The following is a 131,792-nucleotide window of genomic DNA, read 5'->3' on the forward strand; positions in this document are numbered from 1 at the left end:
TGTGTGTGTGTGTGTGTGTGTGTGTGTGTGTAAGCTGTTCCCACCTCCTATTTGCCTCTGACACTCCTTTTTCTTTTCTATTTAAGGGACAATGTACACTGCCTTTTGTCCAAGAATTTATTTATTTATTTATTTATTTATTTTATTAACATTTTTCATTTATTTTACATACTGACCAGTTTCCCCTCCCTCCTCTCTTCCTATCTACACCTCTCCCCATCCACTCCTCCTCCATCTCCATTCAGAAGGGACAGGCCTCCCATGGGCTTAAACAAAGCATGACACATCAAGTTGAGGCATGACTGAGCTCTTCCCCCTGTATCAAGGCTGGGTGAGGTAAATCTAGCATGGGGAACAGGTTCCCAAAGCCAGCTAAGTACCAGGGACAGGTCCTGATCTCACTGCTAGGAGCCCCAGAAAGAGACCAAGCTACACAACTGCCACACATGTGCCCAGGACCTAGGTTGGTCCCATGCAGGCTCCCTAACTGTTGGTCCAGAGTCCATGAGCTCCCATGAGCTCAAGTGAGCTGTCTCTTTGGGTTCCCCTGTGATGTCCAAGAATATTTTATTTCTACCTTACTACTTGCCGTAATTGGTCAGAATGCTGTATTCTTGAGAAATCACTATGTTGGAACACAACTCCACTGGTTATAGTTTAGAAAGAGGACTTTGAGGGGGTCATGAAGGTAGAGCCTCCTCGGTAGCATTAGTGCCTATGATTGCCAGCTTTAATTGTCACCTTGATGCTGTCTAAAATCACCTGGGAAGGAAATCTCATCCAGAGGTTGTCTACATCAGGTTGGCCTGTGGACATGACTTGGGGAAGAAACATCACACTGTAGGCCCAGCTAGCTCAGTCGGTAGAGCATGAGACTCTTAATCCTAGGGTCCTTGGTTTGAGCCCCATGTTGGGCACCAGATGTTGTTCAAATCTTAGATGGTCTTATAATAAAAAAACTCAGAGCCAGATATTGGGGTAAAAGCTGAAAGATCAGAGAAGCAGAGCAAGCCACAGCCACTACCTATTACCTCACCAACTCCACAAATCCTCTGACTAAAATCCTCTGAATCAATCTTCACCCGAAAGGGTATCAGTTGAACTGCTTTAGTTCCTGTTTCCTCACACCTTATACACCTTTCTCTGTCCAGCCATGTCATTTCCTGGGATTAAAGGCATGTGTGCTTCCTAGTATTGGGATTAAATGTGTGTTCTACCACTGCCTGGCTCTGTTTCCAGTGCAGCCTTAAACTCACAGAGATCCAGACAGATCTCTGCCTCCCAAGTGATAGGATTAAGGGTGTGTGCCACCACTGTCTGGCCTCTATGTCTACTCTAGTGGCTGGCTCTGCCCTCCAATCCCCAGGCAAGTTTATTAGGGTACACAATATACCACTATAGCAGCACATTTCCTAGGCAGGCATTCTTGAATTGTGTAAGACTGGATACATTGAGATGAGCACAAGAAAACAGCCATGTGTGCATACATTCATTTCTCTCGGCTTTTGACTGTGGGTTTGACGTAACCTGTTTAAAGTTCCTGACTTATGTTCCTCTCAGTGATGGACAGTACCCTGGAACTATACTCACAATAAACCACTTTCTTCTTCTTCTTCTTCTTCTTCTTCTTCTTCTTCTTCTTCTTCTTCTTCTTCTTCTTCTTCTTCTTTTTCTTCTTCCTCTCTCTCTCTCTCTCTCTCTCTCTCTCTCTCTCTCTCTCTCTCTCTCTCTTTCTATCTCATGTTACTTCCTGACCAGAGTTTCCCCTCCATTCTCTCCCTGCCACCTCCCCTCTCTCTCAGACCCTCTCCTCCTCTGGTTCCCTTCAGAAAAGGGCAGGTCTCCCAGGGATATCAACCAAACATGGCAAATCAAGTTGCAATAAGACTATGCACATACCCTCATAGTAAGGCTGGTCAAGGCAACCCAGTAGGAGGGAAAGGGTCCCAAAAGCAGGTGAAAGAGTCAGAGATAGCCCCTGCTTCCACTATTAGCAGTCCTACAAGAACACTAAGCTACACAACCAAAACATATGCAGAGGACCTAGGTTGGACCTATGCAGGCTCCCTTATTGTCAGTTCAGTCTCTGTGAGCTTTTATGAGCCCAGGTTAGTTGATGCTGTTAGTTTTCTTGTATTCTTGACCCCTCTGGTTCCTACAATTCTTCTTTCCCCTCTTCTTTGGGATTCCCAGAGCTCCAACTAAGGATAGGTTGTGGGTCTCTGTAACTGCTCCCTTCAGTTGCTGGATGAGGCCTCTCACGATGATTATGCTAGGCTCCAGTCTGTGAATACATTAGGAAATATTTCACTGACTTTTTTTTTTTTTTGGCCCGTTGTGTTTGGTTCTATCCTGCATCTCTGGACTATCCAGCCTCTGGTTCCTGGCCATCCAGGCAGTGTCAAGCATGGGCTCCCTTTCATGGCATGGGTCTCAAGCTGGGCGTGTCATTGGTTGGCCACTCCCACAAGTTCTGCACCCTGTTTCCCCCAGCACATCTTGCAGACAGGAAAAATTGCAGGTTGAAGGTTGTAGTGGCTGGATTGGTGTCCCAATGCCCCCACTGGAAGCCTTGCCTGGTTACAGAAGATGGCTGGTTCAGGCTCCGTATCTCCCTTTAGCAGGAGATTCAGCTGGGGTCGTCCGTATAGATTCCTGGGAGTTTCCATTGCACTAGGTTTCTAGCTCACTCTGGAAATGCCCCCAGCTCCAGTCGTCTCTCCCAGTACTCTCTCCCTCCATCTCCCACACACACACTTGACCCTTCCCTGTTCCCATCCCTTTCTGCCCCCAGTCTACCTATGAAATCCATAATATTTTCCTTTCCCAGGAAGACCCATGCATCTCCCCTTGTGCCTTCCTTGTTACTTAGCCTATCTGGGTCTGTGGATTACAGCATAATTACCCTTTACTTTACAGCTAATATCCACTTATAAGTGAGTACATGCCATGTCTGAATTTTTGAGTCTGGGTTAGCTCATTTAGGATGTTTTGGTTTTTTGTTTGGTTTTTTGTTTTTTTGTTTTTTGCTGTTAAAAAACATAACATCATGAATTTTGTGGGTAAATGGATGGAACTAGGAGAAAAATCATCTAGAAAAAAACAATAAACCATTTCTTCCCCAGGTTTCTCTGTGTATTTATCACAACAACAAAAAAATGAGATCAGGTCCCTTATAAAAGGGATACTAAGATGGCTCTCCTGCCTCTGACATTGGAAGTTAATTAGAATGACAGGCTATCCATCCACTAGGAACTGGACCCTCTCCAGACACCAAACCTGATGGAGCTTTAATCTTAAACTTCTAGACTCTAAAACTGAGGGAAAATTATATTTGCTTTTCATCTACCTATGATCTTTTATTACAGCAGCCCAGAACGACCAGTATACTCCTAACATTATTTATTATCTGGAAGACAGTGTTTTTCTGGTTATTTGATAGCAGACATGAGATGGAACCCGAGTGATTGTGTCTGCACAGAATGCCTGGCTGTGTCCCAGATGCTCAGGACATACATCAGGGAATTGCAAGGTGCTGAGACACACGGCGAGCAAAGTCTAGGAACAAGCTGTCTTCTCCTGTCTCTATCCAAGGTACCGTCTGTGGCCAGCAGCGGACAGGGTGTTCTCTGTCCTTAATTACAATGTTCTTTTTAGAGCCCAACAGAGATAACAATCTTTCCAGCTCCCACTCTGTCTCAACCGGCAAAAACGACAGCACTCCACAGCTGCCTGGATTACTTAAGTTAACCAGAACCCACAGGTACTAATGACAGAGGGTGGCGTTGATCAGGGCTGGCTTAAGCAGTAAGGAAACTTAGGTGTGCTGATAAGAGAGGAGTTTGGAAGGTTCACATGCACGGCATCTCCTCATATAGAAAACAAGAGGAATCCCCAGGTGATGGGCATAGCCCATGTCAGTGACCATGTCTAGTTCCAGATGCCCTATCAATGAAGAACCCATATTTCTTACTCCTTGCTGGGTCATTACAGTTGCAAGATGGCTTATTCCAGGGTAAGGTACATTCCTTTTGTTCACAATAACATAGGTAGACAGCTTAAGTGATTTCCTGTTGCTAGATCACTAACACAGAGTGTGGTTCACACTCTGGAGAGTGGCACGCCCTGATTACGACTCTCCAGTGACTGCCAAGTGCATTGCCTTCCCGTGAATTGATTTCATCAGGCTGGCACGTGCATGGCTCTGATGATGGCGATTTTTGAAATTAATTTATATTATTCTGAAAGGGGTCCCAAGTGTGATAAAGAGCATCACAACACCTTATACCTTAAAACAAGCCCTCCATGGGGGAATGTGTCACATTAGTGACTTGAAAGCTCACAGTTTCCAATTCTGTTTCTCCAGTATCTGAATGTTCCCCTCACCACCACCCCCTAAGTGTTTTACACATCTTCTGTTGCTGAGGGGAGAAAACATGGCCCATTTAACAAGTTGATTTCTTCATGGCTGTGCAATTTCTTTGTAGTTTGTGAACAATTTTCATCCACAGGGATTGCAGCAAATATTGGTTACAATATAATCAGATGAATAGAGCGAGGGTTAGAAAAACAAATCTTTTGAATTATTTTCACAGCTTCATCACAAATCTTGTGATTTTGAGCAATCTAAGAGTCTGTTATGGCTAAAGGTCAAACTAATCTCTAGCAAGGAAAAGTAATAGTGAATTCAGAAACCTCACTTCTGTATTATTGTTGCTTCCTAAATCTAATTATGAGAATAAATGGACTTCCCTACAAGGGCCACATGATCCCTACAGGCTGAATGAATGACACATGATTTTGCTGTAAATGGTGTATTAGTCAGACCAGGCTCTCAATAAAAACCATGGATTGTGGGGCTTGAACAACAAAAACATGTTAGTCCCTGTTCTGGGGGCTGCAATGCCAAAACCAGGGTTCAGGATGGGCAGCCACCAGTGATGTTCTCCTTCACAGACAGCAGTCTGCTAGGCGTGTTCTCACCATGGCCTGTCCTTATGTGTGCACTTGGGAAAGATAGCACCCTCTAAGTGTGTTCTCACCATGGCTTGTCCATGTATGTGTGTTATGAGAATCCACAAGAGTCTGCTAAAGGATATCAAGAATTTATTAAGATATAAAATGAGGACACTACACTCACAGATACAGAACAAAGTAAACAGCCTTCTTTGTCCTCTGTTCTGCCCAGGGGTAAAGGGAACCAACCATCTGGTCTCCCACCACCCAAGAGAGAGTGTGTGCCCCCTCCTCAGTTTTAACCAGTCATGTACCCAGAAAGGGTCACACCCCTTAGGCAAAATATCCCCAAGGTCATTGGTTGAATAGAACAAATTCCCACAACACTTCCCCTTTTTTATCTAAATAAAATACCTAATACAAAACTATGTACAATAAGAACAATTATCAAGTATTGTCCAGGAGAAAGAAAGGGTAATAACATAAACAACCAACAAGAACAACATCAAGCAAAAAGCACATAGTAAATTCCAGACCAAGGGTAATTGACAAATTATGGAGATTAATATATGTGCACTTAGAAAAGGCAGCATGCCTCTAGGCGTGTTCTCAGCATGGCTTGTCCTTGTATGTGCACTTGGAAAGGAGGATCTTTCTCTCTTTTTATTCTTATAAGGATAACATTGCAAGCAGATTAGAACTTCAGTTGTAAGATTGCACTTACCCTTATCCCTAAAGCTTTCTGTCTTCACATATAGTTTTATTAAAGGTTAAACCTTTAAAAAATATAAATTTTGGGTTACATAATGAAATCCCTGTGGTGTGTCCACTCTAGAAAAGCTGGATAACGAAAATCACTGGACATCACTTTGAATGTAATCATGCAGGTGTCAGGGAGGCAAGACAATGGACGAGCCAAAGTGCCCCATGGATAATGAGGTGGAATGGCAGTCAGAGCATGCATGGGGTTGAGTGGGCTCTCAGGAATCAGTGGGGTTGGATGGGCATGAGAGCGACAGGACAAGTATAGATCATTGTGTGTGAGGTCATCAGGGTGCCTGGGAGCCCTGCAGGGCTGAGAACGGGAGTCGCTGTAATCCTGGGACTGTCACCTGAAAGAAGAGCCCTTTGAACTCCTATATCTCCCTGGCTGTACATGGGCAAAGCACTCTAAGCCTTTATGGGATCATCAGTGAAAGCGTACAGCACAAACACAACACTAACTGAGTGTCCGAAGCTCCTGTGTCGTGAGCATCAGAAGGCATTCAATGTTTAAGTACAATGGACTCCTAATATAGATTCCTGGGGCCAAAACCTTCATTGCTAAGATGTTCCTCAAAGTGAGAATCATCTGTTATACCAATGAAGCTCATTAGACGCACAAGAAGCTGAAAAGACTAAGTGTTGTCATCACGATGCCAAGCCATACCTGAGTCACACCCCAGGCTTGTTTTTCCATCAAAATCAGAGTAACAACTTACATTACTGTGATAAGGCACTTTACAGGTGTTCCTAAACATCTCATGATTCACCGGTATAGAAACGAAAATAAAAATAAATACTTTTTCTCGTAACCTTAGCTGTATAACAAAAGTTAGTTAGTGGATACTATTTCTTCCGAGGGTTCAAAGGCAGAGAGGCTGGTTGAGAATGAGAACCCCACAGATACTGGCAACACTTCTACTCACCCCGTTGGATTTAGGCTCCAAGAAACAGGATGCTGTCAGTGGAGTTCATTTCATTAGGGAGTAAGAGGAATACACAAGAAACTGGTATTTTGATCATTGAAACAATACATTTTTTATTACATTAATCTGTTTTTGCGTGTGTTTGTGCTGCATGTGTGCATGCATGCTGTGGTGTACATGTGAAAGTCAGAGGATATCTTCCAGGAGTCAGTTCTCTCTTGCAACCATGTGGGTTCCAGGGACCACACTCAGGTCATGTTGCTGGTCCAATCACATAATTTTATAAGGAAGAGCATGTATATGTTCATTAAGTGGCCACAGGGCTGTTGCAAATTATTCAGAGAAACACCAAAAATTTAAAAACTACCAAATACCCTCTATGCCTGGCCTTGTGAATACACCTCTGGGGAAACAAAGGACTATTCCATTTTGTTCATGGACGGGTGCTTTGGATGTAAAACTGCCAATGGGGTCTCAGTGACTCACAGCAGCAAGGAGCAATGTCAACATCGGTTGAGTCCACTCCTCAGACACATCCCAGCGGACACTGAGAACCTCCTTCCTTACTACACAGGGGGCGACAATGTGTCTTTGTGTGATGGACATTGGAGAAGGAGGAAGAGGAAGAGAAGGGGATGAGGGGAGAGGACAAAAGGAGGAAGAAAAATCTGTGTGAGCCATTTCTTTCTTTCTTTCTTTTCTTTTAAAATTGAAAATAGTCTCCACAGCCACTAATGATCATTATATTAAAGGTGGCGCACACCTTTAATCCCAGCACTCGGGAGGCAGACCCAGGAGGATCTCTGTGAGTTCGAGGCCAGCCTGGGCTACAGAGTGAGATCCAGGAAAGGTGCAAAGCTACACAGAGAAACCCTGTGTCAAAAAAACAAAAAAAAAAAAAATAGCCTCCTAGAGATATCCAGCAGAGGTATAAGTAGACCACATTAAAATAAGGTTACTTAATCTCAAATGGAAGGATATCATAGAAAAAAATTAAATGGATTTTCAATCATGAAAAACAAACAGCTGAGCATATTTGAGGAGTCTAAACACAGTTACAGCTCTCTCCAGCCTATACCTGAGGGACACTTCCGTACTTTCCCTGATATCTTACTCTTTCTCATAGTCAAGACTGCCAAGAGGTACCTAGCCATCATCCCAGGTCCATTCTCTGAATGCATAATAAAATCTCTCTCCATAGACTACAGAGCCAAGCTCAACACCCCAGTGGGAGCCAATGGATTAGCCGTACACAGGAGTCCTCATGTCCACCAGCCCCAGCCCCAAGGACTGACTCACACTGACTGGGATGGAGACTTAGGAAGGTGTTATGGAACAATTTCCTCTGAAATTGAAACGTTCTATCCTACAGGGAAGCTCTTTAAGCAGGGAGGTTCAGAATAGCTTCAGGAAGTCCCTGAAACTAGACAAATTAACTAGGCTCCTCCCTCCCAGAATAAACAATGAAACTGCTGAGAGTCCCTCTCAGACAAACCAAGCTGTTAAGAGAACTGAGACCAGAGCAGATGAGACTTAGACCCACAGAGTCACTTGGAAAGTACAGTCTCCAACCTACTGCGCTGTAGTGTGCTCCAAGTTTCCAGCTTTTGTGAGCTGTCGCCTGTGCTGGAGCAGACAGCTGCCTTTGGGTCACTTCTATTCCTGTAAGTACGCCCTCACCCATATTCTTGTAACCCCAATAAAACTCATCGGTTCATCAAGTTGGACTTTATCAGTTGTGGGCCCCTTATCTGGGGTAAGTAGATGTATGTGTAATGTCTCCCCCAGAAACGTTTTGTCACACAACAATGGGTCCCTCAAAGATGACACCAGGAGGTCCGGAATGTTGGAATAGAAACCAGCCATGAGAATCTCCTTGAACTAAAGGTGTCTGGCTGGAGCGGGCTCAGCAGGTGTCAGGGGTCTAAGCAGAAGCAGATCACCCAAAGAGAAAAGGGAAGGCAGGCAAAGAAGGAGCCAGCCACCCAACAAAAGGCCCCACAGTGTGACCTCACTTTCCCAACCCTCACTGAAATACAGATGTTAAGCCTGTGCCAGAGATCTTCATTGTAATGCAGATGTTCACCCTGACACCAGCAACCATCCAGCTCAACTGCTTTCTGATTCCAAGCTCTCCAGAGAACTTCACACATTCAGGCTCCCTGACAGGACCACCAGTTGAAGGCACACACTCTGAAAGCTGCTCCAGAGTTTCCACTGTGACTTAAGCAAGCATACATGAGTCAGTGTGGCTAATATGAGTCCATCTATAAAGGGTAGAGCCACTAATAATCAGGCAAATCATTTTGAGGATTTTTGGAGGCTTATTGTAATATAGAATACTGACAAAAAAAAAAAAAGAGGCTGAAAGGGCTGGAATTGTAGCTTAGTTGCAAATTGCTTTCACAGAGAGAAGAGTTTGATGTCAATTAAACACAGCCCAGCATGGGTGTGGGGACATAGCAGGATAGTTTCTCCTTAAGATGCCACCATGGCTCTGCTACTGGGATCCACCAATGAAGAAAGCATGTATCAGATTGATCCTCTTCTCTCTGGGTATCAGATAAGCCCGAGGATCTTCCTTCTATGGAATCCCTTCCCCCACCGAAACAGTCTCCAGCTATAATTGCCCGGAAGGCCCAATCCTATGTTCAAAGAAAGAGAAAACTGCTCCAAGTTGGACTCAAACCCCAGCTTATTTTGGTGTGGATGGGATTCATTGATGACCAAATCCAGAGTGTTGTAGTCTCCTGATGAGAAACATGCTGGGAACAGAACAGTCATACACGATAGTCCTTGACTTTATCAGAAGTTACAGAACCAATGCTTTAATGAATACAAGTGGTTCAGATGCCTTTGTAGTTGATACTGGTGTAAAAATCAGAAATTATTAAGTAAAGTGGAAGAAACTGTGCTATTTCACTTGATAGAGTGTGCAGTTGTTATTCAGACTGTTGGGAACCAGCAGACCTGAAAATGTTTACAAGCTATGTATGGATGGCTTAACAATACTAAACAAATGACCCAAATATGAATCTTATGAGTCTTTTAGCCAATTTATTCCATCTCTAGCAATATTTTGAGACATTCTCAAGGTTCACAAAGAAAAAGAGCAATTGGTGAAGAACACCAGTTGGAAGCAAGTAAAATACAAGATAGTTAAATACGTTTAAATGCATCCATGCCATGGAACATCAGTCATATTCTGAAAAGGATGTGAAAAATCCTGTGTCCTGACATGAAACATTCTGCATAAGAGCACTGTTAAGTGGAGAACTGGAGTTGAACCAGCTACATTGGTGTCCATTTGTATTGGTGTGAACCTAAGTTACTGCAGTGGACTCACTTGGTCATAGACGCTGTATCTGAGGACCTGAAGTGGACAGCACTCTTTGCTGGAGGCAGTCAGTGTGCATGAAGTTTAGGAGCACATATTTGACCCATGTGACCTTGGGCAAGCCTGGGTTCTGGGTCCCTTTGTGTCCCTGGTCTCTCTGCTTCAATTGGCACACTGAGACTCTCTTGTGCTAACAAACATGAGGCAATTTAAATGCTGTCTGGAGTGAGCATTAGCATGAAAGTTTGCTTAGCATCTTCAACTACTGCCTTTAATATTTTAATCTTCAAAAATTAATGGCAATTAGGAAGCATATTTATATGAGATTCAAGAACACAGAAAGACTAATAGTTCCCAGAAGCTATATCAACATGGGCATGTGTTGCTATTGCTCTTTGATTGAGTACTAGAAAGATAGGGGCTGAATCCACTTCAGTACAAGATGTGATTAGCCCAAAAGCCATAGCTACTTTGCCACTAAAGCAAGAATAAACAGGAATAGGAGATTCACAGCTCTAACAGCTTCCTTCCCCACTCTCATAAGTATTTCTACTCTTTGCAATGCTTTATTAATTCACTTATGGTCCAAAGGTTGTCCTTGTCCCAGGTAGCTCCTAGCTTGGGAGTGGGTAGTGCTGGGTAAGGTACTCCTGTAGGTCCCCTCTTACTTGGGCTATTGTCATACAGGTTCCACAAGAGGTACTTCAAGCATGACTGCCTTGGCTCTGGGCATGTTTCAACACATCTGATAATGACAACAGGAAATTCCAGAGCTTTAAAAAATAGTGCCCATTTGCTTGTGGGCAGGCATCCTGGGAAAATTGCTGCCCCTGTACTGAGTATCAGGTAGATTTCCACATTGAGAAGGATGAATATGGGGAAGAGCAGGGAAAGTAGGAGGAAATCCACAGCTTCAACTTCCACTTCAGAAGTGGGAAACCAACAATCATCTGTATTTCCCTTCCCCTGAGGCCGCAAGAGGGCTGTGTGTCCAGTTCTTCATTCTACTACAACTTCATGGGGCAGGGGGAGGGGGGAAATATTTGCATCTTACATTGACCTCAGGCTTCAGCTTAAGTAGTAATTGTGTCATTTCTACCCCTAGCTCACATTTTTAGTTGTCTGCTTTTTGTGGCCTCTTTTGAATCTTTGACATGCATTTCCCACACATTTCCTGCAGATCCTCAACCTTTCCCAGGATTTCACAAATCCCTCCCCACTTTCCAACATGCAAGGTTACTCTAGCACCTTCCTCTGAACACACCCCACTTGGCCAGCTGCACCCTCCTTACATCCTGCTACGAAATTGGGAGGGAGTCACCTCCCCATCCTCTCTTGACCATGAGGAGTTTGCACACTAGTGGCAATAGTACTAACCAGAGGGGACAGGGTGAAGAAGAACAGCATGAGGGAATGAACCCAGAGGTCCCGAAGGGGAGTCACCTGTGCAGCATCTCTTTGAAGTTGATATTGTTAGAAAATGCTATATGTATATTTCTAATTTTGTTCAAGATATTGTACTTATACCATTCATTTAACAATGTAATGCAATTTGCTGATTCTTGAATGTTATTATTACCAACTATTAGGATAAAAAGAAATGAAAGTTAGTAGTTAGACATTACAATAGAACTTGTAGTTATATTAGGTGTGTTTTCAAGATCGAGCAGATATATTTTAGATAGACAGGTCCTCTTCAAACTCTTCAGAGATCTACAGAATATGGCATTTAAAATGTTTTAATAACAGAAAATTTTTCTGTTTTGTTATGACTATGACACATGTCGGCTCCTGGCAGTACCAATCTACTTCAGAGAAAATATGGGCATTGAAGAAACTGCATATGGAGTTAACGTTCATTGTGGCAAAAGTTAGCCACTGGACAACAAAGTATCCTCGAATCAACTGCTGACAACAGGACAAAATGGACAGACAGGACACGAAACAAAGGACTGCTGATTCTTGCCAAAACAAGTGTGGTTGTGGCTTTATCAAAAGGCATCTTCTGAGGCCAGGACAATATGGCACCATCCTTGAAGTGGCCTTCGCAATCCGGAAAAGGTACAGTGCCCTTTTCTTCGAAGGCAGCTGAACAGCCAGTGGGCCGATGGCTTCTGATGTGCAATGGAACAGCACCTGAAACAGTTATTCTTGAAGAGTAACTAAGCTCATACCTCTCAATAGTAAACTGGCATTTAGTAGAGGGATGTGGAGAAGAATGGGATGCCAAGATGAAGCCACATACACACAGCCAAGAAGAATGGACAGCTGAATTCAAAAAAAAACATCAGTTTCCAGAATTTAAAATCCTGAATCATGACATGACATTAGTAGAATTCATGTATTTCTGATACATGGACTGCTCTCACCAAATGTGAGGTTGAACTGTTGACCTTGTGTACATCCTAGTTCACAAATGAGTCTGTCAGATATGCTAAGCCTATAGGCTGAAGATGATGCCCCAACACTGCGGAGAAACCTCAGGTGACTGTCCAGGCAGCTGGCTGTTTCTGTCAACTCACATTTTTTTTTTGGAAGCTGCTTGCATGCACTTCCTGTTTTTATTTTTTATTAGGTAATATTATTTCCTTCTTGGGTCTCTGAGGGAGTTGAAGATTAGTTAGTTATATGTTGAAGATTAGATAGTTATAGTTTTCCTTGTAAAGAATTTCAGAAAAGAAACTCACTAAAGAGGTGTAAGTGTATAAATTTGAAAGACGTTATAAGATAGTTCTATTAGTAATATAAGTTAGGATAGAAAGTGAATCAGGTACATTTTGAACTTACCAAAATAGGATAAATAATGGAATTATTTTCTCTGAATTTGTCAAATACAAATGGACTAGACATTTTTAGGTATTTATTGCTTGTATATATGGTATATAGTTATTGTACTTTTGTATATAGTTTTTCTTATACTAGTTATAATATAAGATGCCTTCTGGTGGAGGCAGCATATCATAGCCTTGAGGCTGCTCCCAGGGATATCCTCCTGTTAGTCTGCAGGAGAAATATGCCCTGAAAAAGTTTCCCTTTGGCCAACCACCATTCTGTTCTCTGTCTGTGAAGCAAGCTGGATAGATCCTTGTGTCATCTGAAATTTCAAAGTAGTAGGAACAGTAATCACAGTGATAACAGAGCACAGAAACTGATAACCACAACAGTAATACAGCAGCAGGCACTCCACCTTTGAACAGCACTTGATGGCCATCAGGGAGCTTGCAGACGTGTTCTCTGCCTTCAGTGACTGCACAGACCATCACCATTGTGATGGCTTAAAGTTCCTGGAATTTTAAATTAAGATTCCAGAGTGCAGGGTAAAGGGAATTTTTTTTTTTTATCAGTATGAAGGAGGAGTCTTGTACAAGTCCCTGACAGGGCCATTATGGGAAGATAGGCACTATCATCATGGGGAAGCCCCTGGGCTGCTACAGTGACAACCAGGCCATCCACTCCTCCTGGTCCCTTCCTCAGCAGGGGTTTCTCAGTTCATCTCTCAGCAATAGTCAACAGAGGCACTGCAGGCTTAGGATGGCCGTGATCAAGTAACCTTCTACTGCTCCCTACAGTTTCATCTCTATTCCCCTTCCCTGGAATTTCAATCAGTCTGAGCATCAGTTAATGGTTCTTTTTTATCCATTTGATTAGAACACAGAGTCACTGAGGCAGTAGCAAATTGAATTCCTCCCCCCCTCCCCCCCGGCCCTTAATGTACTGTGGTGATGAAACTCTTAACTTCCAACCGAAGGAGCCAGCATGTATGCTATGAGAGCCAGGAGCTCATCCATTCTGAGGCTGATTCCCCTTCCTCAAGAAGGCCTTCCAAGGACTGTGAATCTTCAGATTTAAGCACTTATACTGGCAGAAGGGAAGACTGAGCCTCTCACTGGCATTATTCTTGCCGGTGACAAAGGGATCATTTATAATACAACTTCATTTCTTTAAAAGCAGCTGCAGATTTGATTGCTTGGATGAAATCAAATCCCACATACTAATTTAATAAGCTCCTCCAAGCTTATACGGAGTTTGTGCTGGGAGGAGGCTGTGTTTATGATGCCATTGGCCAGAGCGCTGGATAATTTCCATCTCAAAACTCCCAGGAGAAAGCAGAGTCGAGATTAAAAACAAGTCAAAGCCACTCTGCTTCATATTCTGATTAAACTTTACAGGTGCTGTTTATCACAACATTGCATTGTAAAAATTCATCAGGCAGATGAACATTCAAACCTTCGTCATTCAAGTATGTGAAGAAAGAGAGTTCTTGACACCCTCGTCAGATCCTTCCAGGCAAATGCTCTCCCCCTGTAGGCTTCTACTTCCCACTTCAGGTCCAAGATTAGCAACCCTACATGAATCCTATCTCCTCCAAGATGGACATTAGAGTGTGTAGCAAGGATAGCTCACAGCAGTTCTCTCGGAAGGGCAAAAGGACCTGTGCCTACTTTCCCCCTCTTCCTCTCTTACAGGAGAAAAGAAGCCAAATGACAAAGAATTGGGGAAGGTCAAGCTGCTGAATGGGCATTGTGTCATCAACTGCAAAATTTTTAGAAAGTAGTATGAACTCATACACCTGGTTATTAATGTATTTGGATTTTGTTGTTGTTGTTGTTCTTGTTGTTTTATCTATTTTCTACTATGTTATAAACACAGGAAATTGAAGCCATAAGCATAACAAACAGGGAGAAGCCTATGTAGCCCCAAGACTTTTCTCTGTGATATAAATGGTATTTCTAATATCTTAAAAATAACCCAGCAGTTTTGTTGCATTTGTGTAGTCAACATAGAACAGGTAATACATCAGGACTTCAATAATCACTCAGCTTCAGCACTGGTGTGGTGGACAGCTCTGAGCCCCATGCAAACATGTCTACCAAGGCCCAGGCACATATGTCATACCACAAAGTTGCAGACATCTGTGGAGAAATGACAGAACCAGCCTGGAACAGGGGGATGTTAGTTCCCCTAGACACTTTCCGTCTTTGGGAAACAGTCCTGAGACACAACACAGTCCCTCAGGTTCCCAGTGAGGGGATATTCAGCTTTTCTCAGCGGCGAACAACATTTCTCTGCTCCCTATACCATATCTGAATCACTAGTGCTGTTTCTTTGAAATCTTCTCCCAAGAAAACAACTTGAATCTTGCCCCAGAGTCTGCACTGGGGAGATCAGAATCCAGTTTACCAGAGCCCAAGTTGTCACTGTTGGGAACATAGAACTGTTCGTGAAGGGACATTCCTGGTGCAGGTATGTGGTGTGGGCAAGAGCAAATCATATTTAAGCTGCAGTGTCTGTATCCTTAGTAGGCTTTAAGGGGAAACAACTTAACAACACTACATGCTGACATGTTAAAAGAATTTATGAAAAAGTAGTTTTAGTAAGGATGAACTACCATTTAAAAAACTAAGTGAATATAGTACAGAACCTCGACATTGTGCCTGAAGCAGAAGCTTTGCTCTAGTTCCCAGGTTTGTAGAGTGGACAGGTGTCCCAGGATAACCTGAATCATCCTTTGGTAAATAAAATGCAAGATTCAGTGTTTGGTGCCTACATCCTGTTGGCATTTAGAAAGAAGTTAGCCAAAAGCCTGTCATTGTTGTTGCTGGGTCCCTGCACTCATCGCCTGATCCACGGGCCACGACCATCAGCAGTGTTGACAACAGAACACAATGTTTAGCTGTATTGTTGTCTTCATTCCATTTCCTGCTTCTGGGATGAAATACTCCAACAAAAGCACTTAGGGTAGAAGAGTTTTTTTCTCTCATAATTGCAGGTTACAGTCCATCATGATGAGGAAGCTGCAGAGGCAGAGCTTAAGACAGCAGGGCACATTGCATCCACAGTCAAGAGACAGAGAGGAACAAATCGATGATGCACACTTGTGCTCAGCTCTTTGTTCAGCATCCCCCGCCTAGAGAATAGCGCCACCCACAGTGGGCAGGTCTTCCCACGTCAATTAACATACTCAAAACAACTCCCCTCAGACATGCTTACAGGATAACCTAACCTAGAGAATCCCTCCCTGAGACTCTCTATCAATTCAACATTCAAGTCTAAACATCACAGTCATATACTATATATGTTGACTTACAAAATCATATATTCAATGTATATCTTGAAGTGAAAAATTTAATGTTTTAAAAATTATAATTTTTTTCACTTGGTTAATAAATTTACAATCATTCTCACAAAACGTAATCTGGAATCATTACTTTTAGTGTTAGGGCCACTAAGCCACCTTCACCACCAAGGCCAGGATTCATAGTACCTCAGGCTAGCCCTACTGTCCTCAACAGAAAGAGATCATGTGCTTTGCTCAAATAATACACAGACTTGGAATATCCAAGGAACAATCAGCCAAAATTAAAATCTACGACCCAAAGCTTCAAGAATAGTCATGTTGTTACAGAATTCAAACTTATTCTCACATCTTTAAAACTTGCTGCAAGATGGTAATGTCCAGCTGATAGGTGAATTTCAGCATGTCATGTTACCAATTAAGTCCCTGATTTAATCTCTGACTCCTCACCTAAGTACTAGGGTTCTGATAAAAAGGTCTTAATCACAAGGAAAAGTAAACATCTTCTGAGTGACGTTCCTTTCATCTTCATTGGCAAAGACCTGCCTTGTTTGGGAGATGATTGTCCAGCCAGTGTAGGCATGTCACAGTCCACCTCTTGTGTCCAGGTCCACGAATGAGCTATAGGACTTGATTTCCCCTTGTTCCAATAATGTCCATTCTTCTCACTTACTGTAAAGGAATAATCCATGTTTGAGTAAGAAAGTATCTGTTGGGTAGGGGCAAGAGGCACAGCCAACATCCTATTATGCACAGAAAAGCCCTGCACAGAAGCATCGAGCCCTCAGGTCCATGGCACCTAGACCAAGAAGCCCCCAGATGGAAATAGCATCTCCCTCTAGATGAAAGGGCAGATGTGTCCATGCCCATTATTAAATGATTCTTTCCCTGCCTACCATACACCCACTGAGTATGTGGGCATCCACATGGACCTGTCTACCTTATCCTCACAGGGCTTGAGAGCAAGGAGAATAGGTGTGCTTTGTTTAATAAATGCCTTTGTCTCTAAACAATTAATATGTGTCTTCTATCAGCATCCATGAAACTGTAACAGGCTGACATATGAGCCTGTATGCAGGGTCAAACCTCAGACTTCCACAGTCCCTGACACCTCCCCTGGAGATGGCTGCTGCCCTTGAGATCTGACCTAATAATTCATGACATAGAATGTGTAGATATGATAAAAGAGAGAGAGAGAGAGAGAGTAAAGGCTGACTTCAGGCTAACAGTGGAAGATAAAGGAAGGACTCTAAGCCCAGGGTGGATCCAATCAACCTCACCTGAAACATTTGCCAAGGACACAGATGGTCAAAGGGCTCTTGGGGCCCAGAACCAGTGCCCAGTACAGGAAGGAATTCTGTTACAGTTCACTCCAAAGTTAATAAACAGCCAGATGAAACTGCAGCTCTGGCTGCCATGTGTGACTATATTAAGCTCTGGATCCCATCAAAACAATTCAATAACTCAATGCCATATTCCCAGCTTTGGTGCATTTTTCCAACCGGCATCTGTTCTTATTTGAACAGGGCAGAGGGAATTAGATAAGGCAAGATAGCTCTGGCATTGCTAGCTCCAGAAGCCACAGGCCTACCTGCTGCAGCTGAGAAAGAATGAAGAAGAAAGGCCTTGAATCACCCTAAGGAGCTCAAAAGCTGGTCACTCAGTTTTCCTTCAGAGCCACCACCCACCATTCCCAGAACAAAATATCTGGGAGCCGTTGCTTGGTGACCAAGTGTTATGGTACTTGCTCGTCTCTCACTGAGTCCCCACAGGGCCACATCATTGACAGACACACTGTCAGTATGGCATCATCACAATCTGCTCTCTACCCACGCCCACTCACAGGCACTGTACACCAGCCAAGAGTCTAGTCCTATTGCTCTGGGACTTATGTTCACAGGCAGTCTTCACTATTTGGATGAAATGGCAGAGAATTGGCTGGAAGGATCTAAAATAGCAAATGTTAACATGTTCAAAGGTGGCCTATAGTGTATATGTGCTCCATCCAGTTAGGAGAAACCAAGAACCAAGAGCCAAATGTGCCCATCTGCATGTGTGCCCATTGCCTGTGTCTTCTCTGAACCTCAGTAGCAGAGGCAGATGAACGGCAGTGGAAGATGCCACATGACTGGCACAGTTGGAAGCAAGCACTCCCTGTTCCCTTACACAAACAATTTGCTAAAACCTTATCCTAGTACTCAGAACTAAACATCATACTCCTGGTTCATGAATGAGCATAGGTAAATCTTTGGGGTGAAACTCTCCTGAGGATATATGCATATTAGGAAAGACAAAAAATAGCCACAGAGACATCACAGCCACGCTCACAGTGATGGGGAGTGTCTTCATCATCTCAGGAAGTAGTTGGTTGGCACATCCAGATTCTAAGGCACAGAGGAGGAAATTTTTCGATGAAGAGGCAGAAAAAGAGACCCATTAATCAGGTTGAAATCTTCCAAACACTCACATCTGGGCAAGACAACTCCTGAGAGCAGTTAGGAGAACCACAGATAAGTCAAGCTGCTAAAACTCTGCTTTACCTTCTCTTAAATCCCACCGAAATTCTGACCCTAGGTAGCAGAGCTTCTCAGCTGATACTGAGCGTGGCCTCAGCCTCCCTATCAGCCTCGGGAAATGGGTTACAGAAGGCTGGAATCATGTGACTATGAAATGCTTTCTGGGGAACCACACTGGATTTTAAAGGCTCTTAGAAGTCCTGAAGCAAGAAATTTCTAAAACTGACAGTGTCCAAACAAGTTTATCCACAAGAATATGAACTTTCCATCACCGTAGCTGCCATTTTCAACCTGGTACTGGCACTCCTGAGCTGGCCCCTTGAGAATTCTGTGTTTCAGACAATCTTGCTATGTTTTACAACTGAAGCAGAACACTCCACACCTCAGTGCCCACCTCACACAGCCATTAACAGAGTGGTTGCTCACTGGTAGTGTGAGGGCATCGCGAGCCAGCACAGATGCCCATGTGAATCCCTCCCATGGAGACCATTGCATCACTGCTCCGTGCTCCAAATGCCCATCTTTAGGAGGATGATGGACAGAATGTTTAGTAAATATCTGAGCACGAGCTATGACAGTTCATGGCAGGAAGCCATGTCTTCCTTCCAGGTTGTGAATCTACCCTATCCTCAGCCAGAGCCATATTGATTCCTTGTCACCAGCCAAAGAAGACAGAAACAGTAAGCTTCTGAATGTGGACGGCAGCAAGGCTGGCTCATGCCTCCTTTGTGCCAGCAACAGGCTAACTGACCAGCTCACCAAGGAAGAGAGATGAGGTCTCGGTCATGATCAACAGGAGATTCCCAGCTCTATCTTGTCCAGGTGTCAGGATGCTGGCGCCATGTGTCATTGACACTGGGAACATAGGTACAGACTTTGCATCACACCCTACTTAAAATCCAGGCCACTTCACACCAGTAGGAAAAAAAGTGTCCTCTACTGGCCAGTGTGTGGGACAAGGGCCACTATTTCTCATCACTGGGAAGACACTCATTAAATGACACAGGCTGGAAAACAAGTGCCACCTGTGTGTGTCATCAGCTAGAGACACCCTTCCCCTTCAGGAAGTGTTTTTGTAGAGATGATTTCTCAGGGCACATTTGTTACCATGTTTTTATTTGCGCCTCCTTCTATTGAAGGGTGACTCATGCAAACTGGTTTTTGAGAAACGAAAATTTTATGGAAAACACTTTCTCTCCCATCCTTAGGGCCCCATTTCCACTGCCTGAAACAATGACTCCCACCAAATTTTTGTCGTTTTTTTCGCTATAATAAACACATTGACCTCTACAAAGGTAACATTAGGGGAGAAAACTGAGTACTCTCTACGTAGGATGTCACTGTGTGGAGGCTTTGGTAGCCACTACACATGTCTAAGTTACTCTGCACAACACAGGATCGGTGCAGCTTCTACCACAGATAAGGAGCCTGAGGCTTCAACCTTGAAAGTCTCTGACCACCAAGGCCCTGTATCCTTTACCTCCCTAACAAAATGTCTGAAAAATCACTGTGACGTCCAGATTCTGTGCCACAAGCCTCACTCGGACATCTGGTCCAGCTCTCTGTTGCTGAGTCGTCTATCACTCCAAAGCCGAAGGAGTTCAAACAGAATTGTCTATTTTGTTCACTCATTTGCAATTGTTTGGACAGAGCTCAGCAGGGAAGCTGGGCTCAGCTCCACACAGTGACGGTTGGGGCCATTCAGTTGGACTCTGTTGTAACATGGTGTATCACAGAGCAGGCAGTTTGGTCCTCTCCGAGTGGGCCCCTCCAGGGAGCAGTTTCAGGTTCCACATAGAATGGTGGCTAGGCTCCCAGATCTGGTGTCACTGTCACCAAATACCTGACAGAAACCATTTGAAGAAATCTATTTTGGCTCATGTTTTCAGAGGGTCCCAACCATCACAGTAGGGAAGGCATGGCTGGACAGCTGAGTTTACATCGTAGTAGATGTCCTGCTTAGCCTTAGTCATCAACTTGACACAGTCTGAAGTATTCTGGGCAGAAAGCCTCAGCTGAGGGATTGCTTACATCAGACTGGCCTGTAGACATGTCTGGGGAGGGTCCTTCATTGCCAGTTGATATAGGAGGGCACAGCCCATTGTGGGCAGTACAACCCGGTGCAGGTGGTCTTGGGCTGTGTAAGAAAAGTAAGCAAGGCAGCAATGGTCTTGTTTTTTCCTTCAAATTCCTGCACCACTTCCCACAGGATGGACTGTAATCTGGAAGTGTAAGCCAAATAAACCCTCCCCGACCCTAGGTTGCTTTGGTCAAAGTGTTTTTATCACAACAGCAAAAAGGATACTTGAACAGTGGGTCAGCAAACAGAGAGCCAGACAGAAAATGGTTGGGGATAATGTATTCCCAAAGGCAACATACTACCTCCAACACAGACCCACAGCCTAGGCTTCCAAAATAGCGTCAGCAGCTGAAGACAAAGCATTCCAAACAGGAGCCTGTGATGGACACTTCATATTCAAACCACAACTGTGTCCAAAGGATGGACACCCAGAGCCACTGCTGAGGAATTAGACAGCCATTGCTGTTTGTTTTGTTTTCCTATCGGCCCAATGATATGCAGCTCCACTACAAAAGGAGGGAATGAAGATGCCCATATCTTCATGGAACAATGACCAAAGAAAGTCTGAATCATGCTTCTGAGCCTCCACAGCTATCAACTAGTTGTGCTGGTGATTGGTCCCTTCGTATGTTAGTTCCCAAGTATTTGAACAGTTTAAGCTCTTGCCCATCTACAATGCAGCACTTAATTAGAACATGTTCAACTATCAGCAAGGACGACCAGAGTTATGCTCAGAAGACAAATGCAAATCCTCTAAAAACCTAGTCCTGCTTGTCAGTCCCTGGGAGAAGGAAAAATCTATAGAAGAGTTTCTTCTTTTGAAAAATAAAGAATAAGGAGATTCTGTTGGCGGTGGAGCATGCACTGGTCCGTGTTTCCTGTGACGGGCTCTTGCCTGTTTTCTGCAGAGCCTGGCATTCATGCCCACAGCTCAGTAACTCCTGGATGTGTGCCTTTCCTTCTTGCTCAGCCTTTTCTGGCACCAGGGAGTTTCCTTTCAGCTTTTTGGTCTGCTGCTTCTCCTCCATCTCCCGTCAGATGTTTTATTTACAGTTCCTCTCTGTTTCTCAGTACTGCCACACATAGCTCAGCCTTCTTGTCACTTCTGAAAGTGGGCTGGAATCAAGTAAGCTGTGCTGGGACTGGGACCTCTCTACAGAAGTGACTGAAGGCTCCAGTTCCCCACACTAAAGTCAGCCGTCTGCACAGCTTGTCAGAAGTACAGGATTCTCAGCTCCCCCTCACCTTGTGATGAAAAGGTCTACAAACAAACAAGTGTGATTGTCAGAGGGCCACAGAATGCTATACACAACTGAGCCCCAGAGGGCCTGTGGTGACGTCAGCCAGATAAGCCTGGGGGATGCACACTAGCTTTTCTCACACTGTTTCCCTGGGGGACAGGGGTGCCCTTTTCCCGAGACAGGACCTCCTTAGTGACTCTGAACACAAGCCCTTCATTCATTGGCTCAAACACTCAATCAAATATATGAGCATTTCTGAAGCACAGATATGACCTCTTCCTGTGTGTATAACTATGTGCACACAGATCTTGTCTAATTTAAACCTTCAGCTATGGAAGACCTCGAGTGAGAAAAGCAACGCCTCTGAGAGGTACCATGGGTTCAGAAGTGACAGCACCCAGCAGGGTTGGAAGGCTGTGAGAGAGCTGGAAGCTTACTCCTGAATGTCTCATGAGCACAAACCGGGCCTGCCTGCTCAGAGGACACCATCACAGGGCAGTGCGCGCGCACACACACACACACACACACACACACACACACACACACACGTGTGGGCTCTCGCATTTCTTTGGAGGCTTGTTAGAGATGCTGGAATGTGTGATGCCATGGAGGCAACTGAGACATCCATGGGCTCCACTGACACAGGGTCGGGCTCCCAGTGAGAACTCCACATGTGGGTTAAATAACAGTGGCTCTAGTAAGGCACGTGCTCCAGGTGTCTACCCCACCTGTCCCTTCATTTCAGCCCTTATTTCAGATTTTGTAAATCTCATCTGAAATGTAAGTCAGCACTGGGCGTTAGTCACTCTGCTCCCTTGACAACTCTGTCTCCATCTCAAAGTAGACTTTTCCAGCTCTCTAGCCACTCCTGAAGGCAGCAGGAACCCCATAAAACCAGCCTGGCTCCCCAGTCTTCCCTAGCCTGGAACTCACTTAGCTGCAAGCTCCACCCTCTGCATCAGCTGCCCTCTAGCTTTCTTTTTGTTTCACAAACACACCATACACACAAACACGCATAAACACGTACTATCTGCGTACATAGACATTCAGGGGCACCCATGTGTAGAATCATGTACCACATGCACTTCTGTGCACAGACACTCAGGTGCACACATGTACATGCACACATACACACTCACACATACATACACACTTGGAAAAACCCGTGTGCACGCACTCCATTGCACTTGTGTACACATATTTGCCTAACCATGAAATATCATACATACACTCAAGTGCTCACTTGTATACGTATGCATGCTCATGCAAACATCTATGCACACAAGCACACATGAACACACCCTCCCACTTCTCTACTTTGACATGACTTCCCCTGTATATGAACGACCCTGTCCTCCATAGGAAGGTTGGAAGTAGACTCAACCTTCAAAACAAAGAAGCAACTCTGCTTCCTCTGAGATGACATTCTTCCCAGTTGGCATGGGGGTTTTTCCTTTCGCCTGACCTGCACCATGATTTTCCCCATGCAGGTGCCCACCTTGAGCACTGCAAGACCCTAGGAGCAGCCATGGTGTTTGTTTTCAAGCCTGGATAGCACACATTCATTGTTCCTAATGGAACGTATCTCAATGCATGTTCTAGAAAGCTGCCGTGTTGAGGCCATAGCAAGTTCTTAGACTGAGGCAGGATCTCAGAGCTGCTACTGTCTGGGGCAGGGAGGCTGACCTCTCACATCTATTCCTGTGTTTCCCTCCTCTAGGGCTTCTCAGCCTCTGTGGATGCAGTGGAGTTCTCCAGGAGCCTGAGGAAGGGCCTGATGTGAATGTTGCTGTCACAAAAGAGCCCAGTGAGTGTGAAATCTAAGGTCCCTGTGTGGACCTGGTAGGGAATGCCTACTTCTGCACTCTCCTCTGCAGACATTACTCCCTCAGGCCATCCACAGAGTCAGCCTTTGAATGGGAAGCACCCCTGAAGTGAGGACTGGGTGGAGTGCTAGAAATGGGTATGGGAGGAGATTAAATGTAGACCAGGAAAATAGAATCTGAGACCACGCATAAGTTTGTTCACTGGGATTTTCAAGAAGCCATGGCTGCTGCTCCATTCACAGGGCTCAGAGCCATGATTTATGGTTTGCAGAGCTTGGAGAGTGAACACTTGGTGGGGGTGTGGGCGACTGTAGACGAAACACAAGATAGAGCTACCCTATTGAGACTGGGAAGTTGCTGTTACCACTGCAGTGATTCCCCCCCCCCCCCCGCCCCAGGAAATCTTTGGACTTGCAAAGTGTTTCCCTCATGTCTCTGCTGATGCCACTGGGTAGAGAGCAGCACTGTGGGTGTTAAGTGTGAAGACCAGCAGGACACGAATTCGGGGATGAAGCCTGCTCCAAGTACCAAGAAGGTGCTTGCTGGCTTTTCTTAACCAGTGGCAATGCGGAGGAAATGGAGTCACTTGGATATTATGAGGGTTGTTTTTTTCCAAACTGTGCCTATTACCTTTTAATGACAGTTATCAAAAGTCACTTGTAAGGAAAGCTTTGAAGTTGAATAGAAAACGTCTTACGCGTTTACTTGTTCTGTTTTTCTGAAATTCAAATCAGATGTGAGAGGCAGGTGCTGAGCACTCATGCCCACACTGAGCAAGGGTGAGCTCACTTCAGAAGCCTCAGCACAGGGGGAGCCTGAGTCTGTGAGGAGTTCCCTGGCTGGGATTGGGTCCAGGTAGACAAAGTGAGGTCTCTTGGCTTAGAAGATGGAGAGGGTGTGGTGCATGAACCAAGAAATCTGGGCTCCTCTGAGAAGCTGAGAGAGGTGAGGGAACAGAAGGCCTCCACCGCAACTTCCCAAGGGGACAGCTCCACCAACACTGTGACACTGACTCAGTGAGACCCACGTTAGGGTTCCAACCTCCCTCTTGACTTGATCCCAGGGGAAGTCCCATTAAATCCCCAACCTCCGGAGACCTAAGATGATAAAATAGTCCTGGGAAGCTGCTAAGTCTGAGGCTGTTTCTCAGCAGCCGTGAGGAGTCAGGACAACCATCAGTTCCACTACAGAGAAATGGCCTTTTGGTCTGAAGTCAGAGGCGCTTCCTTGACCAGCCACTAAGTTGACAGACCCCAACAGCTCTCTCAACCTCAGAAGCCCTCATTTCTAAAATGTGCATCCCCGTGCCTTTGGGACTACTGTGATTACTGCTGAAGTCAGATTAGTTAACCAGAAACAACAGTACGAAGGACAGGCTCTTGTGTTGATTTGCAAAGGGCCTCAGAAGGAAAATAAGGAATGTGGAACCTGAGGCAGAAGTGGCCAATCGCTGTCCCCTACTTCATCGCATTCCTAGCCAAAGAATAAAACTCCTTAAATATCCTTAAACATCTCACATTTCTTTTCAATAATCACAAGCATGGCTCTAAGTCAATGTAAGGAGACCGTGAAGTCATCAGGCCAATAAGGATTTGACTGAGCAGATAATCCCCAAACCTTCTGACAGCAGAGCATTGGGTAGAGCAAACCACAGCTCGGTGGGCCTCCTTCTGAGGGAACCCAGGATACACAGCCCAAGGCAGACAGTGTAGGAAGCTTCTCCTACCACCTTACAGGAAGTGACTCTCGGGAACCTTCTTACTGTTGGGACCTCAATAGAAGACAGTGTTGTAATTGACTTCAGATTGCCATGACGTCTCTGCAGAAAAACCTTGTTTTTATTTATTTCTTCAATTATTGATTGATTGATTGTTGAGTGAGTGATAGATTGAGGTACTCAAGTAGATGTCAAGATCTGGGTCATGCTGAGAAAGTGCTCTTCCGCTGAGCAACAGCCCCAGCTCTTACCTTCCTGAGGCAGGGTCTTGCTGTGTAGCTCAGGCTGATTTGGGTTTTCCTTTTGTTCTGTTTCTGTAGTTAGAGTTTTCTTGCCTGGCCCACGGTCAGGGCAAATCTCTCTCATCCGCCAGTCCCACAGCCATTCAGACCTGACCAAGTAAACATAGAGACTTATATTGCTTACAAACTGTATGGCCGTGGCAGGCTTCTTGTTAACTGTTCTTACAGCTTAAATTAATCCATTTCTATTTATCTATATCTTGCCATGTGGCTTGTGGCTTATCGGTACTTTACATCTTCCTTGCCCTGATGGCGGCTGGCAGTGTCTCCTTCACCCAGCTTCCTGTTCTCTCAATTCTCCTCTCTGTTAGTCCCGCCCATACTTCCTGCCTGGCCACTGACCAATCAGTGATTTATTTATTGACCAATCAACAACACATTTGACATACAGACCATCCCACAGCATGTTTCCCTCTATTTTTCTTTTACTGAGAACAGTTTTATTCTCATCTAATATATTCTGATTACAGTTTCCTCTCTCCCAACTCCTCTACATTCTCCCACCTCCTCCTATCCACATCCACATACTTTCAGTCTCCCCTCAGAAAACGAACAGGCATCTAAAGAATAATAATACAATAAAACAAAGCAAAAACAAGCAAACCAGAATAAGACAAAACAAAACAAACCAACAGAAGAAAAAGAGCTGAAGAAAATGCCTAGGAAGCACATGTAGACACTGAGACACACACTTTCACACACACAGGAATCCCATAAAAACACAAAACCTAAAGCTGTGATATCTGCACAAAGGACCTGTGTGTAAAACCAAATGTCCTGACAAAACACAACAAAACAAGGAACTCCAAAGATGTCAGTGAGTTCCCTTTGTGCTGGCTGCCATCTACTGCTGGGCATGAGGCCTGGCCTAAAGAGTAGTTTGACCTTAAGACTTGGTTGGAGAAAACTAATTTTTCATTTGCAAGAAGTTGTCAAAAGGAGATGGCTTCGTGGTTAGGTATGGGAGCTTGTGTCCACTTCTACTCCCAGCGCTGGGATCCCATCTCGCACAGACCTCTGTATGGCCTGTGCGTGCGGCCACCGTCTCTGTGAGTTCGTATGTGTGCCGGCCCTACTGGGTTTAGAAGGCCTTGTTGGTGTCCTCCATCCCCTCTGGCTCTTACAGTCTTTCTGCCTCCTGTTCCACAAGGCTCCCTAGGACTTAGGGGAAATGATTTGATGGAGACAGTCTGGCTCTGGGTCTCTGTATTTGTTCCCATCTAAAACAAGAAGAAGCTTCTCTGACGGTGGCTGAGCAAGGCACTGATCTATGAGTGTAGTGGAATGTCATTAGGAGACAGTTTATGCCTTTTAGAAGAACATTATTTGGTTTCTCCCTAGGCCCCTGGCCTATCTAGTCTCAGAATTTTAGCCACCAGGGCCATGTCAGGATGGGTCCCATCTCGTGGAGTGGTCCTTAAATCCAGTCAGACAGTGGTTGGTCTCTCCCATGTGCTTTGTGTCACTGTGGCTCTCGTGCACCTTGCAGGCGGGTCGTCGTTGTGGATCAGAGTGTTTGTAGCTCCTTTGGCGGCACACAGAGCACCTCCCAGTGCCATGAAGACTAGTCCACAGAGGTGAAGGCTCCAGTCAGGCACCGGCTCTACTTCTCCAGCTTCAGTGAATTGTCTAGTGTTGTCTTCAGCAATACGGCCTAACTGTCGGTTTTCAGAGAGCAACCAAAAGCCATTTTGGACAGCATACTGTCAGCAGTCGATGTGAGGCACTTTTTTGCCCAGTGGCTAACTTTTGCCACAGTGAAAGTTAACTCCATGTACAGTTTCTTCAATGCCCATATCTTCTCTGAAGTAGATTGGTGCTGCCAAGAGCAGACATGTCTGATAGTCATAGAAAAAGAAAGAAAAATCTATGTCATTAAAACATTTTAAATGCCATATTCTGTAGATCTCTGAAAGGTTTGAAGATGACCTGTCTATCTGAAATATGTCTCTGTTTGACCTTGCAAACATACCTAATATGACTACAAGTTCGATTATAATGACTAACTACAAATTTTCATTTCTCTATATCCTAATAGTTGGTAATAACTTTTAAGGATTAGCAAATTGCATTATATTGTTAAATGAACTGTATAGATATAATATCTTGAACAAGATTAGAAATATATGTACAATATATCAATCTCAAATTGGTATTAATATATATATATATAATTTGTATATGATATACAAAAATCCAATCCAATGTAAAATATTTAAAACTAGTAGTTGCTTTCTAAAAGTAGATTCAATAGTCTACCTTTTTATTTTACCATATCTATATAAATCAATCTCAAATTTGTAGCAATAGCACAGGGTGATAATATGGATCTATTTGTATTCTTCTACATGCAGACATCCAGTTAGACCAGCATCACTTGCTGAAGATGCTTTCTCTTGTCAGTGTATATTTCTGGCTTCTTTATAAAGTAAATCAGGTGTCCACAGGTGTGTGGATTTATGTCTGGGTCCTCAAGTCAATTCCATTAATCAACATGTCTGTTTTTGTGCCAATACTCAGAATGATTTTGAACTCAATACCCTCCTGCCTTCAAATCTGAGTGCTGTAAATATAGTTATACACCCCAATTCCTAGCTTGACAAAGCATTATTATCACTTCAAAAGCTGTCCCATTTTCATTTCTTGTTATGGAAGTAAAATTCTGTGTAGAATTTTAATATACTGTGTTTTTACAAAGGCACCTCATGGCAGAACCTGGAACCAGTTTTGCAAAGGCCAGCATTCATTGAACATCTGTCTACACTGGGCCAAAAACCAATTAAATCTACTCCTGCTCTCAATCCCTAATGCATAAACTATCCATAAAGCTTCCTTCAGAAGACTGTAAGTCAGTGAACTGAGACAGCTGATCTTTTTGGCTCTCTCCCCACGCTCTTTGTGGAGTGCCCCTAAGGGTCAGGTTACACCTCACTCTGAATTCATTCCCCACTGCATCATTTGACTTGGGTTTTAATCCACAGTACACAGACTACTAAACAATATTCCACCTTCCAGCTACACATTCACTTAAAATACTATTTTAAAAAATGAAACACTGTAATAATATACAACCAAGGCTGGCCTGGAACTCAATATTCTGTACCTTCGGCTTCCTGAGTGATAAGATCACAGACACATGCCACCACGCTCAACTTCAAAACAGTGCATTTTTCTAAATGCACTAACAATGGAGGAAAATGTGGTGTAGGTGCCAACAGAAAACTCCAGCATTTGTTCAGCCTATGAACCAGATATTTGTGTTACATGGAATTCTCATGAGAAATGGGACACACCTGCTTTCATGCTATTAAAATGAGAAGAAATAGACAATAATCGATCAGTGATTGAAAAGGGGAACTATCAAGATGAAGCCAAGTATCATACAAAGAAAGCTAGAAAGTGATGTCTGCTTTATACTTCTTTGGGAAGACGCAGCATATCGAAATACAGCTTGGGAGACCTGGACAGAAAGGCCCAAAGCAAGAATGAACAGGGAGAATTGCAAGGAAGCAAAGGGAGGAAGCCAGAAGAGCTCCAAAGACACAGAGAGATCAAGAGGACAGAGAGAAGGCAGGGAAGTCCCCTGTATGACATCAGAGGCCAGGCAGAAACCAGATGCCATCCACTCTGTCCCAAGACTGTAAAATAGTTTTCCCACCAAATGTGTGATGAGAACACAATGTGTACATTAGGTAAGGGGTAGCACAAGTCTGCTATGCCCATGGCAGACCACCCTGGCTGAAGGACCCAGAATGGACTATGGGAGGCCATGTAAAGAACCGAGAGTTCATTCTCTGAGAGATGATAGTTCAGGCTTGGGATCAAAGGACTGTGGTGGGAGGAGGGAAGAAGGAAGTTGTGGGGTGAGTTAGGGATAGGCAGAATGAGTTCTGGTGATCTGCAAAGGGCTGCAGTGTCTGGATCACTCATTCCATCATCCTACCCCATCCCACGCATGACAAGACTGTAGACAAAGCACACGTTCACTTCAGACTCTGCTGTGTGATTGGTTTCAATGTGCAGAACACGTACCTGCTGCCAGGGGAGCTGCACAGGGCATCGTTAGCTTCTGCTCTCCTTCACAGCATCCTGCCCTGTACCACCATGGTCCAGCTTCTCTGTGGTCTGATTCCTGGAGGAGAATGTGTGAAGGTTTTTAGTGAATCCCAGTTAAAAGCAGCAGAGGCCGGAAGTCGGCAGCCAATTTTCAGAGCCACGGTATTTTAATGAGTAAACATTTGTTGCTACAAGGTAGAGAGAATTCAGGAGTACTCATCACTCTGAGGGATTGAAGGTGGGATGAGTAGTCATTTGTTTTGTGGCATGATGTAGCAAGAGGGTGTGAGAAGGATGAAACAGATTTCACTTAAGAATACGTGTGACAAACAGGGACATGGCTACTTAATAAAGGGTAATGTGCACATGTACACCTTTTACACTTGTACAAGAATCAAGTTACTTGCATTTACTTTAAGATTGTATCTCATCTCTGTCAAAATGATCACCATGAGGAATATAAATGACTTCCATTGCAGGACATAGTGAAATCAGTGTCAAACCCAGGAAACTTCCTCCCTTTTGGTTAGCTCTCATGGTGCTATGCAGACTGCTGAGGAAGAAGAGGTTTCAATGATCTTATCCAGCACCAGACCCTTCATGCTATAAAATCAACCTTCTAGGCAAGATATGACCACTGGTGTGACTGTGGCATGACTGTTGTGGGTGAAACTAACCACTTTCTGATTGGATTCAAGGCCTACTCCATGCGACAGAGGTTATGCCTGGCGCTGTAAACTCGCAAAATCCTATGGCTGGACAGGTCATGGGCCCTAGGGGGGGACCTACTCTTGTTTTATGCTAGATGGTCATATCATCAAACAATCTTTTAAATATGTGTGTACACACAGATCTGATCTGCCCTCAAACTTGGCCAAAGATGCTTCTCTTTTTGTAGTGAGCCATGGTTAACATAGAGACTCAAAACTGGTAAAAGTGCTCACAATAAGAGATTATAAATAATCAGTCCTAAACGGGGCATCTCTATCAACCTGTCCTGTTCCCAAGGTTCAGAACATCATAAGAAAAGGGAATTAAAAATAGTGTAAGAGCTGGATGGGGAGGCATCTTGTGACATGCTGCTCACTTAAAAACTCACAGCTGGTTGGGCAGTGGTGGTGCACGCCTTTAATCCCAGCACGGGGGAGGCAGAGCCAGGCGGATCTCTGTGAGTTCTAGGCCAGCCTGGTCTACAGAGCGAGATCCAGGACAGGCACCAAAACTACACTGAGAAATCCTGTCTTGAAAAAAACATAACAAACAAACAAACAAACAAACAAAAAACTCACAGCTGATATAGTTACCTGCACAAGACCAAACCAATCAAAATCCCAGCATCGATGAGGGGAGGCTGCTCAAGGGGACACACCCCTGTCGAAAGAGCCATTAGCAACTGCTGACTGTTGTGGAAGGGAGGGTCATTGTTTTTGTAGTTGAGGGCCCCAGTTGGCTTCTCTCACACCTACACACATATGGGCAGCACTAGTGGAACACAGTGAGATTTTTATAAAAGAGAACAAAAGAAAGAAAAGGCCACGATCTTTTAGAGGGGATATGTTGGGGGAAATCTAGGTGGGGTGGGGGTGGGGGTAAAAATGGGTGAATATAATCAAAATATGTCATAAAACAATACATTATTGCATACATGTATAAAATTCTCAAAGAATAAGTAAAAATATTATTAAAAATAAAATTATTGGCATTTAGAACTTAACATTTCAAATAAAATTCCAAACTGTTTGCTCCCAACCTGCTAATGACTAGACATTTTATTACCTTGAATTACTTGGTTCACATAGACACAGGAAGAAAACGTATTTGTAGCTAAAATTGGTTTTCCCCAAGAAGTCTTTAAAGTGTCTAAGAATAGAAACCAGAAGCTGAGATGAGACCTCTGTCTAGTATGGGCAACTGGCTTCACCTCTAGAACCCACATTAAAAGGAAAGCTAACCATGGTCACAATCCCTGCACTAGAGAGGTAGAGACAGGTAGATCTGTAGTGGCTGGCCTCAGTGGCCAGCCAAGCTAGCCCAACACACACACACACACACACACACACACACACACACACACACACGCACACGCGCACACGCGCACACACACACACACACACACACACACACCACATACACACATAGACACATACTCATGCACCCACATACACACACGCACACACGCACACAAACAGAAATGGGGTTACAAAAGGATGAAACTCCCTAACTACAGTCACTCCCCCCTTGCTCTTCACCCCTCTGGGTGGGAGAAGTGATTGACTGGTGCTCACCACACCTATGGAGTGACCCTCACGGCAGAAAGAGGTTCAACAGTCACATGTGCCATCAGAAGCACTAAAGGCCACTCGTGGCCAGCCACAAGCCACTTCTGCATTCCACTGGAATTCTTGTACAGTTTTTCTTTGACTTAGAAAACAGCAACATTGTTTACCAGTAGAAAATAGAAAAATAAATAAACCATTTATTTGAAAAAAGGTGAAAAATATTTTCCGTGAAGCTAAGATGTCCTGAAATGGGGCTTGGAGGAAATAACGGTCTGCAATGACTTGAGTCCACGGAATAATGAAGAAGCCAGAGCCATCTTACAGTTTATAACAGGCCTGCCGAGCTCGGCACACTTTAATATGGATATAGTGTTAATATTTGATGCCCTGCTACTGTTTGTGAGTACCTATAACCTGAATAAATAAGTTGCAGATTATATACATAAGAGCACACAGCTCAATTCATATGCATCCTCACTATCAGAAATCACAAATATACTTAAAAAGGCCTGCTCTCTGTAGGAGAAATGGGCACGGTGGGAGGCAACCAAAGAGGAAGTGGCTGGTGAGCCCCTCTCTTCAGAGAGGCTGGCACAGAGCGCAGGGGCAGGGGTGCCAGGCAAACATCAGGAAGTTGGCTCCGGCTGCATCTTCACCCAGGAGCCGCAGCGCTCCAGTCAGAGTGTCCCTGTTCTTCTGCGCATGTCTCTAGCAGAGATTTTGAGTGTTGGAAAGGAAGCACACCTTGACATTTTGACCTAGTCCATTTCCACATTTCAATGATTCCTCAGGGTGCTGTTCAGAAACACACTGTTATGCTTAGAGCAGAATCCCAGCACATCTGAACACTGCAAGCCGGGACCTCTGTAGTTGGTTGACTGGTCTCAGAATCCCACCTGGACAATCGGGACCCAAGAGTTTACAGTCTTCCTGCTTTCTCTTTGATGGTTTAACCTGGATGAAACCAGGTCACCAAGACTTCAGGAGCAACTGCTGAATTTCATTCTGACTGAGGCAAAATCTCCAAATTTAGCCCCACTACTTCTCCAAGTGCTGACTCACCACCTTCACACTGGTGCTTCCAACAGGGCTGGCTGCTGGAAACACTGGAGCAGAATCTTAAACCTTCTGTTTGCCTCACTTCAGACCTTAGAAGATCCTGGAGATCCTGCCATGTAACTGAGAGGAATCCCTCGTGCTGGATGGTCCACCATGGTCTTCTAAAAGCATCTCCAGGACCAGGTAGACTCGAAATAACACATGGGCATTGGATGCCAGCACACTGCTGGCATTGATGCTCTACAATTTTCCTCCAGTGTGACAGGATCTCATGCCCCATAGACATCTCATCCATTACTGCTTAGAAAGTAATCAACTTTAAGATTGATTCAAGAATTGATCTATTTGGGTGTTTAACACTCCGAGTTAATAAACACTGGAGCCTTCCTAACACTCTTTCTTTACATCACAAGCATCTGAAAGAGGAATATAACCAACTGTACCAGGAGGAGTGTCAACACCCCATGTCATTGGTTTCTTGGCCAATCCTCAGAGCACCATACCAAAGCCCCCTTCTTCATCCTCCCAGAGCTACTTCCATCTGGGACAGATGGAGGAGGTGTGTCTGTGGCCACCTCTGGACCTCCTCTAGGATCATCTTTTAATGTAATATTTGGAGACAGTGACTATCAGAAGCTCTGCAGGGCTGGAGAAGAAGCTGGAAGAGTATCAGTGCTTTTAAGGAACAGAGGATTGTTTGTGGGCTCTCCGTACCCATCCATCACTCATGTGCTTATTTGTACACCCTAGATCCACCCCTAAACCTAAGAGCCAAGAATGCAAGACATAGATCTTCAGAGTTTACCATCTCACTAAATACAGAGAGCACTCAGGGGAAAAAGTCTGAGTGCTAAGACCTGGAGTTCTGAGAACAGGAGTATCATATGATACATGCTAGAAGCTGATTATGTAACCCAGGCCAGCCCAGCAATGTCACTCCAGAGAAAAACCAGAGCACAGAGGACTTCTCACACACATCCTATGAGCCTCCAGGCCACAGGGAGAGCACAGAGGTCTGCTCACATCCCATGAGCCTCCAGGCCACAGGGAGAGCACAGAGGACTGCACACATATATCCCATGGGCCTCCAGGCCACAGGGAGAGCACAGAGGACTGCACACACACACACACATCCCATGAGCGTCCAGGCCACAGGGAGAGCAGAGTTGCCGACTCAGGCTCTCTTTGACCCACTCAGAGGAAAACGAGCACTCAGGCCTGTAACTGGCTAATTATGATTTTTAAATCTCCATCAGATAAATCTACATAATTGAGCTCCCCCCAAAAAAGTATTATTTTCTTTTTTAATTATCTGTATAATTGCCTTCATTTTCTACTCCACTTTACATATACAACTACAGCCTCTTATCCTCTGCAAAATCAGCACAAAGAAAACTTCTTCTCTAACTGTCCACATATTGATATGTGTGATGGGTACAATGAAGAATTATGAACTAAATCCCAAAAGCATTCTAAGCACCTGGTCTAAGGCTCACAACCCTTCCTGCTTAGGAGAAAATTCACAGAGGAGACTTGTCAGTCCAGGTTCTCTAGAGAAACAAATATATTAAAGGGGCTGCGTATTAGATTGTCTTATAAGACGTGGTCTAGACAGTCCAACGTTTGTCCCCACACTGCCGTAGCTTTTTAATCAGCAAGGTGCATGCCTCAGTGGTCCCATCTGCCACTGAAGGCATGGAAGATTCCTGGGGTCTCTGGTCTTCAGTCTGCTAAAGTCCAAAGAACCTGGGTTCTGACGGCAGTGAGGGTGAATGGTAGCAACAGAGTCAATGAATGAACTAGCCAGAAAGACTCGAAGGCAAAGTGGGCAAGAAGCAAAAGCCTTTTGCCCTCTGACCTCTTCATATGTGGGTGGCTGCTGGAAGGCACTGTGCACATCCAGGCGTGTCTTCCGACTTCAGTGAACATAATCAGGGAAATCCCTCACAGGCATGACTTTCACCTACCTAATTCACCAAAGGTTTACCCTGGAAACCTGTCTCTTAACTGATCCCAGATCTAGACAAGCCAAGAAGAACCATCACAGGGGAGGTGTGGTGCTAAGGTGCAGGGAAGGGCGGACAGTGCCAAGAGGTTAGAGGAGACACGAAGTTAGGGAGACATGAGGTAAAGCGTAGGGCAGAGCTAGGGCAAGCTACTGTGCGGGGAAGGCTCATGGGAGCGTGACCAAGTGAGAGGAGGGGACCACACAGGGCCATCACCCTGAAGTACCATATCCCCTGACTTCACAATGTGGCTCTGGAACTCACAAGCTGGATGATTTAGGCCAATCATTTAACCACTCTTGGCCTCAGTTTCTCAATTTGTGACAGACGGATAACAAAATATTTTCTTGTAGGTTTAAATGGGTCCATATCTGTGCATCACTTCAGCAGCGCCCAGTACCATGTCCCTTTCAGATGTCAGAGGGCTGTAAATTGACATCTTTTGGGGCTTCAACCAGGGTATGGGGCATCTGTGCCCACTCTGCAGTGTGGCATGAAGACTGGGATGCCAAGCCACTACACAGTGCCAGGGAAAAGATCAGAGAGACTGTCCCAACACTGGAGAAGTCACAATTCAAGAGGGATATGACAAGCAAGGAAATGAACAGGAAGTCATGGCTGGTGTGGAACACAGAAGGATGCAAAACACATAGGAACATTCAGGACATCAGGAAAGGAAAAGTTGATGCAGGCAGAGGTGGAAGAGGGGCCTCACTATGGTTCCACCCAGCACCGGGTCTCATGAGAACCTCCAGTAGAAAACTCTGCAACCTATTGCAGAGCAAAGACCAGATTCTGCCTCTGGGAGGAGGAAAATTATGTGGGTAAGAGAGTGATCGAGGGAGAATGGAGGAAGAGAAGAGTCTGCACTTAACCCAAGAAAACCCCATCACAATCAGTGATGCAGACACTGATTGGCTGGTTCCCCAAAAGTCTATGTGGCCCCAGAACATCTGTCACTCTATGCAAAACCCTGAAACCTCAGTACAGAATGACCTCACTTGGGACGAGTCCAGAACCCAGTCTCTGAAAGTGACCCAAGAAGCAGGACTGAGGGGACTGGGTGGGTCCACAGGAGCAGTGGCAGAGGAGTTAGGGTCTGGCCGCCTGCAGCCTGCCTCTACATAAACTTTCAGAGGTTTTTTTTGTATTAATTATTCAATTTTCAGATCTATATGAACCACAGCTTCATATCAATTATGGCCCAGATGATCCTGGAAGTGTTGGGGTAACATAATCTATACAAAAGACCTGGAGATGAACAACAGAAAGATTGGGGTTAGGCATGGAAAGACAGAACTCCACAGAAACCTGAACTAGTTTGCCTTCTTCCTTCTGAACAGATGTGAGTCCTGCCAGGTAACAGGTCACTCCTAAGGATGATGTGTACACATACCTCAGATATGCTGACTTTCTTTTCAGTAAGTAAAAATGAGAGGATGGGTAGATAGGTGGATGGAAAGTGATGTGCTGCATAATAAACTCCCAATTAAAGTGAACATAAAATTTCCAACTTCAGTTTCCCATCCGCCAAGAAGCAATGTTTGTCCATAGCCTTCATCTTTGCCTGCTATGTCTCAGCCAGATAACTTAGAAAACACTATGATCTTAGGCCACACATGCTTGCACAAAGCCTTTCCAGAGTCCCTTTGGTCTCTACCTCATCCCCTGCCTGGTTCCCAGCTTGACACATAGGCCACAGGATTGTGCACAAACAACATGCAGCTTCACCAAAGTCTCTCAGCCTATCAGGACCACCTCCATTGTCCTCAGGCTGATCATCTCAAATTCATTTTTTCCATCCATTCCTATTTCCAGAAATTTCATATACAATAGTCACTGAGCTATTTCAAAGATAATACATCTTTGAAATTACATAAAATGTAAAAGATTTGTTAAAACATAAGTAAAAGAAGAAAAGTCTCCTACCTCACAGAACCTCATGGGACAGAGGGATCTGAGGTCTACTGCAAACCCCTCCCCCAGGTCCCCTCTCTTCAGTCCTCAATAGCCTCCAAGGTCAAGGTAACTTTTTGAGTGCCAGACTGCAGATCGATGTTCCCCACTGCCTTCCACTCACCCTGGCTCCCTTGCTCTCTCTCTCTCCACCCCAGTGACTCCTGGCCTCTGTCCCCCATGCCCTCAGCCTCGACTCACTAAATCAGGATTCCAGTTTCACGCCCAAGAACACAAGAAACTTTCTCTTTCTGACTCAGGGTGATATCAAGACAAAGTAGCGTGTCCAAAGAAGAGTTAGGTGACTGTGTCTGTCTGTCTGATCTCATTCATAGGGACAAGATTTGTCTCTGCTCAGGGGACATTGCACAGCCTCCCTTGGATTTATCATTACATTTGGTAATGTTTTCTAGCAGGGAATGGGATGATTCTGAGATTTTTATAACTTTTGGTAATAGATTCTTACTAGCCTCAAGTATATGGGGCTGTTAAGTGATGATTTTCTTAGAGACACAGAATACACATATACACACACATACACATGCACACACACACACATGCATAGCATGCACATGCACACACACACATACACATGCACAGGCACACACACAGCATGCACAGGCACACACACAGCATGCACACGCATACACATAGCATGCACATGCACACACACACAGAGACACACACACATATAACATTCACATGCACACACACACACACACACACACACACACACACAAACACACACAGCATGCACATCTACTTAACCCCCCCAGGGCAGGAAACCCATGACAGACAAAAGTAATCATGTTAAAAGGTAATAGAAGGAATGCCACAAAGTGCAGGAATAAAGTTTAATTGTCATAAATTTCTATTAGAATCAGAAACACTGCTGTGAACATTACTAAAATGTGTCTTCATACTAATACATATTCTACGTTATTCTGTTTTTACAACTGTAGTTAATGTTCTGGGCCAAACAGCTGACCAATGTGTATCCTGGGCGGCTTTCTGTAGCCTGCGAGGATATTTTTGCTAGATTTAGCAAGACAAGCAGAATGCGTTTTCCAAGACGTCGGAGGGTACTATTTTGAGTGTCTTTACCAGACTTTCTGTTTGTCATTCTTCCAGAACAGAGTCAGCGTGGAAAGCTGAGAGCTTAGCTTAGCTTCTGAGGGTATAGAAAAAGCCCATGGGTTAGCTCATTCATTTCTGCATTCACTCAGTTCATTTGATTTTATCCCCGGCCCCGCCACCATATGCGTGTGTGTGTGTGTGTGTGTGTGTGTGTGTGTGTGTGTGTGTGTGTGTGAAACTGAAGGGCCTTTTGTGTGCTAAATTTTACCAGTCTCTCACTGAAACTCCACTAGAGTCCACCTCTGCAGCCTCTGGCCTTCTCCCTGAATGTCACACAGTCCTCTCCCATGCTTCCTTCTGGTCCTAAGGCAGTTTAACCTAATTATGTCTGCAAAGACCCTATGTCCAAATAAGGTCTCATGGATACCGGCCAGGCTTAGGGCTGTGAAGTGCTTTCTTTAAGACACAATCCAACATATAACAGGTGTTTGGTAGCTATAGGCGAGGACTCTAGCCAATGGCTGGCCGAGAGACCTGGGTATTAGTCTTCAAGTGGGACCCAGAGCAAGAAGCAAGGCTGCCAGGCCCAAGCAAGGATTTCCAGAGCTGATTCAGCAACCTACTTCTGTTCCTCTCTGACCCTGAACAGAACCCTCCTACCTCCCATGCCTGGATTCCAGATCCTTGCAGAGGTACAGGTTCCCAGGGGGCAAACTAAGAACCAAAAGTCAGCCGCTCAACAGTCTCTCCCTCCCTTGGGAAAGAGCCCAGAGTGGTGCCGTGGGAAGACTACCAGGACCCATGTGTCTGAGACCTCAGCCCAGCCCTGCTCTCTGAGCTTGAGCGAACCAGGCTCTAAGCTTCTTATGAAATGGAAGCTTCACTGCTGTTTAGCTTCAAGCCCCCCACACCCCGTGTTCCTGCTGCCTGACAGTGTAGTTGTGCACACCCCTCCTTTCCCCTGGGGGAAGTCTTGGCTTTGGTGGAGGCTCCATTTGCTGAGTTCCTCTGACCTTCTATCCAGGGGTAGCCTTGCCATATGGTCCTCAGGGACGCTCCTCCCAGAGTCAGGAAGCCTGGTACAGGATCAACACCAAGAACTTGGGACTGACTCCCTATGCCTTTGAACATGCATTGATGTGGTTTGTCCAAAACCAACGGGATCCACCAGCCCCTTAAAACATAGAGCTGGAGAAGGTGAACAGGCAACCAGTGAGAGGAGTCTGGCCAAGTGGACCCCAGGAGGACGAGCACAGGATCAACACCACCCCTTTACTGTCCCTGAGAGCTGGCGGTGTGAGGAGGTACATGGCTCATCGCCTGGGGGGAAGAACACCGTGGATGTGAATCCCAAGAGCCGCACACAGAGGACAGGTCTCAGCAGCCACCCACACTGGAGGTGTGGAGGGAGGTGGCCTGAAAACACCCCAGGACCTCAAAGGCACAGTATTGTTTCAGCTGCAGGATAACTCAAACGTTCTGCGACTTGTATAGCACAGACCCTACGGACAGTTCTCGAGCCTTCATCTGTCTGGCATATATGTTCTACACTACTGCATTATTTACAGTAACCCATTCATAAAACGCAATGAGAAATAGTAAGCAGGAAAATAGGTGAGTGAAAACGTTAGGGAGGGCTGCAAACAACACTGGGGAGAGTGTTAAGGAGACCCCCGCCAACCCGACCTTCACCTACAGCCTGCTATCCAGTCCTGCCTGCTATCCAGTCCTGCTTTCTACTTCAAAACACTAGGCAGTGGGGTCAGGGAGGACGGTGAGGGGAGTTCTTGCACAGTTATGTGTGGGAGATTGGCTGCACAAGCAGCTTCAAAATCATTGTACACGTCAAACCAATCAGCTAATGAATGTGGAAGTCAATTCTCTGCTTTAAAAGATATTTCCAAACTATTTCATTATTATTAGCTGCATTTTTATTGACCTTCATGTCCGGTCTCAAAATAATTCTGAATTAACATCTCCTTCTCCTACTTCCACCCTGCAGAAGCACTCACACTTGAGATTTGGTTGCTCCCAAAATAAGTATTTTTCCTTTATGGCTGGAATTCTAATAATAGCAACAATGGCGGACGGGGAGCATGTGAAATTAGGACTAAACAATGGTCCAAAGGGAACTGAGAAAGGGCTCCCTCCTGTACTGCCTCTGAGGGCTTTCATTTCACAGGATTAACGGGCAGGCAATCCCTGGTAAATATCAGGCACTCCCTTCCCAAGATTGCATAAACTCTGCAAGCTCCATACTGCTGCTCATAAACGGCTGTCAGTCACACTGAGGTGGTGGGCTCGGGCCTGTGTCTTGACCACAAAGGCTGTCCCTGAGCTGTCACCCACCCACAGAGTGGCAACTTTCTGCTCCATCTACCTAGAAGAAGGGCAGTGTCACAAATAAGAGTGTGCAGCCCCAACAGGGCCACAGTGCAGCCAGCGGACGCAGCAGTGCTGGCCTCTGCCTCTACAGGTGCCAGATGAAGCTGTAGAGAGCCGTGCACGGCCGTGCCGCAAAGATGGTGCCGGCATCCGGCTTCTGCCTTCCAGATGGCAGATGCTCTTTATTTGGCTAAGGCTAGGATCTGGCTTGCTTCCGCGCACCTGGACCTAATCTGGCTTGCTTGCACGTGTCTGACCCTATCGGCATTGTCTACGTGGCACCACGGGGTTGATTGCCCAGTGGCTATAAAGGGCGTGGGCTGGCTTTCCCAAGAAGTAAGTGAGTGAGTATGAGTGAGTGAGAGTAAGAGAGAGAGTGAGAGAGTGAGAGAGAGAGAGTGAGAGAGAGAGAGAGAGAGAGAAAAGAAGAAGAAGAAGAAGAAGAAGAAGAAGAAGAAGAAGAAGAAGAGGAGGAGGAGGAGGAGGAGGAGGAGGAGGAGGAGGAGGAGGAGGAGGAGGAGGAGGAGGAGAAGGAGAAGAAGAAGAAGAAGAAGAAGAAGAAGAAGAAGAAGAAGAAGAAGAAGAAGAAGAAGAAGAAGAAGAAGAAGAAGAAGAAGATGGCTTTCCCCGGGGTCAGAAGATTGTTCAAGGTTCCTGAATAAACTGCTTGGAGAAGAGCCTGGCGTCATGTCTTCCTTGCTGGTCGAGGCGGACGCGACATGAAGCCAGGACTCCCGATCCTGCCTAAGGCCACAGAGGGATGGGGCCAGCCAATGAGTCCTAGTCCTGTAACACGAATCTTAAACGGTCTTTTAATAAAAACAAAAGCGGAGACAGGTATTGGGGTGAATGCTGGAAGATCAGAGAAGCAGAACAAGCCACAGCCACCTCACCTCGCCAATTCCTCAGCTGATCCTGTTTCCTCAGACTGGAAGCCTCTGGGTCCTCATCCAAATGGATCTCAGCTGAGCTGCTGCTAAAAGCCTCTAATTCCTGGTCCTCAGCCTTATATACCTTTCTGCTTCCTGCCATCACTTCCTAGGATGAAAGGCATGTGTCTTTCCCAAGCAAGACATGAGATCTCAAGTGCTGGGATTAAAGGTATGTGCCACCATGCCTGGCTCTGTTCTCCAGTGTGGCCTTGAACTCACAGAGATCGGGATGGATTTTTGCCTCTGGAATGCTAGGATTAAAGGTGTGTGCTACCACTGCCTAACCTCTGTTTAATACAGTGGCTGTTCTGTTCTCTGACCCTCAGATAAGTTTATCTGGGTGCACAATATATCAACCACATTTCCCTTATTTTGTTTAAAATAAAAAAGTTATAACTAATATAAGTATATACAATAAGTATATACAATATATACAGTGAAGAATTGCATTAACAATGTCTAGTCCATTAACATTTGACAAATTCAGACAAAAAATTTCATTACTTATCCTATTTAAAACAAGTAGTTCCTTTTTAAAAGTAGATTCAATAATCTATCTTTTATCTTATCATTTCTATATCTTCCCTTTTTTCTTCTCAGAGTAGATTCAATATTCTACCCTTTTATTCTATTATTTCTATCTTTTTTTTTCAGAGTAGATTCAATAATCTACCTCTTACCTATATCCTCTCTTTTCTTTTTCTTTTTTTTAATGAGAAACCCTGAATCTAACCTTCTTTGTCTAGCTTTCTTTTTTTTTGACTATTAACAATTAACAATTTGTAAGCAATCATTGTAAACAATGACAATATCATAACCCAAACAACCAAAAATTACCCACCCCACCTCTTGGGAATGTGGGCGTCATTTTCTTAAAATTACTTCTTACTGTCTGGGGTTGAAGGTATCTTTAGGGGATCCTGAAAAGAAAATTTTTGAGTTAATAGTCAAGTCCTGGGAGAGGTAGCTGTATTATTTGTTGTCCAGTCTCTGCTAATGTGAAAGTGCAGGGCTTGTCTCAAGTCCTTGTTCAAGTAGTCTATGAAGCTAGATCATCTCAGCTAGCCCGAAATTGTCCTGAGCAGTTTGTAGTCCAAAGCTGATCTTTCTGTGGTGTTAATCAGCTTAATGACTTTATCATAGTCCATGCAGAATCATCTTTGTGGGATCCCATCATCCTTCTGAAGATTCCAAAGTTGCTGTTAGACATGGTCATGGTTTCCTGCAGAAACACTTATTTTTTGCCTCCTCTGTGGTTTGGAGCAATCACAGTCTGATAAACGTCTGTCTCTCGGAACCACTAAAGTTCTTCCCTGGAAGAGAAAATCTTCACAGCAATTTCTCCCCACCACTTGCCTCTCCAGACTTCTCCAAACCGACCTTTGCCGATGCTGTCTTAGAACAGGATGGTCCTAGCAATTCTTCTCTGAACCAGCAGTGGTAAACCCTTCATCCTCAGTAGCAGCATCACCTCCGCCATCACCACAATGAGAAGCAGCTGGTAATGTGGAGCAGCAGCCATCTCCATGTTCCCACCGCCACCGCCACCGTTTGTAGCTCGGCCCACCCCAGCTTCTCTTTAGCAAGCCTCCTAGGCGGGCCTCAAACTCGGGATCCTCCTGCCTCTGCCTCCTTCAGCAAATCATACCAGCATGTGCCACCACAACCAGCAACGTGCAGCTCAGGTCTGAGCTGGGGCTCGCAGGGCCACAGGCAAATAGCTTTTTTGTGAATTCGTATCCGACAAGTTGGGTGCCAGAAGTAGCACTAATCTCTAGACAGGCTTATTAAATAAAAAACTCGGGGGAGCCAGGTATTGGGGTAAATTCTGAAAGGGCAGAGAAGCAGAGCAAGCCACAGCTTGTTTTTGTTTATTTGTTTGTTTGTTCATTTGTTAGTTTCTCTCCAAACCCTGGATCTGGTGCTGGATGTGTAGAGTGATTCCTGGGACTTAACCAAGAAACCCAGGTCACCTCAGCGGCTTCCAGAGCAGTTTGCCATTAAAGCCTTGGGAGAGTTCATGACACCCAAGGATCTAATTCTGGGAAGCTGGGTATGTGGAGCAGGGAGGAACATTCCCTCAGCCAATGGCATGCACATAGGAGCTCATGGTGGATGTGGGACCAAATACCAAGGGAAGCTCGTGGTCACATTTCCTGGGCACTGCCCATTGCCTGATGAGTCTAAATTTCAGATCCGAACCACAAACAAACTGTATTTCTGTAAACCCACCTTGGCCTTTCCAGAGGTAGGATAGAGTTTCTCACCATTTAAGAGATGTGCGGTGCCCAGAAGAGGAACCTGGTCCTGGCCCTTAAGGCCTTCAGATATCACATAAGCACAGCCCAGCCTGCTTGGAAACTTCCAGGGCAGTGAACTAAAAAACACAAGGTAGACACATCCGAGGAATCAAATAACAGAAAGGTACACACACACACACACACACACACACACACACACACACACACACACGCGCACACACACACACGCACACACACACACACACACAGGGATGGAGGGAGGCTACGGGGGAGAGGGGTGTGACTAAGCCAGGAGATGCCCTCAGATATTGGTTGATACTGTTGAACAATGAGGACGGCACCCTTGTGGAACTCCTAACAGTGGGAGCAGGGGCTGTCCCTGACTCTTTGGCCAGCTTTTGGGACCCTACTCCTCATAGTGGTTGCCTTGTCCAGCCTTAATACGAGGGGAAGTGCCTAGTCTTGCTGCAACTTGTTGGCCATGTTTGGCTGATATCCATAGGAACCCTGCCCTTTTCTGAACAGAAATGGAAGAGGAGTGGGGGAGGGGGCAAGGGGGAGAGGTGGGGGAGGGGCTGTGAGTCAAGGAGTGAGGGGTAACTGTGGTCGGTAAGGATGTAAATATAATAATAATAATTTAAAAAAACATTTTTAAAAAGATGTTACTATAGATAAAGAAAGAAAGAAAGAGAGAGAGAGAGAGAGAGAGAGAGAGAGAGAGAGAGAGAAAGAAAGAAAGAAAGAAAGAAAGAAAGAAAGAAAGAAAGAAAGAAAGAAAGAAAGAAAGAAAGAGAGAAAGAAAGGCAGAGAGAGGAGACAGACAGACAGACAGACGGTCAGGCAGCACCTTCGGCATTGTTTGCCATTGTAAAGGCAAACATTGTTTGCCGTTGTAAAGCCAGAGGCTCTGAAAGAAAGACTAAATACCACGTGCGGCTGGACATCTGGGTCTGTTCTGTTCTTTATTCTGAGAAGGCAAGATTCTAAAGACATTTGAGTGGAAAAGTGAAGTGCTGACTGGTGTGTGTAATGCCATTCTCTCTGTATGTTTTGAACATGAACCTGAATGTATACCTACAGCATAGGTCTCAGGCAGCATAAGTGGAGAGTGAGGAATGAGTCTGGGGTCCAGAACACTGCATCCTGAACGTCCTTTGCATGCAGAGCAGACATGTGGAAGAGTATTCTCTACAATGCAATCTGCTTCTGCCTGGTGTATAAATAGCATTTGTACAAACACAGGTCTACTTAACTCAACAAGAGGAACAATAAAAAAAACAGGCTTAAATCGATGCCCTGAAAACCGTGCTGGATAAATGAGAGGCTCAGCTCCCTGTGCTGACTCAGACCTTGGCTGCTCACCACGGACGGCTAATAAATGGTTATTAATAAGAGTGACGATAACGGCCAGTCGCCATTTGCTCCTGCGACACAATTAGCTTCACAGCAGGGTTCGGTGCACAGTGGAACAGGAGCCTTCGATTTTCACTCATGTTCCCAGCCCTAAGCAGCCAGACTATGGTGGAAGTCATCCCGTGTCTTGCCTTGTGTCTTGGTATCATTGTAAGTCAGCCCGACTCTGGACCCCAGCTGCTGCTTTGGATGAAATTGGTGGATGCTGTGTTAATGTCCCTTTGGGCCACTGACGGTCCAACCTGCATACTCACAGATTAATAAACAGCACCACACTAACTGGTGGCCCAAGGGCCACCTTAAGACACATGTCTCCCCCAGTACTCCAGAGGGGAATAAGGGGATTGGAGGGGGGAGCAATAGAGTGGGGGGGGGACGACTCAGTGCCGAGGCAGCCACCAGAAGAGGAGGTACAAAGAGGCAGAAATCTCAAAAGAGAAGGTTGGGAGAGGAGGATGTGCAGAGAAAAAGGAGCCAAGAGGCAACATAGGACTTCAGATATCAGGGCTCCCGTGCGTCCACAGAGCCCATCCCTAAGAAAGAGGAGGAGGACCCCAAAAACAGCAAAGCGGGGACAGACAGCAGTGGCTGAAGGAAAGAGGGGAACTTTACCAGGTCCAACTCCAGAAGATTAGGCCCACGGGAGCCCACTATTACAGCGAGAGCGAGCCTGCTGTGGGCCAGCCCCGGGCTCTTCCCAGCCACCAGCACGAGGCTCAGAAAGCTCCGTGGAATGTAGTAACTCCTAGGTACTCCCCTGCCCCAGACTCAGATGCCTGGTGTGACTGCTGTCTGACTGCACCCTGCCTGGGCCAGCATCTGTGCTCCTGACTTAGGGCTATGGTGGGCAGGAGCAGAGGTGAAGGTGGCCGGGAAGGGCAGTGGGTGGCCACCAGGAGGCAGGCTGGAGGACGGAACACCTCTGACCTTGCGGGTCATGAGCCGTGTGCTGCAGTGTGGACAGAGGAGTACAGGAGCCCCTGTGCTGGTGCCTGTTCCGTTTCTTTTTTACATGTGTCTATGTGTGTTGTGCGTTGCACGTGTGTGTGCATGCTCATGTGTGTGCAGGTGTAGGTCCACCTGTTGTACAGAGGCTGAGGTTGGCACAGGGAGTCTTTTTCTACATCTCATTCGCTGAGACAAGGTTAAACAAGGAGCTTGTCGGCTCAGACTGTCTTGCTAGCCAGCTTGCCTTGGAATCCCCCATCTCTGCCTCTGAGACAGACCAGTCACTACCCAGCAGGCATTCAGTACTCCAGTCCTCAGGCCTGCTCAACAAGCCCTGTGCCCACCAAGCCACTCTCTCCTTAAGGTCCCACATGAAACTCCTCACTTTCCAAACCTTCCACAGAAAATGCTCCTGAATCTATTGGGAACAACCTTTGCTCAAGTCATATTGAGACTACTATCCCCAAACAAGCCGCAAAGCTGGAAATCCTCCTGCAGAGGAGTCCTCTGGTCCCCGTGTCACACAGCACCTTAAGTGCTGGCCAGGAAGAGGGGCTGCAGGAAGTGATGTGATCACAAACTCCCCAGGAATCAAGCGCAGGAGCAAACAGCCAAAGGATGGAGCACAGAGCAGGGGGCGGCACACGAACCAAAAGTCGGGGCAGCTGAGCCTGAGAAGACCAGCAACGTGGCAGGATTGGAGATCCTCACCGTGGTGGCCCCACCCAGCAGCTGCTCTGCCGATGCCCGATTCTGACCCAGACAACTCCGTAAACAAAACTCAGAAATCAATATTCCATCAGTGGCCCCTTGTCTTCTCGGTCCGTGTTCACAATGGCCTCTCGTCTTCAGGGGCACTGGCTGCCATCCTTCCTGTTCTCATTATCACAGCAGCTCTGTCATCAAAGTCAACAACCACAAGACTCCTGTGACCTCGACTGTCTGCATCCACAGCACAGCAACAGCCAGTCTGTCTCCTTGCCTTGTAGTCCACCCTGTGAGTTAGGAAAATTACGCAACAACCCATGCACCAGCTCAGGTGGACATTGTCTGGTGCCTTGGGACCCACACGGTAGGATCCTCACCTCCCAGAGCCAATGCTGTGTCCAGCCTGTGGGCTGTTTAGATGTGTGACCTGAAAAAAAAAAGTCCACGTCCAACAATGTCTCTCTGAGCCAGGGTCAGCATTCACTCAGGAGAAGGTGAAGGAAGCAGAAAGGACCCTCCATCTCCGGTTGTCATGGATGATTGACGCCAAAGAGCCACCATGAAACAAGGGCTATAGAGCGGAGTGGGCTCAGCCTCCCTCCTGCCCTCCTGGGTGGGTGTTCTCCCTGAGAGCAGCCCCAGGGGAACCTACAACCCTCACTGAAGCCTGCAGCACCTTCAGGCCTTGCCTCTACACAGGCCAGGCCGCTCAGCAGGCGACCCCCTCAGCAGGCCACATCACTGAGCATTTCTCTGGGAATCAGCGTGTCTCAGGCACCTAGCCATGCCAGGCAAGCTTTATGTGTGGCCCCCAGTTCAAGACCAGAACGTAGTAAAGAAGTTATAGTGTAGCAGGAAGCTCACAGAATCACCAATAGAGCCTGTGCTTCAGGTGTGTGGGGCTCCCAAGGCCGGGACCTGCTCCCTCCCGGCACTCACGGAGGGATGGGGCCTGTGGTGTCACGGAACGCCTGTTTCTTGAGCCTCCAGTTTCTGCCATGGCAGTGTGTGCCACCACACACCTTGTTCTTCTCAGACTTGGAGTCCTTTCTTATAACAGACTTCACACCCAGGAGATGTTAAATAACAGAAACCTTCTCTTGGTTCTGGAGGCCAGAGGTGTACCCTCCAGGGTCAATAGGCTGCACTCTCTATAAAGATGCTCTCAGGGTCCTTTTTGGTGCACCCCACTCCTGGGATCTGGAGCACCTGGCTTGTGGGAGCACCGTGCTCCTCTGCACCACCTTCTCCTGGATTAGTTATTAGATTTATGGCTTGCCCTGTCCTAGAGTGACCTCATGTAACTTAACAAAGAATCATGTTTGCTTACAGCTTCAAAGTGCTGCTTCCAAACAGCCGTGCTCTGGGGTTTCAAGTGGGCTTGAGTTGTGGGGGACACAATTCAACTCAGGACAGACACCAATCCACCATCCTCTGCAGCCTCCTTCATCCACGGCTCTCCTAAAAGGTCAGATAACTATACATGATATGCACATAAAGCACAGAGGAAACATGCAGACACATGTATGTTGTGGAATAATCTTTTTATATACGGTGAAGATGTGCCCACTCAGGCCATCCCCAGCAGGTCAGCATGGGGACCCCACACCAACAGACAACAGACCAACAGTTAATTTAGAGGGGATGGTGTTTCCACTTCAGCTCTTGAGGACACCTGCTGTGCCTGTGTGAGCACGTGAGCCCCCCTTTATTTTGCTGACCTGGGAAACAGGCAGGAGGCAGGCAAGTTTCTGGGACAAGCTGGTGGAGGCCAGGATGGTAGGAAGCCCGGCCCTCCCAGCCAGCCTCACACACATGGACACATCAGCCCACCTGGGCTCTTACCTCCAGGCTCTTTTAAACTAGTCACAGCCTGTCTATACTCCTGAACCAGAAACTAACCCTATGATGGATTTGCTATTCCATTTAGTCTGTGTGAGCTGGAATATGCATGCATGCAGGAAGTCTGCCCCTGTAGAACAATGTCTGTGAGGACAGAGCTGTGCAGACCACAGCCTGGCTCATGGAAATGACTACCAGTTGGCCCTTGGATTACACCAGCTCTTCTCATATGCCTAACATGCTTAAAATGGCTTACATGTCTGCATCCCGTCTCTGTGTTTACCATGCATGTACCAAAAGGAAATTACCCATTATATGTGGCTTTTGAAACTGTTTTCAAATCAATATGGTAGAGCTGTGTATCAGGCCTTACCAGTTTTTACCAGAAAAGAGCCCTGACATTCCTTCACACGGGGTTGGGGAGGCATGTCATCCAAGGAGGGAATTCAGTCTTTCTAAGGGTCAATGTGAGCATCTTGGCTTGGCTAGGCTGGTGGCCAATGCTCTTCTGTGTGCCCTCTCCCACAGGCTCCCCAGGTGCACTCTGCTCAGGCCCAGCTGCCGGAACCTAGCCACTGCGCCTTCACTCAGGGCCTCATTGCCTCTGTGCATCACAGCCGCCCTTCCCCCAGCAAATCAGCTGTAATGAGGTTTTCACTCAGGTGCTTGTGTGTCAAGGCCATCTACAAGAATCCCTGCATTCTCGGGCTGTGACTATCACTGCCACCCACAGTATTTCTTCCCTCCTGAGACAAATGTTGTCTCTATACAGACCTGCATTTAGTGTTTTCACTGCCCTCGGTCCATCCCCAACTCCTGAGCCGCCTGCCCTGGGAAGAACAGGGCAGATACCAGCATGAGCAGGCTGAGTCCTCAGGTGGGTGACAGAATATATTCTTTTGTGAGAGTAGACACCAACCACCAATGCCAGGCACTGCATGGCCAGAGCTGCCAAGAGGGCAATGTGGTGGACTGGGTGGTGGCCCCTCAGAAGTATGTCCACCTGAAATGTGTAAATATGACCTTACTTATATAAAAGTGTCTTTGCAGATGTCATGTTAAAGTCTAGGGACTGGATTATACTTTGTGTGACAGTGTCCTTGTGAGACCCAGGGAAGGCCATGTGGAAGAGGGTGATACAGATGAGAGCAATACAGCTGTGGAACTCAGCCACACCTGCAGCTGTGACCAGAAGACAAGGAAGGCACCAGAGGGAGCCCCGAGGGAGCCCTGCCACACCAAAGCCCTGTGAGAGTCCTTGTGAAAGGCATCAGGTTCCTGCCGTTAGGGGAACCCCAGGATACGCTAGGCAAGGAGCAAGAACCCCAGACACCCCACTTTTTCCTCTTAGAGGCCCTCATTATAATCTGCAGCTATCCTTTTGACTTCAGATGAGAAAGAACAAGAAAATTCCCTCAATCTAAAACTTGATCTTTTCTTAAAAAAAAAAAGTCTGTTCGTTTTCAGTATCTCCTCAGCAATGTGTTTCTTGGGGTGACGACGTCTTATCCATGAAATATCTGGGAAACCTTTGGTTAAAAAGGGCTGTGACAAAGACCACAAGTAAAAAGTACATCTTCAAAGGCCAGCGCCTAGATCATGCCCGAGCTCACGTTTGCACAAGTCACTTCTCACCGGGGCTGTCATACACTACAGCACACCCAGCGATCCATCACCCAGCGGTCTGGAGGCTGGACGTTTTCCACTGAGTCGTCATCGGCCTACACTTCTTCCCTTTGTTTCAGCTTCTGGGCGGTTCATGCTTCCTGAGCTCGTGGCTGCCTCTTCAAACCCAGGAGCATGGCATCTATCTCCATCCCGCCCTCTCACCTACCTCAGCTTTTCCTCTCTCCCTCTCCCACGGACCACTGTGGCTGCACTGGGCACCTCTGGAAACCTAAGCAGGTCCTTATAGCCACATCTCACCCTCTGCCAGAGAAGGCAACCTTTTCACAGCTAACAGGATGAGGACACAGGCATCTTTAGGGTCCTTATGACTCCAGGGCACAGTTGGATACGCTATTAGATAATATGGTGATCCTGAGTGTCGTAAGGAAACCTACAGACGGGACAGGAACTACCATGAGTAGTTAGAGCTGAGAATGAGGGCACTGCTCAACATTTTGAGACCCGGCCAGACAGTGACTGTAACAGGCCAGCAGGCCTGCGGTCTGAGGTGAGCCAATGGAAGTGTCTTTGCCCTGGAGCCTGGTTTGAGCACAGATGAGCCCAGAAACTGTAGTACAGACCTGTGTGCAAGCTCCTGAGGAATAGTCCTGTGGAAAGAAAAGGGAAGCTGCCGGATGCATGGTTAGGACGCACTTAGGACGTGTGGACTGCAGTGTAAACCTGGAACCGTGAGGGAGAGGAGCCTGCCCAGGCGAGGGCGGTGACAGCTCATCGGGGACGCTAGCACCATGGCCAGAGCCGCCCTCCCCACAGTGGGCAGATGACAGCCCGGGAGGAACTCTCAGAGACAGCCCGGAACACAAAGACCCCAGTTAACATTTCCTGATCAAGCACGCACTAATTCTATGATACACCCCGACTGTCTGTGTCAAGCACAGGTGCTTTCTGACCACTGCACCCCATCAAATAAACCCTATCTAAACCACTGTTGACGGGCAGTCAAGTGACCGCTCTTTATCTTTCTTCCCTATTGTGAACGTAACAAATACATCCATGCCTTCTACAGGTTAGACCCAGCCTTCACAACTGTGAGAAACAGACCTCCACTGTTTTAAACACCTGGTCTGTGATGCCTTGTTACAGATCCCTCCCCCTAAGCAGGCCCAGCATCAGGAGGCTCCTGCCTACCTTAAACATGCAGCCAGATGCACTGCCTGACCCTCTCCCAGCCCACAGACCCACTGAACTGAAGCCGAAGCCACAGCGGACTCCATCCACACACTATAGGTGAGGAGCACCACCCTGCCGGACTCCATCCACACACTACAGGTGAGGAGCACCGCCCTGCCGGACTCCATCCACACACTACAGGTGAGGAGCACCGCCCTGCCGCAGTTTCCAGTGCTGTGAGCAGTCTGTGTTCTTTAGCACAAGCCTGTAAACAAGAGATGGTGGGAAAAGGGAGCTCAGCTGGATTTAGCTTTTCCTACCTATATGCCTGAAGAAAACATTGTTTTATGAACATTATAACACTTGAGGGAATTAACAATTGACTATTCTACCTTGTAAAAATGCTATAGAAATAATTGCATGGAATGAGCCATGTAAAACTTAAGACTTTATTATGTTTAGTTGAAACTCATGAAAACAGTTACGTTCTTATGCACCATATCTGAAAATGTAAAATATAAAACCCAGTTTTGTCTTATGATACTGTAACAGAACAGAGTACATAAAAAGAAAGTGTCAAGTAGAATCCCAATCACACTTCACATTTCAGCAAGGCTGTCTTCCTGCCTGTTTTCCCTAAAGAAAGACGGGACCACCAAGGGTCTGAGAGCTGCAGAGCTGCAGGGACAGCTGGGGACAGCTCTACTCCTCCAGCCCCGGAGTCGCACAGGTGAATGATGGGAGCAGGAGGAGGGGCAAGGCCAGTTCACGTGGCTGGAAGGCAGCATCGGCAGGCACAGCTTCTCACTGGGTCATCCCGGCAATTACAGGGGTATGGGGGGTCTTCACACACTTAAGAAGGTGGGTGATCTTCCCCTCGAATGCTCCGGTACTTGGCCATGTCTTCTGGAAACACTTTAGAAAGTTCCTGAATCAGCAGGCTTTTAAATTTCTACAAACAAAAATAGCTGTGTCAAAAAAAAATCCAAGATACAGACATCACGCCCCCTCCAAGGAGCCCAAAATCCCAACTGGGCCACCCAAAGGGACGGAGCCAATCACAGGAGCGTCTGCAGTTTAGGTGGTGCAGGGACGCCAGCTCTCTGAGGGACTATACCTTTAAGACAACTCCTTCCCTCCAGCCGGTGCTCCCCCACAGTGGAGAGGACTTCTGCAGGCCACACTCACACTACAATCTTAAGTAACACTCACTGAAACAGTTACTCACTGGAATCACACTGAGATCACGTGTGCAAAGACCTCCCGAAGCTTTCCCAAGCAGGGCAAATTCATCATCTACTGCAAACACCATGGTTCTCCAGCCACTCATCCCCTGACATTTGTCCCATGTGCCTGCACCCCAAGCCTCTCCTCTTATGGGCCACAGGCCAAAGTCTAGAAGCCACATGCTGCTTCACTACAACTGCAAACAGTTTCCCCAAGTTTCCCCAGACATGCAGGCTGCCAAAGTGTGCCTTGAGACTGTGACAGATCTCAGACATGACACCACGTGCCACAGGTGCACGAGGAAGATTAACCACACACGCACCCATCAATGGGCAGTGCACTCCAGCACAGGCCAAGGCAATGAGCCTAAGGTGCCGGAGGGACAGGAAGCCTCAGTCCCAAGGGTCAGTCAGTCCACAGAGACTTCTGCTGGGCACCCAGGAAGTCCCCAACCCAAGCTGACGGGAGAGATGATGCACGGGCTCAATGCTAAGCGGACCACTCCCACTTCTGTGGCGTGTAATCTGACGGAGTCCATCCTCACTCCTGCCGCTCAGCCAGAGCCTCCTGAGCCCCAGGCTCGCTCTGTACAGCCTGTGCACAACAGACATGAGCAGCACACGTGTGCCCACCTACAGCAGGCCGGTAGTGCGGCACAGGGGCAGACAATGATGGGACTTAAACAGTGGGCAGAGTGGGCAGTGAGTGGGAAAGAAAAATGGGCACCGGTCAGCACCCTGGGGAAAGACACCCTGTGAGCCTCTCAAAGGAAGCAAGGCTCACGGTGCAAACAGAAAATGACCACAAGCCAGGGCCTGGGTGCTAGCAGGGGGCCCAGAAAACACAGGAGGCCACAGAGCTCTCTCTGCAGGCCACATACATTGCATCCACTGAGGCCAGTAAGGTCCAAAAAAAGAAAACCAAGCACCATCTGAACCACATTTCAGTGACCTAAGAGGGACAACTGTAGTTCATGTTCAGGACACAGCTCCCTAAATCTCGAGGCAAAGTGGCCAAGTTCTCTGTGGGAAGTGACATGGGAGCTTCTAGGGGTCTGGAGGTCAGACACCAGAGACAGCATAAACCTTCCAGAATCCTCCAACTGCAGCCCATTGGCACAGAAAAGGCCTCCAGTCAGAGTCAACACAAAATCGTAACAGACGCACTGAATTAGATGTCACCCAAGGGAAGTCAAACAGGAAAGCCACACTGAAAGCCCTGCCAGCCAGGGACCTCACCAGACAAAGGGTAAGACTGCCTATCTGCTCTCTCGATTGTCACAGGACAACAATTACACATGCTAGAAACCCTGCTGGGTGGCAGTCACAAGGTCCGTCAGCCACGCTTGCACGCGTGCTAGGTGCTCTCTCGAAGGTGTGCACACTGACATGACGGGCTGTCTTACCTTCATCGTGTCAATCTTCCCCTTAACTTGCTCATTTTTAGCCAGAGCCCTCTCCAGGCACTCTTTGGTGTAGAGCTGGGGATTCCGACCTTGATCGATGTATCTGCAAACAAGAACATCTCAGTCACGGCCAACTCACCTAACCTCAGGTTTCTGGAAACTAGGACAAAAACAAAAACAAAACAAAAAACCTCCAGCAGACACCCCTTCACGGGGCCAGTCTAGGAACCAGGCTCTTTTAAATTCTCAAACTTACCAAGCAAGCATCGCTATTTCTAGCAGTTCATGCATCAAGTAATGCTCACTATGAACCCCAGAAAGCATCACAAGCTGTACCCCTTTACATCTGTTCAGACTCCCCACTCACAGTGCCTCTGCATAAAAAAAGAAACAAGCGCACATACGCTGCTACCTTCTGGATCCTCAGCTGTATGAAAAAGAAGCTCTTGAAGTTAACTGAGCAGGAGCTCAGGCCTGTGACAGGCACAGCTGAGATGTGGAGTCCACTCCAGACCGGCCTGATTGCTCAGGACATGCTGCGTGTGGAAGCTCAAGGGAGCAGCAGGGGAGCCACAGCAGGACACTGTGTCCATTAGACACATCAAGACGGTGTTCTCTATACACTACCTTACCGTACACACTCCAGTGACCTAATGCAACAGGGTGCTTCTCTCCAGTTATTCCAAGACAATTATCCTGACAGTGCCAATATGTTTAGCCAAAACTCCATCATAACCTGATGACATGAAACCCACTGCCCACAATATCCAGATTTTACCAAGGACCGACTACCTGGCTATTTCTGTACAGTGGATAAATCTGAATCATTCAGCTACATTAATTATGCATTATAGAGAAAGACTACCACCATACCCTTATGACAAACAGCAAAAATACCAATTTCTAGAGTTTCCTTTTCAGTTTGGTGTATTTGTAACAATGTAATAAAAGCAGCAAATTCTGGTTACTTCTAATAAAAGCATTTCAAACAACAGAAGAGCATGAAAGGCATACCATTCGTGTGTGTTAAGTAAGTATGTGGCTCCTCCACAGCGTGGGGAGGTTGCTGTTTTCTAAGACTCAAAAGTTGAACCCAACCACTGTGGATGCACAAAGCCCAACACTGGGATGAAGTGCTGAGAGGTTATCTTATCCTTGCTCTGGACCGCCCATGTGCCTATCAAAGTGTGTGCCGGCAAGTCACGGGAGCCTGTATTCCTCCCACAGTGTGCACACAGCCCATGAGGAAAAACGCTGAAGGCACCTGCTCCTTGAGTCTGCAGGCCACTCTTCCCAGCCACTGCTCTGACACGTCCACAGGACTCTGGGAGAAAGATGGCATGCCACAGCCACTGGACTGCGGTCTGCTTCCTCCCAGCAGCAGAGGGATCACCTCCCTGGCCCAGTTCACCACAGGAACCTTCTCCAACACCAGACCAAGTTGGTTTTCCCAGATGTCTGTGTGTATTTTTTTTTATTTTGTATTATAGCTCACATACAACTACTGTTTTGTTTCTTTTTGTTTTCAAGATAGGGTTTCTCTGTGTATCCCTGGCTGTTCTGGAACTCTCTGTAGACTAGTCTGGCCTCAAACTCATCGAGAACCACCTGCCTCTACCTCCTAAGTGCTGGGATCAAGTCGTGGGCCACCACATCCAGCTACAGCTCTTTATTTAATGAATTATGCGGTTTTTCTCTGGCCTGAGGCTTTTCTCCATTGAACTCAGAAACCTGCTTTTTTATATATTTAACAAGCTTTTGATTTCTCAACAACACAACCCTGGAGTGACACTCACCCATTTTTGAGCCCCACTAGTCCACTACATTCCCTGAAGACAGGCATTCCTGTCTGCTTTGCTCACGGGCAGTTCCGCAGCACCTGGGCCATGCCTCCCTCACGCTCACTGACTCGCACAGCTAACCCAGATTCAGAGCCAACAGAGATCCCCAGTGATACTCACTCAAAGACTTCTAGAGGCACCGTGATGTCATGCAGCTGCTGCCTGCACTTATCTATGTCCTGTAAGCCCGTAACAATGAAGTTCCTGGGAAAAAGGCAGAGCGGGGCGTATGGTTAGAGCGGACTACAGGACAAACAGAGCTCACACAGCACTGGCAGTTAAAAATGGCAAGGTCGGGGACACTGGGCAGATAATCGAGGAGGCAGCTGGGTATAAGACAGCCACACTAACTAGATAAGAGAAAGATGGGGCCCTGGGAAAAACAACAAAGCCAGTCTCATCAGGCTCGGGTCTAGGCAATGCTCCAGCTCGCTTGCATACCACAAAGTCCTCCCTGAGGAGGAGTGCAAGATACCCACTGCCCTCTACTCTGGGACACATCTCAGCTTTAACAGACTGAACTGTGGGTCAGGATGGCTTCCAGGGACCATGAAGGTGGGGGGTTAAAGAGGATTTCCAGGTCCAGACACTAGAGGCAGGCCTTGCCTTTCTGCTGAGCTGGGTGTCTCAGCTGGGGGTGGCTTTCTTCTCCCAGCCTACTAGATGAACCCTGATACCTGCTTGCTCTGCCTGTGCCCTCGTGTTAGCCTTTCTCTCCGGGAGCACAAGAACCAAGACAGCTTACGGTGGCTGACTCAGGGAAGTCAGGAGACCCCCCGCCACCCTCAACGGGCTTCACCCTGTGCTGCTGCTCACACCTGAACCCTCAGCAGCCACAGGATTCTGGGGACACCTTTGAACTTAAAAAAAAAAATACCCTCAATACTGAATAATTTTCCTTCTGAACTCGGGATGGAGGTGAGGAAAGAGCAAAGCTTTCTGGAACACGTGTCGTTGGATGGGGTTTCAGGATGGACAGTACCCACAGTCTGCAAGGAAGAAACCCACCCCTCCCGGGTTGCAACTCAGCTCCTTCCAGAACCACCCTGGATCACCCAGCTGCCCCAAGCCCCGGAGTGTTTCCCCTGTACGGCGGCGGTGGGGCCTTCCCTTGGACAGTTTGTTTCCCTGTCCGCCATTCCAAAACCAGGCAAAACTGGCTTAAAAAAAAAAAGAAAGAAAGAAAGAAATCAACCCTCTGTGGCCTTCTTCCACAGCCAGGCCTATGCAGCAGGTGGCCCTCGGGAGGTGCATGCTCCTCTTTAAGTTAGGAGTGGGGTCAGCCTCCCCGGTGGGGTGGGGTGCGGTGGGATGGGGTGGGGTGCGGTGGGATGGGGTGGGGGTGGGGTGCGGTGGGATGGGGTGGTGCCTACATCCCCTTGTGGGGTCGGTGTAATCCCAGGGTCAGACTGGTGCCAGCCTCCTCCCCGGGGGATCCAGGGTGGAGCTACCCCCACCCCCGCGGGCTCAGGAGGGAGCCGCCTCCCCTGCGGGGTCCACCAGGGACGCCAACGGGCCCCGGCGGGGTCCCGGGCCAGGGGCTCCGCACCGACTCCCGCCCCGCCGCCACTCACAGTTTCTGGCTGAGCCCGGCCTGGCTGCTGGGCTGGAAGTCGCTGACGATGATGCCGAGCTGCCGAATGTTCTCCACGAACTTCTCCAGGTGCTCCTCCAGGTGGTCAAACTTCTCCGCCATCGCCAGCTCCGCCCGCCCTCAGCCGCGGCTCGCAGCGACTCTAGTCCAGCAGCCGCGCTCCCGCTTCCGGCTTCCGGACGCCCACTTCCGTTTCCTCGGGAGGAAGGGCGGGGTCTCCGCGGGGGCGGGGCCTAGCCGCGGCGGGGCGGGGCCAGGCGAGGCTGAAGCCCTAGACCGGAACAGTGCTGGGAAATGTCTAAAGTAGGAGAGAGATGCCTGGAGAAAACACAGCAGATGTTATGCGTAAAGGGGCGAGGAAAATAAAGACGGGGCGACCATGAAAACTCTTAGCTGGTACCCAGCGTCCTTCAATGAAGGAAAACCAAGTCTCATCGGGGAAGGAAAGAAGAAAGCTAGAGCGAAGGAGCATAATTTAGTTACACTGAACCTTGTGTGTTGATAATCTGGGAGATAGAAGCAATTTTCTTTAAAAGATAAAGAAAGTCTGGGCCCAGTGAGATGGCTCCGTGCGTGAAGATGCTTGCTGCCAAACCTGACAGCCTGAGTTCAATCCCCAGGAACCTACATGGCAGAAGAGAACAGAATCCTACCCTACCCGTAGTCCTCTGACCTGCACACATGTGCATGCCTACACACAACGTTCACGGACACAAAATGCATAATAAGTAAATGTATCTAAATTGGAAAATCAAAATAAAGCCATACTTTTTAAAACTGGCCAGGAGGCAAAAATCTCTTTCAAAAAAAAAAAAAAATGCCTAAGCCCTGGCTGCTTTTCATACTCACTTTTTAAATGAATCAAACATTAAAGAAAAATGATTTCAAACTTCCACAGACTCTTTTAGGGGCTAGAAAAGGAGCATTTCCCAGCTCAATTTAAAAAGTACGATAACTTTGATGTGAAAATCAGTCCTGAAGGGCTAGAAGCAAAAATATAAGTCAATCAGTCTTTCAATCCTCATGAAAAGTAGACAATGGGACTAGTCGGACAGAAGAACAGGGAGAGAGGGGGTGCAGATGGATGTATAAGGGTTCTCTGTATTAGTCAGGGTTCTCTAGACTAACAGGACTAACAGAATGAATCTCTCTCCATATATATTTCATATGTATATGAAATATGTCTATTCTCTTTTACATATTTCATATATATGGGAGAGGGTTTATTAGAATGATTTACAGGCTGCAGTTCAGCTAATCCACCAATGGCTGGCTGTGAACAGAAAGTGCAGGAATCCAGTAGTTGCTCAGTCCATGAGGCTGGATGTCTCAGCTGCTCTTCAGTATATGCTGGAATCTCAGAGAAGTAGGCTCTAATGCCAGTGATGGAATGGATGTGCTAGCAAGGTGAGGATGAGCAGGCAAAGAGTAAACATGGGTCTTTCTATAGGCTTCCAGTAGAAGGTGTGGGCCAGATTAAAGCTGTATCTTCCTGCCTCCAGATTCAGATCAGAGGCATCTGTCTTCCTACCTCAAAGGACTGGACTAGAAGTGGATCCACCCACTTCAAACCAAGCAAAAAAATCCCTCACAGGTGTGACCTCTGTTTCTGGATTACAGTTAATTCCAAATGTAGTCAATTAACAACCAAGAATAGCCATCACAGTTCTCTAAATGTCCAGAACTGATATACTGGATGCATGTCTATTTATTTTTATGTATGGGGGTGATATTAGACTGGCTGGCAGGGTATGGTCTAGGTAGTAAAGAAAGGCTGTCTCCTGTTGGAAAGGCTGAGAATCTGGTAGTTGTTTAGTCCACGGGGCTGCATGTCTCTGCAGGCTCAAACTGTTGCTGGAGTCCTGCAGGATTCCTGGAGAGCCTCTGGGTTTCGGTCTTTGTTGGCACCTTGAGGAAGCTGAACTTAGTACAGGCTCCAGCAACAGGAGAGATGAACTCGCCAGAGAGAGTGAGGGTGAGCAGGCAAAAAGCAAAGTTTCTTTATTTTTTATATCTACCTATATTTACATATTTATTATATTTATATATATATTTATGTTTATTATATTTATCCTATGAGCTGTCACCAGTGGGTATGGCCCAGATTTAGGGTGCTTTAAATGTTCTGATTAAGAGAATACCTCTGGGCATAGTGGAGCCCACACCTGTAATCCCAGTGCTTGGGAGGCAGAGGCAGTCATATGTCTGTGAGTTCGAGGCCAACCAAGCCCAGTCTACATACAGAGCTTCAGGACAGCCAGAGCTACTTAGTGAAACCCTGTCTCAAAAAGAAAGGAAGGAAAAGAAAGAAACTCCATCAGTAGAGTGCCCAGCAGTTTGAGTTTTAGTTTATTTCAAAGGCAGTCAAGTTGACAACCAAGTTTAGCCACCACAAGTTCACCCCTTGTCAACTTGATACATAATCACACCTCCTTATGGCATGCTTAATTTACAAAATAAAACAATAACTAGGGCACAATTCCATCTACTGTGATGTAACTATCACACCAACTGCAAACGTGACCTATTTTAGAATATGTCATAATGTCCCTTAGTGTCTCATAACTTGATTGTGATAATATACATTTACAATATTTGGCCACTGATATTATATCACATGATAATGAAAAAGAGGAAAGAAAATGCAAATATTGGCTTAATATATGTGTTGTGTGATATTTTGTTCGTATTCTGACAAATAAAGCATGCCTGGAGGTCAGAGGAAGGAGCTAGCCACTAGTTAACCATAGAGGTCAGGCATTGGTGGCACACACCTTTAATCCCAGCACTTGGGAGGAGGAAGCAGGAAGATCAGGAGTTCAAGGCCACCCTGGGCTACAAGAGATTGCTTGATTTAGCCTAAAAGAGAAGCAGAGTCGGGCAGTGGTGGTGAAGGCCTTTAATCCCAGCACTAGGGAGATGGAGACAGTCCTATAAGGTGGGTGGAGACAGGATCTCAGCTGCCCATTCGGTTGGAGAATTTGTAGAGGTGAGAACTCTCTGGTGGCTGCTGCTCTGATTCCCTGATCTCTCAGCTTTCACCCTTAGTATCTGACTCGGGCTTTTATTAAGAAGACTAATTAGGGTCACACTTCAGATATGTGTATATATGCCCAAGCATGTTCACTGGGCAATGACAGGAATGGCTGGGGAAATACGCTGACTGTCCACAGGACCAGTCATCCTATATACTTGGTTATTTACAGGGACACAAATATCTTCACATCCTTCACCATTTGGAGAGATCTATTCACATGCTTCTTCCCAGGTATCTTTCTCACCAATTTTCCAATCACGCTCTTTCCAGATCCCTGACAGTCCAGCTAGTCCTTTTTCTACAGCCTACGAATCAGTAAAGAACTGCACATCTGGCCCTTTCTCCTTCCAAACAAAATGTAAGACCACATATCCTCCCCAAGGTTCTGCCTACTGTGAGATTGCCATCCACTTATGTCTTTCAGGGTTGTCTCAGAAAGAGGCTGTAATGCTGCAACTGTCCACTTCTAGTTGGTGCGTGCATATAGTGCAGAAGCATCAATAATCCAGGACCTCTTCTCTCTTCCTCAGTCAACTGATCACAAGACACATCACAGAAAGCTGTAGCTTCATGCTTTGGAGCAGAAGGCATTGTAACAAGAGTAGAAACCATGAGCATTTGAGCATCTCGCTTGTGCCCTCAGGATCACATGTATGCCACTTCTGATTGATAAATGGATTAGTGATGTGGTTGTCCAACTATAAGGTGGATCAGATAATACCCAGCTCATGGTGGGCAGCTCAGATCACGTGGTAACTTGATGGGTCACTGTCAATTATTCAGTTTCCAGTAAGGCCTAGCAGACCAAAAGAAGAATAGTTGTCTGCAGATGATGGCAGAGCCTTGCTCACCTATAGGCCTTCAAAAGGCTCCAAACAACATCCCTGTCTGCCACTGACACCTCAATTACCATTGTGTCTGCTGGACCATGTTGTCCAAAGGACTTAGCTGCCTACACAGCAGCCTGGGTGTGTTGAAGAGCCTTCCGCTGTTCCAGGCCCCGCACAAAGCTAGCAGCTTTCCAAATCACTGGATATAAGAGCTGGAGTAACACACTCAGGAGGGGAATGTTCTGCCTCCAGAGTTCAAACAGACCTATTAAGCATTGTGTTTCTTTCTTGGTAGTGAAGGGCCCAGGTAACTTACCCTTCACTTAAAAGGAATATATCTACATGCCCCACAGCAGTGGACTCCTAGAAACCTCCCTGAGGTAGAAGTCACTTGAACTTTGATTGCATTTATTTCCAATCCTCTCATGTGCATGTCCTTTACCAGCAAGTCCAAAGTGGTTGTTACCTCCTGTCACGTGACCCAACTAGCAATGTCATCAATAAAGTGGACCAGTGTGACATTTTGTGGAAGAGACAGATGATCAAGATCCCTTTGAACTAAGTTACGACACAGGGCTGGGAAGTTAATATACACTTGAGACAAAACAGTGAAGATGTGCTGCTGCCTCATCAGCTGAAAACAAATGGCTAGCTACCACAGGGGAGCAGGGGGGAAGGTGCTTAACATACAGTACATCCTCATATGAAAATTTTAAATAACGGAATATATTTTTAAAAGAAAGCAGTTGCCAAAATATTAAACAAATCTCTACATAACAAACATCTCCTGGACTTGGTGGTTTATAACCTCAGATTTTAGTTTTACTCACACACCTGAGAGGTGAGCTCTGTGCAGCATTCACAGCATACTCTGGCGCGTGTCTCTTCAGCTGAGTTGGTGTGACCTCAGGTCGCAGGACTTACGGTCAAGACGGTTCATTCCAGTGTTGCCACATTAGTGGATGCTAGCTGAATCTCAGACTGAAGACTATCATTCTCCTGCAGGCAGACATCCCTGTTGGATTTGGGACATCCTCACCTCATGGTGTTTGGATGCCAGAGCAAAATCTGCTCCAGAAGAGCAGATTGAAGCAGCCACGCCCACCTATTATGACCTCACCTTGGAAGTCCCACCATTGCCATGGCACATTCAGAATCCTGGGAAGGGAACATCAGCTCACACTCTAAGAAATCATTGTATTGGAAGAGCAGGGGCTGGGGGTAGAGGTGAATCTTCTGGAGTCATTTTTGTAAAATGAAGCCTGTAATTCATCCCTTTTGGGAAAAATAAATCATCTAGTGAGGTTTTTCCTGGGGCTATGTAAATTACTAAATATCAGAAAATGTGCTTCGGTAACTAGGATATTTAAGAAATAAGGGGAGGGGAATCTCAAGATTTTTTTAAACAGATAAATTTCAATTATATTTATGACGTTTTACAATAAAGAAATGGTATAAAAAAGAAAGAATAAGGTATTTTCTAAACCTGGTATATAATAGCTACAAAAGTCTTTACAAGATATCAGACTCTTTTTTTAAACACTTAACTTGTAAATGCCTCCTGCCCTGTCACTACAGCTCCTGGGTGTTTATGCTGTCATGGATGCCGAGGGACTTACTCTATGGTTCCGGTCTTAATCACAGCAGCAGCCTGGGCTCTTGTGTTCCTAGAGAAGGCCTACTAGGGCACTGGGAGAGCTGGGAAGAACCAAGGTTTATTTTAGCAGGTGATGAAGTGAAAGAAAGTATACCTTCCAGAGTGGAGTATAGACAGATCAGAGCAGCAGAGCCAAGGCCTGCCCCTCATACCTGGACACCTTGGTCTGGTCTACCATTTCTCCTCCTCTTGTCCACTCCTGAGGTGGTCTGAGATGATCTCCTCCCTAGAATAGGCAGTGACTTTCTTAGAAGACATCTTTACCCACAATTCAGTTCGCTACAGCTAGATACATTAGATACTGGAATGTGCATAAAGGCATGACCACGAAGTTGAGAAGTTAACTGGGGGAAAGGGCGGTGATGCCTTGCCCATGTTTCTCAGGCAGGGCTTGGTAGCTAGCTGGAGCCTTGTAAGACTGGCTTTTCTGTTCCCCCAGAATTCACTCCCTCTTATCCCAGTTGGGCTGTCTCTTAGCCACCTGTAAGCCTTCTTATTTGCTATCCTCACTGTTCTGGACTTGGCTGTTTTAACCCTGAGAGTCATTTAACCTTAACATTTGTTTACACCACAGCAATCCCACAGTGCTCTGGTCAGGATGTAGCCTGACTCCCAAAGGTTTACATGTTGTTCCCCAATGTGGTGGTGCTGAGGTGACTGGAGCTCTAAGATGTGGGACCGAGTGTAAGGTAAGGAGGACCCAGGGGCTCCGTTCTTATGTATGAGCTAATGCCATCTCTAGAGAGTCTGTCGGGTCTGGTAAGAGTGGATAATTCAACTACAGAAATGGCTGCCAAAATGCAAAGGCACCCCCTCCCGGGTTTCATGCTTCCTTTCTCTCCGTGTGACCTCTGCATGTCTTCTCACATGTCCTTTCTTCTCTCTCTTTCATGTTGGAATGCAGCCAGGAGTTCTTCCCAGTATGCTAGTAGTGTTCTAGCACCATGCAGTTCAGTGGACTGAACTCATGAGCCAGATAAACATCTTATCAGTTACCCAGCCTCGGGTATTTTGTTATAGCAACAACAACAAAAAAATTGACAGACATTTCATTTCCCTGCTATGTTATAAGCATTTGAAGACAATATTCTAATCTTACTCATCCCCTAGAGCCCAGCACATGTGTGAACAAGATCAATGAACTACTTCTGATCATCTGAAGGCTAAGGGAAAGGGGGGGCAGGAAAGGTAGCAGAAAGAAACTAAAGTTTGCCTAGATTTCCTTCGCAACTGTAATTCTTCAGACTGGCTATAACATTCCTGTGGACTTAGGTCTGGCAGCAATATGACTTTCAAATAGTCCAGAGAAATGGGTGCTACCATATGTTTTTCTTAAAAACTCCATCTGCCACGTCCCTCTCTTGTTCATTCTCAGAACTCAGTGGGCTCTTTCTGTTGCCTCCAGAACAAGAAAGCGGATCTCGTGGTAGGACCAGGTCTAAGAGAAGCTTCGGTCACAGAAATGTTGCCTGGGCATGTTCTCCACTCTCTTCCATCTGCAGCCTTGTGTGGTAACAGCCACCTCATGTCCACTACTGTGGTCCCTGTGAACCGGTCCTCCTGGGCTCTATAACAAAACACTGGGCACTAGCCAGCTTAAACCGCAGAAATGTAATGTTCGCAGGCCTGGAAGCTAAAGCCCTAGATCAATGTGTTGGGGGAGCTAAGAAGACTGCTTCCTTTGTGGTTTTCAGAGAATGTGATGGCTAATCTTGGTTGTCAACTCGGCTACATCTGAAATCAACTAAAGCTCATGCAGCTGAAGCACTCCCCTTGGGGACCACACCTTCTGCTGGCAGCCCACTTACAAGGACATGGAGGAAGGAGGCGCTGCTTCCTGCCTGCTTGTTCTCACTCTCATCGGCAAGTTCATCTGTCCTGTTGCTGCAGCCTGTATTAAATCCAACACTGTCGGGATTCCAATGTAGACTGACAAACTTCAGCCCTGCAGGAATCCTCCAGGACTTCATCAATAGATAGTGTTTGCAGAGACGCCCAACCTCCCAGACTGAACAATTACCAGATTCCCAGGCTTTCCATATCTGCCTTTCCACTGTGAAACAGCCACGATTGGACTACCCAGACCATATCCTGAAAGCCAGTCTAAGAAATCTCTGAGTCCTAGCCCTCTCCTTGTGTATATGTCTGTGTCAATATTTCCTCTTTTTATGAGAACAGTATTCATATTAAACTAACACTCGCACTGCCCATGTATATTGTATTTCCTCGGGGAAAGATGTCACATTCTGAGTTGCTAGGATTGGGACTGAAAGGAAAAGTATTGGCTCAGGACCCCCAAGACCAAGTTCTCAGCACAAAGGAGATTTATTTGACCCAAAGGGACAGAGGGAGGGATAAGGGACAAAGACAGGAGACAGAGGAAATGGGGGAAGGGGAAAAGGGAAAGGGGGCAGGGGTATTTGTCTTGGAGGACAAAGGACTGCCTCTGATAGAGGGGAGACAGACATGGCCCATAGGAAAATGGGGGTTTATAAAGGTACAAGGGGAAACCCCCGTGTAGGATGAAGTGTCTAATTTTGATTGGATGGGTTAACTAGGTGAGCCAAAAGGGGCTTGTGATTGGTGGGTTTCAATACTTTGATAGCTGGACCTTGGTAGTCAGCCTTGGGAAGAGGAAGTGGCCAAATAAGGGAACAAACCTGGTGACTATCTTCAGGAATGTGCTTAACAGTTTTTAGCAAGGCGGGGAGGGGGGGGGATTGGAGAAATAGGCAAGGCCTGCCAAAGCCATATGCTTGAGTGGACTAGTGTCCATTCAGGGATACCAGCAAGTCTAAACCTGCCTCTTTTCTCCAGAAACTGCCACCTGTCCAGACAGTGACCATAAGACACTGAGTTTACTTTTGTATAGCCACATGGGTATAATGTGGTAACCATCTGACATTGTTGTGGACTGTAATTCTCTAGCATCTCTAATGACCATTCCCATCAGCTCCCCCTCTACTCTCTGAGACACGACAAATGCAGAGGTTCAGAGTACTCCTGAAGCAGTTCCTTACAACTTGTCCAAAATTATGTATCCAGTGATTACAGTTTTCTGCTGAGGCCGGAGCATGTGAAAACTGCTCAGATCAACATTAGCTTCCCCGTTCTGTACTGAGCCATGAAGCGGTGGCTGCTTTCTCATTGTGAAGCATGCTACATACTGTTGATTTGTCTGTAAGAAATGTTTTACAATTTGAACAGAGTGGGCTTGAGGTGGTTTTGAGTGGTATCTCCTCCAGAGTTTTAGACATTTGGACACTTCGTTCCAGGTGGTAGCCCTGTTTTGGGAGACTTGGGAGATGTGGTCTCTCTGAAGGAATTATGTCACTGGAGGCAGACTGTCAACTCCCAGTTTACTCTCTGCTTCCTGCTGGTTCCAGTTGTCACCTCTCAGCTTCTGGCTCCAGACACATCTCCACCCCAATGTCACAGACCCTTATCCCTCTGGAATGGTAAGCCCAGATAAACTCTTCCTTCTATAAGCTGCCTCGATCATGGTGTTTTATCACAGCAGTAGAAAAGAAACAGGGTTACAAAAGTAAATGAAATTAAGGCTGGGAAATACCAGTAAATCAAAAGGCATGCTGGGAGCATGGTGCACATAGGAAGTCCTGTGCTGGCCACAACTTTGTCAGCTCACTGTGCTTCTGAAGTCCCCAGGAGCTGACACTGGGACATTTCTTCACTTTGGACTCCCTGATCTTGGAATCCGAGGACTACGTGTTCTTTTTTTTATTCGTGTAATGACTATTGCCTTATCAGCACTCTCAGTCCTTACTGTTGTCGTTTGGAACATTTTTGCTATTCATTCAAGTTATTCTCAGAACCAGTTTCAGTTTAGCTTGGGGAAAAAAAGCAGTTCTCCTACCAAGAGGGTGAAGCAGCTGGTTTCTTTTGCCTTTCATTGTGGATTTTCAACACATTAGCAGTTCCGGCAAAAGGGAGATTTGTAACACTGCCATGGCTGTGATGATGGTGATGGTGATGGTGATGGTGATGATGGTGATGGTGATGATGATGATGGTGATGGTGATGATGATAATGATGGTGATAGTGATGGTGATGATGATGATGATGGTGATGGTGATGATGATAATGATGATAATGGTGATGATAATAATAGTGATAGTGATAATGGTGAGGATCATACTGTCGACAATCTGACATTTTTTAGCATATTCTACAGATTATCTCATTTATTCTTTATAGCCCTAAGATGCAACAATTACAATGTGAATCTCTCATGTGCAAATAAATCTAAGCCATCTTTTTCCTAAGCACAGAATTTGAAGGTCAAATAATTTAGCTGATGGAAGATATTTTTAACCATGTGCCGCATCACTACACAAATATACAAGTGCATTAGGTACCAGGTCACTCATGGAGTTCACATGAAAGCACTTGATTTATGCAACATAAACAGAAATCACATCCTATTTATACACTGGGAGTACTAAGAGCAAGACTTCCCTTTCCTCTTTTTACATGTAGTATTTGTAGCTCTACCTTGAATTCTGCATAACAGTACTCATATGAGAAAGACTTCAAGAGAAAATTAAGATCACAACAGGACAGCTAGCTGAGTGGCCTGCGTGCCAATCAGCAAACAAAGTGTGCAACTGACCTATGTTATCAAGTTCTTGCTAAAAACTTGTTATAATTTCAAAAAAGACAACAGAATACACTATAGAAATAGAGATATGGTGAAAAATTATGAGCGCACAGAAGAATAAATTTTCCTAGACTTCGTGGCAGTTTTTACCCTACAAGGGCCTTAGGCATGATGCTTAAGCTCTGGTCCTCCTGGTTCTTTGCAAAATGAAATGCCACTCAGGCTGAGCTTTGAGTTTGCTCTTCTTATTGTGACACCCCAGAAAGCAAAGCCTTAGTGTGCAGAAGGTCCTGGTGCATGTGGACCAGGACCTCTGCTGTGGTCTGATCACCAAAGACAGCTAGCTGGGAGTCCTTCAGCAATGAGCAGCTGAAGTAGGTGTCCATGAGGCTGTTTGTGTTTTGTTTTGTGGGTTTTTTTTTTAAAGAAACTAAGTAGAAATATATGGACATGGGATGTGGAAACTCAGAGGGACCATGATGAATGTCTGTGTACAACTCAGAATAGAAACATGGTTCTACTGTGCAGGAGAAAGCTTCTCTCCTTAACATTCCAGAAGGTGGCTGCAGTTGAGTTGATCCAGGCCCCCAAGAAGCACATTTTAAGATGGGTTTCAGCATACAGCAACTCTTAGAAAAAGCAAGTATGAGAGAGTAAAAGAGGAGACAAAAGGAGGAGGAAGCACTATCAGGCCACTGTGCTACGACCCAAGAAAGGAGCATGGGGAGGGAGGAGACTGGGAATCTGGCCCACTGCAGCGAAGGTCTAAATAGTTGAGTAAGAACCCTGGGATCCCTCAAACACAAGCCCCCCAGCAGCACAGTCAGTCGTCCCAGGGCTCCCAGAAAGAATAGGCCTTGTCCCTCTCAGCACTAAATCACTGGTTGGGAATGGGGTGGGGGGAATAAAAGCCCAGCTGGCTCCATTAAAAAAAAAAAAAAAACACTGGAGTTCTTGGGACATGTGAAAGGTATGTTGTCAGGCATGCCATACTAGAACAAGCAGCAACATCGGTGAACATGGTTACTATAAGCTAGGGAGTAAAAATGAGGTGAGACACGTGGCCTTCTGGTTACAGAATTTGTAACATGTTACAAACTCAATGTCTGTGACTATTATTATTTATTTTTAAGGCAAGGTCTCATGTAGCCCAGTCTGCCTTGGAACTCACAGTGCAGCTGAGGATAACGTTGGACTTCTAATCTACCTGCCTCCACTTCCGAAGTGCTGGGATTACAGGTGTACACCACAATGCTTGGTTTATACGGTAGTGGGGCTTGAATCCAGGGCTTGTGCGTGCTGGGCATCTACTCTACCAACTGAGCTACATCCCCACCCCATCTTGGATATTATTCCAGAGGGAGCATTGCTGACTCAATAGTTGTCTACACATCTCCCTGAGAGTGCTTCAAGGATGGAGACTGACATCTTTTTGTTCCTCAGACTAGCTCAGTGATGATGTTCCATAGATGAGTGGACACCATGATGGAAGAAGCTGCTACCTGAGTATTGCCTTACCTGAAAACTCAATACTTGAGGGGCTGAATATTGGTGAAGTTATTAAGGTCACTCCACGTAGTCAAAAGGAAGGTTTATTAGTGGTGTAACTTACAAATGAAGGGATAGGTAGGTCGCAGGGTCTGGGGAAGGTGTGTTGCAGTCCGGCAGTGTTCTCTGGAGAACTCTGCTCGGTCAACCTCCACCGTCCAGGGTCCAGGAACAGAGAGAGCGGCGCATCTGGATCTCGGGTCTTAAGGGCCCTTTCTTGGCTCCGCCTTGTAGGCGTGACAGTTACCGAAGCCTCAATGGGGGTTGGAACTTCCAGATCAAAGCTGGAATGGCTACCCACTATAGCTGAAATGCTGCTTCTGAGATGTCTCCTGGATGTCATGTCCTGATGATACTCTGACGATACTCTGAACAAAGGTATTCTCTCCCTTTTCATCCAGACCCTCCCTGAGGGACAACTGCTCTTCCATCACTAATGAAAGAGTTTCTGCACCACTTTAGGCCAGCACAAAGCCAGCAAAGATGACTCATTCAACCAGGCCTTTGGCAGGAGACACCTTGGAATCATGCTCGCTCACTGCCACTTTTAAAGTGCATGTCCCTAAGGATGTGGTGGCACACAGCTCACCCTGGGAGCACTGGCAGACTCAGCATATTATCCTGACTCCTATAGAATAGGAGCCTGGGAGGAAACCATATTCATAGTCTCCTGGAAGAGTACTGGGTCTGAGACACTCCCTGTAGTCAGAGCTGGAAGATGGGAAGTTGAGCAGATGTGGTGTCCAGGGATCCAATAGCATAGGATGAGTCAGACCTGCAGAGCCACTAGACAGGCCTTGGGGCAGGGTGGGGTGGCATACGTGTAGAATGCCTCTATTTTTAAACTAAATTCCCATTTTTTGTCCTAGGGAAAAGGACAGAACTTGGGGAGAAGGGGCAGAGAATGTTTACCAAAGTTCCTGTTTCCTAATCATTGATTCCATAGGGAAAATGTCTAAGCAGTGTTTCCCTCCTCAGAGTAGAGGGACAGCAGCTGCTGTAAAGGATTTGTTGTTACACAAGGGACCTTCACTAACAACCCTGGGAATATGACAGGACCAAGTCAGAAGAACGCTTGAGACAAGGCATTATCACAGCTGCGGTTAAAGAACACACTGCACAGGAGAGAGAAGGGGATATTTATTACAGGCAACTCAGCCAATAAGACACGAAAGGCTGAGGTCAGCAATGGGGTGTCTCCTGGTAGGTGCAGGGCCCTGGGGTCTACCCACAGCACTGAAAAATTAAACTGTAATTAAAGACAGCAGTCAGAGGCTAGAATCCCACTCACCTTTATCTCTTGGCCTCCTCTACAAGGGATAACATAGTTCCTGATAAGCAGGAACAGGATGGTTGTTCTTATTATCATGGTTCTGGGGTTAATCTCAGAAGCTTCTAAGGCCACTGTAACAAATGACTACACACATAGTGGATTAGAACAATGCACGCCTACTGCTCTAAAGTTCTGAAGTTGACATGAGTCTTACAGGACAAAAATCAGCGTATCTTCAGGAGCCCTCAGAGTAGAATCTGGTCCCTGACTCTTCCAACTGTGGAGGCCACCTGTGTTCTCTGGGCCTCTCTGCCATCGTCACATCACCCAGACCCTGTCCTGTCCTAACATCCCCTTCTCTGAATCCGTATTCTCTGTATGTCTCATTTATAAGGATGTGATTATTGAACCCCTGAATACTAAAATAATATCCCTGTGGTCAGAGCAACTGATTAACAATCATATTCCCTCTAACTTTCTGACTGTGGACACAGCACAGCAAGGTTCTAGAGAGTAGATCAAGCTTTGCATGGACATTATTCTACCTGCCACATGAACACTATGGGCATGTGGTAGGTGGAAACCTAAGCATGCCTGAGACCAGGAGGAAATCCTAAGCAATGATACTCCCTCATGAGAAACACAGCAGGAGATCCACTAATCCAAGTGTCCCTGTGCTGGATGAGACATAAAGAGGAGCACCTGGAACTTAGGTCTCAAGTTTACTTCTCAAATTAAATTTGTAATCCCAGTGGAGGGAAGAGGGAGCGGGGGGGGGGGGGGGGGGGGGGGGGGGGAGAGGAAGAAACACTGGTGTGTTTTTCAGCCATGAATTGTGTTGTTTAGATAGAAGTGAAGACCATCATGTTTAGCAAAATAGCCAGTCTCAGAAAGACAAACATCCTATGTTATGTGTATGTGGAATCTAGGGGGAGAAACATAGAAGTAAATGAGGGACAATTAGATGGCAAAGGGGAATCCGGTGGGTGGGGCTAAGGGATGAATGACATCTTAGCTACTATTCCATTGCTCTACAGAGACACCATGACCAGGGCAACTCTTTAAAACAGAGAATGTAATCGGAGGCTTGCTCACAGTCTTAGAGGGTTGTTAGCCCATGATTATCATGGCCAGAAGCAGACAGGCCTGGCATTGGAGCAGTAGATGACAGCCTGATCCACGGACAGCAGGCAGAAGAGAGAGACTAGGCCTGGAGTGAGCTTCTGAACCTTGAAGCCCATCTCCAGTGACACACCCTCTCCCAGGCTGTACTCCCTTCAACAAAGTCACACCTCCTGATCCTTCCCAAACAGGTCCACTAACTAGGAACCAAGCATTCAAACATATGGGCCTATGGGGGCTATTCTCATTCAAACTACCACCAATGACAATGGGGATAAACATGATCAAAATATATTACATCTGTGTATGAAATATCAAATTGGAACCCATTTTTATGTAATCAATACACACTAATAAAGAAAATGAAGAAACAGAACCAAGATGGATATCTTGGAACAGATACTCAGAAACTTTACCATGCAGAGGCTGAAAGCTCAAGTTCAGTCTGACTTCCTGTAGCAAACATGTAGATGAGTATATGTATATGGTCCCACCCACACAGCTGAAACAGACACGGACCTGCCATTGACCCCGGGGAGGCATCCAATGGGCCTTCCGTGGCAGATGTAGCCTTGGAAGGGCCAATTCTTGGGGCCCAGGCAGTCTTGTAGCTTATCTGTTCATGCTGCTGGGACCTCAGCTCCACTAAGGTAGGAAGAAGCTGGGCTCTGGAAGAGTCTGAAGCTTCCCTGAGTGTCAAATGCTTAGCTCCTTGTGGCCACTTTCTGCATGTGCAGCCATAGGACCTTCATGCTGGACCCTAAAAATTCAAGGTCCCCCACTGGAAGACATGGACAGCCTGGTTGGTGCCCGCCCATACCTCTCTCTGTCTTTGATGCATCTACAAAAACGCAGAAGGGAGAACTTAGGAACTTGAGTTGTGACAGGTGGTGATGCCTGACAAGAAAATGATGGTGCTGTCTGTGTCTTGAAGAAGTATGAGTGTTGAAAATTGGAGCTGCTATGTTAGATATGAGAATGTGAAGAGGTGATTGGGGCCCAGGGCTCTGAGTTTATAAAATATCCATACCGTTAACTCAGAAGTGGATTTCATCCTGGAGAGTGGTTTCTTATAAAAGTTCAGATACTTGTGCGTATTCTCTCTCTCTCTCTCTCTCTCTCTCTCTCTCTCTCTCTCTCTCTCTCTCTCTGTCTCCCCCATCCCTCCCTCCACCCTTCTCTCTCACCTTGTGGTGCCTTCTACCATGTACCATGAAGCAAGACAGGGCCTCCCTCACTCTAGGAAATCTGCTGTGGGGTTATGTCTCCTTGAAATGTCAGGGAAGTCTCACCCACGATACTTCGACAACATGGCTGCCATAAGACCTGAACAAGGACAGCACTAGAGACGTGCTCACATACGTGGAAGGGGGCACTCTCACAGGGCCTCACCCACAGACAAAGAACTACAGGAAACTAAGGAATGCTGAGAATGGGAGAAATAGTATTCCCCAACGAAGAGCCCCCTAATTAGTTATTCAAAACCGAGTGGTCAGCCCTGAAATCATATACAAACAAACCAAAGTTAACAGGCAGAGCAGGTTGTGCGCATGCGTGTGTGTGTGTGTGTGTGTGTGTGTGTGTGTGTGTGTGTGTCCTCCATACACGTGTGTGTATATATGTAACAATAATAATTAAAGAAAAAAGGCCATAACTTGACAGGGAGTGAGGGAATTCATGGGCACAGTCGGAGGGAGGAAAGGAAGGGGGAAAGGAAATAATTATAATTCAGTTTTAAAAATAATTAAGTAAAAGACAAAAAGCATCAGAAAAGGGAGCCCTCACAAGATGCCCTCATCTCCTTTTCAGGGTCTCAGGAACCATGAGCCAAATAAAGTTCTGCTTATGGGAGCTCACTCTTTCTGTGGTATTTGGTTACAGCAGCAGAAAAAGAATACACTGCTGTATCCAGAATAAAAGAAATAATAAACCATAAAATGAAGAGACTCTCAGTCAATTTTGATTTTATTCGCCAACCTTTTCTGTGTCAACAACCAGTCTTACCGTGTCACTGGCTTGCTGAAAATATTTTTTCCTTCTCAGGAGGCAGGAGGGTGGCTGTGAGTGTGGTGTGGGGGCACACCTGACTGAGTCGGGTGTGGGGGCTGGGCTCAGCTCAGCTGGGCCTGTCTCATGTTTTCTCACACCAGAACCCAAGCTAAAAGGACAGTCACATTCTGGAACCTGCTGGACCTAGAGTAGGATGCAGGAACTGGAGGGCAAGGTCAAAGAATCACATGCAAAGTTCTGCTCAGCCACGAAAAACGTCTGCCCACTCACTTCCAAAGCCTGGGGTGTGTTACACGGCCCATCCCCTGGGGTGGGGCACACTACTCCCCAATGCTGCAGTGCTGAGACATTGACAGAAGTGTGACCATGTCTCCGATGCAGACCAGGGCAAAGGACCAGAACAAAGTTGTAATCACCACTCTACTGCTGCTGAGTCACCTGGCACCTGCTCTGACTCTTTTGCTGGAAGTTGGAAGGACCTGCCTCCCACCCAGGAGTGTCCCGCCTACCCTGATTGTACCTGGGTGTCACTCCATGATGCGTTTGTTCCCAGGGGAAATATTGCAGGTTCGCTAATATGGGACATAGTGAGACCCTCCGTAGCTTTGCAGGAGGACACACATGTGTGAAGACCCTTGACTCGGGGTGTAGATTGTTCTCACCAGGAGGGCGGGTGAGTGGCGGTGTGAGACTTTCGGATGACAGCCCTAGGTGGGCAGTGGGTGGGGTGACTGGCACTTCAGCTCTGCCTTGTCACCTGCAGTTGGGATGACTGAGGCAGCTTGACCTCCCAGTTCCCAGCAGGCTCCTCTGAAAACTGGCCAAATGCCACATAGAATGATGACAAGAGTCCCTGGTGAGCAGACACACATTCTCTCACACAGAAATCCAAAATGCCAGCAAGCCTGCAGCCCTAAGGGCATGACCACTCACTCAGCCCAGAATCAAAACGAGATCTCCACCCAGGTTAGCACCGATTTTCAGTGCAAACAGTGTGTGAATTTACACGGTCCCAACTGTCTTCTTTCCCAATCTTCTTCTGCAAATGCTAGGGACCCAAGACCTTGCACATGCTTGGCAAGCACGCTGCCAGTAAGCTATGCCCCAACCCTTTATACATATCTATTTTAAAAGTAGAAGTAAAAAGAAAGAGTAATAATTTGTAGTCATGTGGGAGAGAGAGGTTCTCGTGTTTTCTTGGAAACAAGAGTTTGCTGTCTAGGGTGGCACTAGACAGCAGTGATTTAGTGTGTATTTTCAAAACTGGAAAAAATTTTTGAGTATTTCCATGATAAAGAAATGACCCTTTTTTTGGCGATGGGGAGTTTGCCCAATTTGAGCACGGCCAAATGCATGCATTATATGGAAATGTCACATGGTATATACTATGCTAATATACAGCTTTTATATATAAATTTGAAATAAGTAAATACAATTAAACGTTCAAAAATAGAAACACTTTTGATCACTGTGTTCTTCCCTGAGCCACAAGTGATATTCTGTTTATGCTACATTTTATTAAGGTGCATCAGAGGATGCTTCAGGTCATGTGTGTGTGTGTGTGTGTGTGTGTGTGTGTGTGTGTGTGTGTGTGTGTGAGAGAGAGAGAGAGAGAGAGAGAGAGAGAGAGAGAGAGAGAGAGAGAGAGAGAGTATGTGTGTGTATCCCCATGTCTGTGTATGTGTATTTGTGTGTGTCTGTGTTCATATCTGTGTGTGTGTGAATTTGTATGTCCATGTATGTGTGTGCATTTGTGTGTATCCATGTGTGTGTATGTGTGTATTTCTGTGTCTGTATGTGTGCTTGTGTTCTCTGTCACATCATCATAATCCAAAGGGGCTGTGTTATTTTCTTCTCTTTCCCCTTCCCACGCTGACCTTGAGCCAGCTGATGTGACTGTATGTCACACTCCGGTTTGGATGAAAGATTTAAGTAATACCTCTACACCTAATTACAGCAGCAAGCTGAACTCCCAAGTGCCTGGCCACCATCTTCTCAGAGGACGCTTGCATTTAACACACACCCACTCCGTTCAATCGTCCGTCCTAAGGTGGGTATTTCACCATACGTCTGTAATAATTCCCAGCTTTCAGATCCATGTTTTCTGAGTAGCATATGATTTCCATTCCTTGAGATGGTAAATTAGCACTTCTCAAAACTCAGTACTATTTATAGATGCTAAATTGGGCACATCTCTTGTACCAACCATTAAAGAAGTAATCTATGGCAGGCGTTTGTGCACACTACCATAATTAACTTTATGATTCCTTTCTTCTCTGCCATCACCAGGCTCAGCTCTGCGGCCCCAGCCTCTTTTCTCTGCCTGTGATGGGCTGTGCTTCACAGCGGGCCTCTTGGTGGAGCAGCAGACACAGGCCGGTGGCTCTTCTGTCTGACTTGCCAAATCTTCTGGCAAGGAGAAGCGCCGAGGCTCAGGAAACTTGCAGCTGATTAATTACTGCAGTGAAGGCTCAGGTAGACGAGTGAGTCAGACTGGAAAAGTCCCCTCAGGTCGTGTCCTGGAAGATCCAGGAGACGAGACACCTAGCACTTTCCCTGTGTGTGTGTGTGTGTGTGTGTGTGTGTGTGTGTGTGTGTGTGTGTGTGTGGTGTTCATGTGCACGTGAATATGTGTACATGCGGATGTGGTGATATGTTGTCTACCCTAATAAACTTGTCTGAGGATCAGAGGACAGACACTAGATTAGAAACAGAGACAGGCAGTGGTAGCATACACCTTTAATCCCAGCACTTGAGATCTTATGCCTTTGCTTGAGAAACACACATGCCTTTAATACCAGGAAGTAATATGGCAGAGCAGAGAAAGGTATATAAAGCGTAAGGAAACAGGAACTCTCTCTCTTTAGGCTGAGGATTTCATAGAGGTAAGAACTAGTGGCTGGCTGCTCTGCTTCTCTGATCTTTCAGCTTTCACTCTGATATCTGGCTCTGGGGTTTTTATTATAAGACCATTTAGATGTGAACAACAAGAGAGTGTGCCACAAAACACTTGCATGGAAAGGCTCTTCCGTTTTATTATTAAACTGGTCACTCAACAGCAAGCATGGAAAGACCTAATTTGCAGGTCTTGAAAATCTAGGAATCAAAACAAAATGAGGGCTGTGTCCCCAGAAGAAACTGATGGAATCAGACTCCTGTGCCTAAGACACAGATGGCCTCTTGCAGACACCTGGGCAGCAGCCTCTGGGGAGGAAACAGAGCTGAGAGCACCATCAAGTTTCTAGGACAGACAGCTCAGATTTGGTTCCCGCCCAGCCCACAGAGGTTCCTTGCTTTGGGTGTGGTGTGGTGTGGTGTGGTGTGGTGTGGTGTGGTGTGGTGTGGTGTGGTGTGGCATGATATAGTGTGGTGTAATATGATGTGGTGTGGAGTAATGTGTTGTGGTATAATATAGTGTGGTATGGTGTAGTAGAGTATGGTGTGATGTAATATAGTGTAGTGTGCTACGATGTGGTATGATATGCTATAATGTTGTGTGGTACACTGTTCTGTCATGTGGTATGATTATTGATATGGTGTGGTGAAGTTGATATGGTGTTGTGTGGTATAGCATAGTATGGTGTAGCGTGATACATAGTGTGCTGTGTTATGGTGTTGTTGGTGTTAATCACAATGGCAAGAATAAGACCACTACCACAATTTGAGTTGAATTTGAAGCAAGTTTGACTTTTTTTATTGGAGTGCACCTAAGAGCTGGCCAGCGACTGCCTCCTATGTTGGGTTAAAGAGAGCAAAAGTTGAATCTGTCTCTTGAGCCCTTTTTAAGGAGTAAAATCACAAGTAGTTTTATAGGAGAGAGGCAATGGGACAATAAGGAAATACAAAAAAGTCTTAAAAATAATCGTGCGGTCACCATTTGATTAGGATTTGTATTCTCAAAAACAAATCAAGGTCATGGGTTGGGGAAGGTCAGGTTCCAGGACACAGAGAGCAACTCAACTCTTACAGTAATAGAAACTTATTTCTAACAATACAGCATAATGGCTCCTGCCTTCTAAATGGAGTCAGGCAGGTTTCTCAGTGGTATGGTGTAGTGTGATGTGGTGTGCTGGAATATGGTATATGTGGTACAGTAAGAGGTGCTGTGCTGTGCTGTGGTATGGCATGTATCGTATACTGTGGTATGCTGTACCATGGTATGATGTTGATGGTAGGGTGTAGTGTGATGTGATGTGATGTGATATGGTGTGGTATGGCACAGTATGGCATATTGTGGTGTGGTATGGTATCGTATGGTATGGTGTGATGCTGCATGCTGTGTTGTGGCATGGTATAGCGTGATATATTTGCTATACAGTCTAAGATATTGTGATGTTGTGTGATATGTGTGGTATAGTAATTGTGTTGTATAGCATGGTGTGTTGCACGGCATGGTGTGATGTGGTATGGTATGGCATGTCACGGCATGATATGGTGTGGCATGGTGTCATGTAGTGTAGCATGGTGTGTTATGGTTTGATGCTGTAAAGCTTCTGTCCAATAACATCATGCATAAGTAGAAACTTACAATAACACAACAAGATGTAAAAAGAGCAATAGCCCCGTGTCCTGGGCTTTCTAATTGCCCTGTCCAGGAGCCTGTGGCTGTACTCACTGCTAGCTGCTGACATCTCCATGCTGTGCTCATGCTAAAATCACTTCACTTGTGATTAAGGTGTTAGCTACTGACGGACTACCATAAACGATGACGCATAGCCTGACTTACGCCCTTCACCACTGTGTCTAGTCGAGTACATCACCATTTAACTTTCCTGCTGGCTCCTTTGGAAAAGTAATACACCATCCTTTCCTACTCCAACTCATAAAAAACGTTATGTCCTGACCCCCAAATGTACACACACACTCATAAGATGTGATGCACAATCTGTACTTGCTCCATGGACCCATCAGCAGCTTTTCTGGGAAGCGAATTCCAAATGTGCCATCAAAGGTACTTTCCTTCTCCCTCCCTCCCTCCCTCCCTCCCTCCCTCCCTCCCTCCCTCCTTCCCTCCCTCCCTCCCTCCCTTCCATTCTTCTGTGTGTGTCAGTGTGTGTGTGTGTGCACACCCTCACCCCTTAGGAGTTTCCCTCATGCTGGGCTAAACCTGTCATGTCTGGGTCACATTTTTTTTTTCCTTCTTCCTTCAGCTGAATACAAATTTATGTCTAGGAAAGAACATCTACATCTAGGTAACATTTTTAAGTATGTCCACATTCCACATTGTATAATCCTCTCTATGTGATTTACTGTTAGTTTATCTGGGTACAGAAAGCTCTCATGTCTTTCTGATAGTTCCGCCAGATAAAGAAATCTCAATCTAAAGTCACTATTGTCAGAATTTCAGAGACACCATTCTGCTACCACTAACAGTCACTGTGGGTAACAACAGAACTCCTTGCAAACTTATTCTTGTGGATAGAAAGGCCCTTCTACCACTAACAGTCACTGTGGGCAACAACAGAACTCCTTGCAGACTTATTCTTGTGGATAGAAAGGCCCTTTCTGCATAGTTAGCTTTCTAAATTCCTCAGGAATGTACATATTGAGGTCTGTCTCATTCCAGGACCTGGGAACCCTATAGGATTGTTCAGTCTAACTTTTGTCCTTTATTTCTGGAAAAATCTCTCTCCTTCTCATGTAATTTCTTCTACTCTGTATTTTTATTTTTCACTGAGTTTGCTCTTTGACAGCGTTATGTATACATAATGTTTGTTTTTTATTACCTCCTACACAGCAGGTGCTAAATCTCACACATTGCTCTACAGGACCTTTTCTTTTTTTCTCTGTGTGGACTGTCAGTTTTGCTATTATTTCCTTGTCTTGGTTTTCTGTATTTAACTTCTAGCCCTCAACTGGTTTGTGTTTAATCCAAACAATTACTTTTTATGAAGAGTTATTTTACATTCTGCAGTTGTTCCCCTTTTCTCTTTATTAAATGCCTTTTTCTCTTCAAACAATACCTCTTGATGCTCTGAGAACACAAAATTATCTAATTGATTTCTTCTTCGAAGGAAAGATGCTCCTCGTGTTCCACATCTGACTCTGTCCCCACCCCAATGCACCATGGGACATTTCTTTCTCCTTTTGCTTATTTTCTTGTTTATTCACTTTGATAGCTTTCTCTCCTCATTTGAGTCTTTCCCATTCTCCATCAGGCATAAGCCTATCAAAGGGATATGTGAACTCAGGGTATGTGAGTGGACTCACATCCTGGCTGGCTTCACTTCGCTTGACTGGGGTGGGAGAAAGACCACCGCTATGCTTTAGGGTCTCTAAATGCAAGAAGGCAGGGTGTGTTACTTAGAAAACTAGCTTCCACAATTCACTGTCTGTGTCCTCCCACACCAAACATCTCCCTGGATTTCTGTAGAAGATAATTCTACTTTGGGGAAGGGAGTTTGATGTGGGTATGAGAAATGTATGTGTCCATTGTTGTTATTATTATTGTTCTTTTCATTTGGAATTAAGTTGTTATGAATTGGATTATTTCCTGAAGTTGGGAAGTATTCAATACTTAGGAAGTATAGTATATAATACAACCATGCCGTAACCCTTAGAATGAGGAGCAGAGAAATCAGCAGAATCAGTGGAATTCACACCCAGGCTGAAATGGTCTGGTCTTCTTAGGTCACAATGAAGTTTACATTTCTGTGACATCTGTGATGAGTATGAAAGCCACAGTGCTGTCTGGCATGGGAAAATCCAAACTCAGATGAAAGAGAACACTTCAGTTCTATCTAAATGTGAGCACAGTCTACCCTCAGATGCCTGTTTTTGCTCTCTGTGGCTTTCCCTTTCTTCTGTATATCAACATTCCTTTTATGATATATGAACACAGATGACTTCATGAAAGCAGAAATTGCCTTTGTGTCTCCTGATGTGTGTCTTCTAATTACCAAAAATGAGGAAACCAAGACAAAGGTCACACAGTAGTTAGTGTGATAAAAGAAATAAGGGGTTATAGTAAGAAGTCTTGGGACTTGTCTTAGTCTATGTGTGTGGGGGTGACAAAAACCCTAACTCAGTCACTTATAAAGTACAGAAATGTATTCCTCTCATTCCTTGAGGATGGTAAGGTCAAGATCAAAGGACCAGACGACTCAGCGTCTAGCGAGGACTGTTCTCCGCTTCCAAGGTAGTATCTTTTTTCTGTGTCTCCATGTGCTGGGTGGGGACGAATTCTGTGTCTTAACATGGCAGAAAAGAAGGAATATTAGGAAGGCCAAGGGACAGGACTTGTACTACAATGCCTTCTAAAGAACCACGCGGCTGTTAAAAGGTCAGAACAGGCATGGCTCAATCATTTCACAAAGACCCGCCTTCCAACACAGTCACTCCAGGGGCCAAGCTCCTTCTCTGCTCTGTCCTCTGGTCTTGCTGGTTTGTGTTAGACTTACCTTGCCCAGACATGAGCTTGTGGTAAGTTGGGTCAACATGTGGAACTGAATCCTGGGAACAGAAATCTGGGGCATTTTAAATCCCAACAGGAGCTAACAAGATGGCAAACCTTGATGACCTGAGTTCTGTCACCAGGTCCCACACAACAGAAGGAGAGAACCAACTCTCACAAGTGTGGAGGTGCATACACACACACACACACACACACACACACACACACACACACTGAACAAATAAGTATAATCGAAAAAATTAAATTCCAACAGATCTTGCAAAATACCAAAACTGTCTGGTGGCCTTTTGAAGACTCAAGAAGGCATCTCTGAGAATATTTCCAAAAATCCATCCAATCATTTGTGTGGTTGTGCAGGTAAAACCTTTTAATAACATAGTTCTTTAGTTCTCCTTGGCTGCTGTTTTAGTTATCGAGTTAGTTAGTTAGTTAGTTAGTTAGTTAGTTATTAAAATTTTTTACCTTTTGTTCCATACCAGCCTGTAACACAGGCTGTCCTTGAACTGGTAGCTTCAGCCTTCCGAGTGCTAGGATTTCAAGTTTGAGCTAACATGCCTGGGTTCTTCGCCATTCTTCCTGGTGTTTAGAGAGCTGACTTAAGAGACTTTGAAGAGGATTCAGCGTTGGAAGGTGGTAGCGTTACAGATCCCAGATTACAGGACCTGCGACACCTTCCATTCCCACATCCATGACCACGGCAACTTTTACAAAAGAAAGAATGTAACGGGAGCTTGCATACAGTTTCAGAAGTTTAGTTTGTTATCCTCATGGAAGAGAGCATGGCGGCACACAGGCAGACCTGGTGCCGGAGAAGTTGCTGAGAGTTCTACATCTCGATCTGCAGGCAGCAAGAGGAGAGTCACTGGGACTGGCTTGAGTATCTGAGACCTCAAACCCCACCCCCAGGGACACACTTCCTCCAACAAGCCCACAACTCCTAATCCCTGTTGACTAAGTATTCAAATATCTGAGCCTATATCAGGTCGGGGTGGGGGGCATTCTTATTCAAACCACCACATCTCGTTCCCATTCTTTTTTTTTTTTTTTTTTTTTTTTTTTTTTTTTTTTTTTTGGTTTTTCGAGACAGGGTTTCTCTGTGTAGCTTTGCACCTTTCCTGGGACTCACTTGGTAGTCCAGGCTGGCCTCGAACTCACAGAGATCCGCCTGGCTCTGCCTCCCGAGTGCTGGGATTAAAGGCGTGCGCCACCACCGCCCGGCTTCCACCACTCTTGTTTGGAAATCTTCAGTTTTATAATCAGAACCTTCAGCCAGATGTGAGACCTGCTTACTTCTGCAAAGGGTTCACAGAAAAAGGGTCGACGTTGACAAGCTAGAAGGAAGTTTCAAAACATAAGGAAAAGGAGCTTCAAGAACTACAGGACTTAAAGGGAATGGGATCAGAACCACCCAGGTCATTTCTCAGGTGAACACAGAGAGAGCACGGCTAGCCACTGGCATGGGTCTCTCCCTGGACTCACCGACTCTTCTATTAACAGCTGCTTGGGTGGCTGCTTCCCTTCCCCAGGTTCTGATCACTCATTTGTGAAGTGAGATGCTGAGGTCGATGACCCTTAGGGATTTCTGCCCAGCCTTTAGCATCCCTTTTTTCTGACACAAATTTTTAAACCTCTTTCCTTGGACATGCAGATCGAACACCAGCCATTGAAATGTCCCCTTCCTGTGGCAGTACTGTTTTAAACTGAACCCCACAGTGTTCATTATCAATGTGCTGAGTGTGTTTCAGACCTCACAAGAGTTGAGAATTGTACATATTTGAGTGAGAAGTGCATTGAAAACCTTTTAAAAGCATTCACGTCAGCTTTGGACTCTCTATTTCAGGGTCATTTTCATCTTGAACGGTGATGTTGACATTGAATTATAAATACTGGGAGTGTAAACACACATATCCAGTTACAGAATACTAGTGGTATTCTTACTGCTTAAATAATTAACTTGGACAAAACAAAAATCTCAAAGTGTAATTTATGGACGTTTATGTTTCAGTTTGAAAAATGGGTAGGGTGACTTCTTTTTGAGTCAGAGGCTCAGGTGAGCAAAGGCCCCCACAAACCCTCCTTGGCAGCATCCAAGTTAATGCCAAGTCACATGCTTACTGGGAGACATCCAAGTGAACTTGCAGAAATACAGAAGTATATCTTGATTAGGTATTTTATTTGAATAGACCGCTGTACATTCTCCAGTGGGCAAGAATGTTCCCCTAAAATTTACGTAGCTAAGCAATCTTACTGCTCATTAAGGACCCATCAAGGACAGGCATCTGGGCCCCTGGACCTCCACATTTCCAGTGACTTCGGGAATGTCCATTCTACATCTAAAGTTTCTCTAGCAAAGCTAGCTAAACCAAAACTAGCTGCAGTTTGGGCAGTAACCCAATTCAGCATCATGACAGAGTAAGGAGAGAGCAAAATGCTATGAGCAAAGACCTCAGGGAGCTGCAACACCAGACAACAGCCTACACATCTTACCTGGACTTTAATCCCCAGTCATTCCTAGGAGTATGTTGCTGTCTAAATATGGAGTGAGATCCATACAGAGTGCTCCCTTTAATGTCAGCCCAGAAAATACTTGTGACTGTGTCAATCAATTCAGGAGCTGTAATTCTGCAGAAGGACATGTACTTTCATGTCAAAGAACCATATGATGAGTCTTACTGGCCCCTGAACACTGACTCCTATGTGGCCATTCTTGCTGGACAGACCCCAAGCACAAAGCAACATTGGTTATAGGAGGAAAGCAGAGAAACTTACTGGTTCCCTGAAAAACCTAGGGAACTGACATAATGAGAATATCTCACAGATGAAACCCAGGGGTTCCTCAGATATTTGATGGATCTCTGGAAGTTTTTTTCTTCTGTGCCATCATGGTGGGCTCTTTAAAGTTCTACCATGGTCAGGTCTATAATGAATTTGTCTCAAATGTCAATTCCAGAAGAGCCTGACTTGAGAAGAAAATTAAAATCAGACCAGAATAATGGTATGAATCAAGCAGGCTTGAATCTGGAACCACCGCTCCCGTTGCTGTGGTCATAACACGATGATGGAAAGCCACCATATCCCCAGCCCTGAGCAAAAACAAGGCACAAGCCCTGCTTCCTGCCATCTCTGTATTCTGAACCAGCAGCAGTGACAGAGGGATGGTTTGGAGAATGAGCTCTTGGGATGCCTCCCGCCAGGGAAACACACCCCTGACAACATTTCAGCCCTCCTGAATGTACACCACAGATACAGAGCTTCCTCTGTGACAGAGGGATTCAAGTGAGTACCACAAGTGAAAGCCACCATGGCGAGAAAGATTAAATTAGAGAAACGAAAGCCTCGCCTCCCCGGGCAGAGCACAGTTAAGGACAGCAGAGCCTGTTCTATTTTGGCTCACACTGCTGAGCTTCCCATGCAGAAATTTAATAGGAAGACAGTGCAGTGGAAAGGCTGGGGGTTTGATGGGATTGCTCCCAGCACAGTGAACTGGAACAATTGATAAAGACATACAGTAGCGTTGCTTTGCTTTGAACTGTCCCCCTCCCACTGAAGACATGGATAGCCCTTGGAGGAATGAAGTGCTCTATTATAAGAAGAACTCTAGAGCAAACCATCTCTGCAAGCAGGCATGCCGAAAAGTGACAACTGAGACCTAAGGGGGAGTTTAACAATATGTTTGTGACAGAGAAGTTTGAATATTCAGGAGTGGAAAGATAACATTTCTCAACTGCTTCTTTAATTACAGCCTTGGAAGAGGAGGCTGTCAGCTCCACCTTCATCCAGGAAGCTGTCTGTGATGTCTCCATTCATTATGGCTGTCTTTGTACTCCAGGGAGGTTCTCAATTGCCCTGCACCACTAGCGCCGTGAGGTCGATCTCAGAAAGGGACAGAGGCTCATTCCACACCAGGAGGCAGTGGTCAGGACAGTTCTGCAAAAGGTCGAGGGTCATGTGTTCAACCTCACAAAGCTATGCCTTTTGAGGAGGAGTCCATCAGAGCTAATATCATGACCATTCCACAGCACTGCCCACCTGCCCACCAAACACCAACATCTATCATGCTCTAACTGAACCAGATCTGCCTGGTTCACTGAGGTCTTTGTTTGTAAAGGAGGACATTTAGGAAATACTTGTATGCATAATTTTTTAAAAGCCAAATAATATGTAGGAATCCCCAAGATGGATGAAACCCCTTCAACTGTGGGTTTCATCTCATGACTCACTTCTAAAGAACAAGGCATAGAAATGTGAAGTAGTAACTCTGCCGTGTAGTCGACCAGTAGCCACCACCAAAGCCAAGGGCCAAGATTGTCTTCTGTTCTTCCTCCATGGGCACAGTGGCTGCACCTGAATCTACTGCCTTTTCAGCCAGTAATTGTGGCTCTGCAATTCTGGCCTGCTTCTCAGGCAGAGGCCTGGAGGAACTTTTACATCCACTTGGATCTGCCTCCTGCCACTGCCACCAAATGTAGTTTTTAACAAAATTGCTATCATTCTACTTATCAATAAGACTCAGGAGTCAGAGGTGGGGCTGAAAGCCTGCTAGCTCAGAGAGATGAGGAGCAGCTGGCTTACCTTCTATCTTTGCTGGTGTTTCAGAAAGATAGCATCCCTTCTGATGCACCAAACCTAAAGGGCAGCCACACTCAAAGTCCTTCCCTACTACTTCCTGTGCATCTCTATCCATTTCCTGGACTCCCTCTGACTCTCTGGTTATTTTCTGTCAACTAGCTCCTGGCTCTGCCTCCTGACCCAAGGTTGGTTTTATTTAATTAATGCAAACTTGCAAACACAGAGTTCACAGTGTGATCGAACATCCCACAACAGTCTTCTGCAGGAACTTCACGCTAGGAATGTTTGCCTTCGTAGTGTACACAGGAGGAAAATGTCAGCGAGAACATGCTAAGGATTACTATGCTAAAGGCTCAAGCATCCCTCCTTAAAACTGCCGAGATGAGGAAAGATGAAGAGGAACAAAAAAGAAGTCTGCCACGGACAAAACTGAGGAAACCAGTGAAATGGAAGGGGGCATCCTGCACAGGACTCTGGATCAGGAAAAGGACATTTGCAGAAAACCTTTAGAAACTGAAAACTCTCACGGTCCTAGCAATAAATCAATGTTTATCTCTTAGTCTGACAAACACATAATAATTATGAAAAATGTAAACATGAGGGGTATACAGTTAATCTTGTCACCCTGACAGGATCTAGAGTCACCTGGGAGACACACTCTGGCTGTCTTCTGAGTAGGTTTTCAGAGAGATTTAACAGAAATGGGAAGGTCCACTGTGAATGTGGAGCACTGATCAATGGGCTGCTGAACATCAGCCTCTCTCTCTCCTTCCTGACTACAGATGTGGCCAGCCTCCTCATGCTTCTGCCTCCATAGCTACAGCTGTTGTGCCGTGTTTCCCCACAATGACAGACTGTACCCTCAGACTGTGAGTCTTCCTTACTAAGTTGCCAAATGAAGCCTTCCCTTGCCCAGTTTGCATTGGGCCACTGTGTTTTATCACAGCAACAGAAAACACACTACAGTTAAATCAGAAAAGGATAAAATATCAAACAACCATCAACCCAACTCAAAGAACTAAAAACCAAGAAGAAGCTAAGCCTTCAATTATTAGAAATAAAAAAGTGATGCATATCAGAACAGAAATGAATAAAATTCAAATTCAGAACGATGAAAGTTAAATAAAGCTGACTTTTTAATTTGAGTAAGTAGAATTGATAAAACTATACTAAAGGAAAAGAAAGAGAGAACCCTACAGAAATAAAATCAAAGATTGAAAAAAGAGACCCCATAACCAGCACTCAAGGTAATCCCTAGCAAAGTATCAGTGCCATTCTTCGCAGAAATAGGAAGTAATGCCTAAATTTGTGGATCACGGAAAAACTGAAGTAGTCAAAGATTGCTGAGCAAAAACAAACAAACAAATAACAACAACAACAACAAAACAAAAAAAAAACCCACTGGCATTACCATAGTGCCTGACTTCAAAACACACTTCAAAGCACAAAGCCAGAGTGACAACAATGTGGTATTGGCATACATAGACACACAGGTCAATGAAACAGAATTTTTTAACCCAGAAATAAATTCAATTTTACAGCCAACTGTTTGTCAAAAAAGGCATCTGAATATATATACTGGAGAAAGGGCAGACTCATCAATAAAGAACTCTGGGGAATCTGGATACCCATCAAAGAAGAATAAAATTAGATGTTAACACCTCAGTGTCTTAGTTACTGTTCTCTTGAAGAGACACCATGACCAAGGCAACATTTAAGAGAAAGCATTTAGTTGGGGACCTGTTTCCAGTTTCAGAGGGTGAGTCCATGCCCATCATGGAAGGGACTGTGGCAGCAGGCTGGAATGGTGCTAAAGCAGTAGCTGAGAGCTTACATCCTGATCCACAGGCAGGAGGCAGAGAGAGATTGACTGGGCCTGGTATGGACTTCCAAAGCTTCACAGCCCCCCTCCCAGGGACACAGATCCTCCACAAGGCCCAAACTCATAATCCTTCCCAAACAGTCCACTAACTGGGAGCCAAGCCTTCAAACATACAAGCCTACGGGGCCCATTGTCATTCAAACCAGCACATCGGGCATCTAAAAAAGTCAAATCAATTGGGCCAGATATACAAATGTAAGTGCTGGAACTATGAAGCAGTCAAAAACAGGAGGGCGCTCCAGGACACTGGTCTGGGAAAGAATCCTTTGGATGTGACTCCAAAACACAGCTTCAAAAGTAGAAATTGGCGAATGGAATTACATCAGACTATAAAGTATCAGAACAGTAAATGAACAGCCAACAGAGAAGGGAGTGGGAGGAAATAATTGCAGACTATTTATCTGGTAAGGGGGTGAGTCTTGGGGATGTAATAGGAACCCAGTCAAGGGCATGAAAACTAAGTAATCTGATTTTAAAATGAGTGATTGATATGAAAATACATCCCTCAAAGGAGGACATACAAATGGCCAGCAGGAGTATGAAAATGAAAATGTTCAATATTCTAGCCATCAGTGAGATGAAAATCTAAACCACAAGGGGAGTTGCCTCACTCTGGTTAGAATGGCTGGTATTATAAAGACAAAAGGAAAAAAAAGACAAATACTACCAAAGACACAGAGAAGAGAACTCTCATATAATGTTGGTGGAAAAGTAGTGTGTTATGAAAAACAAAAACTGGAATTGTGAACAATGGGCAAAGACACTTGCCAGCAAGTGTCTACCTGAGTTCTAATACCTAGAACACATATGGTAGAAGGAGAGAGCAGTCTCCCACAAGCTGTCCTCTGACTAACACATGTGTGTCATAGCACTTACACACACACACACACTCACACACACACACACACACACACAGAGAGAGAGAGAGAGAGAGAGAGAGAGAGAGAGAGAGAGAGAGAGAGAGAGAGAGAGTAGTGGTTTGTCTCTCATTTGTTTTTAGAACTACCATGTAAGTCAGTAATTCCAACAACTGGAGTAGAGCCAGAAGAAACTGACTCCATCTATCAGGGACACACCTGCTCACCATGCTCACTAGAGCACTATTCTAACTATAATAACATATGGAAACAACTTAGATGTCCATTGGCAGAGGAATAAATGTTGAAAATGTGGCGGACAGACACCATGGAACATTATTTGGCCAACAAAAGATAGAAATCCCGTCATTTGGAGGGGACATTGTGTTTAGTGAAACAAGGCAAGGACAGAAAGACAGACCACATACTCTGGAAGCTCAAGAGGCTGACCTCGTTGACGTGAAGGACAGAAGCAGGTGAAGGCTGGATGCAGAGGAGGTGGTGATAAGATAGTGAGTAGGTGCCAGGTTCAAGTGGATCAAAGTCATGGCTTCCAGTGTCCACAGCACAGCAGAGTCACTGGCTAACAGCGATTAACCGTAGCTAAGAGGAAGGACTTCCAGCATCCCTAACCCAAAGGATACATGCATCAGTCCCCTCTTCTGATCAATTTGATGCTTACTTTATGAATAGTCTCCAGCTATTCTTCCAATGACATTCTTAGATCTATTTCTTTTTTACATTGTTCATTTTCCCTTTCCTGAGGAGAGAACTGACTATATGGTCCTAGTTGTGATGGATGGAATCCAGTAGGATCCTGCTTTCTGAGGATCTAATTGTTCTGGCCATGCCTAGTGTATTGTTACCTTGTCACCACTGGGAAGTCAGCTGACCAAAGGCACTCAGCCTTCATCTAGAATCATAGCAGTGAACCACATACCACATGGGTCTCCCCAAGCTCTGTTTCCCATCCTGGTCTCACTATGGATACAGTCAGGAAGATCAAGAGTTACAGCTCATTAGATAAAACAAAATCAGACCTGGAACAGGATGGAAAGAGGGAGTGGGGGAGAGACTGAAATTTTTCCAACGAGAAGAGTCACCTCCTACTTGAATTGTGAGCTAGAGTCCACCCACGTGTGCGACACCACATACTTCCGGTGTGATGCCACCAACACCCCCGCGCGGCAAACAGCAACCAGTTGTTATACCCCTGGCATCGAGCTCTGGGGAGCAAGAATGGAGACTGCCATTCCAGGAAGTACCTGGTGCTGGTGGCCATGTGGACAGTCACGCAGCATCTCCTTGACAAGGTGGAAAAGAAGGTTCAGGATCTGAGACTCTTCCCCAGGGAGGTGTGGAAGTTAGCAAGAACAGCCCTGAGCAGACCCCAAACTCATTTTCTGGGAACTCTGAATCCTTCCACCAGCACTTGCCTCCCTCAACGAGAGCTGCCAGGCTTACGTTTCTCACTATTTTTATTTTCTGGAGAAATGATCATTCTTATAAATAGCCTTTTAAATGTCAAAGTAACTGTTTGAATAATTTAGCTCTGCTTCTTATCCTGTATAACTGGCTTAATTTTCTTGGGCATGTCTAAAAGGTTAAGGGGAAAGTGTTTTGCAAATAAGCATCAAGAATAAGCAACCACGATCTGTGTGTGTGTGTGTGTGTGTTCATAGGCATGTAGGTGTATGTGGACACATGTGTGAGTGTATAAGGAAGCTAGAGGCCATTCTTGGCTGTCTTTCTCAATCACATATTTTTTGAGGCAGTGTCTCTTGCTTTTACCTGAAACTCACTGATTTGTCTGGGCTGTTTATCCAGGGAGCTCCAGGGATCTGCCGCTCTCTGACTCTCTGGGACTGGGATTACGTGCATGCAACACCATAACCATCTCTCTCTCTTTTTTTAAACATAGGTTCTGGGATTGAACTCGCAGTCCATGCATGCGCTTCACCGACTGAGCCACCTGCCCAGCCCTGGGGTGTGCTTCTTAAACACCGACTTCCTCTGTCTGTCTCCTGGTGTTGGGTCCCGCATGGCTGGAAAGGGGTCTTCTTTTTGATATCCTATTTACACTTGGTCCTGACTGTTCAACAGTCACCCACAGTTAAGCTTAAGATGGGTTTAAACCAAGACTCCACCAACCAGAGCACTTCCTCCACAGCCACAACAATACCCCAGCTTTCCTTCATCAGACAAAAAGGCCGTTTCCCAGCACTGGGCACAATGCACACTTGTCAGCTTGGTTACCTCTGTCTTCTTTGGTCATGGGTAGGTTAGAATTTGGCTGGCAGGCATATTGAAGACAGGAAGCATTTTAGCTTCCCCTGTGCCGATGTTCTCACAACATATACAGACCAAAGGTAAGGTGTGTCTGGGAATCCACTGGAAACATGTGTTTTAGCCCCGCCCCCAGACATGCTGAATCAGGATCTCAGAGTGAGAACTCGAGTTCTCCAATGTGGCAGTGTATTTTTTTTAAAGAGCTGGAGATAGGGGACTAAGGATGTAACCATCGATAAGAGTTCTTACATAGCATAGCACAAAGCCCTGGGTTCAACCACCAATACTATATAAAACAAGGGTGATGTCTGTAATGGTTGAAGCAGGGATATTAGAAACTCACCATCATTCATCCTCATCTACATTGAGAGTTCAAAGCCAGCCTGAGCTGCCTAAGATCCTGTCTCCAAAAAGAGTACTGACTTCATGACCACCAAGAGATGATGAGTGTGTTGACCAAGTGCATGGACACTGACCCTTTTCAAGAGTCCTTAGTGATCTGACAGGGAACAAAATTGGAAAACCTCTGGACTGGAACACAGAAACTCTAAACTTAGATGCCACCCTAATGTAGTGCCCTGTGGCAATGGCACTCTATCCTACTGTACCTGAAAGTCCATTTCTCTCTTTGGACACCTTAGACTAATACAGGGGATTCCAAATGTTTTCATTCATTGGTTTTCCCTTCTAGTATAGCTTTTCTGGCAAGACTGGGGATGGGGCCAGCCATGACCACTTCCCCTTGGGCTGACTCCTGAGCAATCTCAAAGATGAGACATGGGATTCTGTACCTGTCTTGGAACCTTGAGTCCCAGAGAGCAGGAAATCCTATAGTAGGAGGCAGCATTGGGGACCTCATCCTCCTGGGTAGACCTTTCTTTCTCCCATGACACCTACAGAATGCTACAGAATGGAATGGTCCCTCTATACCCCTTCAATGCTCAATGCTTATGTTCAGAGATGTCTCTATGGCAATTTTATGAAAACTCTTAAATATCCAGATTTGCCTTTAGCATAGCCAATTAACATGCCCTAGTGGATGTAAATGACCTAGAGAACACCAAGGCCCAATTGAAATTCCTACAGTAAGTGTGCAATTATTTTCCATAAGAGCTCAGATCTCACTTCCTCTGGCAGTCCTTCCATGTATCACACAAAAGAAGCAGGTTTCCTACTCAGTGGCCTCCTACCTCTGTAGGCCTTTCCTCCCTTTCAATTAACAATCTGCTACACGAATTCATTGATCATTTACATTTCATCCCTCTTTGTTCTGTTGGAGACACAGTCTCAATTATTCCAGCATGGCCTTGAGTTCACTACACAGCTCAGGATGACCTTGAGTTGCTGATGTTCCTACCTCCAGGGCTTTGTGCATGCCAGGCAAGCACTCTACCAGCAGAACTACACCCCACCCTTTCCATGGGATTCGATTTCTCTCTTTCTGGTGAGGGCAGGGCAGGACTACGTAGCTCACTCTGGTCCCAGTGGCTGGCAGTGTTCTCAAGTAAACAAAACTGTTGCCCCTACCCCAGAACCCACATGCCTTTCTCTTTTGAGAAGCTTTCTCTGACCTGGCTTTTCTTTGGAATCAAATGGGTCTATGACACAGGAAAGTTTGAACCCAGAGGCAAAGGAAGTGTCCCTTCCAGGAGGGCCCCAGCAGCCCCACTGATGGGCTGCTCACACAGCCATGTTCTAGCTGCAGTTGCCTCTGTTAGAAATGACCAAGCACAGAGTAGAGGGCACACAAAGATGGAGATGAGTTCCTGTGGCTGAACCAGCCAGGGAGGTCAGGCAGAGTGGCGTAGCTCTCCCGCCTTCCTGTACACAACACAGCATACCCAGCTTCACGGAGAGCGTGACGGTCAGCCTTCTATCTTATTCCAAGTCAGTGGTTGGGCACACGGCACCCAGCTTAAGTCAGAGACTGGCTTGGCTTTTCTCTTTGCAGTCCTCTTATAGTCATCTCAGACCCTGGCAGTCACCAAGGCCAAACACGAACGTAAACATCCTTCAACTACCAGACACATCAGATGTCACTGGTCACTTTAAAAGGCAGAATCAGAATTCGTATCACACAACAAACAACAACAGAGTGTTAGTGCCAACCCTGCCATCCAGGCGTATCTTTCCAACTAGCAACAGTAACAAAGGGAGACTGCAGGACCTTGGCCCTCTCTCCTTTCAGTCCCACTCACCATGACAGAAACAGTCAAGGGTAGATTTTGCAACAAAATCTGCTTGCTTTTCAGTAGAGAACTCCACAGGAGACACAGATACCAATGGAGGATCAGGGAATGCTGTGAAGGTTGTCATTGTGTGACCGTTTAAAGACTTCGTGACTTGCTCCCTCAAGACCCAGTGAAGGGAAGAGAGGTGGACAAGTCCCTGAGTGCTGAGTGCTAAGGCTTCACCAGGGCATCCACCTAGTTCTCTGACTCTCACCAGACTCAGTCACCTACCTGCAGGACTACAGCTGGCACTGGATGCAGAGGGCACTCATTTCCCAGGGCAGCCATGACCAACTCCACAGCTATATCAAGTAAAGCAATGGAAACTTATTGCCTCAAGTTCAAGAGCTCAGTAGCCCTAAACCAAGATATCAACAGGACTGGAAGGACATCCACGGGACTGGGAGGATATCCACGGGACTGGAAGGACATCCACGGGACTGGGAGGACACCCACGGGACTGTGCTCTTTCTGGGAGTTCTGGGAGATGACCTTTACTACCTCTTCCAGTTCCTGGTGGTACCAAGCATCCCTTGGCTTCTTGCTCTGTCATTCCAGCTCCTACCTGTTTTCACGTGGTCTTTTCTTCTGTGTGTTTCCGTCATCATCATCAGTCTTCTAGGAAGACTTTCTCTTTGGACTTACGGTCACTTGATTCAGCTCACTTGATGCCGTTGCTTCCACAAAGGCTGTTTCAGAGTGAGGCTTCCCCTCCGAGGTTCTGAGCTATGGATCTGGGGTGATGGTGTTCGAGCAGATAGCTAGGCAAACATTAGCAGGAGGCAAGAAGGTGTTATAGGGATCTACCCTTTTGCAGCTAGGCACATCCATGAGGTAACCAAGGAAACCACTGCATCTGGGAAGCTGCATCTTCTGATAGATTAAAAAAAAAAAAAAAAACAGCCCTTTGAGGCTCAGCATTTATAAGGCTGGAGTTGGGCTCTTCCCCCATATAGAAATTAAGGTGCAAAGGCACTTTCCCTCGACTCTATATACCCATCAATGAATGTATATACCCTGCCTTGTAGGCAAGGCAGGAAACACTGCAGGGCCTCTTGGTTGTGAAGTGTATCCAGGAAAGTGAGAGAAAACAGAGGTAGTACCCGAGGAGAAGGAACCATAAAAAATGGGGAAAGCGGTGGGATTTGTGGTACCAGGAACTGACCCTGAAGCCTCATCAGGCTAGGCAAGTGTTCCACCACTGAGCTACATTCCAAGCTCTTTTTTTTATTTTTTATCTTGATGCTGGATTTCATTAAATTATCCACTTCATTTGGAAATCAAGGCTGCTTTAGCTGCCTTGGAAACCATGTTCCCCTTGTCTCAGCCTCTAAGTAGCTTGGATTATAATCTTCACCACCAGGTCCAGTGTGAAAACCCACAATGCAGGATCCTCTGAGGCAGTTCACTCCAGTCTCTCTAGAAGGTGCCATTGCTCTGCTTTGCTAGCTAAACAGTCTGGCTCTTGTCTGGATATCTCCTTTATGAAGCCAAGAATTAAGGAGGGAATCACTAAGCAACAAGAAGACAGCACCCAACTCAAATGATACCATTCATTGATAAAATACCTCCACAGAAACATTCAAGGAAGTACCGATTCTTCATTGAACAGGTGGGTTCCAGAGCCCAGCCAAGTTGACTGGTAAAGCTAGCCTTCCCAGTAACATATCTGTAGTATGGGATAGTGGTATTCATTCCTTCCCATCTTTTCCATTAATTATAAGGTGTTTCTTCCCAGGCAGTTGGCCACAAGAAGACGTGAACCAGTTCCTAAGAGAGGGGTGCGGGCCGTCATAACTCTTGAGACAATGCGTTGCCTTGCATCATGGTTTCCCTAAATGAAGATGGAGATGGAGGTTGGCTCTACCCAAGGAGTCAAAGGCACACTGAAGCACAAGTCAAATTCTTCTGCTAAGGCTTCCTTGTGATGTGGGCTGGAGATGTAGACTCAACAGGATGAGGACAGACTGCCTGTGCTCCTCCAGCCTAGACATCATGGATATCCTCTTGTACCTCACCTAGGGAAGGCTCCTAGGGGTGCCTTGGGATACATGGTGAAAGGATGGGAGAGTTCCTTGTGTGCATGCCGGCATACAGAGAGAATCATTGTTCTAGTCTCCCATTCAGGAGCATTTAAAAAGTATTACAGCACCTCCTTCTTGCCACAAAGAGCCTTGAGAGCTAACCCAGACCAGCAGTGTCATCCACTTCAGAAGACAGTGAGGCGGCCCACTGTGTTACATTTCCTGTCCTGTACATGAATGCCCAGGTTACAAGCTATGTTTGGAAGGTCCTGGAGATGTAGAACAGAGAACTTCAGAATCAGAAATGCTGGTTCCAGTGTCCGCTCTCCAATAGGACCTGTGCCCTGCAGCACGCAAGCTCCTAGCCTCCTGAATGAAGCTTTCCTACCCAGAGTTCCCTTGAAAACACAGCTCAGATTCCTGGGGCTGTCTACAGGCCAGGAGAAGTTGATCCTCACTTTCTCTGCCACCATCCTGGTGGGAGAAGCGGTTCTCAAGCACACACACATGGCTCTGGTGAAATGATCCATCAAAGCTACTTACCACAAGCTTGGCATATATGGCCGACCGTGCTTGTTGGAGCTGCAGCCTAAGAAATGCTGCATGAGGTTCGCGGACTGAGGCTACCAACAGCAGTCAGTCTCACTCTAAACTTTGGAGGAAAGGTGCTGTCCAAAGACTAAGGAGGATTCCTCAGGTGAACAAGCCTTTTACAGACTTAGCAGCATTTTAGTAAGATAGCAAATGTCTTCCTTTAGCAATTAAACAGGCCTCTGTAAAAGCACAAACAATATTCTTCAGCCTTGATGTGATGCTAATGCCCACTCTGGAAGGCAGGGAAGAAAAGACCTTCTAGTCAGACCTGTGCTAAGGAATAGGAGTCTGAGCAGAGGATTGTAGGTCAACAGGAAGGGGTCAGGGGATACATCATATCCCTCTGTAACTGGATTCTTGTATATTGATGCAAATGTAAACTATTTTTATATTCCTGTTTAAAATAATTTATATATTGATACAAATACAAAACTATATTTCTTATATTCTACATATATTTCTACTCCTATTTGAAATATCTTGTATATTGATACAAATGTAAAATTATATTTGTCATACTGTTATGTATGTTCTATCTCTGTTTAGGATATTGATACATATTGTTGTCATATTGCACATTGCACTATACATTTCTACCTCTGTTTAAGATATTTTATGTATTGTCACAATTTTGAGGCCATTGTCCTTTTACTGTACATTTGATTACAGACTGTTTACCTTGTTTATATGAAGTCTTAGTCTTTAGGTTATTTAGGTAGATAAGACTTACAGATATATAGTCACCCATGCTTGTTATTATTTAGTTAGGTTGTCCAAATTTACAGATACATAGGTCAGATGGACAGGTAATCTTCAAACACTTTATAGACCTAGAGAATATGGCATTTAAATAACTTAGAATTCTGTTGACGTGAGACACAATTGCTCCTGGCAGCACTGATCTGATCCTGAGAGAATGTTGGGCTTTTAAGACATTCCATTTGAAAGTTTGTCTTCTTTCTGGCACATAATGGCCTGTTGGGCAAAGAACTCCCCTTACCTCGACTGCTGACAGTATGAATGCTGTCCTTTCTGGATGAGCAGGACAGAAGAAAAAATGACTACTGAACTTTGCCAAGACAGGGTAAGATGGTCTTTCAAAATTCCTGCTTCTGAAAATGGTCTGTCAGATACTCTAGGCCTGTAGCCAAATTGGGTGCCCCAACAGTGCTGAGAAACTTTAGGTGACTGTCCAGGCTGCCAGATCTCTCTGTCTATTCTCGAAAGATTTCCAAATGTTGCTTGCATGCTTCTACCATTTTCTCAGGTATTATGATATTCCTTCCCAGGTCTTTGATGGGGTTGAAGACTAATAGTTACACTTACAATCTTCTTGTCTCTTAGCTAGAACATACTTAGTACTAGATTCAGATTCTTCAGGATAGGACAGCTTTTGGAATAATCTCTCTAACATACAATTTACCTATGTTCTGGACATCTCTGGATTTTAGCATGTGTCTCTTGTTTGATGTTGTTCTTGTTGGTTGTAGTTCCATTTTGCTTAGGTTATTGCCCATTATTTCTCCTGAACAATACTTAATAATCATTCCTATTATATATAGCTTTGCATTAGGTTAGAACTTTCTTATTTAGACAAAAGGGGGAGATACAGTGGGTGGCTGTTTGAGCCATGCCCTGAAACACTACCCCTAGTGAGGTAGCAGGCAATTGTTACACCTGCCTGACCTTGAGGTAAATGCCCCTCAGGCGCAGCTGCTGGGGGACCCTGAAGACCTGGGATGCACCTAAGCTCTCTCTCTTCACTACCTCGTGGTTTTGAATGCTGGAATGGACCAGGGCAAAGCTCACCAGAGAACAGCATTGGACCATACCTCACCCTTCCAAGATCCTGTGAAATAAATTCCTTTATTTCGTCTTGTGAGTTAACCCCCAAATAAATTCCTTTGCTCATTAAATAGACTCCGTGGATTGTTAGTGATATAATCCTGTAGCTTGAGTTTTCCTGCCTGGCCCACAGTCAGGACAAATCTCTCTCACCTGCCAGTCCCACAGCCTCTCAGACCCGACCAAGTAAACACAGAGACTTATATTGGTTACAAACTGTATGGCCGTGGCAGGCTTCTTGCTAACTGTTCTTACAGTTTAAATTATTTCATTTCCATAAATCTATCCCTTGCCACATGGCTCGTGGCTTACCAGGATCTTCACATGCAGCTTGTCATGGTGGCGGCTGGCAGTGTCTCTCTGACTCAGCCTTCCACTTCCCAGCTTTATTCTCCTCCTTGCCCCGCCTATACTTCCTGCCTAGCCAACGGCCAATCAGTGTTTTATTGATTAATTAGCAACACATTTGCCATACATCCCACAGCATAATCCCAATAAAAGGAGGTCCACAAACAAGTTTCCCAGGGGTCCTGGGATCTGGGAGACAGAGCATGGCTGGGCTCTGACTTTGGCGAATGGAAGGAGTTGGATTGTCCTTGGCTCCCTCTCCTCACTCCTGCTTTGTAGAAAAGCTAAACAGAGAAAATAGACACAAAGATATTCATCCAGCCCCTACCCCAATAATATCATAGTGCTTTCAAAGGCAAGAGCACAAGTACTGGGTGAAAAGCCAAGCCTAGGAAGACCTGGTCAGCTTACACCTGGACCCCACCCACACGAATCCCCCTGTACCTGCGCTCCCCTCCACACTGCCACCTCTAGAGCTATGGGCCTGATTGTGATGACAAACCAGTTGATATACGCTCTGAAGAACTTTCCTGAGGTCCTCAAACCCAAGTCCAGAAACTCATCTCACCAAAGAAAGTGGCCTCCATCACTGTCTCTCCATCTACTTGAGTCACGTTCCTCTTCTCAGCCCTCTGGAACCATGGGTCGATATCACACAGCATACCTACCTCACATGGATGTTCTACCTGCTGTTTCAGTGAGAAAGAAACGCTGTATTCATACAGGGGACAAAAATGGAGGAGAAGAAAGGAAAACTGTCTCATACAAGATTCAGGTATTTCACACACAGGGCTTGGAGCTGAGGGGTCACAGATACTGGATAGGAATATTAAAAGAGACGTGTGGGCTAACGAAGGGAAGGAATATTTGTGTGGGAACAGGTGAAGCTCTCCCAAGAACTCAAGTGCCAGCTCTTTTCACTCCCTTTATGGTATGCTGTTTCTAGTCTTTCAGTGGGCAAGTCTCTTTGAAAGGAAGAGGAAAGACTAGGTGAAACTAAGTCAATTCAGCCCAGATAATAATGGGAGCAAAATGTTTCTCAAGTGACCAATGCCTTTGCCTTGAACTGAGTCAAGACAATGCGTCAGTCCGGAAGGGGGAGAGACAACATGAAGGTAGAGATGTCAAGCCTTCTCATTCCTGTCAGCCATCAGACTTTGGGGGCCAATGTAAAGGTCAGTGTTCTCAGAAATGACCTTCCAGACTCTGAAAAGTAACCTAGCAACCGTGTCATCATAATCCACGTGGCAGACGTGTCGTCCACAGCAAAGCTGGCAGGAGACTGACAATGTGTCGCTGGTTGCATGGCCTACGAAACAAGATTTTCCATGTCACCCAAGAGCAAGTGAAGCTGAGGCCCTATTGAGGCCCAGTGGCACCAAGGGGCTTGCTATGATTCTGCTTAGATAAATGCTTGGTGACTGAGCTGATGCCTGAGGCTGACTAAGGGCATGGCATGGATTGAGGGTTGTCTTCTGTAGTACTCAAAGTCCTGTGATGTATGTAGTTCTGTAGCCAGAGAAACCACAAACAAAATGCTCATCAGCGCCACCATGGTGGGAAGGGTGTGAGGGGGAAGACGGGTATGAAGAGGATGTGATCCATTTCTCCCAGCTCCTGGAGCCAATGACATCATGTGAAAACCAGTGTCTCCAGATAGAAGAAGCCAGAATTTACTGATTTATCAATGACCATATGACTAATTCCACCCCACAAAATCTGAAGAACAAGATCTCTGGCTTCAGCAAGAGTCCATAGGAAAATCTCATAGTGTTCTGGGACTGTGGGACCCAAGGGTTGTGGAACAGCAGCTAGGATGACACTTCAAATCTACCCTTGACTTGTTCATACTCACATAAGCCTTACCCCGTTCCCATAACCCTGAATACCCAATGGTGGCATTCTTGCCTCTGAGGAGTCATGTGACAATGTCTGGAGACACTTTCCTCATATCACTGTTAGGGGGCAGGGATCTGATGAACAAACACCCTGCAGTGCCCAGACCAGCCCTACTATTTGCTCTACCCCAATGTCCAATGTTGAAGAGAGACACCTGGCTATAAGCTCCAAAGATTCAGGTTCATAAATTCTCAAAATGTTTTCAAATTCCAGATTAATTTCATTCAGGCTAATCATTACTAACTCTCATATTTAAATAATTACATCTTAGAGATCAAAGTAGGACATCTGAGACAAAGTGTACAGAAAAGACTGAAAAAAGAAGAAATTCGGAAGCTTTCACTTTCTAGTCAGCATTCATTAAGTTTGGACAAACGTATCACATCGCAGTGTGAATGAAAGGTTAGGTCCCAAATAAGACCAGTATGATGTTTGCCTGTGACCCATCATCTCGGCATATTCCCTGATATCCCCATATTAGCCACCATGGCAGGAGCCCAGGCAGTACCGCCGGTAAACACAATGTCATCTGAAGGAGAGCCGTGTAATTACGCCAGGCAGGAGACGGCACTCACCAAATTGCATGTTTTCCAGATTCCCACTTCACAGTTTAATAATATCGCCCATAATTACACAGCACTACAGCGTGTGGTGTCACAGGCACACTCGATGTGTGCTGTAGGGATCTTCGGCTGCCCTGCTGCACCCAAGGTCTCCCCTGTGCTCAGGCTGCTCTAGCCTCCCTGTAGACCTAGTGAGTCAGGAGAGCAAACAAAGCAACAAAATGCCTGCTACAGGGGCTCCTCCAAAGCAAGCGCCGTGACTCCATGGACGAGGGAAACCTTCTCTGAGCCTGTGGAGGCCCTTCGGCAAAACAACCCTAGCTGGTGTGGCATGCCTGAGTGGGTGCTGGACCTCCCACCCAGACACACCCACCGTGGCTGCAGGTGTTGCACAGTAGTGATGCCTCTGTCCTTGTGTGTAGGTGTCCCGGGCCAATGTCCTGCAGCCCAGAGTGGACGTTAACAAATGCATTGCTCACTCCTCTGAAATCCAAGTGTTGGAGCTGGAAGTGTTGATTCCCTGGAGACCCTGCGGAGGGGCCTGCTCTGAGCCACTTTCTGTGGTTTGTGGGTGGCCCTTCTCTTAGTTCTTTCTCTCATCTTTCTGACCAAGTCCCTGACAGAAGTAACTTAAGTGAAGAGTCTTTTACTTTTGAGTAATCCATAGAGTTCAATCCAGGATCACTTGGCTATTTCCACTCCTCTGAGCTGTGGAACATCATGGAAGATGTAGTATGTGTCAAAAGAGCTCCGTGGCAGACAGGAAGCAAAAGCTGTAAGTATGGGAAGAGGTCATGGTGAGCCATCGCCTCCAGGAACATGTTCCTAGATGCTACCAACAACGAGGCCCCATCTCCTACCTTTCACTTCCACTCACTCAATCATCATGAATTCATCAATGCATTAAGCCATCCACTGGGTCAGAGTCCCCAGGATCTGAACAACACTGAAGATGCCCTCACAGACACACCAGAGACATGGCTGGGTATTTTGTTCCCTCTCCGTCTCTCATTGGCTTTAGTATTTGTTTGTGATAAGGTCTTACTCTGTTGCTGGCCTGGTACTCACTGGGCAGTTCAGGGTGGCCTTGACCTTTCAACAGTCCTCCTGCCCCAGAGCCTCCTGAATACTGGGATCTCAAGTGTAGGCCTCCATATCTGGCTTTCGCGTCCTTGTTAGTTCAATCAAGTTGTTATTTAAGATCACTCATCTTCTCTGTGTGTCCTTTCATGTGTGCATGTTTGTCTCTGTGTCCAAATGTGCCCTCATTACAAGGACACAGATCCTATTGCATTAGACCAGGCCCTGCTCCAGTGACTTTACTGCAACTGAATTACCTCTGTAACGACAATACTTACAAATAAAGCCACACTCTGGTATGAGTGCGTCAGCTTTATATTCTTCAGAGGGTTACAGTTCAACCCACCACCTACTTCTCCTACTGGTTTCCCCTTTCACAAAGGCACTGTAGGGAGGTATATACCTGCCAAGGGCTCCAGGAAGTATCAGGCATTCTCAGGTGCAACGCTCCCCCCCCACACACACACACACAACACTGGCTTAAGCTACGTACACGTCCATTTACACAAAATGGTGAAATTGGTTTCTGCAGCTAGAGGTGGTGGGTCAGGATTCGAACCTGGGTCTGACCAGTAGAAAACTTGGGTCCTTCCCAGTCCCACCTCCCAATTCCTATTGCTTCTCTTTATTTCTGTGACTAAAGCAAATCAGTCTTAATTTAGCTCTTTGAGCACTAGAGAGCCCTCCGGCTCCTCCGGGGAAAACTCAAAAACCCTGGTGTGTCATGAGTGTGCTGCTGGGAAACGCGCTGCTACAGTTTTGTATTTTTAACTCGGGCAGCAAAAGTAACCCTTGTGCTTTGTAGTTATTTTCTAAGTCCAGCTAGTATGGTGTGGGGAGTCCAGCCCTCGATTGTCTGCTTTCTATTTCTATCTAACGCCAAGCTTCTCACCTTTGGAGCAGGAGAAAGTATACGACTCCAGGCAGCACACTCCCTCTACCTCTCGGTGCCGGTGACTCTCAGGACAGTGGGGATCAGACACCAGGGTCCCCAAGGGGCCCCAGGCTGTCTGCCTTTGAAGTGTGTGCCAGAAGTCAGAACTGCAGATGAAGTCATAGCCTCTCTCTCCATTGTCCCTGTTTACCTTGACCCAGTTCCAGGTACCTGTCTAGCCAAAACTTGAAAGACAGACTGTGTACTTTGCCCCACAAATCAAGCTATTTAAATTCCATCCACTCAAATACTGTCGGTGATGTAACCCCACACTTGCAAAGGCATCCGAATGGAAACTGGAGTAGAGTGGCTAGAGGGGGACTTGCAGTAGTTAGTGTCTTCATGTTCAGCATCCACTTCAGCAGAGGGTCCTCCTGCTCACCCTGTCCTCCCTCCTGCCACCCCGGCCAGGACTGCAAACGTCCACCCAAGCACCACGGTTGTCCTTCCTCTCTCTCCCCTTAGGTGAGATTGCGCACAGAATGTATGCTCCGGTCCTAATCCTAGTACCTATGTGATGACCTCTTTTGGAAATACGTAAAAATTACAATGAGTGTGGCCCTAGGTGTGAGTGCTGAGCTGGTGTTGACATCCCTGCCAGAAGAGGAGATTCCTCATGCAGCCAGAGGTACTGCTTGGTGGGGTGCAGTGTCGGCTGGGAGACAAGCCTCTGGACATGTCTGTGAGGGACTCTGTAGACTGGCCTAATTGGGGGTGAGGAAACACACCCTAAAAGTGGGTGTACAGCTTCATGGGCTGGCATCCCAGATGAAAAGGAGAAAGTGAGCTGAGCATCCTGTGTGCCTCTTGCTTCCTAACCGTAGACAAGATGTGACCAGCTGCCTCACTCCCCAACCACTCGGCCTTTCCCACCACGATGGACTGTCCCCTCAAACAGTGAGGTAAAATAACCCTTTATCCCTTAAGTTGTCTGGTTACACAAGGTGAGTAACTGATAGAGATTAGTAACAGGTGGAAACCGGGATGGTTCTGCCACACCCCAGCAATGCAGGAAGAGGTGGAGGAGACTGCTGCCCAGAGTCTCAGAGGGACCGCGGCTCCACCACAGCTCGACTTGGCCTTATGCGCTGTACAGAGACAAAGGACCTGTCTCTGCTGTTGTGGGTGCCAAGTTTGCGGTTTTTCACGATGGCAGTGCGGGACACGAACATCGCTCCTCCATCACCTTCTGCACTATCATTCTGTCAGTTCTGACGGGAGCCACAGCCACTCCAGTGAAGACCAGCTCAAACAAAGTTTTCTGGTGGAAAAAAAAAAAAACCCTAAATTCTGTTTAGAAAAAGGAGGCTTGTTAGAAATGATCATTTCCTCAGGTTTGAGGGCAAAACCTACAATATCCCTACCATTTCCTGTTGATCACCTCCTTTCCCGGTGAGCTGGAACTTTAAATGAGCACTGTGCGATGGGGTGAGCGCCCAAGCTGAAGAAGGACTGTGGGAGACAGGAGTGGGCCCTGAGTCACACTCCCCGCCTGCTGCCTCCTCCGCCTGAGTCACCTCCCGACCAATCAGTGCTGCTTCTCCCTGGCTCAGCTCTGCCATCTAAACGGAGGCACCAGATGAGATGCAGACCTGGGGATGGAGGGATGCAGACTCCCTGCGAAGGACAAAGGACCCCAGAGAAGGTCACTCGAATGATTTATGTCTCTCATCGCTGTCACAAAATGCCTGGCAGAAGCTACTCAAGGGGGAAGAGGTCTGTGTGGTTCCCCACGTCAGAGGGTGGGTGCAGCATCGCCGAGGGGAGGGTGGACGCAGCATTGCGTGCGCCTCTGCTCCTCACACATGGCTGCAGAGAAAACAGGCGACAACCTTCAAAGGCTGTGCACAGGGATCCATCCTCACCATTCTAGTAGAGCTCTGGTATACTCTAGTTTACTCTTAAAAAAAAAAAAAAAACTGGTATACTCAAAAAAAAAAAATGGTCTTATGTGGAAAGACCATTGTCCTCATAAGAGCCAAACTCATGCAGGCTGTGAAAGCCTCTCCCTCCAGCTCTGGTGCATCTTGTCTGGAATGAACTTTTCTTTCTGAGTTAACCTGGAAGCATCCAGGCTCCCTCTTCCTCCTCCCATTGCCAGTACCACACGGCTCCTAAAGAAGTTCTAAGTAAGCACATTAGGAGCATCCATTCACCCAGCTCCCTGTCTGACCCAGGCATCCCTCTCTAGCCATGGTGTGTGTGTGTGTGTGAGTGTGTGTGTGTGTGTGTGTGTGTGTGTGTGTGTGTGTGTGTTTGAGACAGGCTCTCACTTGGTACCTCTGCCTAGCCTGAAACTTATGTAGACCAGGATGGCATCACACTCAGAGAGATCTACCTGCCTCTCTCTCCTGAGTGCTGGGATTAAAGGCGTGTGCCACGATGCCTTGTGGTGGTCCTTGTCATGGTATTATGCCTGGTGAGATCTTCAAATTATCCATGTCTAAGCCACACCCAAGAGATCTGTTTAAGGGGCCCTCAGGGTGCCTGGCATCTGTCAGACAACCACACGTGCTAAGTAAACACACCTGAGTGTGCCCAGGGCAAGCTGAGTAGAAGAGTTCATGGTGTCCGTTACTCCATTCTTTCTTTCTTCTCAGGTCTCTGTCCTTCCTTTCATTGTAAGAGCCCAGCAGCATCTATCAAAGCCGAAACATATTTAGTGAAGGAAGGGAATTTTTATGTGGCTTCCCTGGGTGAAGAGGATGGAGGGCCGTAAGCTATCTGCTTACTAGGAGAAGGGGGATGTAAAGCTTACTTTCCTGTCACATTTTAATTCTTGAATTTGTTGTTTGACATGAAGGAGAGAAAAAAAATGAATCTATTTTTCACACCTGCAAAATGGACTAACAATAGATTTCATTTGACTCAAATAAACCAAAAGCAATTTGGCTTTGGAATTGGATTAAACACAGAGAGCAGCAGATGTAAGCCATGACTCGTAAAAACGGGAAGCAGATGAAAACTGGTGAGAGGCTTTCTAACAAACAGCGCTAAGTGTGGCAGTGGCACTGGACGTGCTGGGGATCACAGCCGGCAGCACCACACTTATTAACCTCTCCCACTCTCTAGACAGTACAAGCCCCAGTTACATGACATCTTAGTCACCAAGCTTCAAACAAACACTATCACCAAACTCAACCAACCAGGCTCAAACGTTTGCACAGGAGGGGAAAAAATTCCTTCAGACAAACAGGAGATTAAGAACTGACTTCAAAAGTGAGTAAATGATGGAAGAAAGAAAGCACAGACACTGTGATTATGAACCACCCAGGAGTCCCCAGGACACACGCTGTACAGGAGAATAACAGTCTCCTGATGTCTTTTTCACTCACAGGTGAGCATTAATTATTCTCAGCGTCTCTCTGTTTAAAAACTACCATGAAAATACAAATGCAATTGGCTATGCTTCCTGGATACAAATGGCCTTGGGAATAGGCCCTGCCTCCTTCTCCCTAATGTGTGTGTTTGGTGCTTGAGGCTGGTGCCGGGGATCTGACCCAGGGCCTCACACACCCTGGGCACGGGATCTTTTGCCTGACACACTCACCCCAATGCGCTCATCACTTCTGTCACTCTTGACAATGTGACGGGCAGCCTGAGGAAGGGAGGGTTTACTGTGGCTCCGTGGGGTGGCTGGTCACATTGCACCTGCAGTCAGGAGGCAGAGAGAGATGAATGATAACTCAGCTCACTTTCTCGTGCTTTTAAACCCAGGTCCCCAAATCATGGAATACTACTGTCCACGTGTAGGGCGAGCCTTCTCACCTCATTGACCTAATTTATACAGCCCATCACAGATGTGCCCAGAGGCTTATCTCTTCTTCAGTGATTCTGGGTCCTGTCAATTTTATTGACAATCAATATTAACCATCACACCCACTAATGCCATTTTCTTGAAGGATGCAGACCTAGAGAGTCTAATTCTAACTACACCCTTGTGATCACACACACACACACACACACACACACACACACACACACACACACACGCACACACACACGTACACATATATATGTTATGTATATGACACAGACAAGTTTCTATGTTATAGTCATGTACACTTAAATATACATGTACTTACATGTTTGATATTAACTACTGTGATGGTCAGTCTTTGTGGTCAACGTGGCTGGGTTTACAGTCACCTAGCAGACACACTTTAGGCATTGAAGGCATTTCCAGAGAGGTTGAACTGAGAGATGAGAGCCACCCTGAATATGGCTGGCCTCATCCCATGGGTTAGAGCCCAGACTGAGTAAAAAGAAAAAATGGAGAAGGTAAACTACGCACCTGTCTCTACCTTCCAGCCTCAGATGCAGTGTAAGCAGCTACTTCACAGTTGTGCAACCATGCTTTCCCTGCCGTGATGAGCCCTTGGTCCTTCAGCCTGCAAGCCACAATACGTTCGTTCTTCCTTATTTTTGCTGGGAGTTTTATCACAGCACCAAGGCAAGTGGCTAACACAGCTGCTTTCCCTCCGCGGCATCCAAAGGCCAGACAGAAGGAACTTAATGAGTGAAATTTGTTTGGTGAAGGCTCCCCCAGGTTCATAGTTGGTTGGCTCCCTTGTTTCAGGGACCACAGAAAGACAAGGCACATGCTGCTCTCCTCACAGCAGCTGAGAAGCAAAGAGAAAGAAAGATAATAAGGTCCAGACATTCATTCACCAAGGGAATGCCCCCAGTGACCTCACTTCCTCCAACCTGGCTCCACTCTGTAGCCGGCTTTCTTTTCCGCCACCAATCAGTTCCCATATCGTGACACAGAGACATTGTTAGTTATGAATGCTCAGCTTTGTTTTAGGCTTGTCCCACTAGCTCTTATAACTTACTTTAGCCTGTTCATCTACGTTTTGCCTCCGGGCTTTTTACCTTCTTTTCATTCTGTATGTCCTACTCCATGTCTGTCTGGCTGGAGGCTACATGACTGACTGGCCTCAGTCTTCCTTCTCTCTTTCTTCCTTGTTCTGTCTTCTATCAAGTCTAGATTCCTCTTCCTGTTTATTCTCTCTGCCTTCCAGGCCCACCTATCACTCTACTACCTAGCTGTTGATTAATTCAGCTTTTTATTAGACCAGTCAGGTGCCTTAGGCAGGCAAGGTGAATCAGCAACACCTCTTTACATAATTAAACAAATTCAGCATAAACAAATGTAACACATCTTTACATAATTAAAATAATATTCCACAACACCACCGGCTAAACATGCCACCTCTCCTAAATGCCTTGGCTTCAGTACACGACTAAATTGTGTCAAACAGATACAATCATCCGAATACTGTATACAATGTATCCGAATTGTATCAAATAGAAACTAGTCTCTGGAGGTCAAAGGGAGATAGATACAGCCAGATGTGAGCCAGACCCCAGGAGAGGCTGAGTGATGTCTGCAGCTATTTACAACAACTATGGCTGGGGAACTACCAGAACACAGTGGGCAGAGGCCTGGCAAGGGCCACAAGCTCTATAATGCACACAGCAGCCTCAAACACCAAGAATTCTTCTGCTTAAATCATTGATAGTGCTGAAGTAGAAGAGGTCAGGGGTGAACTGTTGAAAGGTTAGACTTCTAAAATGAAGGTAAGGCTGAAGCTGAGCATCATGGGTATCTTCCAGATCTCTCAGTGAGGGACTACAAATGCTTACAAAGTAGCTGAGCTGGCCATCTGGATTGGAAAGGCTATTACAATAAATTTAGTAATCATTGTGAGTGGGTACCATTATTACTTCATTGCTAAGAAACTTAGATTTCACAGAAATTAAATAACTTTGCTCCAAAGTTAACTCTTAGAGTTCTGTTTAGAAAATAAGCCTATTGGACTGCTCACCGACATCTCCACTTCAGTGGCAATGCTTCGCCAGACTATGAAAGACTCAAGTCCCAGGCAAAAGAAAGGGCAGCCCCACCGTCATGGGAAAACTGATTCCACTGCTCATGGAAGTTAAGCAGAGCTGAGAACAAACAGCATCACCACAATGTGCTGCCTGAATTCATGAGCCATGCTGTCGATGTCATTCTCCTGGGACAAAGAGCTGTCTGGCTCCATCTGTGACATTGTCATCAGAAAGGGCAATCATAATGTCCTTTTGGAATCACTGTGAAACTAGGCCTCATGGTGTCTCTTATCCAACAGTCAGTCAATAGTCACCTGCCCACTTGTTCTGAAACCCTCATGCTCTGGTCAAACACAATATTAGGGGTGGTGGATCATGGATTTTCTCTGGTTTGATAATCTTTATATTCAGATGTTCCCTTTTGCGAAGTTGCAGGATGGGTAATAAGCTGATCTCAGATGAGCTTAGCTTAGGGGACGATGGGACACTGGACAGTCAACTTCACAGTAAGCAAGCAGGACTCCACATTTGACAAAACCTTCTTAAGGTAAGTAAATGTCTTAAGGCTTGTTTTCAAAACACTCTCCATTTATGCATTCCTAGCTTCATACTATTCCCAAATCCAAGCATTTATAAATGTTTACAATTTTATAAAATCCAGCATATCCTGGACTTTACACATCCTGTGTCTCCTTGACCTCGGGCTATGATGCTGGAAAAGCGTCACAGGCCGGATTGCATTTCCTCCTCACACACTGCCTTGTTCTAGGTCACAGCACAGCTTTTGTGAGGAACTTTTAAAAATAGCCCACTTGGGTTCCAAGCTCAAGCTAGCTCATCATTGCCTAAGCATTGCCTTGGAGAGGAGCCCAGACTGGAGGCTGCAAGAGGTGTGGGAGCCAGGCGAGGGAGCCAGACAGATGGGCTGAGGCTCTGGACGATGTACAGACCACGGTGCAGCCATGAGCAACATGCTTCACTGCGATTGCCACCCAGAAGTCAGCCTTGGTGCCACAGATGGATGGACATTGGGAGCTCTTCCAGGTGGGAAATGGAGGAGCAAGCCCATGCAGGATCCCAAAGCTGGTTCTCCAGTCTCCAGGGACTGCCAGTCTCAACTTACTGATGACTCTCTCTTTGATTTTGGCCTATGCTCCTTCAGTTCTCAGAGACACTGAGACCTGGTCTTTTATCCTTCCACAGACCTGGAGTCTGAGGGCATGGAATAGATAGTCCTTTAATTTTCTAAATGTTATTCCCAGAGGCTCTTCTGGAAGTAGGGGTGGGGGAGTGCAGGGTACGAAAAGGGGTCAAGGGTTCTCCACACTCTTCTTCTCTATGTTTGGATCAGAAATTCCATCATTACCATCCCATAGGTACTTTATGAGGTCCCCTGGTGCCAAGTGCTTGGCTGGGCACTGTAGAGCACAGAGGAGGATATAATGAGTCTTTTTCTGTCCCACCAGCCAGCTCCCAAATAATGACATGGAGACTTCTTATTAATTATGAAAGCTCAGCCTAAAGCTTAGACTTGTTCCTAACTAGCTCTTATAACTTAAATCAACCCATTTATATTAATCTGCATTCTATCATGTGGCATTACGTCTCTTCCATCTTGTACCTCCTGTTTCCTCTCCATGTCTTCTGGTGTCTCCTGTGTGCCTAGATTCTCCTCCTCTTCCTTTCTCTCTCTGGAAATCCCATCTATACCTCCTGCCTGGCTGTTGGCCATTCAGCCTTTTATTACACCAGTCACAGCAAATACATCTTCACACAGTGTACAAATATCCCACAACACTTTCCCCTTTTTGTCTAAATAAAAAGGAAAGGTTTCAACTCTAACATAGTAAAACTATATATAATAAGAACAATTATCAGGTAATGATTGCATTCACAATGAACAGTCCATTTGTATTTGGCAAGTTTGGAGAAAGTACTGTATTATCTAAACTATCTTAGTGAGTTCAAAGTTTTGTGCCTAACTCACTTTCTATCCTAACTTGTATTACCAATATCATTTTTAAACCTCAAAACATTTTCTTAGATAAAAATTTTAAGATTTTATGTCTCTCAACCTTATATACTTTATATCTCTTATGTATTTTTTTCTGAATTTGGTAATAAGTAAAATTGTAACTATAACTATCTTGTCTTCAACTCCATCAGAGACCTGAGAAGGATATAATACTACCTAAGTAAACAGGAAGTGCAGAGCGAACAACTTGTAAAATTGTAGAAATGACAGAGACAGTTGACTGCCTGGACATTCACCCAAGGTTCCTCTTCAAAGTTGTTATTTAGACAAAAATGGGGTTTTTTAAAAGAAATGTTGTGGGATATTTGTACACTGTATGAAGATGTATTTGCTGTGATTGGTGTAACAAAAAGCTGAATGGCCAACAGCTAGACAGGAGGTATAAGTGGGATTTCCAGGGAGAGAAAGGAAGAGTAGGAGAATCTAGTCACAGAGGAGTTACCAAGAGTCACAGAGAAAAAACAGGAAGTGCAAAATGGAAGAGACGTAATGCCACATAATAGAACATAGATTAATATAAATGGGTTGATTTAAGTAATAAGAGCTAGTTAGGAACAAGCCTAAGCTTTAGGCTGAGCTTTCATAATTAATAAGAAGTCTCCATGTCATTACTTGGGAGGCGGCTGGCAGAACAGAAAAAGACTTGCTACATATGGTGTCCAACATGGAGGCTTGAATATCCACATAGGGCCTAAGAAAGCAGTCTTTCAGGTAGGCTCAGCATACAGAGGTGGGCTCTTTTTTTTTTAAAGAAATTTTTTTATTCATTTTACATACCAACTACAAGTCCCCCTCTCATCCCCTCCAACTCTCCCCCAGCCTCCCCCTGTCATCCTGTCCTCCAACAGGGTAAGGTCTCCCATGGGGAGTCAGCAAAGCCTATTAAATTCAGTTGAGGCAGAACCATGCCCCTCCTCCCTGCATCAAGGCTGACCAAGGCATCCCACCATAGGTAATGGGCTCCAAAAAGCAAGCCAATGCACCAGGGATAGATTCTGATCTCACTGTCAAAGGCCCCTCAAACAGACCAAGCTACACAACTGTCTCCCATATGCAGAGGGCCCAGTCCAATCCCATTCAGGTTCCACAGCTGTTGGTCTAAAGTTGGTGAGTTCCTACGAGCTTAGTTCAGTGTCTCTGTAGATTTCCCCATCATGATCTTGATGCCCCTTGCTCATAGAATCCCTCTTCCCTCTCTTCAACTGGATTCCCAGAGCTCAGTCTGGTCCTTGGCTGTGGATCTCTGCGTTTGCTTCCATCAGTTACTGGATGAAGGCTCTATGATGACAGTTAGGGTAGTCACCAATCTGATTACCAGAGTAGGCCAGTTTAGGCATCCTCTCCATTATTGCTAGTAGTCAAATCTGGAGGTCACACTGGTGGATTCCTGGGAACTTCTCTAGCACCATGTTTCTCCCTATCCCCATAATGTCTCCCTCTATCAAGATATCTCTTTTATTGCTCTCCTACTCTGTCCCTCCCCCAGCTCAACCACCCAATTCCCTCATGTTCTCATCCCCCATGCCCTCCTCCCTATTTTATACCCCTTTGTGCCCAGTTTACTCATGGATATCACCTCTGTTTCCCCTTCCCAAGGAGATCCATGTGTCCCTCTTAGGGTCTTCCTTGTTTCCTAGCTTCTCTGGAGCTGTGGGTTGTAGTCTGGCTATCTTTTACTTTACATCTAGTATCCTCTTTTGAGTGAGTACATACCATGTTTGTCTTTCTGAGTCTGGGTTACCTCTCTCAGGATGATATTTTCTAGTTCCATCCATTTGCCTGCAAATTTCATGATGTCATTGGGTTTTTTTTGTTTGTTTGTTTTTTGTTTTGTTTTGTTTTGTTTTTTACTACTAAGTAATACTCCATGGTGTGTATGTACATTTTCTTAATCCATTCTTTGGTTGAGGGGCATCTAGGTTGTTCCCAGGTTCTGGCTATTACAAATAATGCTACTATAAACATAGCTGAACAAGTGTCCTTGTGGTATGATTGAGCATCCCTTGGGTATATGCCCAAGAGTGGTATCATTGGGTCTTGAGGTAGATTGATTCTCAATTTTCTAAGAAGTCACCATACTGATTTCCAAAGTGGCTATACAAGTTTGCACTCCCACCAACAGTGGAGGAGTGTTTCACTTGCTCCACATCTTCTCCAACATAAGCTGCCATCAGTGTTTTTGATCTTAGTCATTCTGAGGGTGTAAGATGGTATCACAGAGTTATTTTTGATTTGCATTTTTCTGAAGACTAAGGATGTTGAGCAATTCCTTAAATGTCTTTCAGCCATTTGAGATTCTTCTGTTGAGAATTCTCTATTTAGCACACACACACACACACACACACACACACACACACACACACACATCATCCTACTCAAGTGTCCAGGATGCACCCAAAGGACATGATCATCAGTACAAGGTAAAACAGCAATGTAACCTTCCAACCCAGCAGCAACAGAGATTACTCAGTCTGTCTGTCCATCTGTCTATGGTTTGACTATGTGATGGATTGTACAAGAGCACATAGAATGGCAAGGAATTAGTTCCAAGTATTCAGAATTACAAAGTCCCTGGGTAGTCTAGAAGTCTAATCAGTGTGCCACTGTACACAGGCGTTGCCTTCAGACTTAGAAGTGACACACGGGTGCACAGTTGTTCCGAGAACAGATTCTGCCAGGATTTCACACATCCACTTTCCAGGATCTCACACATCCACTTTCCAGAGCTATAGAAGGCTGGAAATGGAAGCCACGGCCACCCAGAGTGAGCAGGGAGCACATGAGGAAGATAAGGAGCAAGTGCCATTTGGGTTCACAGACTCCTTGGTGAGAGGAATGTTCCTTTGTTTAGGCTGCTATGCCAAGTGTCACAGCTGGGTGACTTAAAGAGCAGAACCTGCTGTCACCCAGTTATAGAGACTAGGAGTCCAAGATAGGTGTAGGAAGGCTGCCCTAAGCCCTCTCTCCCTGTGCCTCTCTGCTCAGATCTGCACCCACATTCCACTTCCTTGTGTTTTCCAATATACAGAGTTGTTTTTTAGTTAATTCTTTAAAATTCTCATAAAACGTAATTTGACCACATTCATTCCCCCTCCTCAAACTCCCCCCAGATCTACTCCCCTACCCATGTAACTTCAGGGGAGCACTCCCACAGACCACATTCATTCCCCCTCCTCAAACTCCCCCCAGATCTATTCTCCTACCTACGTAACTTCAGGGGAGCACTCCCACAGACCACATTCATTCCCCCTCCTCAAATTTCCCCCAGATCTGTTCTCCTACCCATGTAACTTCAGGGGAGCACAAATTGGACTCGACGGGCTTTTTAAATCCCCACATCTTAGATGAGCACCAGCCATATTGGATCAGGGCCCATCCCACTGCTTTAACCTAAGGACCTCTTTAAAGACCTTGCTTCAAATATGTTCTAACCTACAGTGTGGTGCTGACGGGGTCTGATGTCCAATGATGCCAAAGAGGAGGGACTAGAAATTTGGGGGATGCTGAAAAGACTGTTCAGTGGTTAAAACCACTCTCTGCTCTTGAAGAGGGCTTGGGTTCAGTTTCCAGCACCCACCTGGAAACTTACAACCTACCATATTTCAAGTGATCCAAAGCTCTCTTCTGATCTCCTTGGGCACTACACACACAGAGTACACATTCATATATTCAGGTAAAACATTCATACAATAAAAGTAAAAAAAGAAAACACTTTAAAAAATTATTTTAGGGGAGACACAGTTCATTCCACACTGTGGAAATTGGGACAGGGAAGAGCTGTCACAGACTTTCCCTCACCCAAATCCATAGGCTCAAACGTAGTTGTGCTGAGTTAAAGCAAGTCGCCACGTTCTGTGATGTGTTTTGCCAAAAGCAGCTTCTATACACAGCTCACTGTAACCCAGCCTCAAGTATAAACAAGACGCAGCTTAAGCATACCTTCCTGTAACTAAGCTACTGATCACAGCCAATCACATGTCTTAACCACCCACAAGCCAGCTACTGATCAGACCGTGTTTACCTCAGGAAAGTTCCCATTGCAGCCAATCACATGGTTTCTGTACATCATTTCCTTTTTCTCTGGCTACAATAGAACTGCTCTTGTGTGTGGTCCCTTCTTTGATCTGAAAGGATGCCTGGTTCTAAAAATTTTTGTGTGAATTTTGTTAAATTGAGCTGGATCCCATTTTTCTTGTAACTGTTGAATTATCCAAATAATCACTCCTAAGAAGCCATTAAAGACAGGGAAGTCAGATGAGGCCATTGCAGGAAAGATGGAGGGGTCAATTTTTGACTATCCTTCTTTGTTGAGAATTTTATACACGAACACAATGTGTCTTGATCATATTCACCACACCCTTTAACTGCTCCTGAATCCCCAGCACGTACTCCTCCCAACTGCATATACCATTCTTTTTTTTTTCTTAATAACCAAATTGGTGTTGGCCATGTGTGCATCAGCATGCGGCCATCCACCAGGACATAGGCAACCAGAGGGGCCACACCAATGAAGATGGCTGATCTCTCAGCAGCCATCAATTACCAAGATCTCCTCAGCTGTAGGTGAGGCCTTGTGCGCCCCTCTCCCTCCGTGCTGGGATCTATACTGGCTTGGTCCTGTGCAGGTCTTGTGTGTACAACCTCAGCCACTGTGTTTTCCTGAGTGCAGCTGTCCTGTCATGCCCAGAAGGCAGTTTTACAGCAGTGCTCCCCAACTTCTGAGTCTTACAATCTCCCCACCGCTTCTTCCCCAATATTCCCTGAGAGAGGCAAGTGGGGTGGGAAACAAGAAGAACTGAGCACATGGAGGAAGTTCACAAGAAGGGGGAGAGTGGGATGAGAGGACAGGAATGAGGGCTTGATTCCATCTGCTTCTCAGCCTGAAAGTCGTGAGCCTGGTGCTAGGAATAAACAGGGAATTGTACACTGGTTGTGAGTAAAGCAGATTGACCAAAAGGACCCATCAGGGTGTATTAGTCAGGGTTCTCTAGAGGAATAAAGTTTATAATACAAATCTAGGGACAGAGAGAGAAAAGGGATTTATTAGAATGACTTACAGGCTGTGGTCCATCTAGTCCAACAATGGTTGTCTACCAACGGAAGGTCCAAGAATCCAGTAAATGTTCAGTCCACAAGGCTGGAGGTCTCAGCTAGTCTTCGATAAATGATGGAGTCCCAAAGAAGTAGGCTGTAATCAGACTAAAGGAACGGACTTGTGAGAGAGAGAGAAAGCGGTCAAAGAGAGCTGGATTCCTTCTTCCGTGTCTGTTATGTAGACTGACAGCAGAAAGTGGGGCCCAGGTTAAAGGTGGATCTTTCTACCTCAAAGATCTGGATTAGAAGTGAACCTTCCCACTACAGATGACTTAATTAAGAAAAATATTCCTCACAGGTATGCCCAGAGGCTTCCAGATACAGTCAAGTGGACAACTAAGAAGAGCCATCACACTGGGCCAGCGAGAGGGCTTGGTGGGTAAAGGTCCTTGCCACCAAGCCTGATGACCTAAATGCAAAACCCCAGGACACACGGAGTGGAAGGATAGAACCAACTCGTGCAAGTTGTTCTCTGACTTCCACATTCATACCATAGCACATGCTCATGTACACACACACACACACACACACACACACACACACACACACACACACACACACATCTTGAACAAGTCCTGTAGCAGGAATCTTAGAAGGTCTTATTAATAAAAATAAACTTGGTGCCAGTTATTGAGGTAAACACTGAATGATCAGAGAAACAGAAGAAGCCACGGCTTCCTCACCTCGCCAATTCCTCAGCTGATCTTGTTTCCTGAGACTGGAAGCCTCTGTGTCCTCATATCTGAATGGCTCTCGCTGCTTCTTGAAAGCCTGAAAGCTTAACCAGCCAAATGCTTCTAGTTTCTGGTCTTCACACCTTATACATCTTTCTGCTTTCTGCCATCACTTCCTGGGATTAAAGGAGTGAGTCACCATGCTTAGCTATATCCTTGAACACACATAGATCCAGGTAAACCTCTGCCTCTGGAATGCTAGGATTAAGGGCATGAGTGCCACCATTTTCTAGCCTCTGTATCTAGTGGCTGTTCTGTTCTCTGACCCCAGATAAGTTTATTAGGGTGCACAATATTTTGGGGAACACAATACCACCACAAAGTCCCTTTCTCAAAACCCCTTAGAAAACACAAATGTCTTCTTAAATCCTCTAAGTTACAAAAAAACTTCCACATTCTAAAATCTTCTAGTCAGAACCAAAATGCTGTTTATATAATAAATTTGAAAATAAAAGGGAAATATTAGCAGACATTTTTCATGAATTCCAATAAGGATATACTCTGTGTAGAGGCAATCTAATTATAAAGATACACAATAAACTTCCAGTCTAACAGAGTTATTCTTTTCTATCAGGCAGATGGTAATTGCTTTTAAAAATATCTGTGTATGTGTGTAACTCACATCTTATCTGTTTGTGATCTCTTTGGAGGGAGGAATATCTAGCCTTTTAAATTGCCTGCTTTTTTATTCTGCAAAAGCTAACTCTGAATAGATTATCTTCTTAGGAAAATATTGCTGGCCTAGGCCAAAATTTTAAAGGCACTAAAAAATAAAACACTATTTTCTCCAAAAGATAAAAATGAGATTTCAATGTGGTGGTAAGAATGGGGGAAATGGAAACGTTTGCCACCAGCTACTTACGAAGGCAGAAAGCAAAATAAAGTTACCTGCCAAAGCGCTAGCTAGTCCCTACCCCACAGAAAAGCGGAGTTCTGTGCACATTGGGGACAGTTTTGTGTGATTGTTCTTAGGGTCTCACCAGAATGATTCAGTTTCCTTGAAACTTAGGTTCAGACCAAGTGTCTTAGCTCTCATTCTTTGCTGATGTGAGGGTTTTGTCAACCTGACGACTTTTAGAGTTACCTAGGAAACACACCTCTGGATGTGTCTGTGGGTGCATTTTCAGAGAAAAATGCTAGCCTCAAACTAAACAGCACCTTTCTATGGGAGGGAGGCCTAGATATGAAGAGCCCAGGGGAAAGGAAGCATTGCCTCCTGAGCAGGTGTACCTACCACTGTTGCTGCCCTCTTCCGTGGGGACCACACTCCGGCTTCTTCAGGCTTTCAGTGTGTATCCAACACCAGGGAGTCTCCAGGGAGCTCCGGGAATGTAAGGATGCTGCCTGGTTCTTCCATTATGCCGTGTAAAGCATAGGAGAGAAAGAGCTCAGAAACACTGCACCCAAGCTCCAGATCTGTACACACTTGGAAGGGCACACTGAGACCATCTCTCCAAGACAAGCTTACCAAAAACCGTGACCACACAACCAGCTGACTTACGACACCTGTTTTTAAGTCCCATCCTCAAACGGTGTCTGTAGCAACCATGAAATCACTGACTGGAAGAGTAGGACCTTGGAATGGGGGTGTGAGGAAGAACTCTGATCTGCCGGGGAACATTGAGTTTTGAGGTTCTGACAGGGTTTTTTTTGCTTTTCTACCTTTGGTGGCATTTGCAGCCCCAGCCCCTATGGCATTGCCCTCCCTGCCCTTGACAGAGGGAAGACAATCCCGTTTTGTCTTTGAAACTGACAGTTATATTCCCCAAAGAGATGCCAAGCTAGGTGAGTCTGCTGTATCTCAGTGCCCACCCATCTAGACCTCTAGCCAGATTCATTCCAGTAGGGCCCCTGTCTATAAAATATTTCATAAAAACAAGTATTTTGTGAGTGTGTGAGGAAGCATTTACTTAGTAATGAAAACTATGCAGAATATGATTATCACACTGTGGATGAAAGACTATCAAACAGGAGTGAAATTAATGTGTTGATTGATTTTCTTATCACTGTGACCAAATACTAAAAAAAAAAAAAAAAAAAAAAAAAGGCAACTGAAGGAAGAAAGGTTTATTTTAGCTCATGGCTGGCAGTTTTCCATCATGACAGAAAAAGAATGGCGAAAGGAATGAGCTATCTGTTCACATCGCATCTGCGGTCAGGAAGCAAGAGACCAATGCTGGTGTTCAGATGCATTTCTTCTTCATGTTTGGTCTGGGACCCAAGTCCCTGAGAAGCACCCATCTACATTTAGGGTGGGCCTTCGTCCCCTCAGCTAAAGTTTTCTGATATACTTGCTTGCACAGATATGGTCTCCTAGGTTACCCCAAATCCAGACAGACCGACAAGCTTCGAGATAAGACAAGTGAGAACACATCAGTATCTCCCTGACAGAAAGGGTTCAGGCTGCTGACATCATTTTCTGCTATTACAAAACATACTGAAAAACCTGCAGTGTGGCTCAAGGGAGCAAGTACCACATGGCAGCAAAGGACCATGAAATTCTGCTGGAATGTGAGGTTCAGGATCAAAACTGCATCGTCTCTGCCTGGGTACCCAGAGACAAGAAGCAAGCCCCTGGCTTTGTGTCGGGAGCTAGTGACGACGGGGTACACGTGTAAAGCCAAGTGGAAAGGATGCTGCTGCCTCACCACACGTATGTGTCCTGAAGCCAGGTACAGACCCTGCAGCCATTTCCAGAGTCCCTGCACTTCTAATGAAGTGCTGCAGACTTGTATCCCCATGATGCTGTGTATCTCACAGCCTACCTCGGTCTCTCAGGTGTACAAAATATATTTCCTGCTGAAAGGTTTACAGTGAAAATTTGAATTTTCCAAAATAAATGACAAAAATGAAGCTCAAACATGGGCACGGAGGACAGAGGTAGCTTCAACTCGGGAAACCCAAGAGATCATTTCCTGAGGCCTCCTGCACTCCGCACGCTTCCATTTGGTTGTTCCTGTGTTGTGGTAACAATTAAACTCTAAATCATAATGGGATGAGACAGCCATGTTCTGTGAAGCCCCTCCCTTGTGGTGTGTTTGTTGAAGTCATTGCTGTGTTTGACAAACTAAGATTGTCCTGTCTTTTATTCCTCGTGAACATCTACTCTAAATTGAGGTAGAACTGAGTTCATCTTTCTCCCCATGCTTGGTGTACATTCGAAAGGATCCTATCCTAGGCTGTACTCTCAGACAGCATGTTTATCCAAGAGGCTCTTATCCCTCAGATGCCTGAAATCCTTCTTCGTCTTATGTTAGGAATTCTGGGGAAACACAAGCCCTGAAGGAAGCCAGGGCATCGTTGTGGTCTCTGATGTCAAACAGTAGTTCTTGTCTATTCCTCGCAGGGAATTTTCAGTGGTGATTTCTCTACCACACATTGCCAACTGACTACGGGGTTATGTGCTCCCCCCACCACTTAGCAGTGAAGGACTCTCAGGAGTTGAGCGCCTCTGCTGAGAGACACATTGAGAGCCACGAGAAAGGTTGCATACACAATGCTGTCCATTTATAATCCCAAAGGTCAGTCAGGTGAGGGCTTGGTGACTGCTGCTGACCTGCCTGTCTGGTGGTCTGGAACTGCAGGGGAAAGGCTGTAGGAACATGTGTCTGGAGAGAGTGCCACAGGCTGGGGTGTGACCAGGACATAGACATTTCCACTGGAATATTTGCTCTTGAATTAGTTCATTCCATCCAAAAAAGACTCAACAATTCATAAAAGCAGCTCATCCAAAGATAACAGATGAAATCTTCTCTTACATCTCTCTTTTCCATTCCTTCTTTGAAAGTTTCATACTGTATACAATGTATTTTAGGCACAGGCACTCCCCAATTCCCCTCAAGCTCCTCCTGCCATACCCCCTCCAGATCCCAGGTTTTCTTTTCATGACCCACTGAGCCCAATCACTGCTGTCACTGTGTGCATGGGTGTACGTGGTGATATACTGTGTCCCCAATATATTGTCACCCTAATAAATTTATCTGGGGTCAGAGAACAGAACAGCTGCTAGATACAGAGGCCAGAAAATGGTGGCACTCACACTTTTAATCCTAGCATTCTGGAGGCATAGATCCATCTATCCGGATCTCTGTGAGTTCAAAACCACACTGGAAACAGCCAGGCATGGTGACTCACACCTTTAATCCCAGGAAGTGATGGCAGAAAGGTATATAAGGCATGAGGACCAGGAACTAGAGCTGGTTAAGCTTTTAGGCTTTTGAGCAGCAGTTCAGCTGAGATCCATTTGGATGAGGACTCAGAGGCTTCCAATCTGAGGAAACAGGATCAGCTGAGAAATTGGTGGGGCGAGGTGGCTGTAGCTTGTTCTGCTTCTCTGATCTTCCAGCATTCACCCCAATACCTGGCTCTGGGTTTGTTTTTATTGATAAGACCTTTGAAGATTCCTGCTACAGGTGAAAGGTCATCCACAGAAGCTAGGGTAACCTACCAGAGGTCACAGCCCGGGAGAAAACTGACTGCCTCTGCAGGAAGCTTCAGCTGCCAAAGCCCCTCAGGCAAGGGTGCAGAGATATTCCTCGCATGGATGAAAACTCTCTCTCCCTCCACTCTCCCCTTTTCTCCACTCTCCCTGTCCCGTCTCCCTTCTTCTTCCTCTCGCTTTCCCATTTAGCTCTGTTCTTCAGGCCTTGGGCTGTGGTTCCTCTTTCCCAAATGTTTGGGTGCTGTTTTGACCTCTGAGACGTTGAATGTTCGGGAGGCCCCACTCACTATCTCTGGGGGATGATTCTGATTGAGAAGGGGTAAAGTGGTATTTTTCCTGTGGGTGACCAATTTTCCGTCCATCCTGGGGCGTGCAGCTGCACCCTCGTTTCCTCCTAGACGCCTCTTACCCGCTTTTGTTTTTTAGTCCAATCACATCATCATCTGTCTTAGTTACTTTTCTATTGCCTTGATAAAAACACCATGACCCAGGAAACTTATCCAAGAAAGCATTTAGTTGGGTTACAGGTCCAGACGATTAGCATCCACGGGAGTGGAGCAAAAGCATGCTGGCAGGAAGAGTTGAGAACGCTCATCTCCAACCCCAAGCTGAAGGCAGAGAACGGGCTGAGAATGGCAAGAGTGTCAAAGGCCCATCCCCAGTGACACACTCCCCTGTAGCAAGGCCACACCTCCTAATCCTCCCCCAAACAGTTCCACCGAGGAGGACCAAGTATTCAAACACAAGAGCCTAGGGATGCCATTCTGATTCAAACAGAAAACTCCTGCTGTGGACACTCTGGGATATCGTCTCTTCTTTCAGTATTATTCATTTCTGCCATAGTCTTCCAGAGATTCCTCTGAGATCCAAGCTCACAGATGAGCTTCTTTCATGTTCTCTGGCAGTTATGTTGAAGGAATGTAAAACATTCCTTCATAACCTTGGAAGTGTCTGGAATTTTCATATGAAGTTAAATATATACCTACCTCTTGACATATCCAGGCCATGCTTTGCCAGCTATGAAGAAAAGTAAAAATGCATCCTAGAAGACTTGAATGGGATCATTCCAGAAGCCATATGCACAGTAGCCCAAGCCAGAAGCAAGCCAAATGGCCTCCAACAGCAAGATAGGTAAACAGTCTCTGGTGTCTGCATCCAAAGAACATTTCCAGGCATGAAAAGCAAACTATCCCACCCACAAGATGGCCCAGTCTCAGCGTGAGACTACAGATTGACTGATAGATGCTAGGTATGCGAGAAGTCATCCTGCATTATTCCATTCGCATACCACTTGCACAGAGAGATAGAAGAGTAGAAGAAACAGAGAGACAGACAGACAGAGATAGAGAGACAGAGAGAGAGAGAGAGGGAGAGTATGTAAAACAAAGTTATGGTGATAGGAACCAAAGCCGGGTGCCTATGGTGACAGGGTAGTATGGTCTTGACTAGAAAATGGTATGGGAGAACTTTCTAGAATGATGGGAATCCTCCATGTCTTGATTGAGGTATTTCCTAAATTACATATGTGCATATTTTTGAAAACCCAGAGTTATGCAGTTAAGCTCTGTGCCTTTCAGTGCAAGTAAATGAATGCTCTATTTTAAAGTCAGATTCTAGTACCAAGCTGCTAGCAGAGTTAGAGTTTATTCTTGATTGTAGTTTTTCAAAGCTGACACTGTAGCAATAGACATAATGACAGCAAAATAAACAGCCAGAAGAATCCATTCCGTTCTAATGCTCTGAGAATATGTCATATAACCAGGATACACATTCCTTGTTTCAACTAATTATGGGATTCCACTCACCACCCTCAGCAACTGGGAAGCCGAATCAACTTTCTTTTCTCAGAGTACTACGTGAGAACCTATATTTAGACCTAGCATTGAAGGGTGACATGGATAGAGACACCATCTTGTCACAATGTCAGCTGTCATCCTGCACTTCCACACCACCAGAGAGCGACTGTCTTTGCCTGAAGCAAAGATGAAAAGGACAGGAGGAATGAGACTTTTCCTCTGGAAGTCTCTTTAGGATTAAATCACTTCTTCCTCAGAAAGGAATGCATGACTCATCATCACTCAACTGCCAGAGAGAACCTGCATTCCATAATGACAAAAATCTCCTCAGATCCCTTCTTCCCTGCTCAAAAGCTAGGCACAGCCCACAACGAACAGCTGAGGAAGCCACATAGATACTGGATCCTCCAGGAGCCTACAGACCCACCTGTGCTAGGACCTGACCATTGGACATCTGGAGGTCACAGATGAACAGTGAGGCCATGATGCTCCTAACAATTGCCATAGTAACCATGAAAAAAACCCATCAACCATGCAGTGCTCGATGACAACTCCAGGGCCGTGACCTAGGTATGGGCTTGTGCTGTGAAAAGGTGTCACAGGATCACAGCCCCCTACCCACTTCTTCAACATTCTCCTTCTTCCTTTGGTCCTTTAACGCCCCAGCATTTTATGACCAATTATCTGGATTAAACTCTTCTGTTGGAACACACAGTGTACCCTGTGTTCCTGATTAGAGTTTAACCAATTCAGGGCTCAGTGTAAGGAATGTATCCAAACACAGAGAGCTATCTAATTGACTTTGAACCTGACCCTGGTCATTGTGTTAGTGCCACTCAGAAAGGGTAGTCGTTAGGAAAAAGCAGCTGCCTCAAAAATACCACAATTAGCACTGACTGTGGTGGCCCCAGGTGAAGTCTGAAGCAAAGGAAAGTTCTGGGAGCAAGGAGCTGCTGCCCTTGACTGCTGGGCAGGAGTGATGTTGGCCATGGGAAAGTGTATGGTGATATTTTATTTGTATTAAAATGTTATTTGTATGTTAATAAATAAAGTTGCCCAGGGGTCAGAGCTATTAGCAAGCCATAGGAAAGCAGGGCAGTGGTGGCGTACACTTGTAATCCCAGCACTTGGTAGGCAGAGCTGGGTAAGTCTCTGTGTGTTCAGGGATACAGCCATTATTGGATACATACGCCTTTAATCTCAATACCAACCATAGAAGACCTGGAGGCCTATACAGACAGGCCGTGATGAGGCAGTCATGTGGTTGGGTTTACAACCAATGAGAAGGCAGAACAGGAACTCTATATAAAGACTTTAACACAGGGGTAACTCTAGTTCGGAGAGGTAGGACCACCACAGGAGGAAGGGTAAGGTTTTAGCTCTTAGCTCTGACCTCTTGGCTTTCTTCTTTGCATTGGTTCTGTGTTTCTTATTTAATAGGACGGTTGGTTACATCTACAAAAGTGGAGGCTGCAGAACTTGTGAAACAGGTAGAAAATTTGTAATTATTTATATGAGAGAGAGAGAGGAAGGGAGGGAGAGAGAGAGAGAGAGAGAGAGAGAGAGAGAGAGAGAGAGAGAGAGAGAGAGAACAGAGGGACAACCTGGAGTGTCCCTAGTAAATGAGCATAGCTCAAAGAGCCACAGAACTGACCTGGTTGAAAACCAGCCTCAAAGACTTGAGTCTTGAGGTCTCAGAATTTACATAGTACCTTGAAGTTGCTATCTTGCCAAACCTGTTATCTAAGAGTTAGATTGTGACCTGGGAATAAGTAGAACACCTGGGATGGCTTGGACTTTGAGAACCTACATCCTCACACTCTTTGCCTCCATTGACACACCAGTCATTCCTTCTGACCTGGTAGGAAAAGCCTCCCATCTGAAAACCCAGGGCTATGTAGCTGTTTCCTCCAGACTGAAACACATGCTCCTGGAGGGACGGGGTGGTTCATAAGGCTCACAAGATTCGCCAAGCTGCCCCTAGAGTTACTGTAGTGAGCACCTGCTGGGGAGAGATGGTTCTCTTTGGTGGGTGCTGCCTCTGAGTTGCACAGAGGTTCCAGTGATGTGGTGCTCACAAATGACCACCCCAGCTGGAATGGGGCTTTTGGTGATGCTTCTGCTCAATTCATCCATGCTTCCATAAGTAACAAATAAACATATTGGCTCATCACACCAGACTTGATAGAATTGTTTCTTTGGCCTGCCAGTGCCCTTTCTGCCTGATGTGAATAGGCATAGATGCCCCAGTAAAAAAAATACAACACTCAGTGCTGACTATACCCTGGCAAAGGCTTTTCCTGTTCTCTATTGTCAAACCAGCATCCAGTAAACCACCAGGGCACCAATGCTGTGTGTGCCTCAGGAAGAGATTGCTGTGGGATGTATGGCAAATGTGTTGCTGATTAATCAATAAAACACTGATTGGCCGTTGGCTAGGCAGGAAGTATAGGCGGGGCAAGGAGGAGAATAAAGCTGGGAAGTGGAAGGCTGAGTCAGAGAGACACTGCCAGCCGCCACCATGACAAACAGCATGTGAAGATGCCGGTAAGCCACGAGCCATGTGGCAAGGTATAGATTAATGGAAATGGATTAATTTAAGCTATAAGAACAGTTAGCAAGATGCCTGCCACGGCCATACAGTTTGAAAGCAACATTAGTCTCTGTGTTTACTTGGTCGGGTCTGAGAGGCTCTGGGACTGGCAGGTGAAAGAGATTTGCCCTGACTGTGGGCCAGGCAGGAAAACTCTAGCTACAAGAGATAGCTTACATCCTCAAGGAATCACAGTGCAGTGTCAATCAATCCTGGCAGGAACCTGTGTCCCAACCAAGGGCAGTGGAGACAATTGCTCTAGTGTAGGTGAGAGGAAAGGCCAACAAAGAGAATGGCTATGTGTAGTTGGAAACTTATGCTTTAGTTTTTCTTTCTGGAACTGAGCTGCAAAAAGGGAAGAACACACCAACTAGTTATCCGATTCCAAAATGTTCAACCCTGAAAACATGCGTCCAAGTAACATTATATAGACTGAGAAGGTTATATTTATGTATTTGATATACATGCATATACATATATGTATGTAACAGCAATTAATAAGAAAAAGAAGCCATGAATTTGAGAGAGCAAAAGAAGCACATGGAAGGGTTTGGAGGTAGGAAAGTGGGGAGATGGTGTAATTGTAATCTCAAAAAATAAAAAAATAATTAAAGTCCACTTAGAACAGTCACAAAGTAAAGACTACTACCCTATGTTCATTGGTCCCTGCTTGTTTCTAGTGAGAAATTATCTGTAGTCACGCTTTCCTGCCCTAGACCACTCTGTAGCTAGATGGCAATGAGGTCCACCACAGGTGCTGTAGAAATGGCCAGGTTATTTAATTACAGTGTTTTCTGGAAAAGGCAGTGGCTGGAGTCCCTGTGAGAAAAGTGTTAACTGTCCTCTCCTATTACATAGGAAAGAAACAAACTTTTTCGATTGACTCTTGTTAAAGCAGCCTAGCATGCTCTATTGAATAGGAGACAGATTATTACAAAGTGTGAATTCTGCTAGGGAGCTATAAAATCCATATTACTTGTGTTAGCTAAATTTTCTTCTAGATTCTGTATAGTTAATTAAATCCAAGTTCTCTTGGTGTGGGTCTGGATTTTCCCAGCCCCAGAATACGATCTCCTGAAAGCCTCCCTCACAGAGTGCTGTTGCCACTTCTGCCGACTGGTCCAAACTGGCAAGGTGATAAATATTCACCTTCCTGACTTAGGCTTGGGTGGAAAACAACAAACACATGGTCACAGAAGTGAAGGCCTTGAGAAGCTAAAGGCAGGGGACAGCCCCATGAATTAGGGAGGAACGAGTGATTGATAGCACAAGGCATGTGTGAGTGAGCACTGGGAACAAGCACTATTCCTAGCAGGGGTCGTCTAATGCACACAGTAAGTGTAAACTCTGTCCTTGGTCATAAGCCATGGGGGTCATCTCAGCCATTGCAATCAGAGAGGAACATACAGAAGCTACCTTAAGATTTTATGATAGAGCTGGGTGTGGTGACACACACCTTTAATCCCAGCACTCTGGAGGCAGAAGCAGGCAGGTCTCTGGGTTCCAGGCCAGCCAGGAGCTGCATAGTAAGATACTATATCCCACCAAAACATGCTGTAACAGGGTTAGAAGTATTTATCTGGAAAATACCAAGCCTAGGATGTCACCCAGGCTGGTCTGGGAAGGATGACAGAATCGTCACTCCTAGGCTTCAAAGCCCTGAAAGGACTCCACTGAGAGGACTCCGGATGCAGCAGCCTCCAGCAGCAGGTGGTCTTCACCGCCACCCCCATCACCCCTTCTGGGCTCCTCTCTTCACCCTGAAGTTTCAGTGTAGGAATCAGATCATGTCTGTGCCTGTCTGCAAGGCAATCTGGGAAAGTGAATGCCTGGCTTCTGGAAGGAGTGGCTATATCTACATAGATAGGCATTGTACAATTTACCTGCTATTTCATCATAAATGGTCCCAAAACATAATGGCTTGACTCAACAGGATTTCTTTGTTCACCTCTCGCCGTTTCTGTGGTCGAGGAACTCACTACAAGACGAGGACCTCATCTGAGATGCTCAAGGCTGAGGGCTGGAATCATTGATATGGCTGCCAGAAATGGTCTTGGGCTGTCTGCAAAGACCTCAGCTGGGTTAAGGGCATGAATACTCACATGGCTTGGGCTTTCCCACATGGTAACTGGGTTGCAGAGACAAGAGTTCTGACAGAAGGTGAGTCAACTCGGCGTCCTGTGGCGATAATGACCCCAAGACACCTGGCTTCGTGGCAGACCCATACTCCATCGGTCAGATCAGTCAGCCCCAGCCCAGAGTTGATTGAAGGGAGCACGGAACCCACTTCTACCCATTGAAGACAGTGCCAAGAAGACATGAGAGGCCATGATGCATGGGTGTGTCCTTGGAGAACGCCATGGACATCAGGGAAATTCTCCAAGGGTAGGAAGGATTGATGATGGTGTCCCTGGGGCACAACTAGACACAAATCTTCCCTGCCTAGTTCAGGTGGCGGCACTTGCCTCTCGTACCCCCCCTTCCCCTCTTCCTTCCTTTGTGCCCATTACCTTGATAGAGACTCAGAAGCCTGCAGAATGAGACGCCTCAAGACAGATCCAAACAAGCTGTCAGGTCTGGGGAGCCCCCTCTTTTTCCTGTGACCTGTATGTACTCCAGGTGGGACACAGACTTCTCTGATCTCAGACATCTGTGCTGGGAAGTGAAGGACCGGGTTTTTAATTCAACAACATCAACAACAGTTGAGTATGTGTCCACCCTATTTTGAGCAAATGCAGAGTGATTGCTTCATATTCCCCGGAGTCTCCAGGGTCTTTGATGTAGCTAGAAAATGATAGAGATACCCTCGGTGGAAAACCAGCTCCAGGAAAGGAGGGCTTTCCTCCAGCAGCCCCACAGTGATGGCATGCAGGGGCCTCATGGAGCTGTGGAGCAAGCACCACCAAGATCCAAAGCTGGGGACTTAAATCCTGGCTCCCCTGGGACAGCTTGACCTCTTTGCATTTTAGTTCACCTGACTATAAAACTAGGGTGGACACAGTGCCTACCCAGTATCCTTGTGGGAAGTAAGCACGATCTGTACACAACGTGCTTGGGGGTGGTGCTTAAGATATGGTGCATGCCAGCTCAGTGCAGACTTTGCTGATGAAGATGTGAAGGAGAACTGGTCCTGTGACCTTGTAGTATCACAGGTCCGTACAAAGAAGCATTTATGTCAATGTTCACAGTGACCTTAATACATGTCCTTGAGTATATACAGCATGTGCAAATGTAGGGCAGGTATCTCTTGACGTGATTATTGTGGATGTCTTTTTACTGACCTTGAGTTTGGAGTTCCGAAGAAAATAACCAAAAGCACCTGGAGGCAGTCCTTTTTATTATCTATTAATCTGCTCACTCACTGAAATAGTCTTAGTATGTAGCTCAGGCTGATCATAGTCCTGTAGTGGGTGGCTGTTGGAGCCGTGCCCTAAAGCACCACCCCTAGTGAGGTTGCAGGTATCTGTTACACCTGCCTATGACCTTGAGGTACATGCTCCTGGGGCATGGCTGCTGGGGGACCCTTAAGACCTGGGATGCATGTACGTGCTCTCTCTTCACTACCAATGGGGAGCAATTGTAACAAAATGTGTCTCATCACACATTTGGGTGGAGTTTGATCTCTTCATTTCTCCTTTAAGGTAGAACTTTCTGGAATCTACCAGATTAGCAGTGAGGCAGTGATGAGCCCCACAGCACCCCTTTTTACCTACCTTGGCCAGCATCCTGCAGCTTACATCCATTGGCTGGAGAGAACATGGACAGACATCAACCACCTGCTCTGACACAGTAACTGCCATTCAAAACACCCTTGCTGGTCCTTTATTCTCAGCATATCCTAGTGTTCCTTTGTAACTACTGTGCAACACTATGGACACAGCTCCTCACTCTGCTTGCTCATTTAAGGTTCTGTGTGAACCATAAATACTTCCACCCCCTATATAATCTGAGTAACCCCCATGACACTGCTACATGCTAAGTCCCCGAGTGGAATGTGTGTGACTCCCTTCAACATCTCCACTTACAGACTTGGTTATTATTTATTTTTTAACTAACATTTTAAATAACATTTGGCTTTAGACCTGTCTTTAAGATCTCATTTTGTTTTTAATTATGTGTGCACATGGAGGCCAGAAGAGGGCATCAGAAACTCTGGAGCTGGAGTTACAGGTGGTGGTGAGCCACCTGACCTGGATGTTGGGAATCAAACTCAGGTCCTCTGGAAGAGCAGTGTGTGCTCTTAACCGCTGAGCCAGCTCTCCAGCCCTGGCTTTAGACTTTTATAGAGTTGGTGGTCCTGGATTCCATGAGGCAGATGACACATGAGTTAACCCTGGTGTCTGTGGGTCGGCCAGTCCTGATTGGACCTCTTGACCCAGCTCCAGCATTAATCCTGATCATTTCACTCTAAGTGTCTACAACTAGACACGTTATATAAATGCTTTATCACTCTGACTTGCTACAATAAAACTCCTGGGTCACTTGCAAAGAAAAGTTGTTTTGGCATACTGTTGTGAAGCTGAAAATCCGAACACCATGGCACCAGCTCTTTCAATGGCCCTGATTGACTGTGTCACATCTCACATCGTGGTGGATGGCCTTCCAGAAGGAGTGTTTACAGATGGAGCCAAAGACTGGAGAGCATCAATAATAATGTCTCACTAAGTCCATCCCTTAAAAGACCCATGGCTCCTAACTTCTTGAGGGTTTCAACACATGAATTCTTGGGGGACACACCATATCCACCTGAAACAATCACCCCAGGGATAAGTGCACTCAGAAGCAGGTGCAAAGCGGTCACTGTCTGAGATTTCCAATGGCAATCCTGCTCCAAGGGGATAGACCCATCACTGCCCAGGTTCTCCAGTTTAGAGATCATGGCAATTGCATTCAGCCAGGCTTTCTCATCTTCTCTGCTGGGGCTAAAGCACAGCAAATCAGTCTCAGGCCAGTGGTCAACAGCAAGCCTAGAGAGCCTGGGGACCTGGGGGCCTGAGGGCCTGGGGACCTGGGGGCCTGGTGGTAGACAGTCACCAGAATATGGGTTCCTGCTAGAGCATCTCTCTTAGCATATGGTAGTGTGGAGCCAGCAGCTGGGTCTCTTTAGAACTCAGTTTCTTTGCCAATAAAATGTGCCTTAGAGAACTTGGGAGAGCTTCCACAGAAGTTAAATCATAAGGCATAGACTGTGTGATAATTAATATTGATTATCAGCTTGATGTGATTTAAAATCACCATGGAAACATTCTTCTGGTACATGTCGATAAGGGCATTTCCAGAAAGGTTTCCCTGAGCAAGGAAGACCTACTCTGAATGTGAGTGGCACCATGTCATTAACCTGGGTCCCTGACTGAGTAAATATGGGGGACAGAAGAAAGCAGGCTGAATGTCAGCATCCATGTCTACATCCTGACTGTGGATGCCATGTGACCACCTGCCTCTGGCTCCCACCCCGGGTCTCCCCCACCGTGATTGACTATGCCCTCAAAGTATGGGCTAAAACAAACTTTCCTTTCTGTCTTAGTTGGGGGTGACTATTACTGTGATCAAACACCATGACCAAAAGCAAGTTAGGGAGGAAACTTTCTTTCATTCACACTTCCATATAACAATTCATCATCAAAAAGCGATGAGGGGTGCTGCTTATTGGCTTGCTCATCATGGCTGACTCAGTCTGCTTTCTTACAGGACCCAGGACCACCAGCTCAGGGATGGCCCCACTCACCATGGGCTGGACCTTCCCCTATCAATCACTAAGAAAATGCCCTAGGACTTGCTACAGCCATATCTTACGGAGACATTTTTCTCAATTGAGGCTCCCTCCTTTCTGATGACTCTAGCATGTGTCAAGTTGACACAAAACTGGTCTGCATGCAATCCCTAAGTTGCCTTTGCCAGGCAGGCATTTTGTCAGAACAATGAGAAAAGTAGCTGATGCCGACGCCTGACCAGCCTCTTTCCGTGTCTGCTTTTCACCTGTTATGTAGCTTGCATGCTTAAGGGAACTCCTAGGAAGTTGCAGGCAGATACTTCTATCCTCTTGCCCTTCCTTAGTGTTGATGATGATGATGATGATGATGATGACAACGACGACGACGGTCGTGGTGATGCAAATGATAAAAATAAGAGAATGGTATAAAGTCATAAACAAAACAATCAGGAGACTTGGACAAACAGACGTTGGGTCAGCTTCGCTCTTACTTCACCAATAGTCTGGGTTGTTCTTAGTCCAAAACACTGTGTGGATCCTGCTGAAAGCCAAAAAAAAAAAAAAAAAAAAAAAAAAAAAAAACGCCACGGCCTCTGGGGAACCCCCCTCTCTCAGTGCAATGCTGGGTGAGCACGAACCTTCTGCTCCTCTCTACCAGGTCGGCTGCCGCCCCCCCCCCTCCATTACACATCTATCCCCAGATCTGAATCCCTAAACCCTTCCGGTCTGTTTCTTCATGGTGACCTCACCAGTTATTTTCCATGGTGAAAATTCAAAATTTGGTAAAAGATGTCAGAAGCAGAAAGGCGACGTGCTGGCATCCAGAAGGAACGAGAACCGAGCGGCTCCCGCGCCTCAGCATCCACAAACCGGCAGCGTCAGTAGAACCTGACGTCAGTTAGGATGGCATCGGGATAGTGTCTGTACTTGAGGGATTGGTTTTTACCTTTGCAATGGGGGCCACACACGCAGTACACCGGAAGCTTCACAGTTGGAACTCATCTGAAATATCTTTTAGTTGGAATTTTCACCAGATTTTAAATGTGAGTTTCCACAGGCTAAAGGAAGAAAAGGCAGGGAGGGCTGGGAATCTGCAGGTGGAAGGCGGATCCCTCCCTTATTCGAACACTGGGACGGTCCCTCACGGAGGGGAACGGCGCTGGGGGCCGGGGAGGTGCTGCTCAGAAGGTCCTTTCCCGCCCTTGGCACCAGTCAGCGCCAGAGAAGACATTTGATGCGCTTCTCGGCAGCATTTTGGAAAGCTGCCACTGCGCACAGCCTGGCCACGGAAAGCGGAGAGTCTGCTGCCAAGCAGGCAGGAGGGGAGCGGCCCAGTGAGGTCTGGGTGGGTTGGCTAAAGGTTTGCTTTTGCTTAAGTCGTGACCTGGAGGCTGTGCTTT

General features: G+C 45.9%; 1 protein-coding gene and 3 long non-coding RNA genes across 5 annotated transcripts; 2 read left to right on the forward strand and 2 right to left on the reverse strand.

Annotated features, from left to right (window-relative positions):
• Positions 1-16,208: 16,208 nt before the first annotated feature.
• On the reverse strand, positions 16,209-40,709 carry LOC131921804 (uncharacterized). Its single transcript, XR_009382098.1, has 3 exons — positions 40,553-40,709; positions 29,772-29,871; positions 16,209-16,729 (listed from the first exon to the last, which is right to left on the reverse strand). It is a non-coding gene; the product is annotated as an uncharacterized LOC131921804 (long non-coding RNA).
• Positions 40,710-51,895: 11,186 nt separating this feature from the next.
• On the reverse strand, positions 51,896-62,486 carry Med10 (mediator complex subunit 10). 2 transcript variants are annotated; one of them, XM_059276366.1, is made up of 5 exons: positions 62,229-62,486; positions 57,508-57,825; positions 56,054-56,137; positions 54,093-54,195; positions 51,896-52,412 (listed from the first exon to the last, which is right to left on the reverse strand). In XM_059276366.1, exons 2-5 carry the CDS (start codon positions 57,627-57,629, stop codon positions 52,314-52,316), a joined length of 408 nt encoding a protein of 135 aa, XP_059132349.1. In that variant the 5' UTR covers positions 57,630-57,825; positions 62,229-62,486; the 3' UTR covers positions 51,896-52,313. The 2 variants fall into 2 exon arrangements, with proteins under 2 accessions (XP_059132349.1, XP_059132348.1); XM_059276365.1 differs by having other exon boundaries at positions 57,508-57,845.
• Positions 62,487-62,553: 67 nt separating this feature from the next.
• Positions 62,554-65,257, forward strand: LOC131921897 (uncharacterized). The gene is made up of 2 exons (XR_009382136.1): positions 62,554-62,621; positions 64,746-65,257. It is a non-coding gene; the product is annotated as an uncharacterized LOC131921897 (long non-coding RNA).
• A 31,167-nt stretch (positions 65,258-96,424) lies between these two features.
• Positions 96,425-97,398, forward strand: LOC131921726 (uncharacterized). Its single transcript, XR_009382075.1, has 2 exons — positions 96,425-96,566; positions 97,190-97,398. It is a non-coding gene; the product is annotated as an uncharacterized LOC131921726 (long non-coding RNA).
• The last annotated feature ends 34,394 nt before the right edge of the window (positions 97,399-131,792 follow it).

Source organism: Peromyscus eremicus, chromosome 11, assembly GCF_949786415.1.
Source record: "Peromyscus eremicus chromosome 11, PerEre_H2_v1, whole genome shotgun sequence".
Lineage (NCBI taxonomy): Eukaryota > Metazoa > Chordata > Mammalia > Rodentia > Cricetidae > Peromyscus > Peromyscus eremicus.

Bases quoted from the DNA above. Each gene is read 5' to 3' on its own strand.
- Med10 (XM_059276366.1), bottom strand. From the start codon at position 57,629: ATGGCGGAGAAGTTTGACCACCTGGAGGAGCACCTGGAGAAGTTCGTG. The intron at 56,138-57,507 runs GTGAGTGGCGGC...CCTTTTTCCCAG, and splicing joins GCCGGGCTCAGCCAGAAACT to GAACTTCATTGTTACGGGCT. The intron at 52,413-54,092 runs GTAAGACAGCCC...TTTTGTTTGTAG, and splicing joins GGAAGATTGACACGATGAAG to AAATTTAAAAGCCTGCTGAT.